At 52.3% G+C, this 133,050-nt stretch overlaps 11 protein-coding genes and 1 long non-coding RNA gene across 26 annotated transcripts in view; 6 read left to right on the top strand and 6 right to left on the bottom strand.

Annotated features, from left to right (window-relative positions):
- Window positions 1–9,730: 9,730 nt before the first annotated feature.
- Zbtb32 (zinc finger and BTB domain containing 32) lies at window positions 9,731–15,819 on the top strand. The gene is made up of 5 exons (XM_052761956.1): window positions 9,731–14,676; window positions 14,873–14,946; window positions 15,037–15,105; window positions 15,226–15,390; window positions 15,539–15,819. The coding sequence occupies exons 1-5, from the start codon at window positions 13,811–13,813 to the stop codon at window positions 15,814–15,816; spliced, it is 1,452 nt and encodes a 483-aa protein (XP_052617916.1). The 5' UTR covers window positions 9,731–13,810; the 3' UTR covers window positions 15,817–15,819.
- Window positions 14,136–15,134, bottom strand: LOC128125023 (uncharacterized). The gene is made up of 3 exons (XR_008223081.1): window positions 14,885–15,134; window positions 14,578–14,775; window positions 14,136–14,243 (listed from the first exon to the last, which is right to left on the bottom strand). It is a non-coding gene; the product is annotated as an uncharacterized LOC128125023 (long non-coding RNA).
- Window positions 15,820–17,067: 1,248 nt separating the features above from the next.
- On the top strand, window positions 17,068–37,268 carry Kmt2b (lysine methyltransferase 2B). Of its 2 annotated transcripts, none has more exons than XM_052761743.1 (37): window positions 17,068–17,445; window positions 18,480–18,552; window positions 18,795–20,857; window positions 21,058–21,171; window positions 21,265–21,415; window positions 21,655–21,937; window positions 22,116–22,171; window positions 22,406–22,684; window positions 22,970–23,064; window positions 23,346–23,447; window positions 23,583–23,696; window positions 23,830–23,976; window positions 24,074–24,169; window positions 24,526–24,643; window positions 25,161–25,274; window positions 25,441–25,625; window positions 25,700–25,789; window positions 25,899–26,003; window positions 26,128–26,201; window positions 26,948–27,063; window positions 27,150–27,241; window positions 27,421–27,558; window positions 28,595–28,753; window positions 28,921–29,041; window positions 29,127–29,205; window positions 29,300–29,460; window positions 30,051–30,275; window positions 30,514–31,813; window positions 31,896–31,985; window positions 32,070–32,176; window positions 35,290–35,430; window positions 35,506–35,580; window positions 35,662–35,839; window positions 36,063–36,170; window positions 36,271–36,354; window positions 36,475–36,604; window positions 36,689–37,268. In XM_052761743.1, exons 1-37 carry the CDS (start codon window positions 17,083–17,085, stop codon window positions 36,962–36,964), a joined length of 8,202 nt encoding a protein of 2,733 aa, XP_052617703.1. In that variant the 5' UTR covers window positions 17,068–17,082; the 3' UTR covers window positions 36,965–37,268. The 2 variants fall into 2 exon arrangements, with proteins under 2 accessions (XP_052617703.1, XP_052617704.1); XM_052761744.1 differs by having other exon boundaries at window positions 35,293–35,430.
- Window positions 37,269–37,799: 531 nt separating this feature from the next.
- Igflr1 (IGF like family receptor 1) lies at window positions 37,800–40,267 on the bottom strand. The gene is made up of 4 exons (XM_052761901.1): window positions 39,315–40,267; window positions 38,788–38,972; window positions 38,253–38,559; window positions 37,800–38,168 (listed from the first exon to the last, which is right to left on the bottom strand). The coding sequence occupies exons 1-4, from the start codon at window positions 39,478–39,480 to the stop codon at window positions 37,843–37,845; spliced, it is 984 nt and encodes a 327-aa protein (XP_052617861.1). The 5' UTR covers window positions 39,481–40,267; the 3' UTR covers window positions 37,800–37,842.
- A 110-nt stretch (window positions 40,268–40,377) lies between these two features.
- U2af1l4 (U2 small nuclear RNA auxiliary factor 1 like 4) lies at window positions 40,378–42,427 on the bottom strand. 2 transcript variants are annotated; one of them, XM_052761923.1, is made up of 8 exons: window positions 42,317–42,427; window positions 42,092–42,179; window positions 41,714–41,780; window positions 41,578–41,627; window positions 41,408–41,506; window positions 41,101–41,234; window positions 40,907–41,002; window positions 40,378–40,628 (listed from the first exon to the last, which is right to left on the bottom strand). In XM_052761923.1, exons 1-8 carry the CDS (start codon window positions 42,358–42,360, stop codon window positions 40,544–40,546), a joined length of 663 nt encoding a protein of 220 aa, XP_052617883.1. In that variant the 5' UTR covers window positions 42,361–42,427; the 3' UTR covers window positions 40,378–40,543. The 2 variants fall into 2 exon arrangements, with proteins under 2 accessions (XP_052617883.1, XP_052617884.1); XM_052761924.1 differs by having other exon boundaries at window positions 42,092–42,154; window positions 42,308–42,325.
- Window positions 42,428–42,525: 98 nt separating this feature from the next.
- Window positions 42,526–43,707, top strand: Psenen (presenilin enhancer, gamma-secretase subunit). The gene is made up of 4 exons (XM_052761948.1): window positions 42,526–42,654; window positions 42,738–42,879; window positions 43,238–43,342; window positions 43,435–43,707. Exons 2-4 carry the CDS (start codon window positions 42,819–42,821, stop codon window positions 43,572–43,574), a joined length of 306 nt encoding a protein of 101 aa, XP_052617908.1. The 5' UTR covers window positions 42,526–42,654; window positions 42,738–42,818; the 3' UTR covers window positions 43,575–43,707.
- A 1,746-nt stretch (window positions 43,708–45,453) lies between these two features.
- Window positions 45,454–50,157, top strand: Lin37 (lin-37 DREAM MuvB core complex component). The gene is made up of 9 exons (XM_052761914.1): window positions 45,454–45,888; window positions 47,849–47,924; window positions 48,110–48,160; window positions 48,486–48,515; window positions 48,595–48,680; window positions 48,766–48,932; window positions 49,653–49,793; window positions 49,881–49,954; window positions 50,032–50,157. Exons 1-9 carry the CDS (start codon window positions 45,855–45,857, stop codon window positions 50,111–50,113), a joined length of 741 nt encoding a protein of 246 aa, XP_052617874.1. The 5' UTR covers window positions 45,454–45,854; the 3' UTR covers window positions 50,114–50,157.
- A 38-nt stretch (window positions 50,158–50,195) lies between these two features.
- Window positions 50,196–52,760, bottom strand: Hspb6 (heat shock protein family B (small) member 6). Its single transcript, XM_052761941.1, has 3 exons — window positions 52,182–52,760; window positions 51,294–51,416; window positions 50,196–51,218 (listed from the first exon to the last, which is right to left on the bottom strand). The coding sequence occupies exons 1-3, from the start codon at window positions 52,377–52,379 to the stop codon at window positions 51,051–51,053; spliced, it is 489 nt and encodes a 162-aa protein (XP_052617901.1). The 5' UTR covers window positions 52,380–52,760; the 3' UTR covers window positions 50,196–51,050.
- Window positions 52,761–53,368: 608 nt separating this feature from the next.
- Proser3 (proline and serine rich 3) lies at window positions 53,369–63,256 on the top strand. Of its 6 annotated transcripts, none has more exons than XM_052761773.1 (11): window positions 53,369–53,493; window positions 55,781–55,875; window positions 56,196–56,360; window positions 58,050–58,177; window positions 58,252–58,355; window positions 59,625–59,707; window positions 59,785–59,936; window positions 61,308–61,489; window positions 61,593–62,583; window positions 62,672–62,753; window positions 62,880–63,256. In XM_052761773.1, exons 2-11 carry the CDS (start codon window positions 55,817–55,819, stop codon window positions 63,019–63,021), a joined length of 2,088 nt encoding a protein of 695 aa, XP_052617733.1. In that variant the 5' UTR covers window positions 53,369–53,493; window positions 55,781–55,816; the 3' UTR covers window positions 63,022–63,256. The 6 variants fall into 6 exon arrangements, with proteins under 6 accessions (XP_052617733.1, XP_052617736.1, XP_052617737.1 ...); XM_052761776.1 differs by having other exon boundaries at window positions 61,311–61,489; XM_052761777.1 differs by having other exon boundaries at window positions 58,255–58,355.
- A 3,600-nt stretch (window positions 63,257–66,856) lies between these two features.
- Arhgap33 (Rho GTPase activating protein 33) lies at window positions 66,857–79,963 on the top strand. Of its 8 annotated transcripts, none has more exons than XM_052761751.1 (22): window positions 66,857–66,988; window positions 67,737–67,819; window positions 68,887–68,984; window positions 69,068–69,152; window positions 69,487–69,567; window positions 69,674–69,811; window positions 70,244–70,363; window positions 71,159–71,281; window positions 71,365–71,442; window positions 71,525–71,591; window positions 71,662–71,721; window positions 71,811–71,963; window positions 72,036–72,138; window positions 73,431–73,575; window positions 73,655–73,737; window positions 73,822–73,929; window positions 75,093–75,238; window positions 75,870–76,023; window positions 76,107–76,252; window positions 76,329–76,403; window positions 77,572–78,237; window positions 78,329–79,963. In XM_052761751.1, exons 2-22 carry the CDS (start codon window positions 67,742–67,744, stop codon window positions 79,582–79,584), a joined length of 3,963 nt encoding a protein of 1,320 aa, XP_052617711.1. In that variant the 5' UTR covers window positions 66,857–66,988; window positions 67,737–67,741; the 3' UTR covers window positions 79,585–79,963. The 8 variants fall into 8 exon arrangements, with proteins under 8 accessions (XP_052617711.1, XP_052617715.1, XP_052617707.1 ...); XM_052761755.1 differs by having other exon boundaries at window positions 70,271–70,363; XM_052761754.1 differs by having other exon boundaries at window positions 66,860–66,988; window positions 67,710–67,819.
- A 12,965-nt stretch (window positions 79,964–92,928) lies between these two features.
- Prodh2 (proline dehydrogenase 2) lies at window positions 92,929–104,805 on the bottom strand. The gene is made up of 10 exons (XM_052761927.1): window positions 104,626–104,805; window positions 104,355–104,551; window positions 104,122–104,260; window positions 103,953–104,039; window positions 99,897–99,977; window positions 99,671–99,826; window positions 99,426–99,592; window positions 95,691–95,801; window positions 94,142–94,227; window positions 92,929–93,129 (listed from the first exon to the last, which is right to left on the bottom strand). Exons 1-10 carry the CDS (start codon window positions 104,797–104,799, stop codon window positions 92,957–92,959), a joined length of 1,371 nt encoding a protein of 456 aa, XP_052617887.1. The 5' UTR covers window positions 104,800–104,805; the 3' UTR covers window positions 92,929–92,956.
- Window positions 104,806–112,073: 7,268 nt separating this feature from the next.
- The window catches only part of Nphs1 (NPHS1 adhesion molecule, nephrin), a 25,750-nt gene continuing 4,773 nt past the window's right edge, over window positions 112,074–133,050 (bottom strand). Inside the window, exons 11-30 of the mRNA XM_052761955.1 lie at window positions 132,976–133,050; window positions 131,361–131,550; window positions 131,134–131,263; window positions 130,818–130,990; window positions 129,826–129,966; window positions 129,605–129,745; window positions 128,947–129,068; window positions 127,076–127,247; window positions 126,833–126,989; window positions 126,594–126,745; window positions 125,224–125,335; window positions 124,960–125,141; window positions 121,956–122,012; window positions 118,682–118,801; window positions 118,281–118,305; window positions 118,091–118,166; window positions 117,833–117,926; window positions 117,277–117,392; window positions 113,342–113,503; window positions 112,074–113,250 (exon numbers count right to left, since the gene is read on the bottom strand). The exon at window positions 132,976–133,050 is cut by the window's right edge and continues 50 nt beyond it. Coding sequence (XP_052617915.1) covers window positions 113,375–113,503; window positions 117,277–117,392; window positions 117,833–117,926; window positions 118,091–118,166; window positions 118,281–118,305; window positions 118,682–118,801; window positions 121,956–122,012; window positions 124,960–125,141; window positions 125,224–125,335; window positions 126,594–126,745; window positions 126,833–126,989; window positions 127,076–127,247; window positions 128,947–129,068; window positions 129,605–129,745; window positions 129,826–129,966; window positions 130,818–130,990; window positions 131,134–131,263; window positions 131,361–131,550; window positions 132,976–133,050 — 2,364 coding nt within the window. The 3' untranslated portion in view covers window positions 112,074–113,250; window positions 113,342–113,374. The remainder of the gene's footprint in view (window positions 113,251–113,341; window positions 113,504–117,276; window positions 117,393–117,832; window positions 117,927–118,090; window positions 118,167–118,280; window positions 118,306–118,681; window positions 118,802–121,955; window positions 122,013–124,959; window positions 125,142–125,223; window positions 125,336–126,593; window positions 126,746–126,832; window positions 126,990–127,075; window positions 127,248–128,946; window positions 129,069–129,604; window positions 129,746–129,825; window positions 129,967–130,817; window positions 130,991–131,133; window positions 131,264–131,360; window positions 131,551–132,975) is intronic.

A 133,050-nucleotide genomic window follows, 5' to 3' on the forward strand; every position in this document is an offset into this window, starting at 1 on the left:
GACATGGTCTCTCACTGAACCTTGAGCCCAACATTTTTTTCAGGCTAGATTTTTCTGGCTGGCGAGCCCCAACCATCCTCCCATCTCTGACCCATCCAGCGCTGGAGTTACTATGAGATCTGAACTCAGCTCCTCTTTACCTACTGAGTCATGGTACCACTAGCATCATACTCTGATGCCCTTGCCTCCACCTCTTGAGTACTGGAATTACAGATATGCATCGCTGTGGCTAGCTTCAAATCAGAATTTTCAAAACACCATAAAGATGTGATACATTCCAGATTTTGATACAGAAGAAGAGGCCCAGCTAGCTGACTGGCTGAACTGGCTTTTCTGTAGTCCCAGGCATGAAACTTGTCTCCATCTCTAGGCACACGTTTGACTAACCTGTAACCACATCAAGGAAATGGGGCATTCCGTGCTACTCTGCTTTTCAAGCAGGTGTCCTCCTGAGCAAGTTCACTGTGACTTAGCATGTGACTGGGATTCTCTGGGAGAGGCAGCCCTGTATTCTCACCAGTCCCACCCAACTGTCTGAGCCTCACTGTGTCATCCACAAATTGGGGATAATAATAGTTACCGTCTTGTAGCACAGGATACCATTGGTTTTGTGGTTGTTTTGTCTTTCTATTTTTTTAAATTTATTTATTATTTAGGTTTTGGTTTTTTGAGACAGGGTTTCTCGGTGTAGCCTTGCCTGTCCTGGAATTCACTCTGTAGACCAGGCTGGCCTCGAACTCACAGAGATCCCCCTGTCTCTGCCTCCCGAGTGCTGGGATTAAAGGCGTGCGCCACCAGTGCCTGGCTACTGCCTGCTTGTGGATGATGGGTGTCCTCTTCTATTGGTCTCCACCTTACCTTTGAGACAGGTCTTCTCTCACGGAAGCTCAAGCTCACCTGTTTGCTGGGCTCTATGCTCCTGTCTTCTTCACCCACCACAGTGGCACACCCGACCTGTTTGCTGGGCTCTATGCTCCTGTCCTCACCCACCACAGCGGCACACCCGACTTGTTTGCTGGGCTCTATGCTCCTGTCCTCACCCACCACAGCGGCACACCCAACCTGTTTGCTGGGCTCTATGCTCCTGTCTTCTTCACCCACCACAGCGCCACACCTGCAGCTACACCCAGCTTTTGCATGAGTGCCGAGGATCTGCACGCAGGTCCTCAAGATTGAGCAACAGGCCCTTTACCCACTGAGCCATCTTTCCAGTCCCAAACATTTAAGTTTTAAAAAGCTAAAAAATATGCCACTGCTGGTATATTGTGCAAAGTGTACATGGAAGGAGGCATTATTCTGCTAAGCATTGCTCTAAGCAGTTCAGACAGGCTGGACCTTGCTAGGTATGGGAGCTTTGAAGTGAATCTGGCCTCTGGGGTTCGGGTCAGGCCCACAGACCCCCATTTCTGTCCTAGGTGTGCCACCACCCTTTCTGGCTGCTTCTGTGCACGTACCTGCTGAGTGGCTCAGCTGGACAGACAGCAGTGTGGCGTGATGGAGACAGCCCAGGCTGGAAGGACAGGTTTCTCCTTCCTGGCTTCTTGCCCAGAGACCAGTGCCTTTGGGTAAGAGGGGAGCAGAAAGGTGTGGGCCAGGTCAGAACAGGGATCTTAGGAGAAGGGGGATAGCCACCTGGTGTCTGTTCCTCCGGCGACCTTCCAGGCTTTTTGGGACTGTACTGCTCTTCCACCTCTAACCAGCTATGGCCCCTCAGCACACGGTTTTGTTCCTCACCTGATACGGAGGGGTCCGTGTGGCTTGGTCCCTCGCCACTTCCTCATGCTTATCTCTCTGTCCTACCCCGCTGAGCATCTCATGTGAACTCATAGAACAGAAAGAATAACGTAATGGTGCATAGCAACCAAGCAGGGCAAACCCCAAATCTATTTCACCCACGAAAGTACGTTTGTTGTTGCTATTGTTGTTGTTTTTCATGTAAATGTACAACTTGCATCCCTTTACTCAACCAGTTCCGATTCTATGAACCTGTCCTCAATATTCACTTAGAAGTGCACGCAAATACATATTATCACAAGGAGATTCAAAAAGTAACAACTGGCCAGGTATGGTGGCACACACCTTTAATGCAGGATCCAGGAGACAGAGGTAGGAGAATCAGGAGGCCAAGGCCAGCCTGGGCTACATAGGGAGTTGGAGGCCACCTTAGGCTACATAGACCAGGAGATTCTATTCTAAAAACCAACAAATAGTTGGGGGGAGGTGTACATACCTTCAGAGGCAGGTGGATATCTCTGTGAATTTAAGACCACTTTGATCTACATAGTGAATTCCAGGACAGCCAGGGCTACATAGAGAGATTCTATCTCAAAACAAACAAACAAACACTGCTCCAGGATTTGAGGACCCAAAAGAGTATGAATCAGACCCGTCTCTCCCTTCATAATATTTACTTTCAAAGCCAGGTGTGTGGTGCACTTGGGAGGCTAAAACAGGTGATGTCAAGTCTGAAACCATTTGGGTTACATAATGACACCCTGTCCCTCATTTAAGAAGGGGGGGCAGGTCCAAGAGTTGTAGTTCCTCATATAACACTTGCCTAGCATGCCTAAAGCCCTGGGCTGGACAGAAGAGAGACACGCGGGCCAGTAAGATGGCTGGCTCAGTGGGCAGCAGAGCTTGCTGCGTGTGTTGATTGCTTCTCTGTTGCTGTGATAACCCACTGTGACCAAGGCAACCGACAGAAGAAACACTTTATTGGGACTTATGGTTCAAGGGATAAGAATCAGTCACGGAGAGGAGGCAGAGTAATCACGTTGGCTGGAGCAGGATGCCGAGACATTGCATTTCCAACTTAAAAGACACTGGAAACGAAGGAGAGATCTTACATTCTCCCTCCCTGTAACCTCTCCCAACAGCCCCACCAACTGAGGACAAGGATTCAAATATCTGGGCCTATGGAGGACATTTCTTTTCTTTTCTTTTTTTCTTTTCTCTTTCTCTTTTTGGTTTTTCTAGACAGGATTTCTCTGTGTAACAATCCTGGCTCTCCTGGAACTCACTCTGTAGATCAGGCTGGCCTTGAACTCACAGAGATGCACCTGCCTCTGCCTCCCGAGTGCTACCACACTCGGTAATATTTCTTATTCAAACCATGAGAGTCTAACAACCTAAGTTTGATCAGGGGAAAGGAGAAACCCAAAATACACACCCCAGTGACCCACTTTCTGTAACTGGGCCCCAATGCCTAATAGCCCATTCATCCATGAATTCATCAACTGATTAATCCATTATTGAAGTTAGTGCTTTCATGATCCCATTACTCCTCAATAGTGCCACCAGTTGGGACCAAAGATGACACTCTTCCTGTCCTCATCCTTAAGCAGCTTGGGAGAACTTAATCTTTCTCCCTCTTTCTGAGGCAGGATCTGATCATGCCAACTCTTCACGACTAGATCCAAGCCTAAAATCCAAACAGCCTAAAACCTAATCCCTGGACCTAGGGAGATCTGCTCGGTGGCACAAACAGGATCAGAGTTCAAATCCCTAGAGCCCTTGGTTTAAAAAAACAAAAAACAGCAGTGGTAGGCTGTGCCCACAATCCAACTGCTATGCGGTGGACATAGGAGGGTGAGACAGGAGGATTGCTGGGACATCCTCCTAGGATGGAAGGGTGGGAGTGGGTGAGGAGTCAGGGGCATGATTAAAATATACATGTATAAAATTCCCAAAGAATTAATAAAAGTATATTTTAAAAGCAAGAGACAGGTCAATAAATATTAGAGCAGGAAAAAAACATAAACCCCCATTTGTAGATAAGGGAAATCAGACCACATGACTACACGGACCACATCGGATCCTATTACACATCTACAAGGTCAACTCTGTTTAATCATAATGTAGTGTTTTGTTAATTTGTCTCTGGGACAGGATCTCAATATGCTGCTCAGACTGCCCCCCCCTCCCGCCTCAGATTCCCAAATGCTGGGATTACAGGCGAGCTCCACCGTTCTTCACCCAACCCGACTTAGCTGGAAGGCAGGCCTCTCACAGAACAGTGACTGAACTTGTGTAACTTGAGACAATGATCACCTCTCTGACCTTCAGAGGTTAACTCTATAGAGCACCCACCCTCGGCCCAGGCCGATGTGCACAACGCGATCTGTGGAGAGGGCTGGATCAACCGCTGCTAACGGCACAGTGCTTCCTTCCGACCTTGCAGCTCACAGTTGTGGGTACTGAGCCAGGCTCTTCCACGCGCGGTTCTTTTAGGGATACTCATCCCGCCCATCCCCACATCTCCTCCTTTCAGCTCTTCCTCGGTAGGCCCCATGAAAGGAGGTGCGCCCAGCCGGGAAAAGCTGCAGGCTCCGCGCCTCCGGCCCCCTGATCAATCAACAGCGAGAGCAGCCTCGGAGCCAATCAGGAGCGGCAGCGGCAGATCAAGGCCTGCCTCTTTGAGAGCGCCCTCGTGTTTCATTGGTTGTGTACCGGGACCAGCCAACGAGCGGTGCCACCGCAGGCTGGGCCCAGAACTGGTTTGTGCAAGGTGCTTCCCTGGCCAAGATCCAGGGACTAGTTGATCCTGGGCGCTGCAATGTACTCAGTGGCTGCTGGCTCAGCAGGCCGTCGAGCCAGAGAGAATTACAAGTGCTTGATTCAATAGAGGAGTATGGAAGTGTTTACTGAACAGGCCAATCATGGTGGGTCAAGGCGCTGCTACCCACACCCACAGCCGGCATCTTCCCTGCCAGGACACGGCTCGTCATCCAGTCCATGGTGGTTTAGGAAAAGAGGCAAGAAAGGGGGCTCTCTAACGCCCTACTTCCCCTCACTTTGTTAGTGACAAGGCAAAGCAGAGCCCTTCAAGGGCCTAATGCTGGTGAGTGCTATCGCACCTTCAGAACAGCCTTGTATTGCTGGAGCGATAGCTCGGTGGTTGGCAGAGCATACTGCACTTCCAGAGGACCCAGTTCGGTTCCAGCACCCACATTCCGCAGTTCATAACTGCCTTTAACTCCAGTGGATCCGACACCTTCTGTTTTCTGAGGGCACCTGCACACATGTGGGTGTGGGTCGCGCGCGTGCGCGCGCGCGCGCACACACACACACACACACACACACACACACACACACACAGATTGTGAGTGGGGACGGGGACAGAGTCTTACTATGTAGCTCTGGATGGCCTGCCATGTGCTATGTAGACCAAGCCGGCATCAAGCTTATAGAGATCTGTCTCCAGAGTGAAAATAAGTTTTTTTAAAAATCCTTTCTTTTTATTTTCAGGTAAAATTTTATGATACAAACTAGGTATATGTAGGAACGTACCCTTCCCACAGTGTCTCCCCAAAATGGGTATGTGTAGCCTCTCTAATAAATTCCTCATCCCTTCTTTGATGAAGAACACCCCCTTAGAAATTATTCCTGTGTTCTCCTCATTTGCTGCAGAAGATAAATCTTTCTCCTCTCTTTCATGCCTGGCTATATTTATTTGGACTTTGCACTTACCAAGATGCATTCTCATTGCGTTAGGTAACATCTTCCCTGTACATTGTAAATTTCCACATTGTAGGGGGTTGAGAGAAAGCTTGGGTTTTCAGATTGGAGGTGCTCAAATAGCGGGGCATAAACAAGAAGGATGGTGTTTTCCTTGAGTTTGTGTGGAAGGAGCCTCCAAGGCCATCAACAGTGACAGAGAAAGGTCAATAGAGAGGGCAGAAAAGGGCAAAACCTAGCCAGTCAACACTGTCGGCTGCTTGATGACACATGTCATCTCAGCTTCACGCCTCGCCGCTTACACCCGCACCCAGCCAATCAGACTCAAGGCCCGAGCTCCGCAGCCAATCAGCTGCAGTGAAAAACCAGGCGCTTCACTGGCTGGTCGGCACCCAACAGGCACCAATAAGGAAAGAGCAGGGCCAGAGCTCCAGCCAATCAGCGTCTGCCTCAGGACCAAGCCGCGGAGGCTGTGCGCGCGCGCGCTGCTGGCCTCGAGCTCCTGGCGTCGAGCCCCTCTTCCCAACGGCCGCTCCGGCCCGTGCTGCCCTCCGAGTGGGTGAGGTTGATGTGGGAAGAGACCGCACTGGTGAGTGCTATGGCTTTTCTTCCTGGCTTTCTTTGATACCGGGCCCAGCCCAGAGATTGCTGGGGCTGGGGTGGGGGTGTCCTTGAGGGACGTCGTCGTCGTCGAGGATGAGAAGTGGCTTTAGGTCGTGTGTCTCTCGGTCTCTTTGGGGCCCAGGTTGTCCATGGTCCCTGAGGCCAGCCTGTGCCGAGGTGGGGAAACAGGGAGCCACCGCCTCTGCCTGGCTCTGGCAACTGGCGGCAGAGGCTTGCGGCTCACTGGTGTGCGCGTGGAGGGAAGTGTTCTGGGGCCGTTGGACCCAGCTCGGACTGGAGTCGGTGTTCATGAGGTTGAAAGCCCACGGGGAAACTGTCGGGGGCCATTTTCCCAGGCTGCGTTTCCCGACATTAGGTTGACGTGCTCAAGGGTTTTCAGCGTTGGGTCCAAGTTGGACAATATGACCAGGACGTTTGGCTGGTGGTTCTCTGGAGGTTCTGGGGAAGAAGCCTTTAAATCCAAGCCAAACCTGTTGCCCAATAGAAATTAATAGTTCCCTGATGGGATCTGTGGCTTGAGCTATAAGCATGGAGCAGGAGCAGTTGTGCTTGCGTGTGACGGGGAGCTTTGTGAGATCCTCTATGCTGTAGGGAATCATCTTTACTGGTGATCTTTTATTTTATTTTTTTTTGAGACAGGGTCTTGCTATGTACTTAGTCTGACTCCAATCTTATGATCTTTTCCTACCTCAGCTTCTGCAGTGATGGAATTATAAGCATGCGTTCCCACTCCTGGCTCACTGAGGTTTTGTTTTACCCTTGTGAGGCAGTGTGTTGACGCCTAATTTCACGTCGCTGTTCAGTGGTGCTAGAGTTCTCAGAGTACTTCAGGGTACACCCAGGATGTAGACATGGAAGACAGTCCCATGACTGGACTTCATGGTCCGTTTGCTCTGGAAAATCATAAGGAAATGTATGCACTTGTGTGTATTCGGTGAGGTTAAAATATTAACCTGCATAGGCATGGGCTTCAGAGCAACCTGTGGGATTTATTTTGTTATCCATTCATGTGTAGAATGGTATTAGTGTCCAAATGTTCAATGTAAAGGGCTGCTCCTATGTCTGGATGGTGAGATCCTGAGAGGCTAAGAACCACTGGAGTAAAGCACACTGCCGTACTGTGTATAGATTCTGGGCAAGACCACACCCATTTTTCCCCATGCTTGCTGTTGATTTCATTTTTTAATTTAATTTTAAACTTTTTTTTGGGGGGGGGGTTTTCGAGACAGGGTTTCTCTGTGTAGCTTTGCGCCTTTCCTGGGACTCACTTGGTAGTCCAGGCTGGCCTCGAACTCACAGAGATCCGCCTGCTTCTGCCTCCCGAGTGCTGGGATTAAAGGCGTGCGCCACCACCGCCCGGCCTAATTTTAAACTTATTATTATTATTATTATTATTTGGTTTTTTGAGACAGGTTTTCTCTGTGTAGCCCTGGCTGTCCTGGAGCTCACTTTGTAGACCAGGGTGGCTTCAAACTAAAATTCCTCCTACCTCTGGCTCCCAAGTGCTGGCTAAGTTGTATGCCGCCACTGACCAGTGCGTTAGTCTTGTATACTAACCTGCACATCCATCTCCAGTCAACATGGGCCCTCACATATGTATCTGTTCACAGATAGTTCACTCTCAGGAGTGGACAGTTGAGGTCCGTGTGGGCTTAGCATCATTTGATCCAGTAAACTCTGGGCTCTGTATTCCAGATTATAGTCTAGGGATGTGTGGGTGGGTTTATGTGTGGGGTTCTCTCAGTACCCAAGTGGGCACTTCCTTGATGCCCTGGGACTCTTCAGCCCACAGGGGACAAAGCCCAAGAAGGCCAGAGTGAGGCCCTCTGCTTGGGTTTAAGTGAGTATTGATATTTGGTACTCGTCTTGAAGCAGCCCCCATAAGGAGGTTGAGGATTTGGGGAGGGGTTAGCTCCACAGGTCTTCAGCTTCAAGACTGAAGAATGGATTGTGAAGATGTGGAGGTGCCTGGGGTCTCTGATGGCTAGCCCGGTTCATTTTCACCTAATTCACACAAAGTGTGCTATCACAGGGTCTCATGACCCAGGTTCAGCCCCCCTGAGTGTTGACTATATTCTGTTCTTGGATTATGCTGAGTGCAAGTACTTTTTTCCTTTTATTTATTCCCATGTGCTGGTTTAAGGGAAGCAGGGAACAAATTCCCAGGTGTCTCTCTGCTCTGGTATGAGCGGGGTGTACTTGAATAGTGAACAGCTCAGATCTTCTCAGATTTGGATAATTGGTCTTAATACATGTAAATACTGTGGAGAGTTTGGGAACCTTGATTTGGGGAAAAAATGTGCTCCTGGGAAGACTTTTGCTTTAACAGGATTTTTCTAAATTGACTCTGTTCAGCTTGGCTTGGGGAGTGGACTCAGTATTTAAAACCCACGAGACAAAGGGAGGTGTGATACCTGTAATCACAGCACTTGGGAGGCTGAGGTGGGAGGACTGACAGGAGACCAGCCTGGGCTACACAGTGAGATCCTGCCTCCAAACAAAAAAGGGTGGGGAGGATAAAAAGGGAGCATTTTCTATAAAACAACCACCCCTGGCATATTGTGATAGTCTAAGTTTAACTGTAATATTTAGATAGAATCAGTACTTGTATTGCTCTGATGACATTGTTACATTAAGCTGCGTTTTGCATTACAATACAGTGAAGTATTGAATCTTTGGTTTTTGGATCCAGGCTGTGTGCACTGAGCACCTCACACATGTTCCTTGTATTGTCATTGGCCAATCCTATCAGTAGGAATAAAAATGTCAGACCTCAAGTTTGATTCAGTAATATGAGTGCTAAAGAGAACAAAGGAAGCTGGGTTTGGTGGCTCCTTCCTAGAAACCCAAGCACTTGGGAGGCAAAGGCAGGAAGATTTCCATGAGGTCAGCTTCGGGTATAGAGTGAGTTCCAGGCCAGCCTGGGCAATAGACCTTATCTCAAACAAAACAAAACAAAAAAAACTAACAACAAAACAGTGAGGCAATCATGCGTCTCTTTCCCAAATAATTCTCTTTCAATCATATGTCCTATCTATTCTCTTTAGCCTCTGCCTAGACACAGGCTGCGTTCTCCTGTGTAGACGTATTTCTAAATGGTCTTATTAAATAAAAAACACAGAGCCAAATATAGGGGTGAAAGCCTTAGAGATCAGGGAAATAGGAATAGCCACCAGCCAACCTTACCTCACCAACTCAGCAGCTCCCAAATGCGAGCTACTTCCTGTCTTACCCACACCTTTATTGCCTTGCTGTTCTGCCCTCTCATTGGTTATCTTAGCCCAGCTACCTCACTTCCTTGTCACTGCCTGTCTGTACAGACCTCCAGGTCTCTATGGTTGGTACTGGGATTAAAGGCATGTGTCACCACGCTTGGCTCTGTTCCCTAGTATGGCCTTGAACACACAGAGGCCCTGCCTGCTAAGTTATCATGATTAAGGGCATGTGCTGCCTGACTTTGTTTACTTAAAATGGCTTGCTATTTCCTCTGATCTCCAGGCAAACTTTATTAAAGCACAAATAAAATATCACATTTCAGCACAAATAAAATACCACACTCTTGACCTGTCCTTCCTTCCTTCCTTCCTTCCTCCCTTCCTTCCTTCCTTCCATTTTTTGGTTTTTTTTTTTTTTTGTTTTTTTTTTTTGAGACAGGGTTTCTCTGTGTAGTTTTTGGTGCCTGTCTTGGATTTCGCTTTGTAGACCAGACTGGCCTCGAACTCACAGAGATCTTCTTGCCTCTGTCTCCCGAGTGCTAGGATTAAAGGTATGCGCCACCGCCCGGTGACCTGTCCTTTCTTGACTCTGTCCCAGGGTGATGGTGGCAGATGATGCTCTTTGCATGAGCCTGAGAAGCAGAAAATGGGGACAGTTTTTGTTGTTTCATTCATAGTGTCTCATGTTGCTCAGGGTGACTTCAAACTCATGATCCTCCTACCTCAGCCTCCTGAGTGCTAGGATTACCACCAGCAAGTGTCACTTTTATCAGAGGAAAAATTGTTCCAAGAAAACTGAATCAGGTTATAAATCAGAAGCCAGATGCAGCAGGTTGGTTAGTTTGGGAAAAGATCAAACTTTGAAATTACCTCTCAGAGCTGGGCAGTGGTGGTACATGCCTTTAATCCTAGCACTTGGGAGGCAGAGGCAGGTGGATCTCTGTGAGTTCGAGCTCTGGTCTACAGAGTGAGAGCCAGGACAGGCACCAAAACTACACAGAGAAACCCTGTCTCAAACAAACAAACAAAACAAAAATATCCTAGAGAGGTACTTCATTAGGAGAGAGAGTCTCAGCATAATAGGGGTCTTGAAGAAAAGCCATCTGATCCCAGAGGATTTTTCTGACTTGTATAGGTTTCTATGAAGTAGCAGGAAGTTTCATACCATGTGATTTAGTCTAGCGAGATCTACATGGAGCCAGGTACTAGATAACCTTGTATTGTAATGGCGAGAGGGGGAGTCTGCAAGGCCACAGAACAGCACCGCTTCTCAACTGTATCCTAGAGAGCTGGAGAGTAGCCGGGGAGGTAGCTAACTGTCTGGGACAGCGAGAAAGGCACCTAGTGGGCCTGGGATCTAACAGCAGTGTCCCTGCTCTTGCAAGTCCAAGTGCTCGCTGCAGGGTTTCTGTTGTCATTGCTTAATGCCCAACGTCTTGGATTGCCCTTCCATGGCTGTAGGAAGAAGCTAGGGAGGGCCTCAAGTGTCACCAGCATAAGGGCTCAGGTTCAAGGACCCTGTCAATACCTCTAAGGGGGATAGCCTTACCATGGGTGACACCAAGTGGGAGGCAAGATGGGGTTTCCTATGCTTAGGGGGCTTTTGTTTACTCAGCGGGAGTCCCCTTGCTCATTTCTCCCTTTGAGTACCCCGAAAGCTCACTGTCACCCCCATCAACTATCTTTGCTTACAGAGATACTTTGAGCAGCCCCCACTTCTTGGTCATCAGTGGGTAAAGCACACCAGTGGGGCAGCTGAGTCACTGGCAGGGGAGGGGAGGGGAGGGGCTGCCTCCTCTGGGTGACGAGGCTGTTGCCAGACCCCAGCACCTTGCCCTCTACAGCTGTGGCTTTGCCTCACTTCTTAGAGACCATGTGTTTTTGTGTTGGACAAAGGTTTGTGCTTGCACACCTATCAGGAGTGGCACTTTGTGTCTTTCACATAGGAGTATCTAGTGTGTTCCCAAGTGTGTGATGTTAGGAATTAGAAAGCTCAGAAATGGAAAATATTTAACATTCAGAGGAACAGATGAACAAAGTTGTCATTTGCATTTTCCTTTTCGCTCTGACTCATCTTCCCCTATCTCCACCCTGCTGCCCCTTCACCAGCCTCACCCACCGACACACCCTGTCTGATCTAGGAAGGGTTGACACCTGCCTGCATCCAAGCTGGAACGGAGGGAAGGCATCCTGGGTCTGGAGGGAGAGAGTAGCAGAAGGCAGGTCTGAATACCTCGGAATCCTGGAGCCAAAGGGAGAAAAGCTAATCTTACCTTATTGGGTCTAGGAGGGGGCTGGAATCTAGGGAGAAACCTATGGGGACTCAGACTGATTCTTGTCACACAGCAGTCTATCAGCATCTGGCTAGTTTCTCTCCTAGTTATTTATTGCACCTATATGACACACCAGACATAATCCATGAATGTCCCAAAGTGTCTGTTAAGTGAATGAAATGATCTGCAAAGGATCAGATTGACAGAATGGAAAAAACAACAGAAAAAGAAACTTGAGTCTCGAAGGCTTTATCCCTTCCTCAAATGAAAGAGTACCAGGGCTGGGTATGGTGGCACTGGCTGAGGCAGGACAGAGATTTTAAGGACACCTTGAGCTACACAGGAAGAGGAGGAGAGAGAGAGAGAGACAGAGAGAGAGAGTCTAAAAGTGTGAAAAGAGACGGAAATCTCCAAGGGACCTTGACCCCTTGAGCAGAAAGTGAAAGAAGCCCCCTGGTTTTGATTTCAGAGAAATGTCATTTGTCATCAGCCCAGGAAAAGGAGATTTTTCTCTTCGAAGACCACCACAGGCTTCCTGGGGTTGCCCCCCCTCAGAGTCTGCTGGGAGGATCTGAGTCACACACACCCAGTCCTTGCTGTGGTCCAGGGAACAAGGGTCAGCCTCACAGAGTAAGAGGGGCTAAATGTACTAAGCCAGGGAGGGAGGGACGAGGTTCCGCCTTTGGTTCCCCTGTGCTTCAAATTCTGTTTCTGTCCTTATACTATGAGGTATCAGAAACGGTCCCCAGCTCCTCCATGCGACTATCGCCTCTGAGACAGACCTAATAGCAGCTGAGTGTTGTGCTGAACTCACAGACCACTTCCTCATGCATGCCACTTCATCTCCCCCTGCGCACACACCTCGAAAGAGCACTGATATTTGATGCATGAGGTGACTGAGGCTCAGAGAGATGACTTGCCCAAGGTGATTCAACTAGTAAATGGCAGAGATGAGGCTCAGACTCTGACTATTCCAAAGTTCCTGGCCCCACAGATTCACGTCTAATAAGGTAGAGTTAGAGTGAGGAACTGTCCGGGTTGTCAAAAGTAGATGATAGTCTCTTGTAGGTCTCAGGCAGAGACAGAAGGTATAAAGCCACACCCCTTTGGGGGACTGTGGCAGATTGATACTTGGGATGACTGAGGACAGGGGTGGAGCTAGCTGGAGGGGAGCCCCAAGAGCAGCAGAGAGCATGCGGTGCTAGGAGGCAGCTACAGAGGTGAGTGACTGTCTCCCCGCAGCCAAGCCTTTCCTCCATTCCAACCTTCTGTTCCGCCCCTGCCACCTTGCACCACTCACCCCACGGTGTCCAAGTAGTAACCCTCCCTCCTACGAGGCCCCCCCCCCTCATGGAGGGTCTGCAGGCGCGGGAGGGCTAGGCCTGCTAGGTGCTACGGCACTTGGGCTCTTTCTCCATCTCCGTCTCCAGTATTCTGGGAGGCCCGTGTGATGGCTTTGTGGGTGATTAAACTCTTGACTTGTTGGGCACTTTCTGGGCTTCATTTTTGGCTTATAAAAACAGAAATCAAACCATGCTTTAGGCTCATTCTGAGAGGAGATAGCTTCCCCTTCTCAAGGTTCCCTTTCCTTTCAGTTCCACAGGCATCACAGCCTCCTCTAAACCTCTGCTGTAGCTCTCAATCACTGGACAGGAATCTGGTCTTCCTAATTCCTTCCCTGAGATGTCTTCTAGACATGTCAGCCTCGGAGAGTGACGCCCTAGAGCCTGCTCTCCTGCGGTGTAGCTTGTCTTGCTGCCTTCTCTGGCTTTCTGAGCTCACAGTGGGGTGGGGGTGGGGGGACCCACAAGCTTTATGAGCTCTTTCATCTTACTCCATTAATGCCAGGTTTTGTGCGAAGTGAGGGAAAGCCCAGGCTGCTCAGAGGGTTTTCCCTGCAGAAGAGCCTGGGGAAGCAAAAATCTTGAAGCCTGAGTTGGCTAACTATACCAGTCCTAAACCCACTACTTGATACCTCTGCTAACTGCCTGGCTCTTGCTCCTTAGGCCCCAAACCTGACCCAGTGTGGATTCTTCTACTGCCATATCCCCACACCTTGCCTTTGACTTAGTTTGACTCATTCAGGACACACAGCTCCAATCTGAAACCAGAGACTCACTCTTTCTCCCTTCCCCTCCACAGGCCTGAGAATTTGCGGTATCTCCCTCCCCTTTCTGCCATGGACCCCCCATTGTGACTTTTCTTTCGGAGCTTCTGAACCGGGTAGATTAGCCAGGAGCCATGCCCCAGACCCCCACAAGACTGATCAGCCCCTATGGCTCTGATAGGTTGGTGCAGTTAGCTGCTCGGCTTCGGCCAGCACTCTGTGATACCTTGATCACTGTAGGGGGCCTGGAGTTCCCTGCTCACAGCTTGGTGCTAGCAGGGGCAAGTCCAAGGCTGGGTTGCAGGGGCCGGTGGGCTCTGGTTGAAGGCATCAGCCCTTCTACCTTTGCTCAGCTTCTAACCTTTGTGTATGGAGAGAGTGTAGAGCTACAGCCTGAGGAGCTGGGGAACCTTGAAGAGGCAGCCAGAGCCTTGGGGGTGCAGGCCCTGGAAGAGGCATGCAAGAGAGCTCAAAAGGACAAGAATGAAGATGAGCTGGATCCAGGACTGAAGAGGCACCAGGAGGCAGAGGAACTCATGAGGAATTCTGAGAGAGGACTTGGGGGTCCTGGAGAGAAACAGAAACCAGAGAAGGATTTTAGAAGTAATAGGAGAGAACAGGAGATGCTAAATAAGCGCAAAGCACCCGGAGAGAGCCCTGAGAGGGCAGAGATAACTAGGAAGATGAGATCAGAGGAGGCCCTCAGCCCAGCCCCCGTGGGCCACGGGGGAGCAGAAAGGAAGCAAGGAGAGGCCATAGGAGGTATAGAGAGCCCCAAGGGCTCTGAGGAGTGTCTCCGTGGGTGCCCTGGTCCCCTTTCCCCACCAGGTTCCCTCCTAACCAGCCTCATTCCCAGGCCCTGGTGGGCTGAGGCCCCTTGGTGTAGAGAGGGCCAACCTACCCTGTGGAGCATTTTCCTGTGGCCGCCCAGATATGGCACTCCCTTCTCCCTTAGCACCCCCATCACTGCAGCCTGGCAGGTCTGGCCTCAAGACCAGAGGTGAGTGAAGGGCTTAGTGGAAGACATCTAGGCTGGGAGGGAGCAGCTCAGGAGAGGCAGCAGTAAAGGGTGGAAGGGTACCACATCTCTGTACATTTCCTGAGTTAAGGAGACAACAAAATATTCCGATCATGAGAGAGGCCAGAGTTGGTTAGGTTCTCAGGCTTCGCCAAGGCTGTAATTCTTCTCCATCCAGGATCCCACTGACCTTGTGCCACTCCAAAGGTCTCTGGAGTCAGAATCAGCTGGCCTCCTCCAGCCCCGCTCCAGGTAAGCCCCTTATTCCACCCAGGGCTTCTGCACAGCGGCTGGGCTCCAGGATCCAGCCTTAGCAGGGCCCCCAATTCACTCTACTTGCAGGATCCTTTCCCCAGGGCCCTGAACAACTCAGCCCTTGGGAGATAGAAGAGTCTGGGCAAGGGCACACAGGTAAGCAGGGTAAGAGAACTGCTGCCTCTGCCCCACCAAAGCTCTCCGTTTCTTGCCAGGATGTATTGATTCAGCCTCAGGGATTCTGGTCATACCATTTTGACTTCTCTGTCCACACAGGCACACTGGCAACCTGTGTGGGTCAAGATCACACATTGAGCTGCCCATCTCACCAACACCCACCTTTACCCCCTCCTGCTCGCTCTCGGCCCTATTCTTGCTCTGTCTGTGGAAAGAGGTTTTCACTCAAGCATCAGATGGAGACGCATTACCGAGTCCACACAGGTATGGGCATCCTGCCCAGTGTGAATTTGTCTTTTTTTGTTCCCATCGCTGGTCTGCCAGCTCCTCCTTGCCCCATTGCTCGACACACCCCTAGCTTGGCCAACTTTTGCCCATTTCTTCCTTCTCTGGCTTTCTCCTTCACCTGTAGGAGAGAAGCCCTTCTCCTGTAGCCTCTGTCCTCAGCGCTCCCGGGATTTCTCTGCCATGACCAAGCACCTGAGGACACATGGGGCTGCTCCCTATCGCTGCCCTCTGTGCAGGGCTGGCTGCCCCAGCCTGGCTTCCATGCAGGCGCACATGCGAGGTCACTCGCCCAGCCAGCTGCCGCCTGGATGGACCATACGCTCCACCTTCCTCTACTCTTCCTCGAGACCGACTCGAGCCTCGATCTCTCCCGGGAATCCTACCTCCTCCTCTGCCACCTGACCGAGTGTTGGTAGCTTCCCTGGCTTGACAAGCGTCCAATCGAAGAAATGAACGGCGGGCGGGCTCAGCCTGTCTCTAGGGCTGCCAGGCTAATTTGACAGAAGCGCTGCGGGACAGAAACCACGAACCCTCTCCAGATGAGTGAGGGTTGCAGAAGTCTCGGCCGGCTGGCGGCGAGTCCGAGTCAAAGACATTTAAAGTTGGCCGGAGTGAAGATTAACTGGGGACTATCAATTTCATCACTATAATAAAGAGTTTCCTGTGTTCTGTAGTCAGGATGAGTCCAGACTTTTCGTCTGTGCGGGTTGGGGGAGGGTGGGCAGTGTGTCGGGGGGGGGGGCGGGGGGGGGGGCTGTCCAACCCTTGCCCCTTGTCCTGTAGCGGCCCCTGCTGGGCATTCATCCACTGAACAGAGGGTCAGACATTTTATTTCTGGGGATTCAGTATAATTCCCGAGGTAGCACGCCGCAAAGGCACTACAGACCCTGGGGGACGGGGAGGGTGGCTGTGAGGTCTCCAAGACTGGTGCGTTCCACAACAATTCACCGCTCGCGTACGACAGGGCTGGAGAAGAGCGCAGGCTCAGGTCGTGGTTTCGGTCACCCGTCTGCTCTCCCTGAGAGCAAGGGACGGGGGAGCAGCCTTTCCAGCATCTCCCCTCCGCGTCGTGCAATGCGGCTACCGAATTGCGTCTGGAAATGAGCCTAACCCAACATCTCCGCCCTTTCCTCAGCCCACGCCTAGCGCAGTAGCTAACTTCGTTTGCCGGTGTCGGTCGGGTTCCCAGGGTCCGAAGCCCGCGGTACCCTGGGAATGGTAGTCCATGCAGGCCGCTAGTTCCGACTAGAACAATGGGAGGAGTCTGAACCGGGGACCACACCTCCTCGAGACCAGGAACTGGCTCTCCTGATCTCTGCTGCTGACCCCGTAGTCCCAGTTCTCGCGCCCTAGCTGTGGGCGGGAGGAGCAAGGCCGTCTGGACTACATTTCCCAGAGGTCCTTGCGCCTCCCGCTCTCAGGCCGCGACGCGGGGTCTGCTTTCCAGGTGTGGTCTGAAGGTGACGGGCGTCCAGCCCGGACTCCTGCTCCCGTGGTGCCCCGCGCGTGGCCAGCCCAGCCCCCGGCTCCTGCCCGCCCCGCAGCGGCGCTGGTTGTTGTCGTGAGCCGCAGCCGCCCCGCTTCGCCCCTCCCCTCCTCCCCTCCCCCCCGGCCCTGCGCACGGGCCACCCCTCCCCCCGCCTCCCCGGCCCCTCTCACGGTGCCAAGATGGCGGCGGCGGCGGGCGGCGGCAGTTGCCCCGGGCCTGGCTCCGCACGGGGCCGCTTTCCGGGCCGGCCGCGGGGTTCCGGCGGGGGCGGGGGCCGCGGCGGCCGAGGCAGCGGAGCCGAAAGAGTGCGGGTAACCCTGCGGCGCGGCGGCGGCGCGGCGGGGCCGGGAGGAGCCGAGCCCGGGGAGGACACGGCCCTGCTCCGTTTGCTGGGGCTCCGCCGGGGCCTGCGCCGGCTCCGCCGTCTGTGGGCTGGTCCGCGCGTTCAGCGAGGCCGGGGCCGCGGCCGGGGCCGGGGCTGGGGCCCGAACCGAGGCTGCATGCCGGAGGAGGAGAGCAGTGACGGGGAATCCGAGGAGGAGGTGAGGCGGTCGGAGGCGTCTCTTGCGCGGGGTGGGGCGGAGGCCAGGGGCTTGCAGGGCTCCGGATAGCTCCGAAGGGTGTTGTGGACAAGTGGGATTCTCGGGGCTCTTGGAAATAAGCACGGAAGGAAGCAGGCTGCGTGGAGCTTTGGGGTGGCTAGGGCCTTTGAAAGTGGTCTGAGAAAACCTGACTGCAGCCAGACGCCTGGGCTCCAGGCAAGCCCTGCTGGTGTCCTGAGCTGATCTTTCGCGGTAGCAATGGCAGAGCAGGAGAGGAGTGGGTGAAGAGGCCACAGGGATTGCATGCCCGACCAGTGGTGGTTGACAGCAGCAGCGTGGCCTTAATGGACCAAGGCTAGAGCCTCATGGGCTCTTACTTGCAGGCTGCCTTTTGGGGCCTTATAATCCGCGACACCTCCCTGGTTTTACCAGTGTCCCCGTTGCTCTTTGGTTCTAAGGTAGAGTGGAGACTTCTGGCACAGGTTGAAGAGGGATAGACTGAATGCTGAGTCTTGAGTCTGGAGTGAGTGCAGCTCATGATTTATCCCTCTCAGCCTTTTGGAAAAGGAGGAGTGTGTGGATTATATTGCTTAGGAGAGCTAGTAGTCCTCTGAGGGCTCAGAGTGGATTCTAATATGATAAACCATCTGCTCCACCTTTCATTCCCCACCCCCACATTCCCCATTCCCATTTAGGAGTGCCCTAAAAGGGTGTAAATGAAGGACCTACTTGGTATTAAGTCGGAATTAGCCCTCATTATAATGCCTACTGCTTAACTTGAGGAGAGCCTTGAGTGTTGTCTTCTGGGCCAGAGAACCACTGATGGCGGCTGTGCTGGTGTGGTCTGGTTCAAGAATGCATAGTGCCTTCATTCACTCTGACCTGGCCTCAGTCTTTTAAGTTCTTTGGTAAATAAGCAGGAGTACGTTAAGGTGGAAGCTAAGTATTATATCCTCAACACCTGAGCCCAGGTGAAACCGGGGTTTTGGCACTGACTGCTGTTTCTCCCCTTCACCCCTGGTCCCCTAAATCAGGAGTTTCAGGGTTTTCATTCAGATGAAGATGTGGCCCCCAGTTCCCTGCGCTCTGCGCTCCGATCCCAGCGAGGTGAGTGATGGGGAAACTCTACCTCTCTAGTTTTACGGGAACGCTCTTGCCCTTTGTGTCAGCTCCTTGGTGGTCACCTGGTTTCCACCAGTGACTGAGTGTGTCCTGTGTTCAGAGTCCAAGCTAGCCTGGGCCCTGGGGGAAACAGACAAGTAAGACTTAGTGCCCTGTCCTTCTGGGGTGCTTTTATTAAGTCCTCAGGGCCAGCTTGACCCAACTCCCCACAACTGTTCTCCTTTTAGGTCGAGCCCCCCGGGGTCGGGGCCGAAAGCATAAGACGACCCCCCTTCCTCCTCCTCGCCTAGCAGATGTGGCTCCTGGCCCCCCAAAGACCCCTTCTCGGAAACGGGGCGAGGAGGGCACAGAGCGGATGGTGCAGGCACTGACAGAACTTCTCCGGCGGGCCCAGGCACCCCACGCCCCCCGGAGCCGAGCATGTGAGCCCTCCACTCCCCGTCGGTCTCGGGGACGGCCCCCTGGACGGCCAGCAGGCCCCTGCCGGAAGAAGCAGCAAGCAGTAGTGGTAGCAGAAGCGGCTGTGACAATCCCTAAACCTGAGCCTCCACCTCCTGTGGTTCCAGTAAAGAACAGAACTGGCAGCTGGAAGTGCAAGGAGGGACCTGGTCCAGGACCTGGAACCCCGAAACGTGGAGGACAGCCTGGGAGAGGAGGCCGTGGAGGCAGGGGCAGAGGCCGAGGCGGACTTCCCCTTATGATCAAGTTTGTTTCAAAGGCCAAAAAAGTGAAGATGGGACAATTGTCCCAGGGACCAGAATCAGGTCAGAGTCATGGTCAACGTGGAGAAAGCTGGCAGGATGCCACTCAAAGAAGAGATGAAGATGAACAGGAAGGGGACTCTTGTTGGAAGAAGCCAGAGCAGAAACTGGAGGAGGAAGAGGAGGAGGAGGAGGGGGGGAAAGAAGAGAAGGAAGAAAAAGAAGAGGACACTGAGGAGAAAGAAGAGAAAGAAGAGGAAACTAAGACAGCCGTGGCTGAGGAAGAAGGGATGCTAGTGAAGGAGAAGGAAGAGGCGAAGCTGCCATCACCACCCTTGACTCCTCCAGTCCCTTCACCACCACCTCCTCTCCCACCGCCTTCAGTATCTCCACCTCCAGCATCCCCTCTGCCACCCCCCGTTTCTCCTCCCCCACCATCCCCTCCCCCACACCCAGCCTCAGAGAAGCAAGAAGAATCTCCTCCTCTTGTCCCAGCTACATGCTCTAGGAAGAGGGGCCGGCCTCCCCTCACTCCTAGTCAACGGGCAGAGCGGGAAGCTGCTCGGTCAGGACCAGAGGGCACCCTTTCTCCCTCTCCAAACCCCAGCACCACCACAGGAAGCCCTCTGGAAGACAGTCCTACTGTGGCCCCCAAAAGTACCACCTTCTTGAAGAATATACGGCAGTTTATTATGCCTGTGGTGAGTGCCCGTTCCTCCCGTGTTATCAAGACACCCCGGCGATTTATGGACGAAGACCCTCCCAAGCCTCCAAAGGTGGAGGCTTCTATTGCTCGACCTCCTGTTGCAACCTCCCCTCTTGCTCCCCAGGAGCCAGTACCAGTCCCCTCTCCACCTCGTGTCCCAACTCCCCCATCTACCCCAGTCCCACTCCCTGAAAAGAGACGGTCTATCCTAAGGGAACCCACGTTTCGCTGGACTTCACTAACCCGGGAGCTGCCGCCGCCTCCACCTGCTCCTCCGCCAACCCCATCGCCGCTAGCTCCATCCCCACCACCTACCCCCGCCACTCCCTCCCGGAGGCCCCTGCTCCTTCGGGCCCCTCAGTTTACCCCAAGTGAAGCCCACCTGAAGATCTATGAATCGGTGCTTACTCCTCCCCCTCTTGGGGCTCTTGAAGCCCCTGAGCCAGATCTGCCTCCTGCTGATGACTCTCCAGCTGAGCCTGAGCCTAGGGCAGTGGGGCGGACCAACCACCTCAGCTTGCCTCGATTCGTCCCTGTGGTTACCACTCCTGTTAAGGTGGAGGTGCCCCCCAGTGGGGCTCCAGCTCTGAGCAGTGGGCAGCAGCTTCAGGCTCAGCTCCAGCAGCCCTCACAGGCCTTGCAGACACAGCTCCTGCCCCAGGCACTACCATCCCAGCAACCACAAGTACAGCCACAGGTACAGCTGCAGCCACCTCCATCACCGCAACACACACCACCACTGGAAAAGGCCCGTGTTGCAAGTGTGGTTCCGCTGCCACTGTCTGGGGTGGAGGAAAAAATGTTTAGCCTTCTAAAGAGAGCTAAGGTGCAGCTATTCAAGATCGATCAGCAGCAACAGCAGAAAGTAGCAGCTTCAATGTCGGTGAGTGGGGTGCTTTGAGCAGGCCCCTGCACTCAGTCTGTGCAGCTCTCTCCCTAGACAGTGTTCAGCGCTAACACTGGACCAGTTTCCCCTGTATTTCCACCTGTTTGTTCCCTAGTTCCCATCCCTTCCCTCTCCTGTTCCCCCGTCCCCACCGGTCCTCACTTTGCAGCCTCTAACCCTGTTATTTCCCCTACCAGCCAAGCCCGACAGTGCAAATCGAGGAGGCTGTGGGGACTGTCAAACAGACCCCAGACAGAGGCTGTGTCAAGTCTGAAGAAGAACCCGTAGACGCCAAGAGAGATCGAGCCTCGGTATGCAGTGACAGGAGGGTCTTCTGAAGAAGGCTGGCTACAGGACTGTAGGGAGCAATTTCCCACACCTGTTCCTGGTTTTTCCTCTCCCAGGGCCCCGAGTCACCTGTGCAAGGCCCCCGAATCAAACATGTCTGCCGTCATGCTGCTGTGGCCTTGGGTCAGGCTCGGGCCATGGTGCCTGAAGATGTACCCCGACTCAGTGCCCTCCCTCTCCGGGATCGGCAGGACCTTGCCACCGAGGGTAGGGGACTTGTGTAGTGGGAGGCTTGAGGACAAGGTTTGTGCATGAGCAAGAGCACCAGGGAGCCAAGTAGAGGGATTTGGTGGAGCTTAGCGGGTGAGTGGGTTGGTCTTGGACAAACCCAGTTAGTGCCTGGGAACCTGTAGCCTGTCAGCATGGGAAAGCGGAGGGAGAACCGGGAAATGAGGTAGGATACCTAGTGTTTTGTGGCTCTATCTCCCCTCCACCTGCTACAATAGATACATCGTCAGCATCAGAAACTGAGAGTGTCCCATCCCGATCCCAGCGGGAAAAGGTGGAATCCACAGGGCCTGGGGGAGACTTGGAGCCTACAGGGTCTGCAGGGGCCCTGGCCCACACGCCACGGCGGTCACTGCCATCTCACCACCATGGCAAGAAGATGAGAATGGCTCGTTGTGGGCACTGTCGGGGTTGCTTGCGTGTGCAAGACTGTGGCTCTTGTGTCAACTGCTTGGATAAACCTAAGTTTGGGGGCCCCAACACTAAGAAGCAATGCTGTGTGTAAGTAGCTGGAGTGTGGCCTCTGGTCCCATCTGGGGTTGTCAGTCACCCAGGCCTCCTGCCCCAGCCCCTCTTCTGCCCAGCCAGAGCAGTGGGATTGGCATCCTTGTGGAGAGCTTCCTCTCTTCCCCCAGACCACCAGTCCCCTACCCTGGTGACGTGCTGCTCCCCTCCCCAGATACCGGAAGTGTGACAAGATAGAGGCTCGGAAGATGGAGCGGCTAGCAAAAAAAGGTAATGATGTTTGAAGAGCATTTCTTCATAAAACCTCACAGAGATAGCCATGTGACAGAGGCCACATTTCCTCTGCTCCCTGCCTTGCCTTTGCATTTGTTACGTGTCCTTCTCTACCAAAGCTTGCATCTCTCCTGCATTCCTCCTTTTGTGCAGCACTTTGTGGATTTGCTTTGTCCTGGTGCCCATGTCCCTTGCTGAGTTCAAATCCTACCAAGTCCCCTGTTCCCACAGGCCGGACGATAGTGAAGACGCTGTTGCCCTGGGATTCCGATGAATCTCCTGAGGCCTCCCCTGGTCCTCCAGGCCCACGCCGGGGGGCGGGAGCTGGGGGGCCCCGGGAGGAGGTGGGGGCCACTCCCGGGCCCGAGGAGCAGGACTCCCTCCTACTGCAGCGCAAGTCAGCCCGACGCTGCGTCAAACAGCGGCCCTCCTATGATGTCTTCGAGGACTCAGATGACTCAGAGCCCGGGGGTCCCCCTGCTCCAAGACGTCGAACCCCCAGAGAACATGGTGCGTTCTCAGTCAGCTTGTCTTATGTCTCTTTTCCTTTTGGACATTCTGGGGGTGGAATCCAGGGCTCTCTGCCTTTTCGAAGGGACAGGGATCCTCAATCTGTCCAAGAGGGTAGCTAGGGACAAAGGAGGAAGTAGCCCTAGGGACGTACATACACAGTTGGTCTGAGGCGCTCACTGAAGGTTTTCCTTGGGAGCTCTGGTTGGAGGAAGCCCTGGACGTAGGTGCAGAGGGGTGGAGGGCCTGGCATGGGAAGGGTCAGCTGTCCTGTGTCCTGCCTAGAGCTGCCAGTGCTAGAACCTGAGGAGCAGAGCCGGCCCCGCAAACCCACCCTGCAGCCTGTGTTGCAGCTCAAGGCCCGAAGGCGCCTGGACAAGGTCAGCACGGCCCGCTCCGAGAACCCCAAGCCCTGTGTGAGGCATGGCTCCTGCTCTCCAGGAGCTACCTGGCAAGTCAGGGTGATGGGCACACCTGAGTGTCGTGGTGTGTCCTCACCAGAGGACAGGTCCTGAGGGATGAGGCAGGCCTTGCCTTTCTGGAAAGCCAAGTGGGATCTGGGCAAAAGGCAGGGTCTGGCAGGTTGGGGGAGGCCAGTGAGGAGAGGAGTCTGCAGAGGGGTGGGGTTGGCATCCTCTGACAACCCCATGTCCCTCCTTAGGATGCTTTAGCCCCTGGCCCCTTTGCCAGCTCTTTCCCCAACGGCTGGACTGGAAAGCAGAAGTCCCCTGATGGTGTGCACCGGGTCCGAGTGGATTTTAAGGTACAGGGTCGAGGGATGGTTGTAGAGCCTGTGGTGGAAGAAACTTGTTGATTGTATCCAGAGTAAGCAGCTTTCAGCATGGATCTGACCTGTGTTCCTGGCTGCTTTCCAATCCTGTCTTCCTCTCTCACCCAGGAGGATTGCGACCTAGAGAATGTGTGGCTCATGGGTGGTCTCAGTGTGCTTACTTCTGTGCCGGGGGGTCCACCAATGGTGTGCCTGCTGTGTGCTAGCAAAGGCCTCCACGAGGTGGGTGCTTTGCCTTTTTTTTTTTTTTTTTTTGTAAAGAAAGACAATCCTGGCCTCCCAAGTCTCCATTTGCCAGGGGTCATCCCCTGGCTGTCCAACCTCAGACTGTCCATCATTTCCTCACTCCTCCTAGTTGGTCTTTTGCCAAGTCTGCTGTGACCCTTTCCACCCCTTCTGTCTGGAAGAGGCTGAACGGCCCTTGCCCCAGCATCGAGACACCTGGTGCTGCCGGCGCTGCAAGTTCTGCCATGTCTGTGGGCGCAAAGGCCGTGGGTCCAAGGTGGGCACTGGCAGCCTAGGGCAGGTAGAGGCCTGCGGCGGGTGAGGTGTCCTTATGCTGTGTGTTTAACACTGCTTTCTCTTCCACTGTCCTCCAGCACCTCCTGGAATGTGAACGTTGCCGCCATGCTTACCACCCAGCATGCCTAGGACCTAGCTACCCAACCCGGGCCACACGTAAACGGCGCCACTGGGTGAGAGATGAGCCCATGTTCCTTGCTCTGGCATCCTGCTTGTTCTGCCCTCAGATTTAACCTAGGCCGAAGCTCTTGTAAAGATGGAAGGGCTGAACGTCACCCTGAGAACGTGATAGGCAGAGTAGACACCTAGACAACCTGCAGATGAAGAATTGGATTTTAGGAGCTCATGGGTTCAGGATTCCCAGGCTGACAGGACCTGCCCTGCCCTGCCCTGCGGTCCACTTCTGCCCTTCTTTCTTCCTCCTCCTCTTACTGCCATTCCTTGTACTAGTCCTGCGTTGTTTTCTTCCACCTGTCAGTCTGCTTCAGCCAGTGTCCAGCTTTCTTCTAACATCACCCTGCTCCCCCAGATCTGTTCAGCCTGTGTGCGCTGTAAGAGCTGTGGGGCAACTCCAGGCAAGAACTGGGACGTCGAGTGGTCTGGAGACTACAGCCTCTGCCCCAGGTGCACGGAGCTCTATGAGAAAGGTGGGACCTGGTAGGAGAACAGGGCTTGGGGGGCGATGGTAGAATGGGCCAGGCTCTGGACTAGGACCCCACTCAACCTCCAGCACCGAAAGGAAGAGAGTCTAGTAGGTTTCCAGCTGTTAGCTACAGAACTTTTGCTTTGATTCAGTACCCTTCAAGCAGAGTCCTCCAGTATGCAGATAATGAGCACAAGCAGAGCCACTCTGAGAAGTCCAAGGCTCGGGAACCCACCTGCTCACTAAGGTCCCTCCTGGAAGAAGCCCAGGCTTCCATCGGGCAGCTTGGAGACCAGTGCTTTTGTCCTTTGTTCGCCCAGCACATCTAGCAAAGTCTTGTTTCTTTTGGAAAGGTGTTGGCTACAGAGAAAACAGGCTTTGTCTACAGACAGCTTTTGAGACTGAAGGCCACAGTGGAAGTAGCTTGTGTGCTTGTCAGAAATGTGTGTGGCATCTGCACATGACTCAGCAGAGGTCAGTCCTGGCTGCTCTGGACTTGTACCTCTGACTTCTTTCCCCAGGGAACTACTGCCCAATTTGCACACGCTGCTATGAAGACAATGACTATGAGAGCAAGATGATGCAGTGCGCACAGTGTGACCACTGGGTGCATGCCAAGTGTGAGGGGCTCTCAGGTGAGAAGAAGAATGCTTAAGGGCACAGGTTCAGCCTTGGGGGACCCTATCCCCACCACAGGCCTGTAGGATGGCAGGTACACTAACTGTCCTTGGGCCTAGGTGGGATCCTGGGAGCCCTTAAATCTTTCCAATCTGTTGTCTCCTTTGTCATCGGCTGTTCTAGATGAAGACTACGAGATCCTTTCTGGGCTGCCAGACTCGGTGCTGTACACATGTGGGCCATGTGCTGGGGCAACACAGCCCCGTTGGAGAGAGGCTCTGAGTGGGGCCCTGCAGGGAGGCCTGCGCCAGGTGCTCCAGGGCCTGCTGAGCTCGAAGGTGGCAGGCCCATTGCTGCTGTGTACCCAGGTCTGGAGGGCCCCGGAGGCAGGGTGGGTGGGGCTGGGCTCGGCATCAGCCCTTCTGACTTCCTGAATTTGTAGTGTGGGCAGGATGGGAAGCAGCTCCACCCAGGACCCTGCGATTTGCAAGCTGTGGGACAGCGCTTTGAGGAGGGCCACTATAAGTCTGTGGTGAGTGGGACATTGGGAGGAGCAGGTGGCTGCCATGAGAAAGAGGGCAGAGCTGGGCAGGGGCTGGGGTTTGGGGTAAGGGCTCAGACACTAAGAAACTCCCTTACAGCACAGCTTCATGGAAGACGTGGTGGCCATCTTGATGAGGCACTCAGAGGAAGGAGAGACCCCAGAGCGCCGGGCTGGGAGCCAGATGAAAGGACTCCTACTGAAGGTGAATGCTGGGGTGGAGCTAGAGAATGATTTGAGTGGCAGTAGGGACAACAATGTGTCTTCAGAGCCTGCCCCCACCTCTTCTTGAGGGAAGGCAGTTCTCATCCTGTTAACCCATTTCCCAGCTGCTAGAGTCTGCGTTCTGCTGGTTTGACGCCCATGACCCTAAGTACTGGCGACGGAGTACCCGGCTGCCGAAGTGAGCAAGGCTGAGTAGCTGGAGGGGGACCAAGGAGTGAGGTCAAAAGCAAGGGCACTTGGGATTCCAGGGATCGGGCTGGGATAAGGAGCAGGGTTTGGGAAAAGGCTGGAGAGGAGGGTGGTGGAGCCAGGGTAAGCTTTCCTCATTACTTCTAGACTAGCAAAGATGTATGTGTGTAGTTGGCTCTATCTTTACTTTTTTTTTTTAATGATTTTATTTATATATATGGCATGTATGTCCATATGAGGGTGTCTGATCCACTGGAACTGGAGTTACAGACAGTTGTGGGCTGCCATGTGGGTGCTGGGAATTGAACCCAGGTCTTCTGGAAGAGCAGCCAGTGCTCCTAACCGGTGAACCATCTCTCCAGCCTCTGCTTTGCTTTTTGAAGGCATTTGGGAAGTTCATGTTTCAGAGAGTAGGCACACACTGATGCCCAGGTGGTGAGAGTGGTGAAGCCGAAGCCCAAGAGGTTGTGGGAGCCTAGACAGATAAGCTGCTAGAGTCTAGGGATCAGAGAAAGTGTCCTGGAAGGGTGAAACTAAGCTGAGCGCAGAGTATTCCAGGAGCATGAGGAACAGCACATCTAACTAGCACAGAGGAGCTTAGCTTATTTGGGAGAAAAAAAAAATCCATGTGAGAATGGAAGAAAGGAGTCATGGTGTGCTGAGGCTTATATTGTGGGTGGGCTGCAGTTGAATTGCCTTTGTTGAGCACATCAGATGCTAACCCTGCCTCCACAGCGGAGTCCTCCCCAATGCCGTGTTGCCCCCATCCTTGGACCATGTCTATGCTCAATGGAGACAGCAAGAATCAGAGACCCCAGAATCTGGGCAACCTCCAGGGGATCCTTCAGCAGGTACTAGGAAGCAGAGGCTGGAACCTGATTGGTTGGCCATGTTCTAGCTCCTGACTCATAGGTTTACTTTCCCACATCCTTTGCAGCTTCCCAGAGCAAGGACCCAGCTGCTTTCTCACACCTGGACGACCCCCGTCAGTGTGCACTCTGTCTCAAGTATGGGGATGCTGACTCCAAGGTAAAGGTTACTATGCAAGCTCTAGGTTGTGGGGCCTGGTCTCTGGAAACCCTCACCTCCCTTAATGCCACTCCTCCTCCTCCTCCTCCTCCTCCTCCTCCTTCTTCTTCTTCTTCCTCTTTCTCTTCCTCCTCCTCCTTCTCTTCCTCCTCTTCTTCCGCTTCTTCCTCTTCCCACAGGAGGCAGGGCGGCTCCTGTACATTGGGCAGAACGAGTGGACACATGTCAATTGTGCCATTTGGTCAGCTGAAGTGTTTGAGGAGAATGACGGCTCCCTTAAGAATGTTCATGCTGCTGTTGCACGAGGAAGGCAGATGGTAAGGGCATGGGCCCAGAAAGGTGCTTGAAAGAAAAGCTCTTGGGGTCACAGGTTGGTACTTCCTTCGGTGTAGAACTATTACATGGACGTGTCCTTCCATTCCACTACTGGTCCCTGGTACCTTTCTTGTGCTGGGAATTGAAATTAGGGCCTCACATGTGCTAAGTAAGTGTTTTACCACTGAGCTATATTCTCAGTGCCCTCCCCACCCTCCTTTTTTTTTTGCGGGGTGGGGGGGGGCTGGGGGGGGCGGGGTGGGGGGGACGACACTTAAGTCCTGAGCCCTGTCTATCCAGGTACTCATGTGTAGCCCGGTTTGGTTTCAAATGTAATCTTCCTGCTTCTGCTTCCCAAGTGCTGGGATTCTAGGCATGTGCCCCTTGTCTGGCTCCCTCAGTGCCCATTTGCTTGTCTCAAGACTCTGGCACTGATGATTGGCAGCACTTTTGATCTAGGCCTGTATCCCAAGAGATGGAAATTAAACACCTTGTTGATGGTACCTTCGTAGGACACCTTCCAAACACTGCCATCTCCCTCTTACTAGGCAGTCTCCTCCGACCCACTCAAGTCAGCTTCAGAATCCTTTTTCGTCTGGGCGTTGTGGCGCACGCCTTTAATCCCAGCACTCAGGAGGCAGAGGCAGGCGGATCTCTGAGTTCGAGGCTAGCCTGATCTACAGAGTGAGTTCCAGGACAGATAGGGCTGTTACACAGAGAAACCCTGTCTCAAAAAAAACAAAGGGAGAAAAGAAAGAATCCTTCCTCACTGTGTGCCCCCCGGGTGGAGTCTCAGAGAAGACTCTGCCCTTGGCAGGAGTTGTTGTGATGGCTAGTGTGAAGAAGGTGGCAAGTGCCAATCCTTCAGAGCCGATAGCTTTCTCCAGATGTCACTTGACGTTTCTGAGGTGGTTTGGGTGTGCGCCTGGCCCTGGGTACAGCTAGGGAAGCTGTGTAATCGGCCAGCCAGGGCCTGTGCAGGTTATCAGTGATCCTGGGCCACACAGTTCTCACCTCAGCAGTCCCTGCCTCCCACAGCGCTGTGAGCTCTGCCTGAAGCCTGGCGCTACAGTGGGCTGCTGCCTGTCCTCCTGCCTCAGCAACTTCCATTTCATGTGTGCTCGGGCCAGCTACTGCATCTTCCAGGACGACAAGAAGGTTTTCTGCCAGAAACACACAGACCTCCTAGATGGCAAGGTAGGCCAGGATGCTGGGATCAGCCGCCCATTCCCCTATTGTCTCAGGGTTCCCTGTGATCCTATAGGCAAGCCCTTGAGTGCTGAGTCCCTGCCTACAGAGCTTTGCCTTCACACTCCTCTACCTTCTGCTAACCCAGCAACCCCCATTTGCTTCCTCCCTCCCAGGAGATCGTGACCCCTGACGGTTTTGATGTTCTCCGGCGAGTCTATGTGGACTTTGAGGGCATCAACTTCAAGCGAAAGTTCTTGACTGGGCTTGAACCAGATGTCATCAATATACTCATTGGTCAGCCACTTGCTCTCTTTATATACTTACTATACTGCTGACCTTACCTGGCCCTGCCCTACCTGACCTCTTGTTTGTACCGTAGGCTCCATCAGAATCAACTCGCTGGGCACCCTGTCTGATCTCTCAGACTGTGAGGGTCGGCTCTTCCCCATTGGCTATCAGTGAGCACTGCAGGGCTGATGGAGGGAGGAGGACTCCAGGGCTGCATGTGGTTTCTAGGTTTCCTAACTCTCTTGTCCCACATATGTGCACCAGGTGCTCCCGCCTGTACTGGAGCACAGTGGATGCTCGGAGGCGCTGCTGGTATCGGTGCCGAATTCTAGAGTATCGCCCTTGGGGGCCAAGGGAGGAGCCGGTTCACCTGGAGGCAGCAGAGGAGAACCAGACCATTGTGCATAGCCCCACCCCTTCCTCAGGTAGCACTTGGGTACTGCCTCACCCTATTCCTTAAATGGGGCCTCTCAAAGCTGTTAACCCCACCCCCATACTCTCCTTATCTTGAGAAACTTCAGGATGCACTTATTCTTCCCTTTCTTGGAATGACAGAAGCAGTAGTAGTTGGCTCTGACGCATACCTCAGGGGCTGTGCTCAGCATTTCACAGGAAGTGAGGGAAGAGCACTGGGCTTCCAATTCTAGGGAACAGGAGTGTCATAGCTGGCTTCCTAAGGGCTGTGTGCTCTTGTAACGTTTGATTGATCTTGCTAAGGACACAGACTCCACTGCATTATGTACAAGGGGAATGGTTTATCTCTACAGTAACGGTGGTTATTTCCTTGACTACGTGTCCATGAGCCTATAGAGGCCAGAAGGGTCAGATCCCCGAGAGCTGGAGTGCTTGTGAGCCACTTGACATGGTTGCTGGGAAATGAACTCGGGTCCTGTGGAAGAGGAGCAAGTGCTCTTAACTGCTGAGTCATCTCTCCACAGACTTGAAGGGGCATGTATTGGGAGGTTTGGGGTATGGAGCCCCCACCTCCCCTAATATCATTTTCTTGCCTTTTCAGAGCCCCCCAATCATGAAGACCTGCCAGATGCAGATTCCCTGATTCCTGGAGATCCTGTACACCACTCACCCATTCAGAATCTGGATCCCCCACTTGGGACAGATTCAAGCAGTGGCCCTCCTCCCACCCCCCGCTCCTTCTCAGGGGCTCGGATCAAAGTGCCCAACTACTCGCCGTCTCGGAGGCCCTTAGGGGGCGTCTCATTCGGTCCTCTGCCCTCCCCAGGTAAGCACATGGTACCAGGAGTGGGTAGAGCAGCCGGGCAGTCGGGGTGCACACCTTTATTCTTTGCAGTCAGGAAGCAGAGGCAGGCAGATCTCTGAGTTCGAGGCCAGCCTGGTCTACATCTGGAGTTCCAGGACAGCCAGGAATGTTACCCAGAGAAACATTGTCTCAAAAAAGAAGAATGAGTGGAGCTAGAAAGTGTGGAGCCGCTGGCTGATACTGACCCTTTCCTTCACAGGAAGTCCATCTTCCCTGACCCACCACATCCCTACAGTGGGAGACTCGGACTTTCCAGCTCCCCCAAGGCGATCTCGCCGTCCTAGCCCTCTGGCCACCAGGCCACCACCATCCCGGCGGACCTCCTCTCCTCTCAGAACTTCCCCTCAGCTCAGGGTTCCCCTGTCTACCTCAGTCACAGCCCTCACACCTACCTCAGGGGAGCTGGCTCCCCCTGACCTGGCCCCATCTCCTCTGCCACCCCCTGAAGACCTGGGCCCAGAATTTGAAGACATGGAGGTGGTGTCAGCACTAAGTGCTGCTGACCTGGACTTTGCAGCCAGCCTGCTGGGGACTGAGCCCTTCCAGGAAGAGATTGTAGCTGCTGGGGCAGTGGGGAGCAGCCAGGCAGGCCCGGGGGACAGCTCAGAGGAGGAGACCAGCCCCACCACTCACTATGTCCACTTCCCTGTGACGGTGGTGTCTGGCCCTGCCCTGGCTCCCAGTTCCCTCCCTGGAGTACCCCGAATTGAGCAGCTGGATGGAGTGGATGATGGCACAGACAGTGAGGCAGAGACTGTCCAGCAACCTCGGGGACAGGGGACTCCTCCTTCAGGACCCGGAGTGGGCCGGGGTGGAGTCCTCGGAGCAGCAGGGGACAGAGCCCGACCTCCTGAAGACTTGCCTTCAGAAATTGTGGATTTTGTGTTGAAGAACCTAGGGGGTCCTGGAGAGGGGGCTGCTGGTCCCAGAGAGGAATCTCTCCCTTCAGCACCTCCCTTGGCTAACGGCAGCCAGCCCCCACAAGTCCTGCCTGCTAGCCCAGCTGACCCTACCCGGACATTTGCCTGGCTCCCTGGGGCTCCGGGTGTTCGGGTGTTGAGTCTGGGTCCTGCTCCAGAGCCCCCTAAACCTGCTACATCCAAGATCATCCTTGTCAACAAGCTAGGACAAGTATTTGTGAAGATGGCTGGGGAGGGTGATCCTGTCACACCCCCAGTAAAGCAGCCGCCTCTGCCCCCTATCATTCCCCCAACGGCCCCCACCTCCTGGACTCTGCCCCCAGGACCCCTGCTCAGTGTGTTACCAGTAGTAGGGGTAGGAGTGGTCCGGCCTGCCCCACCCCCACCCCCACCCCCACTAACACTGGTGTTCAGCAGTGGGCCCCCCAGCCCACCACGCCAGGCCATCCGGGTCAAGAGGGTATCCACCTTCTCTGGCCGATCCCCTCCAGTACCTCCCCCAAACAAAGCTCCCCGGCTGGATGAAGATGGAGAATCCTTGGAGGATGCCCACCAAGTGCCAGGGATCAGTGGCAGTGGGTAAGTGTGGGTCTCAGGCTGATGTGGCAGGTAGGGGAGGTGGGCAGGAGAAGGCAGTTGGGCCTTCTGTGGTTCCTTCCAGGTTCAGCCGCGTGCGGATGAAGACGCCCACAGTACGTGGGGTTCTGGACTTAAACAATCCTGGGGAGCCCCCTGAGGAGGAAAGCCCTGGGTGAGTGACCAGGTCCCTTCCCTGGAGGTTCTGGTCCCCCTCCTCCCCAATAATTTTTGCCTCCTGACAGGTCTCTCTTCACAGGCCCCTTCAGGACCGGTGCCCTTTGCTGCCACTTCCAGAAGGTTCTGCCCGGACCCTTGATGGTCCTTCAGACCTACTCTTTGAGTCCCAGTGGCATCACTATTCAGGTAGAGAGCACCGTTTCCCTCATTGCCTCCTTGTGTTTGGCCCAGTGGTGACTGATGGAACCTGAATTGCTTACTCAAAAACTCAGTGCACACCAGGGGCTGAGGCCTTGGGCTCATTCTCTTAACACCAGAAACAGACAAAAGCAGCACACGCTCTGGGTACAAGCCCAAGCTAGGTGCTAGGGTTGCAGTTACTCATGGGGAGCTCCTGGCCTTGTGACAGAAACAGAAGTAGTGTTAGAAATCGGGTTTAGTGGCCGGGCAGTGGTGGTGGCGCCCACCTTTAATCCTCAGCACAGGAGGCAGAGGCAGGCGGATCTCGGAGTTCAACTAGCCTGGTCTACAGAGCAAGGTCCAAGACAGCCAGGGCTACACAGAGAAACCCTGTCTCAAAAAACAGCAACAACCAAAAAAGAAAAAGAAACGAGGTTTAGTGATGTGTGCTTGTAATGCAGGCAGTGCAGGCTGAGCCGGATTTGATCAGACCCAGCAGTAGACCCTCTGTCACAACAAAAAGAAAACGCCAAGGAAAAACAGTTCCGTGTACAAGCTCAAATGGCAGGGCTTTGGGCAGCTGTGGGGGTGGTATAGGGGTGCCTCGAATGGTTGGGATCGAAGTTAGTGACTAGTAAAGCCAAAAAGGGGATCACCCAGGGAGGGTAGAGCCCTCGAACCCAAGTGAGGGGCAGGAACAATAGGACGGACGGTCAGAAGAGTCTGGTGTTCCAGGGGCCGGGGATGGGGTTGTCAGCAGGTCACCTGCCACAGGGAGCCACCAAACCAGGCCTGTGGGCCCCGGATTGGCAGAGTGCATGAGCAGCTGGCATGGGGCGGGTAGGATGTTGAAGATAGTGGTTGGTGAGAAGCCAGAGCAGCACCCAGGCAGCTGGCCAAGAAGTTGAGCTAAGCATCAGGAGGAGGGAGGGCAGCGGGTCAAAGAGCTTGAGGCTATGAGGGCTGCAACTTCAAAGCTGAGGGAAGGAAGGACATGGGAGAATAGTGATCGCCTTTGAGCAGATGGCTCCGGGGTAGGAGAAAACCCGGGCAGGTTGGATCCCAGGTGGGTGCTCAAGTGGTTTTTGTCTGCTCAACTGGGTGAGACTGGAAGTAAGGCTCTCTGGTGGTCTCTGGGGTCACTCAGTGGAACAGTCAAGTAAGCTGGGGCGCAAGCTGGGTTTGCAGTGACCCAGCCCTGTCCAAGTGTTTGGGTTCTCAGTAGAGAGCTAGCCTGGGAGCACCAAATTAGAGCCAAGTGGACTAAGGCTGCCTGACCGACAGGTACCCTGCCTGTTCCCGGCTAAGCGGTGTGAGAAGGAACAGTGGGGAAGGGGGCTGTGGCTGTGGCTGTGGCTGTGGCTGTGGCTGTGGCTGTGCATGTATTCAGGGAGCAGGTGTGAATGGAAGGCCGGAGGCCTGGAGATGATCTGACTTCTGTAGCAGGGCCAGGGCTGTCTGACTTAGGGCTGGGGAGGGTGTTGGACAGACTGGCAGAGAAAGGCCCTGGTGATTGACTGGGCATGTGGGTCTTGCTCCCGGGTCATGTTTCCCTCCTGCTCTTGTGCCCACCCCTGCCCTAGAGACAGTGGTGGGCCTCGGTGTGCGGTGCCCATGCTGGCAGCAGCACACCTGCTCTCTAACACCCTCCTTAAAGCACTTCCTGCCCTAGCTTCCAGGACCCCACCTTGTCCTCTCGCCTGGTCATGCCTCCCTTGTTTGACCCTTCCGTTTCTGTGTCTCAGGGCCTGGGCCTTGTGTTTGTGTGGCTCCCTCAACCTGCTTTCTGGGACTTCGGGGCTCTTAATCCTGTCTATGTTCTGATGGCTACCGCATCACTCTACCGCCCAGCCCTAGTCCCTGGGCTGAGTGCCTGCTCTCTGCTTTCTGCTGTTCTGCCGTCTCCACTGTCAAGTTGCCGGGGAATATTTTTCTGAAAGAGCTCTAAGTTAGCGTGTCCCAAATAGTCCTTGACTTTCACCCCAAAGCGTTCCTTATCCTCACCATGACAGTTGATGGTAATCTTACCTTTACTGTGTTCAAACCCCAGACCTCAGGGTTGCCTGCCCTTAACCATTCCTTTGTCACATTGCTGCTGTGTCTGGAGCCCTGTTGGCTTTATCTTTACAGTGTGACTGAAGGTGGTGTACATCTATGATCCCAGCTACTCTGAGTTTGAGGCAGGAAGGTCTCTTGAGTCCAGGAGTTCAAGGCCAACCTGGACAATGTAGTGAGACCCTGTCTTAACAAAACTAAATACAGACAGTCCCCCAAAAGGCCCTTAAATAGTTTATAACAGTGGATCTCAAGCTTCCTAATGCTGTGACCCTTTAATACAGTTCCCCAACCATAAAATTATTGAATTGCTAGTTTGTAACTATTTTGCTACCATTGTGAATCATAATGTAAATACCTGATGTGACCCCAAAGGTCACAACCCACAGGTTGAGAACCATTAGTTTATAATGTAGAGTGTACTTGAGTGTCTGTGTCCAATCTTACATATTTTAACATCTATAAACAGGTACTGTATATTGACCTGGGTATGTAGATTGGTGATATAATGTTTACCTCACACATACAAGACTCTAGGTTCTATTCCTAGTGCTCCCCCCATTATTTATTTTCTTCATATAAGTAATTCTCCAGGATCTATAAAGTCTGTTTTAGAAACAGAATAATCATAGGTGTATGGGTGTGTATGTTGGAATGGCTTTCAGTGAGCCTGCAGAACCCGGCCCTTCATACTTCTGTGCAGCTGCTCTATGGTGGAAAAGGTTTTCCAGGCCCCTTAGAACATCCAAAGCAATGCCACTAAGGAATTGACCCAAGAGGAGGCCATCTGTCCCCTGTATCTGTTTGTGCCCAGGGGTGAGAGAGGTTAGTATCAGCTGAGAATCAGGGGCACTGGGTCTTTTTTTTTTTTTTTTTTTTTTTTAATTGAGACAAGGCCTCTTTCTGTGTAGCCCTGGCTGTCCTGGAGCTCACTCTGTAGACCAGGCTGCCTCCTCTGCCCCGCCCCCTCAGTGCTATGATCAAATATGTACACTGCTATCCTGGCAGCAGTGGCTTTCGAGTCCAGGAAGGTGATCCTCTCCAATCTTACCTTCCCACGGAAGCAGGGGAGGCCTCAAGCTCTGAGGAAGAGCCTCCATCCCCAGAGGACAAGGAAAACCAGGTTCCGAAACGAGCTGGTCCTCACCTGCGCTTTGAGATCAGCAGTGATGACGGCTTCAGTGTGGAGGCAGAGAGCTTGGAGGGTGAGTTGGGGGTAACAGTAGCACAGGGGGAAAGTGTTGAGACCTCATTCTGATTGCTCTGGCCCCTCGTTCCAGGGGCGTGGAGAACTCTGATTGAGAAAGTGCAAGAGGCTCGAGGGCATGCACGTCTCAGGCATCTCTCCTTCAGTGGTAAGAGGTATCCCGAGGAAGGCTGGGAGCAAGGGCAAGGTGGGCCCTCCATGTGATTGCTGTGTCCTCCCCCGTTCTCAGGAATGAGTGGAGCACGGCTCCTGGGCATCCACCACGATGCTGTCATCTTCCTGGCAGAGCAGCTGCCTGGGGCCCAGCGCTGCCAGCACTATAAGTTCCGCTACCACCAGCAGGGAGAGGGTCAGGAGGAGCCGCCCCTGAATCCCCATGGGGCTGCCCGAGCGGAGGTCTATCTCCGGTGAGTGGTTGGGAATTAAGTCTAGAAAGATTGCAGCTGAGACACTAGGCCACTGGAAGAGTAATCTGTAGACTTGATGTCAGAAGAGTAGACTCCCACCTACCTCCTCTTTTGCTGTCTTTAGCCTATAGTTCTTGGCAGTACTGGCCCAGATCAAAACATGGCTAGGTAGCATCTCTTTGAAGGGATGGCTGTGACCCTCCTACCTTCCTCCCACTTGCAGGAAGTGTACCTTTGACATGTTCAACTTCCTGGCTTCCCAGCATCGGGTCCTCCCTGAGGGGGCCACCTGTGATGAAGAAGAGGATGAGGTGCAGCTTCGGTCCACCAGGTATGCAGAGCAATTGGAGTCCTGGACCTGGTCTGAAAGGGTCCTAAAGAGGGTGCTGTTCCTGGATACCAACTCAGGTGGTATTGCTCTCCCCTACCAGACGTGCCACCAGCCTGGAGCTTCCCATGGCCATGCGCTTTCGCCATCTCAAAAAGACGTCCAAAGAGGCAGTTGGTGTCTACAGGTTAGTGGGGTTGTGGGCGGGGGGAGTCCCTTGGGTGGACGGATATATGCCATGATAGGGAGCTGCCTGGTGTCTTGTCCCCCTGCCCCTGAATTCCCCATGGCGCATTCTGCCCTGTAGATCAGCTATCCACGGACGAGGCCTGTTCTGTAAACGCAACATCGATGCTGGTGAGATGGTCATTGAGTACTCTGGTATTGTCATTCGGTCTGTCCTGACTGACAAGCGAGAGAAGTTCTATGATGGAAAGGTAAGTGCCATAAGGTTATGAGGTGAGTGTTCATGGGCTGACCTGCAGGGACAAAAAGCCATTTCCTTCCTCCCACCCCTGTAGGGTATTGGGTGCTACATGTTCCGCATGGATGACTTCGATGTGGTAGATGCCACCATGCACGGCAATGCTGCCCGCTTCATCAACCACTCGTGTGAGCCCAACTGCTTCTCTCGTGTCATCCATGTGGAAGGCCAGAAACACATTGTCATCTTTGCCCTGCGCCGCATCCTTCGAGGTGAGGAGCTCACCTATGACTACAAGTTTCCCATCGAGGATGCCAGCAACAAGCTGCCCTGCAACTGTGGCGCCAAGCGCTGCCGTCGCTTCCTTAACTGAGGCCGTCCGGGGCTGCCCCAGATGCCTCATGTGCCCGCCCGCCGCCATCTCACCCTGGCCTCTGGCTCCCTAGTCTCTCAGTGTCTCACTCCTACCCTCCTGTTCATGGTGGATGTGGACATATAGGGGCAAGAGCCCTGCCTCCAGCCCACCCAGCCATCGCCTCCTTCCTGCCCTGGGGACCCAGGATGTAGATATTGTACAAAGGTTTCTAAATCCCTTCTTTTCTATGCACTTTTTTATTTAAGAGGGTGGGGTCCCAGGTGGGAATCCCCCCCCACAATAAAGTCTGTCAATGTTTGGAGAGGTGGTATTTCCATGATTTTATTATTGTGGTGGTTGTGTGTGTGTGTGTGTGTGTGTGTGTGTGTGTGTGTGTGTGTGTGCGTGCGTGTGCGTGTGCGTGCGTGCGCATGCGCGCGCGCAGACTAGTGTGCATGTGCTGTCTCATGCCCATAGAGGTCAGAGGACTGTACCAGAGATGTAATTCAGGACTGAAGGCTTACATGGTAAGCCATTTTATCACTGAGCCATCTTGCCAGCCTGGTCTACGGAGCGAGTTCCAGGACAGCCAGGACTTACACAGAGAAACCCTGTCTCAAAAAACCAGGGGGGGAAAAAAGGGTGTGTGGAGACATCAGAGCGAGTGTGCTAGTTTCTACCTTTTTGCACAATTGAGTACAATCAGTGACTCCAAGAGTGGCCAGGTAATATGGTCCTGTTCATGTTGGAATGGACCCTTTACAGGAAAGAAGGATGTCCGCTGGCTTGGGGCCCCATGTGATTATACTTCAGGAAGACCCCTTTAATGAGGATAGCAGACATTGGCTTCAAGGGAAACTTTATTGAATGAGTAGTAATCCCCAGCAAACCCTGACTCAGCCAAGCTTGGATAGCACCTGCAGTGCATCTGCCCGCCCTAGCTGGGCCAAGTGTATGCAAAGCTGTCCCAGAGTAGCAGATGGCTCCCTTGCCACCACCATCTCAATCAGGGCTCTCAGGGGTGAGCGATGGGGCCGCAGTGAGTAGGCAAAGGTAGACCAGGTGGCAGGCAACCCGTATCTTGCAGCCAGGTGTCGTGTGGTACCATAAGCCATGATTCCGCTAGGCCCAGGCTCAGGGTCCAGCAGCATAATCAGTTCCTCCAGAACTTCCAGCTCGTCCAGGAGGCGAGCTAGGGGCTGTGAGGCCAGGCTCTGAAGCTCTGGAAAACCAGGGAGGAGTGAAGGGGAGGAAGGACAAGCTTCGAGGCCACCTTCCCTCCTGGACAGGGCTGCCCCCTACAAACCCCAGCTTGAGAGCTGCAGCAGAGGTGTCTTCCCAGTGCTCCTACTTCCCAATACCTCCAGGGAGCCCGGAGAGGGCCGGTGTGCGGAGGTGCTGTGGTCTCCCAAAGCCAGGCTGGGACAGGGGTGGGAGCGGGCTTTCCTCTTGAACAGAAGGAGCAAGACCACTGCCAGTATCGGGAGCACCAGCAACAGTGCCGTCAGGGGCAGGGCAGAGGCCTCCTTGGTTGTCTGCCCCTGCCCTGGGGAGCTAAAGACGCCTGTTTCTTCAGTTGTCAGAGGACAGACCTCCTTGGGAGGGATGGGTTTCTGAGGACAGGTTTGAAACAAGGGCCCCTTAGCCCACGCCTCCTTAGGTCCTTACGTGGAACACCCTCTCCTGCCCCCCACCTCATCCACCCCCTTAAGGCACTCCGCTTGGGACTCTGCTGTGCTCCCCATCTCCTTCAGTGAGGCTCCCCAACTGATCCAAGCTTTGCCCATGGAACCCACAGCTACCTCAGGCAAGCCCTGGCCCAGAGCCCAGGCGTCAAGCACCTTTCTACACTGCTTCTGGGTTCTACTGTGGCTCTCCATGCGTGTGGGGGTTGTGGCTCCGCTGCTACAGAGGCTACACAGCTCTGTGCCATTGGGGTTGCAATACCCAGGAGAACACTTTTTGAAAGTTTGTGCTATGGTGTTGCCGAAGTCATCGAGTCCGCAGTTTTCCGTAAACTCGTAGTCTAGGAGACATGGGCTCCAGAGGTACATCTGAGCACAGGCCCTCCCTCCAATGCCAGCAGGCCATCCCTCTTCAAATCCACAGGAGGCCCCACCCCTTTCCCCACCCACTCCACCAGGCACTGCCCACACTAATATCTACCTAAGCCCTTTGTCCCCACTCACAGGGAAAATTCGCGTTGTGTCCCCATCCTAACCTATCCTTTCTGCACAGGCTCGGTCCACCCTCCCAGTTTTACTTGCCTAAGACTCATTGCCTCTACTCCCCAAACAAGCCCCACGCCGGCCCAGCAAGGACCTGCCACTTCCTAGCGCCCCTTATCTCTGCACCATCTAGTGCTCACCAGGGCAGGCAGGAGGCCCGAATCGCTGCAGGCAGCTGCTGCAGCACTTGTTGTCAGAGTTCCAGTATGCAAGGCGGCCGCAGAACCGAGAGACTTCCCTTGAAGCAGCCCAAATCAGAAGCAGTGCTGCCACTGTGGCTGTCCAGAAAAGGTATCTGGGCCCCATCTCAGCAGAGTCTGCAACCTGAGGGACCACAGGACTTCCACCCACACCACTTCGGCAGCACTTTCCAGGAAATCCAGGGCAGAAGGAAGTGGTGAATGTGGGGGAACAGAATTCCAGGGCCTTCTTGGGAGCTGGTGTGCCCCCCACCCAACTCCAGGCCCACAAGGCCTAAAAAGAACTGGATATGGATCGTCAGATTATTTCTCCTCACGTACCTGCCTCTTCTCATTTTCATCTCTAAGATGGGGTAACAGAACTTGCCTCTCTAGGTGAAGGCAGTGTGTGCGTGTGTGTGTGTGTGTGTGTGTGTGTGTGTGTGTGTGTGTGTGTGTGTGTGTTGATGAATCTACTAAAAACATCACAGTAGTCAGGTGTACTGTGTACACCCTTAATTCCAGCACTTGGAAGGTAAAGGCGGGAGGATCTCTGAGTTTAAGACCAGCATGGTCTACATGGAGAGTTTCAGGCCAGCCAGAGTTACACAGTGAGATCCTGCTTCAAAAGCCAATTAAAACAAACCACAAAAGGAACACCACAGTACCTAGAAGATGGCAAACCCAAGTCAAAAGGCTAGGTACTGGAGCTTCATCTCAGGGTGGTGTGGGAGGCTCCAATGTCCAGGCCGAACCTCCTGCAGACTCTTACCAGTCCCGAACCACCTCTCTTCCCTCCTTTTCTAATCCCCACCTCTATTAGGAATCCTCCAACCTGCCACCTCTCCCTAAAAGGTACCTGGAATGGACAAGCCAAGGTTTTGGGTACAAAAGCAGTCCTGACTTACCGGTGCAGACCAGACCCCAAGCCTCCTTTCACAGCTGGTTCCAAGTTGCTCTACTGAGGCTGTGGCTGGCGTGCACTTTTTCTTAGATGTGGGGGTAGAAGGAAACCACAGACCTCTGTTAGACAAACTTCCTAAGCTTTATTAGAGAAGGGATGGGAGGAGGAAGTTACTCTGTTGAACAGACTGTATCATGAAGCTCTGAAGCCTGGGGATGATGGAGCTGGAAAGTGAAGAAGGCTTTGAGAAGGGATCCTGCACAGGAAGAGGTGAAGAGCACCAGTCTCAGAAGCGACCATGCCGGTGGTCTGGGGAACGACGTCGGTTTCTTTCTCGGGGACGGTGGCCTGTATGGGATCTTGGAGGTGACCTGGGAAGTGGACAGGGATGGGCAGGAATAGTTAAGAGTCTCTCAGGGATAGGACGGTTGTTACTGTCATTTCAGGATTGGTACTCAGGGGTGGGTATTCAGGCTAGTCTTGGGTTTGGGGTTCACACAGTTTTGAGCACTGAGACTAAGGTACTACTCTTCAGGCAGGGCTCAAAACTATATTTAGAGCACAAGCGCCTTGGAATGGTCTGCCTACAAAATCAGAATCCGGTTCATCTCAGGGTAGAGGAGAACTTGGCAAGCTGGACCTGAGGTACCTATGCCTGGGTCCTCGCCCATAGAGCTGCCGGCGCAGGTTCCGGGATATGGGTCGTAGGTGCATAAAGTTGCAGAAGCCACCTCGGGTACATTCCCTACGGACAGACAGGAGAGGCCATCAACACTGACAACCTCCTACCAAACGCTCAAGCAGCTGGAACTCCGGAGCCCAGCCCATTCTTCACTACCGTACCCCATCTCATACTGGCGGCAGCAAGACTCTCGGAAGTCGGTGACTGGCGACAGCTCAGCATGCACAGCCTGCCCGTTGAACCAGCGGTTATTGAGTTCAGCCACGGCCCGCTCTGCATCCTCCTCCCTGCGGAACTGAGGGGAAAGCGGGTGACCATGGGCTGTGGAATCCAAGAGCTTCAGGGGACTAGTCAGCCCTGAGGCTGCTCTCGGCTTAGCGACAGCCCTCAGGTTGTGAGGGTTCAGTGGTGGCCACTAGGCACTGGAATACTTCCACTTCTGGGCTCTAAGCGGGGGGCAACAGGCACCTTAACATAGACATTGCCCACGAGGTGGTCTCCAAGGTTGTCACACACATTCATTTCTTCAATCTCTCCGTACTTCTCCTGCAGTTCTGTGAATACCTCCTGCAGAAGATGGAAAGAGGCTCAGCTAAGATCTGGCACACAGGAAACCCAGCTATCCTGGCAACTCTCACCTCAAAGAAGTTATCATAGTGTTCTTGCACCTCCACGTCGCTCACATGACCTGGAGGCAGGACAGAGGGTGAAATGAGGGCGGAGACTGCTAGGGGCGGTCTGCCCAGCCCCTGAACTGTCTGGTTTCTTACTCACAGTGTGATCCATCTGCGGTTTGGGCTGTGTTCTGTGGATTCCGGTACAAGTTGAGTAGCACTATGGTCTGAACAAAATTTAAAAGAGGCCTGAGCTTAGTAGGCAGGGCTGCATGCAGAGTGGGTGTGAGATTGGGGAGTGAGACGTGAACTACTGGAGTTTTGTCAGAGATGCTTGCTCCTAAGAAACTACCTGGACAGCCGAGGGGCGTGGTCTGTGCACAGGGAGGCGTGGCCCAGTCCCGGGAAGAAGGGTCTACTCAGAGGGCCAGGTCAGAAAGCAAGAGGGATAGGATTGGCTTTAGGAATCCGGAAGAGGCGGGACCCCGGGATGATGGGCAGCAGATGGAGCGCGGGGACGTATGAATCTGGGTCTCACCTGGCTGAAAGTCGGTTTGTTGTGAAGTCGGGAGCACCGGTCCCCGTGCCGGCAGGCCCCAATCTTAAAGTAAAAAGAGCAGTTAACCCTGGAAGAGGTGCAAAGACAGAGGTAAACCGGGGGCCGGGAGGGCCGGGCATCCCACGAACACTGCCCTGTCCGCCCAGCCCATAGGGACCCGAGTGCCCCGGCTCCCTGAGAGGCCACTCCCTTCACCATTCTCACTTGTCCTTCTCAGTCCCGAATATCGAAGCTAAATATTCAGCCATTTTTACCCGAACACTCCAACGCTCCTGCTCCTTGCGTCACTTCCGTTGCTCAGGAGCGTTGGGAAGTGTAGTTTGTCCCTGCCTGTGGCGTGACTGCGCACGCGTGTTGGAGGCCAGCCTGCCTTCCCCGACGGTCGTGCGCAAGTTTCCTAGCAGCGCATGCGTACAACGTAGCCTCCAGGGGAAATTTTAAAAAAAAGACTACAAACTCCACAGAAACCTTCGGCGTCTCCCGCAAACGACTGCAGTTAGAAACAGCAAAGGAATCCCGGGCAGAAGGGATAAACTCCACTGGTGAGTTGCGAGTTGCCTCGCACACCCTAACTAGATAAGGAACTTCTCTGGCAAACCCTCCTTTATCTAATTTGTCGTAATAGGGGCGTGGTTGTTGGTGAGCTTGCGCCTGTCCTTTGGTCTGGGTCTGCAGACCCTTAGGACCACCGGGCTCCAGCGCAGCTATGAACTTGGAGCGGGTGTCCAATGAGGAGAAGTTGAACCTGTGCCGGAAGTACTATCTCGGTAAGGCCGATCCCCCTAGAGTTTCGGGTAATAGTAGGGACTGGACTAGAGCACCCCGAGGCTAGAGGACATAGGGACCTGGATTCGTGGCTCTAAGGGGGAACGTAGACTGTGGTCCGCGAGAAGAGAGACCTCAGGAAGAAGCAAGCTGAGGCCTCAGTTTCTGAGTCCCAAGAGAATGAACGCCTGGGTCCAGAGAAGGAATTCCTGGATCCGTAGACGAGAGGCATAACCCCGGAACCCCTAACAGCGGAAGGTCTCCAGTTGACGATCTTCCAAATGGGCCTTCTAAGGCGGGGATTTTAGGAAGGGTCTTTATTGCCGTGTGACCAAGTGTGGGTATTTTTTTTTTCCCTAGGTGGATTTGCATTCCTGCCTTTTCTTTGGTTGGTCAATATTTTCTGGTTCTTCAGAGAGGCCTTCCTTGCCCCAGCCTACACAGAGCAGAGCCAAATCAAAGGCTGTGAGTTCTAGGACACCAGGGAGGTCTGTGGCAGTGATAAAAGGGCCGGCCTGGGGGAGGCCAATCCTTCACACTCTTGTTCTTCATTATAGATGTTTGGCGCTCAGCTGTGGGCTTCCTCTTCTGGGTAGTTATCCTCACCACCTGGATCACCATCTTCCAGCTCTACCGGCCCCGCTGGGGTGCTCTTGGGGACTACCTCTCCTTCACCATTCCCCTGGGCACTCCCTAACACTCCACAAGCTGGTTGGTGATCTTGTCTTTCTCCCAGGATGGGCTTCTCTGCTCTAAGTTTTTTTCTGAAACCCTGAAGACTGTCTGTCCCCCATTTCCCATCTGCCCCAATAAATGACCCTAACTTTAAACACTGACTTCCTGGGATCTTTTGGAGGTAGAAGCATAAGCGATTGCCAGCATTGAAATGCACTTACCGAATGTGTTACGTGTTAGGCTCAGTGCTTCACACATTGTATGAATTTTTAGTTCATTGACTACCACCAGACCCTTCTGAAATAAGAACTTTCCTGTTTAGGAACCCTGTCTTACAGATGAAGGAGAAAAGAATGATGCTTCCACTTCTAGGGGCTGCTATCCTGTACTGGTAGTTGTGAATTTAAAAATAACGGCTTTCTTAGCCGGGTGGTTGTGACACATGCCTTTAATCCCAGCACTCAGGAGGCAGAGGCAGGTGGATCTCTGTGAGTTTGAGGCCAGCCTGGTCTACAAAGTGAGTTCTAGCCAGGACTGATACACAGAGAAACGCTGAGGGGGTGTGTGTGTGACAGAAACAACACCCCTCCCCGACTTTAACTGGGGGTGTAGTTTAGTGGTGTAGTGTACTGGTAGTGCACTTATTTAGCATGAGAAAGATGCTAGGTTCAATTCCCAGCATGACAAACCAAACAAGATACTTAGTATTGTGTGTCTTAGTATTGTCTGCCAAGGAAGAATTCATCTGAGCCAAGACTCTGGAGTTGTCTACAGCAAGAGAAATATCTAAGAGCTTTCTTAGAAAAGCTTCCTTGACTCTCCTGTTTTTATTCTTTATTTTTTAAGTGTGTGTGTGTGTGTGTGTGTGTGTGTGTGTGTGTGTAGGCCAGAAGAAGGCATCTTATCCTTTGGAAGTGCTGTTGCAGATGGTTGTGAGTCACCATGTGGGAATCAAACCTGGGTCCCCTTGACCACTGAGCTTAACCAGTGAGCCATCTCTCTGGCCCCTTGATCTTCCTATTTAAAATTTCATGATTTTGGTGACTCATATCTATAATCCCAGTTCTTGGAAGCAGAGGCATGTGGACTTCTGTGAATTCCCAGGCCAGCCAGGACTGTACACTGATATCCTGTCCCAAAACAATAAAATACAATTTCAGCAGAGGGTCTGGTGAGATGACTCTGGGTAGGGACACTTGCTGCCAATCCTGGCCTGAGTTTGATCCCCAAATCTCATAAATGGTCCTCTGACCTCTACAGGTGTGCCATGGCACATGTGTGCCCCTTCCCACCCCCACCCCTCCCAAGTAAATAAGTAAACAAGCAAACAAAAAACCACCCAGCAGAGTGTGGTATTGTTCAAAGCCAGCTTGGATTACCTATATAGTTTCAGGCTAGACTGAGCCAGAGTGAGGCAATCAATAAATAAATAATGATATAATAAAATCTCAGTCCCTACCTTGATATTCCCTATGACTATTTTAGGGCATATTTTCGTTCTTACTACATTTCACTTAGAATTTTCGGTTTATTTATTGACCATCTTCTATCCTCTACAAGATAAGCCACATCAGGGCAAGGCTAAATCATTGCCTGTTTTATTCATTGCAGTGTCCGCACTGCCTGGATGAATACCCAGCACTCTTAATATTCAAATGAAAGAGATTTTGCTCAAAAAAGAGAGCAGCAGGTAATTGATTCCTAGCGAGTTCTCCGTAAGAAAGGAGCCAGTCCAACTCCAGATAGGTCTTCCTGTTAGGGATCTCGGTGACAACCGACTACAGTAATTAGTTCAAAGCTATAAATGGGTATATTGACGGTACTAAAATATAACACTACAAATCCCGAGAAGCCTTGCCATACCCGACCCTTTTTGTTTCCCACAGTGCTCCGCGCGGTACAGGCGGCGTTACCGCCTTGTTGCGCCTTGGAAATTTGAATTATACGACCCCCGCCCTCCCCAGTTGCCTGGGTTGTCGTTGGTTTGTTTCCGGAAACAGGGCCTCGGGAAGGTGGAACTTAAGGCTGGGGAGCCAATGGTACAGGTTGTCAATTGGCCAGCGAATGGAATTGACGTTTTCACTAACTAATGGGAAATAGCGGCTGCCGAAGGGGCCCGCCTACAGAAGGGAAAGAAGGGAAGTGGCGGCCAAGGCAATCGCGACTGGAAGGTGCTCGGGCCCCAGGACCAGTGGTACCCAGACTTACCTTTGACCTTTTCCTGCCCACTTCCCGCCTTGGCTTGTGAATCTTGCCTCCTCTAAGTTTTTCTGATCCAGCGAATTAGACCTGGACCCAAACCATGTTCCCGGTAAAGGTAAAAGTGGAGAAATCAGGTGAGGACTGGGGATCCGGGACACCCGAGAGACATGGGTTATCGCGAAAAAGTGAACTATGTGACATCTCTCTGCAGCCATCTGACAGACGCACGGAGCATGGCCACCTTCAAGCCATCCCGGGCTGTTCTAAGTAGCTTTGAGATTGAATGGTGGTGCTTCCGGCCCCGTGATGATAGTAAAACCTCGGGGTCCAGAGCCCCTAACTCTAAGAAGGGTCCTTTCTTGTTCAGTTTTCCTGTTTCTGGCAGTGGTCATGAATCAGCAAATGTGGTGTGACCCTGAAATACAGGGAATCAATTCTCAATTGCTGTATTCAGTAACCTTAGGGTGTAGGTAGTGTGATGGATGAGAAGGCGGAGCCTAACAGGAACCCTAGAATGGCATGGTAAAGGGCAGCGAGGAGGGAGTGCAGAAAGAAAAGGTAGTCCGTAGTAGATAATGATGTGAGCTGTTAAACGGGGTAAGTGTTGCCTAAAACAAGATAGGGGATATAGGTGCACTTCTGTGGCAGATTGTTTACCCAGCATGCACTAGGCTCCAGGTTCCATCCACAGACCTGAAAAATAAGTAAAACCAGACCCTGGTGGGGAAGCCCTGTAGTAACAGCTAACCAAACTAGACAATAACTGGATCCCAGGATTTCATGGTCTGCCTGGGCATCATGAGACCCACACGATGGGAAAATACACAGGTGGGAGGAAGCGGCTGTGTGAGGGAGTAGCCAGTGGGCCAAGGGAGCAGCAGGGAGGTGAGGGTGGCTGGGGCGGAGAAGAGAGAGAGGTGAAGAGGTGATGCGGAGGAGGACAGATCTGTGGGCCCAGGAAGGGACTGTTGACTTTTCCTCTGAGGGAAATGGGTGGTCTAGGGAGGTTTTTGAACCAAGGAGTGAGTTGGTAAAGGTGTACCACAAAATGAAAAAAAAAAAAACCAAAAAACCCAAACCAAAATAGCCCAATAACAACAAAACTTGAGTGGAATAGTGGAGGGGGGCGGGCAGTTTGTGTTGGCAAACGCCTTTAATCCCAGTACATGGAAGGAAGAAGCAGACAGATCTCTGAATTCAGGGTCATTTTGGGTCTAGTTAGTAAATTTCAAGCCATCCCAGGGCTACCTAGTGAGAGACGCTATATCTAAAAAAAGTGGAGGGGGCCTCACCACAACTCTGCAGGTACTACAAGGGTAAGCTTGGAAAGACCAGGCTGAGGACAGACCCTGTTTCCTGGGGCCCGGATTGTGGAATCCTGAAGAGTTCTATGCTGGGGTTGGTTGTCTGTTTTTATTATTTTTCTTTGTTTTGCTTATTGTTTGAGTCAGGGTCTCATGCAGCTGAGGCAGGCCTTGAACTCTTTATCTCCCTGCCTCAGCATCCAGAGTGCTGGGATAGCAGACATATGCCACTATGCCTAGCCAGGCTTGGCTTTCTTTTAGGAAGGTTCTTTTGTCTACATCGTGGAAAGTGGATCGGAAGAGGAGAGGAGCTGAGGCTGGGAGCTGAGTGGGAGGAGAGGGCAAGGTGGGGAGGGAAGACATGGGCAGACACTCAGGAAGCCAGGAGGGCTGAGACCAGGACAGGAAAGGAGTATCCATGGTGAGTCCAGGAGCCTGTGGATTGGTGGGTCTCTCTTCACGGTGTGAATTCAGGAAGCAGGGGTAGATTTAGAGAGAGAGAGACCTAGTAGAAGACCCAGTGGAAGGACCCTAAGCGCTGTCCATGGAAGATATCCAGATCATAGATTCTTAGTTTGGTGTTGTGTTGGGAGAGCAGCTAACAGTATGGAGCAGTGGGAACAGCCTCGCTCTTGACCCCTGCCTAAGGCTCAGTTGCCCAGTTCTGTGTCTTTCCGCTGAGTGGCACCAAAGCTGCTTTCAGGGGACCTGGACCAGACCATCGGATTGCCACAGAAGATGTGAGATGTGCACAGAGGGCTGACTCCTGCTCTGTACCTTCTGCCCTCAGAGATGGAGATGGCCAAAGCCCGGAACCAGCTGGATGCCGTTCTTCAGTGTCTACTGGAGAAGAGTCACATGGACAGGTAGGGTCTGCTCCAGCCTGGGAGACCACAAGGGTGAGAACTGTGTTTGAACTCTCTGATTGTGATGGGGATCTGGATGGGAGCCTAGAGGCTGACCCAGGGAGGTGTTTCCTGGGGAGACTACTCAATATCATCACACTCTGGGCCCTTGGTACCCCAAGCCAGTAGTGCTGTTTTGCTCCCAGGGGACGTCTGGATGAAGACGCTGGGAAAACGCCCTCGGATACACACAACAAGTAAGGGGTTTGATGGGACTTAGACCTGAGAGTCGGGTTAGGTAACTTTTCCCTCCTCTGAGTCCTGATCATCTTATGTGGACAGAGATACCTGTGACATGAGTGGCTAACACCTTCTTTGTGGGATACAAGGCCCGAGAGGCACCAGTAAACCCCAGGATGTCCATTTTTTGTTTGTTTTCAGTGCTAGGGTTGAAGCCCGGGGCTTTTTCCTAGCTGTGCAAATGCTCTATTACTGAACCACGTAGCCGCTGCCTTGGGGTGGGGGTGTTGAGCAGGTGCTCATTAGAGGCTCAGCCTGCTGATGCCCCCTCTCTCCCTGCAGGGATTGCTCCATCGCTGCCACTGGCAAAAGGTAAGGTGGCTGTGGCCCCAGCCCACTCTAAGGTCCCCAGTCCCCTGCTCCAGGCCTGACACTCACCTTCACCACACAGGCCATCTGCCCGCTTCCCCCACCAGCGGAGGAAGAAGAGGAGGGAGATGGACGATGGGCTGGCTGAGGGGGGTCCTCAGAGATCCAGTGAGTAGGCAGGGGCCCGAGAGGGTGGGCGTGGAGCCAGGGACTAAATAAGGGTGCTCATTTATGTCCCACCTCACCACCCCAGACACATATGTGATCAAGCTGTTTGACCGGAGTGTGGATTTGGCCCAGTTCAGTGAGAGCACACCATTGTACCCCATCTGCCGTGCCTGGATGCGCAACAGTCCCTCAGTGCGAGAGCGTGAGCGGTCACCCAGCTCACCACTGCCCCCTCTGCCTGAGGATGAGGAGGTGGGATGAGTGTTGGGTCCTGACCCAGAGGCCAGAGAGAGCAGTGGGTGGATAGGCTCAAGAACTCCCCCCTCCATCAGTGGTAGATAGGTATAATCTCGGCCCCTAAATGTGTAGAGAGTCAGGTAGGACACAGCTCTGTGCCATTAGGTGAGGAACATGGACAGAGGTCCTTAGGCCAGGTAGATATGGCTTCCTAGGGAACAGGGATTCCAAGAAATAAAAGGCTAAATAGGGATCTTTAGTGCAAACAGATGTGGCTACCAGATGGGGCCTTGGTGAGCAAATGTGGACCCTATGATCTGGGTGGAGGGTAATGGGGGTTTGGAAGTCATCTGGCCTAAGACGGTAGACAGGGATCTCTGGGACAGACATATGACTTGACTCTGTCAAGGTAAGAGTAGATATGGCACCCCCTGGACAGTTCCTTAAGGCAGGCATCTTGACCCCCACCTTGGCCTGACAGGTAGAGATGGAATTCCGTGGGCTTGGTAAGGGTAGACCAGGGTTCTCAGGCTGACAAGAAGACCCGGTCCCTAGAGCAGGAAGACCATCCTCTAGCTGTGGAAAGTATGTGTCCCTCTGCTGCGACTCTTCCAAGTACAGGTTTCTGGGCAGACCCCTCATGTCTGTGTCACTGGGAAAGGTAGGAGGGATGACATGTACTTTCAACCTTCTGCTCTGACTCTTGGGCCTCATAATGGGGCTTCGTCTCCCTAGGGTTCAGAGGTCATCAACAGCAAAAGTCGTGATGTGTACAAGCTGCCTCCACCCACAGCCCCTGGACCACTTGGAGATGCCTGCAGATCCCGCATTCCATCCCCACTGCAGCCTGAGACCCAGGGTACCCCTGACGATGAAGTAGGTATCCAAGGCTGGCCTGGAGCTTCAGGGCCTATGTTGGGGGTTACGGCCTGGCCACCTAGCTGGGTCTCTCTGTCCATGCAGCCCTGCGAGCCTGAACCTTCTCCTTCCACACTCATCTATCGCAACATGCAACGCTGGAAACGCATCCGCCAGAGGTGAGCATGCCCTTGTCCCTTGCTCCCTGCCCCCGTGTCCTTTGCAGCAATTGCTAAATCCTCCTTTACCTCCCTAGATGGAAGGAGGCATCTCATCGGAACCAGCTTCGTTACTCAGAAAGTATGAAGATTCTGCGGGAGATGTATGATCGACAGTGATGTTCCCAGTTCCCCCACCCCAATAAACCTGCCCCCAACCCACACTGGCCAGCCCATCCTTCCTGGCCCAGACATGAGGCAGTTGACAGTCTCTAGCACATTTATTGGGGACTGAATATAGGAAGGGAATGAGGTGACAGGGAATGAAGGTGTGACTGGTCTTACAGGATAAGTGGAGGTGGTGGCCTAGGATATCTGACTGCAGATGGGGAGTCGGGACAAAGGAACTCAGGGGTTCTGGTTCATTGGCCTATCACATCTGGGGAAGTTGAAGTGTCTGTACAATTTGAGTTTGGGGGTCCTGATTGGTTGGGAATAGACGTCCAAGGATTGGGAGGTCAGAACAGGATTCAGGAACTTAGGCTCCTGGAGTTTCAAGTTTAAAATGGCCTGGGGCAGAGGACTGTTAGGTTGCAGGGACAGGATCTAGAGTCTGGTGGACCAGACTTGAATGTTCTGATGAGGAAGGCCCAGGCAGGCAGTCAGACTGGCTCGCCCACGGGTCACTGTGGGGAATTAGGTGACAGGCCTGGAATGGGGGAAGCGCTGTCCTCATTGTACTCTGGTGTCGCAGTGCGGTGCTTTACAACTTAGAAGTGCAGTAGGAGGCCTGAGTGGTGACATAAGCCCCAAACAGGGTCAGTTAGGTGGGAGTCTAGGCAGAGGGTGAGATAGTGTTTGTGTTGTCTCTAGAGAGGTACTGTGGGTGGGGCCTGAAAGCTGGTGGGCGGGAGGTTAGGGAGGGCGTCTAGGTTACTAAGGCCCAAGTAGGGTTTGGGGTGGAAAGGCCCTAGGGGAGAGGGGAGGACACTAGATTTGGTTGGGAGGAACTGTCTTGACAACGATTGGGACATCTGGCTGGGCGGTGGAGTCAGATCGGCTTTTAAAAGGGAGCCTAAAGAGGCTTCCCAGGTTCGGTCCTGTCATGCCTGGACCCCTACTTGGCAGCAGGTGGCGATGGAAGTGGGGCCTGGGCCGCTGCTGGTGTGGCCTGGATGGACAGGACACCCTCAGGGGACAGTGCCGAGGTCACAGCAGCAGGGTCCACGCCGGGAGGCAGGCGGTAGCGGCGGTGGAACTCTCGAGCAATGAATCCATGTTCATCCTGGGGAAGAAAAATGGGCTTGAGCGTCCCACCCTCCTGCCCAGCCCTGCTGCCCCATCCGGCCTGCTGGCCTACCGGGCGCTCCTCATGCCGTGCGTGGACCTCCACGTGGTCGCCGACCACCTTGACAGAGATTTCCTCTGGTGAGAAGTGCTTCACATCCAGCAGCACGGAAAAATATCCAGGGTCCGTGGGCACCTGCACATATCAGGCGTGGGTGTGGGACTTTCATCAGGTGGGGGCTGGGCTTCTGGGACTGCTGAGGACCCGGATAGACAGTTCCCTTCTCGAGTCACCAGAACCTCAACCTCACATAAATAACTGGCCTCCTCCCTCCCCTTGTAGACGCTGAGTCCACCTCTTCTGGGCTTCCACATTCATAGGGTGACCAAGTTAGGTACCTGTATCCCCACCCCATGTCATTGCCTCCACAGCCGCCAGGTCTCCGCTACGAGACCTCACACTAGCAAACAAGATGCCACTTGCCCATCTCCAGAGTTCTCAGGTCATGGGACCTCCTGTACCCTCTGCATAGATCCCCTTCCCCTGCTTTAAAGTGCTCAAGACCCCCTTCAAATCACCGGACCTTTCTGGGAAATGCAGCATCACCATACACAACCTTCAGGGCATTCCAACCCTACCGGACTCACTGTCCTTTCCCCCAGATTCCCGGGGCACCTGCCTCCTTCAGTCATCAAGACTCCTGAGGTAGTGATCTAGTCCTTCCGCCCTCACCCCTCACCCCTCAGGGCAACAATAACCCGGCCTCAGAACACCACATTCAGAGGACTCCCAATGGCCCACTAAAGGGTGGCATTCTCCCCCAAACTCAAAATCAACAGACCCCAGGGGCATTCTCCCCCAAACTCAAAATCAACAGACATTCCCGCACCCCCACCCCAGGGCGAACCAGACCGCTAGTCTTGTTAGTAGTTGAGTTGTCCCTCTCCCCAGGCCTAGCACCTGTGCTGTGGGCAGTGCCACACTGGGGGCGCGCAGATAGTAAGGGGCGATCGCGGCAGGGCACAGTGAAGCCAGCTCGGCCTCAAGCAGGCCCTCGCCGAAACGCTGGTCAAAGAGGCGTCCCGGAGCCGAAAAACCCGGTAAAGGAGCCGAAGCGCGGCGCAGCCACGAAGGCTGCACAGGCACGGGGATCTCCATTCTGCTCTCCGCTGCAAGCCCGGGCTCCGCAGTGCCCAAGCGCACGCACTCTCGGATTTATACTGTGCCCAGTGCGGCCCCCGCGGCGGGCCTCCCAGGGACACTGGGATTGAGGCCAGACTCGGCCATTAGTATGCCTTATTTAGAAACTTCAATAATGACTTGGCTAGTTATTAAACGCCTGCTGGATGCCTGGAAAAGGACACCAGGGAACTGTCACTAAGACTTCTCCATTTCTAGAAGGGGAAGCTAAGACTTAGGAGGCAGACCCTTAGGGGTGTGGCGAACCACTATGGCAGTTGGGAACCCGGGCCCCGAGAAGTCCACCTAAGAGTCCTCAGTCCTCTTAACACCTCTGCCCGGCTGGCAGGTCTGAGGATGACGCACCAGCCTTCTTAACAGATTCCTGGAGAATGCCGCAGCCACGCCAGGCTGTCAGCAGGACACAGAACAGACCCTAACAGAGCAGGTCGGGCCTAATTCTGTGCCTCTGACTCAGCCTCGGGTGCTCAGTGACCAGGGGCGTGAGCAGGAACACTCCAGGTTGGCCCCCAGGGGTTGCGCGCCGGGGCCAGAAATAGCTCGTTTTGATCCCACTGCTCGGGCCAGAAGCCCAGGCCTGGCAAGGAGTGAGACCAGCTGCTCAGCAGCAAGAGGAAAGTGGTTAAGGTGACCATCAGGATAGGTTCGCCGGCCCAACAGATAGAAGGAGGGCAAAGTGAAGAGAGGCGCCCCCGGCCAGCCCTGCAACAGTAGTTAGGCTGGAGCCAGGCCTCCCTGCTACAGTTCTGGCGGTTAGAAAAAGGGGACTGTGGAAGCCAACTCCCTTAGCTCTCTTTCAAGCGTCAGCCCAGCCTCTGATCCTTTCTATTGGTCCACAGTCTTGTCAATTACTGCTGCACGCTCCTCCGTCTCCAATCAAACACGCGCTCTCAGCAGCTTTGCCGCCAGTCACGAGAGAACGCCCCTTTTCCCGTTACTTTTATTTTCTAGTTTATCATTGGTCACCTTGGAGGTCCCCGCCCAAAAGAGGGCGGAGCTGACAGCGTTACTAAGCGAGGAGGATAGGCGTCGGGCTGTCCCGCGAAGGAGTTCAGCTGGCACTAACGCTGAGGTAAATGCGGGACGGAGTGCAGGTGAAGTTGGTCCCTCTCTCAGAGATCACAGAAAGCCCGAGGAAAGCAACATGGGTTTGCTAGAGCCTGGGGTCTCCGGCCCAATCGTAGTGGAACTACAACTCCCAAGATGCTACGCAGGTTTGGGCGCTCCAGCCGTAAACTTTCCCATCCCTGGGATCGCATGTCTTTTGTTCTCTTTGGGTGGCCCTACGGGAGTCCAAAAGAAACTTCAGAATTGAGTCTGTTGGTTTCCAAATTTACCCAGACATCCATGTGTGTTGTCTTTGAACTCTCTCTCTTAGGAGGGGCCCGGTGAATCATGGGGATTGTAGTCCATATACCCCTTCCCTCATTGGGTGTTGTGCCTCCACATACCCCTCCCCTTAACAGGTTTAACCGGAAACGTATTGTGTACGGTTTAGTCTGGTTCTTTGTTGTTGTTTTATTTTTGTCTATTTCTCTTTTGTTGTTTTCGTTCTTCTTTTTCCATTTGTGTCTTTTTAAATTACTTTTTTTATTCGTTTGTTTTTCGAGACAAGGTTTCTCTGTGTAGCTCTGTCTGCCTTGGAACTCACTCTGTAGTCCAGTCTAGCCTTGAACCCAGAGTCTGGGCTTAAAGGCATGCTCCACCACGCCTGGCTAATGAATTACTTGTTTTTTAGTCGTGGTCTTAATTGGAACTCATGAAATGAGCTTCATGGAAAATGTTTAAAGAGATGGAATTAATTACCTTGATTTGATCGTAACACATTGTATATATGCATTGAAATATCATACTGTACCTCATAAACGTGTACAATTAACATGTGTCAGTTAAAAAAATACAAAACAATACAACAGACTGTATTTTACCTGGATGGGGCTGGAGAAAGGGCTCAGAGTTTGGGAGCAGAGGCTGATCTTCCAGAGGCCCCAGGTTCGATTCCCAGCACCTACATGGCTGCTCTCATTCATCTGTAATGTGCTAATTCCAGGGGATTCGACACTCTCTTCTGGCCTTCGGGGGCACTGCACACACGTAGTGCACAGATACGTGTAGGCATAACAGCCATACGCACAAAAATAAATAAATCTTTATTTTAATTGCCTGGATGGTGTGCAGAAGATGCAGTGTCTAGCCTGTTTGCTGACACTCTGATTCTGTTAGCCTGGAGTGGAAACCATAAAGCTATAACATGTTATTCTTTTTTTGTTTGTTTGGTTTTTGTTTGTTTTTGAGGTTTTTTTGTGTTTTTTTGTTTTGTTTTTTGTTTTTTTGAGACAGGGTTTCTCTGTGTAGCTTTGCGCCTTTCCTGGAACTCACGCTGTACCCAGGCAGGCCTTGAACTCACAGAGATCCTTCTGCCTCTGCCTCCCGAGTGCTGGGATTAAAGGCGTGCGCGCCAGGCCGGCCCGGCCCGGCATTACATGTTATTCTTGTTTTGAGACAAGATCTCTCTATGTAGCCTTTGTGTGTCAGTGCATCTGTTTCTGTGTGTAAGTGTGGGTGCACCATGTGGAAATCAGACAACCTCGGGTGTCTGTCCTCATCTTTCACCTTGCCTGTCATCCTTCTATTCCCCTCGCCACCCCCAAACCCCTCCCCTCCCCTCCCCAGCTGAGGACCGAGCCCTGGCATTGTGATTGCTAGGCAGGTGCCAGCTCCATCTTTCACCCTGTTGAGACAGGGTCTCTTTGATGTTTCCCCTTTGAGTACTCCAGGCCCGCAGGCTTTGGGGGGGCTCTCCGGTGTCCACCTCCCACCTCAGTGTAGGAGTACTCAGACTGCAGACTTGTGCTAGTACATCTGACTTTACATGGGCTTCTGTGGATTTGAACTCAGGTCCACATGTTCTTTACTCATTGAGCCAGCTCTGGACTGGAACTTTGGATCCTCCTGCCCCAGCCACTTGAGTGCTGGGATTGCAGGCGAACATCATGTATCTGGCATGAGTCCATGATTTTGAAAGTCCTCTCCTAAAGCATCTGTAATTCTAGCACTCAAGAGGTTGAGGCAGGAGGATCATTTCAAGTGCAAAGCTAACCATGGCTACAGAGTGAGACCCTGTCTTAAAAATAAATAAATAATAAAAGCTCCTCCTAGGCCTGTTCCAGAGTGGAGAACTACCAATTACCAGTTTCTGGGCTCTCCTCAGTCTCTTTCAAGAGGTCATGGGAATCATGCCTCTACTCACATTGCCTTGACTACAGAGTGATGATTTGTGGCAATGTAGTCCATCTCCTCCAGCAATCCGTGGGGATTGTCAGCTTCTGTCCTCTTAACATGCTGTGCTTCTTTCGTAGCCTGTCAGTTTTCACTATCCAAGACACCCTTTGGAAATGTTCCCCAGGGTGGACAACCCTGTTGGCCATCAAGAAGCCAAAACTGGAGCCCCAAGGTGAGGACACGCTTTAGGTAAAGTTCTGTGCCTTAGACTTATAGCAGGAAGTGACCACTAGAAGGCAGGAAGTCATGTGATGAGAATGGGGATGAGAGGGTAAGAGAAACCCCCTACCCCACTGCTGGTGGCCATCCCATTTCCAGCTCTCTACCAGCTGCGTCCCCGACCACAGAACCCCTTACCTTCTACTGGTAACAGTGTGGGATGGCTTCTCTTTTGGACTGCCTGTATGTATGTTCATTGCCCACAGGGGTCACCCTCTGGTCTGACTTTTTCTTCTTGTGTTTTCTCCCAATTTAAATCCCGGGTCCATTCAGGTCTCAAAGGCCACAAGCTCCCAAGGCCACAGCAACCGATTCCCCTGAGCTGTCGGAGGCATCCTGGCCATCCAGTTCCGGGACCCCTTCCCCACTCAGCACTGAGGGATCAAGTACCTCTCCACCACTCACCGTAATTGACAGCGGGGACTCGGTGGTAGCCAAGTAAGTACCAGAATCCCTGGGGGGAAAGGGAGACAAGGGGTTAAAGGGAGGAAGAAGGCATCCCATAATAACTATTAGAGACAGAGCCGTTTCTGCAGTACTCTTTAGGACCAGGCACTTCATGTGTAGTACTGAGGGGTCTGGAGCTACACTGCCTGGGTTCAGATCTTGCCTCTGTTAACTTCTTGTCTGTATTGCTTTGGTCTCAACTTCCTTGAGTTGGGAATATTAATCATGCACTGAGCCTGTCTTGAATCCGCAGTCCCTCTGTATAATGATCTATAAGAACACCCATCATAGAGTGAGTACTTGGATCTGAAAGATGGAGGTTCAGAGTCCATCACAAAGGTCCTAGATTAATTATGGCTTAACCATGGTAACATTTATTTCTCCCTTAGTTAGTGGTCCAGACAGAAGCAACCAGGGCTGACATTGCAACCCCTATTAAGGTGTTAGGAACACAGGTTCTGCCTGTCTTATTGGTGTCCTTTCCTTCATAGGCCAGAAATGGTTCTCACTAGCATTACTTTTCCAGAATCATGCTCCCTTATTCTTTGTTGGTCACGAACCAATCTGGCTGGCGATGTTAGAGTGCCTGTCTAGCGTGCACAGTGCCCTTGGTTTGATCCCTAAATCCACATTAAATCAGGCAGAGTGATGTGTGCCTATAGTCTCAGCATTTCGAAGGCAGAGGCAGAAGGATCAGAAGTTCAAGGTCACTCTCAGCTACATAGTGAGTTCAAAACCAGCCTAAGCTAAATGATACCTTGTGTAAAAGCAAAGAAAGAAACACACAGAAAACAAGGGGCCAACAGGATGGTTCAGTGGGTAAAAGCACTTGCTACAAGAGCCTGCAACTGGCTACACAGAGTTGTCTTCTGTGATGTGTGTGCTACCCCTATACACATCAAGTGTGAAAAAGCACACATACAGCCAGACAGTGGTGGCGCACGCCTTTAATCCCAGCACTTGGGAGGTAGAGGCAGGTGGATTTCTGCATTTGTGGCCAGCCTGGTCTACAGAGCAAGTTCTAGGACAGCCAGGGCTGTTATACAGAGAAACCCTGTCTCAGAAAAAAAAAAAAAAATTAAAACAGAAAATTAAAATTGGGCTGGCTATATGACTCAGTGGATAAAGGGGCTTGCCACCAAGCCTGACAGCCTGAGGTCGATCCCTGGGACCCACTTCCACATGTGTACTGTAGCATGCCTGCTCAAGTGTGCACCCATGCCTGTCTGCATGTGTGTGTGTGTGTGTACACAGAAATAAAATGTAAAAAAATTAAAATTACATTACTATATAAGAAAGAGAAATGGATATTTAAGGCCAAGTACTTGCTTTTGGTAGATTTGAAGAAAGTAGTTATTTATTTATTTATTTATTTATTTATTTATTTTTGGTTTTTCAAGACAAGGTTTCTCTGTGTAGTCCTGGCTCTCCTGAACTCACTCTGTCGACCAGGCTGGCCTCGAACTCAGAGATCTGACTGCCTCTCCCTATCCCACCCTCATCCCCTAGTGCTGGGATTAAAGGCCGGTGCCACCACAGCTGGCAAAGGAGTTATTTTTATCTGGGCCACTGAGCACAACTTTCCATGGTGCCTGATGTGGCTTCTGCTGTTGTGGTAATTACTGTTACTACTATGTGGCTTCCTTACTCCCTCTGCTTCTCATCCCCTGATGCTCACAGGTACATAAACAGGTTCCGCCAAGCTCAGCCCACAAGCCGAGAGGAACGCCAGCCTGCAGGCCCCACCCCAGATGACTTTTGGTGGCTAAAGCCCAAGTCATCAGACTTGAGCAGTTACCTTGCAGCAGGTACCTAAAACCTCTCCTGCTCAGTACCCAGCGCCACTCTTCCTGGTCCCTGTGATTCAGCTGAGCTTTCCCAGCAGGAGCCAGTGAACCTGAAGGAAGATCCGCTATGACAGGTCCATCTCCCGCGGGGATGCGCAGTGCGTCTCTGGCCTCAGCTCCTCTTCAGAAAGTAAAGCAGGTGACACTGCTACCGTCTCCCTCTCTGGTGTGCCTGAGTTGACAGCACCAGCCCTGGGACAGGGTTAGAGACAATGACCAACTTAAGGAATCATAAAGAAAAAAGGGTGTGTGGGCGTGGAGGTGAAGTGTGGGCGTGGAGGTGTGGCTCATTTGGGAAAGTGCTTGCCTAGCAGCCAGAAAGTCCAGCACCACATAGAAGCAGGCCTGGTGGCACACAGCGGGGATCCCAGCACCTAGGAGATGAAGGCAGGAGGGTCAGAAGTTCAAGGTCACCCTCAGCTGTAAGAGGAGTTTGAGGCTGCCCTGGGCTAGATGATATCCTATCTCAAAAAAATAATAAAGTTTAACAAAAGGATTTGCTAGTTAAATGCAGTTTTGAACTCTATAGGTAGATGTGCATGCATATTCACTATGTTCATGTTGCTGTGACCAAAACACTTGACAGAGGCCGGGGAGGATAGGTGTTGGCTCAGTTTCAGCAGTTCAGTCCAGCGTGGCAGAAGTGTGTGGTGGAGGTGTGTGGTGGAGGTGTGTGGTGGAGGTGTGTGGTGGAGGTGTGTGTGTGTGGGAGTTGATCCTCTGGAAGAGCAGTCAGTTATCTCTGTCTTTTATTCAGTTTATTTATTTATTTATTTATTTATTTATTTATTTATTTATTTATTTTGTTTTTTTGAGACAGGGTTTCTCTGTGTAGTTTTGGAGACTGTCCTGGATCTCGCTCTGTAGACCAGGCTGGCCTTGAACTCACAGAGATCCGCCTGGCTCTGCCTCCTGAGTGCTGGGATTAAAGACATGCGCCACTGCTGCCCAGCCTGTCCCCTTTTTAAATTTAAAATTTTAAATGTAGTGTGTGTCTGTATGTCTGTGTATGAGTCTCTCTCTCTCTCTCTCTCTCTCTCTCTCTCTGTGTAGGACAACTCTCAGGAGTTGATTCTCTTCTTTCATTTCTGTGTAGGTTCTAGGGATCAAACTCAGGTCTACGGCCTGTACAGAAAGCACTTTCCCCTCTAAGCCATCAATACTGGCATGGCTGAGGTAGTAGGATCAAGAGTTCAAGGCCAGCCTGGGTTACAAAGTAAGATCATGTCTCAGAAACCCCAAAAGCAAAAGAAGGAAGTGATCCTCTCTTCCTGAGGTAGAGAAGCAAATTGTAAGCGTCCCTGCCACGAGAAAGCAGCAGGTGGAACATAGGTCCCGGGCCTTCTGGAGAGTCCCTCTCCCGGCAGCCTTTGGCATAGGGACTAGCTTGGCCCCTCTCACTGTGCAGAACCTGAAGACATGGAATTCATCTTTGCTGGACTTGGAGACACTGAGCCTACAAAGCAGAGCGGCCAGGCTGCTGAAACGCAGGTGATGCTTCTCCCCACAGTCTCCCTCACCAATTGTGCCTGGGCCATGCTCTCCTCACTGGTGCCTTCTCCCTGCAGCAAGGCCTCCCTCTCCTCCTCCTCCTCCCTCAGTCCCGGTGATGCCAGCAGTTCCTCCTTCCCTGTCAGCTCCGATGGCCTCTCTCCCTGTCCTGTGACCTTCAATCCGGATTCCAACAAGAGTTCTAGTCCCAAAGAATCTGTGTCGGGAGGTAAGGATTGATGGTAGCCAGGTTCAACTCCCATCGTGTCCACTTACTAGCTGTGTGACTTTGGCCTCCCTGGGCCTTGTTTAACCGGGATCCAGGAATAATATAGTTGGACCCCCCACTCACAGGTATCATGGGGATGAAATGAGTTCGTGAATACATGGAGTCACTTCATACAGGCCTGTCGGCAGTAGCTGTCAGGGTGTGGCAGGCCTGCCATACTCCCTGCTGTTATGACAGTAAGCTCCAAAATCAGAGGCGTAGCACAGATCAGAGGAAATAGTCATTCTTGATTGGTTTTAGCTTTGTTTCTGTGAACCAGGGTCTTGCTATGCTACCTCAGCTGGCTTGGAGCTCGTGTAGTTCATGCTGGCCTTGAATTCTTGGCGCTCCTGCCTCAGTCTCCCTCGTAGTGGGGTTACAGGAGTGCACTGCTGTGCCCATCATGCTTTTTTGTATTGTTAATGAACCAGCCAGGCGGTGGTGGCACAGGCCTTTAATCCCAGCACTCAGGAGGCAGGGACAGGTGGATCTCCGTGAGTTCCAGGCCAGCCTGGTCTACAGAGTGAGTTCCAGACAGCCAGGGCTGTTATACAGAGAAACCATAGTGAACCATATGGGACTTTTTTATAAGCAAAAAAAATAGTTGAATATTTGGCAATTCCACATGGCTTAGCTAAATCTTAATGTGTTCAGGTCTGGTGTGTTGTTCCAAACCCACATCTAAACTGCATACATCAATGCAGCTTAGCCAGCATTGGCTATGTGAGACTGTCTCGCAGGCTATAGGGAAACAGATTTTTCAGCGGGCACGCCTTCAGTCTCAGCACTTGGGAGGCAGAGACTGGGATGCAGTGAGACAAGACCAAGAGCCAGAGATAGAGCCGGGTGGGAGACGTTGGCGAGGGTCGGTCCCTTGGGCCATGAGGCCTGGTGAGGCATCTGTCTGTCAGGAGACCTCTGAGCATGGAGATTACATTGACTTCTGGGATGATAATGGGTCCTACAGTTACTCCGAGCCCTTGGAGCAGCGGGGAGGGAAGTGACCAAGTTCAAAGGACTCACAGAAGAAATAAAAACAAGTAAGGAAAAATACAAATAGAATCACAAACTGAGTTTGGTGACACTTGCCTATAAGCCCAGGCTGAGGCAGGAGGATTGCCAATTTGAACTCAGCCCAGGCCACAAAGCAAAACTGTAAGAGAAAAAGAATCCCAACCATCTTACTCTGCCCTGCCCTGCTTCTCACTTCACCAAGGAGTTGGGTGGTGTCTGGGCAGCCTGTCTGAACAAGTCTGTGGCACAGTGGAAGAGTGGCCTTCAGATGTCACCCTCTGCTCCCTCAGCCCTTTCCTCTCCACCCCCCTCCCCCAGCAGCCCCAGTGCCATCCCAGGCCTGCATCCCTGCTCCCCGACCAGCCTCCTCCCAGGCAACCCTTCAGCCCGAGGAAGACATTTTATACCAATGGCGGCAGCGGCGGAAGCTTGAGCAGGCTCGAGGAGCTGAGGGTGATGGAGCCTGGGTGTTGCCTCGGACCCCAGCCCTCACCACTCAGGTGAGTTGGAGGAGAGAGCCTGACAGTGATAAGGGATATCTGAAGGTGACAGAGGATCTTCCACCCCTTCCTTCCTGTCTCAGATACCTCTTTCTATCTACAGACTCCTCCTGTCCCTGCAGTGAACCTTGGTTCCCTGGGGACCCAGCCTAACTGTGTTCCACCATGGGGCAGTGTGGCCCAGCCCCCTCCTCCACAGGCCTTCTATGTGGAGAGGCCTCCTCTTCCAGCGCCCTCTCCACACATCTGGGCCCCCAGCCCTCAGGGGTTCCTCTGGGCCCCCCAAGCCAATCCCTGGGTATCCCTCGGTATGGTTCCTACCACACTGCTTGCCTCTACTGTTGCTCCCGTGGCCTCCTTCCCAGCACCCCCTACCACCACTCCAGCTGCCCCAGCTCCCACCCCTACTCCCCAGGTCTCCATCCCAGTGCCCCCAGCCTCTACTCTACCTCCCTGGGCTTCCACCCCTACTTCCCCAGCTTCTACCCTCCCACTAGCTGACACCCCTCAGGAGCCAACTACCCTCGAGATGAGTAGTTCTGCCCAGCCCAAGAAGCTGAGTCCCAAACCTCGGAGGGCCAGCGCTTCATCGCGCCGGGAGACAACTGGTCCAGACACCGCAGCTTTTGAGAGTCCCAGTTCGCAGCTCAGGGGCGCCCTGGGCCAGGTAGTGACAGCTCGGCTGTTCCCTGACAACTTGGAAGACACGGCCCCTCATCTTGAGAGCCCGCCTCCACGTGAGGCAGAATCCCGGAAAGTTAAGGGCACACCCACTCAAGCCGAGGGTCCACCCCCTCCATCCAAGTCTCAGCGTGGGTCCCAGACAGAGTCCCGCAAAGCCACGGCCGCGTCCTCTCCGGGCGGGTCGGTGCTTCGGAAAAGTCAAGTCACCCTCTCAGCTGAAGCTAGGGATCCACGGCCGGCTATAACCCCAAAGGCATCCACACTGTCAGAGGTCCAATCGCCTGAATTCAAGACGTCTGCTCCCAAGGCGGGAGCTGGTGATGCTTGGACCACCGCCCCGCCGGCCTCAGGCCACGCCCCCTCCGAGGACTTGCTCTCCCAGGCCGCCCGACTTCTGCAGGCTGCGGAAGGTGAGGAGGATGCCCGGGCCCTTGGGTATCTTGACGGTGGTCCCAAACCCTGTGTCCGCCCCCTGGAGCTCAGCCTTTTACTCTTCAGATTCCGATGGCAGCGAGTTTCAGGAAGACCCTGTGCTGCAGGTGCTTAGAGCTCAGAGGGAAGAGCTCCGGCAGCAGAAAAGGTGACCCCTCTCCTCCAGGACGACCTCTGTCATCCTGTGACAACCCTATTGGGTGCCTGCCTCTCCCAAGCCCCTTTCCAGAACCCCACCCACAACCCGAGATTCTCATCTCGTCTCTTTTTCCAGGAAAGTGGATGCTCAATTATCCCTCCTCTTGAACCACACTGAAGAACCAGGATCTTCCTCTCCTCCAGCCAGCTCACCTCCCAGGTCCCCAAGAATGCGGTTGAGGAGGGAAGGAGCCTTCTTTGATGCCAGGAGACTTTGAATTGTGAAAATTCTGTTTTTCCTGGGCTGGGGAGATAAAGCACTTGCAAGTGTGAAGGTCCACGTAAAGGTAGCTGAGCGGCCAGCTGGCCCACGGAGACGGGGTCTCAAACAAGGTGGAAGGCGAGAACCCGTATTCAAAGTCCTTTGACCTCCATACACGAGCTGTGGGGCGCGCGCACACACACACACACACACACACACACACAAATAAAGTTGTCTCCAATTAACATTTTTCCAGTTTACTGTTAATCTCTAAGAAATGGATTGTTGTAGAAAGGCTGATTGTGCTAATAGGAAATGTAACCCCTTCCCTGCCTCCCCTGACCAACAAAACAACATTTCCTTTCTTGTTTGTGTGTGTGTGTGTGTGTGTGTGTGTGTGTGTGTGTGTGTGTGTAAGTGAGCCCATGGTTCTAGGTAATATGGGGGGGAAGCTGACTCATGTAACTCAGAAGTGGATTTTTATATGTCAGGTGGAGAAAAAGGCACTGTCATCTGTGTTAAGAAACATCAATGTTGGGACTCGAGAGATGACTTAGAAGTTGACAGCACTGGTTGTTCTTCCTGAGGACCTGAGTTCAATTCCCAGCACCCACATGGTGGCTCACAACCATCTGTAATGAGATCTGGCGCCCTCTTCTGGCCTGCAGGCATACATGCGGGCAGAACACAGTACATAATAAATAAATCTTTTTTTAAAAGATAATAATAATAATAAGAAGAAGCAGTATTAGACAGCAGTACATGCCCCATTCCTGCTACCATCCCTCCCTCTCCGGTCGCCATCTCCACCCACAGGTCCTCAAATTCCTGATCTATTCCCAAAGTTTGTTCCCCTTCCCTTTCTTCAGCTGTGTTCTCCCTGCTCAGCACCAAAGCCCGACTCCTCCCTTCCCACACACAGTCACCCAGCAGGTCCCGACTTTGTGTTCTCTTTGGAATCTATCAGAATCCAACTCCTTTCCACTGCCCTCCCCTTGGTCTGGGCTACCTCCTGCCTGGACCACTGAGAGCCTGTCATCACTATAAACACATCTGCCCGTTCTCGGATACGCGTGCCATCCAGGGGACAGCCCTTCTCTTCTCCTTGAAACTGAGCCCTTCAACATATTGAACACAACCAGAGGGGTGCAGCTTCAGTTAGAAAAGTGGGTACTGCCCACCTGTTTTCCTGTTTCTTCTATTATCTCTGACTTAGAGATGCCTTAGAGAATATGCAATAAAAATCTGATTGCTGGATGTGGTGGTACACACCTGTAATCCTAGGAGTCTGAGGCAGGAGGATCTTGTCTTTGAGGACACCCTCATAGTGAGACCTTGTGTTGAAAAAAAATCAGTTGTTATACTGGGCATGAAACACACAAGGGTGCCCCCACTGAGCTCAGCTTGAGATTGGTGAATTTCATTGTATGTGGCTGTTTACTTTTCTTCTTTCTTTCTCTTTTCTGTATTGGTCTCTCTTCTTTTTTAAATAATTTATTTTTATTTTATTTTGCATTTATGTTTTGCCTGCATGTATGCCTGTGTGAAGCTGCCATGTGAACCCAGGTCCTCTGGAAAAGCAGGCAGTGCTCTCAAACTGCTGAGCCATCTCTCCAGCCCCTATTTTACTTTTCTATTGCTGTGATAAGACACCAAGACCAAGGCAACTTATAAAAGAAAGTGTTGATTTGGGGCTCACAGTTCCAGAGGGTGAGTCCATGGCCATCATGGCAGGGAGCATGGCAGCGGGCAGGCAGGCACTGGAGCAGCAGTGAGAGTTCACATCTTGAGACACAAACATGAGGCAGAGACAGAGAGACACTGTGAATGGGAGTCCTTTGAAACTTCAAAACCTACCCTCCAGTGACACACCCCCTCCAGCAAGGCCACACCTAATCCTTCCCAAACAGTACTACTAACTAGGGACCACGTATTCAAACATATGAGCCTATGGAGGCCATTTTCATTCAAACTACCACAGGGGTTTTTCTCAAAAGAAAATTATACTGAGTTCTAGTTAAGGAGATGTATGCTAGCTGGGCATAGTTGCACTCACCTTTAATCCCAGCAGAGGCAGGTGATCTCTGTGAGTTTAAAAATAACCTGTCGTACATAAGGAAATCCAGGCCGGCCAAGAATACATAGTGAAACTCTGTCTCAAAACAAAACAAAAGCTGCGTAGTGGTGGCGCACGCCTGTAATCCCAGCACTCAGGAGGCAGAGGCAGGCGGATCTCTGTGAGTTTGAGGCCAGCCTGGTCTACAGAGCTAGTCCAGGACAGGCTCCAACACTACACAGAGAAAGCCTGTCTCGAAAAACCAAAACCAAAACCAAAACAAACAAACAAAAAAATCCTATTGAAATACTTAGATACCAATACTGTTTTTTAAAAAATGAAATCAGGTACATCCCAGGACGGTATGGATGTAATGGTTTGTTTGTCTTTTGAAACAGGGTCATATATAGCCCAGGCTCCAACTCACTATGTAGCCCAACCTGGCTTTGAACTTCTGAGCCTCCCGCCTTCACATCCCAAGTGCTGGGATTACAGGCATGTGCCACCACACCCAGCCTAATTTATCTTGAGTGCACCCAAAGATGAGTTGGATGGGTGAATAAATAAGCAGATGGGAGATAAAAGGAATATAGTAAACATGTTAATGATAAGATCTACCTGGTGGATATGTGGGTGTCAACTTGCCATATCTTAGGAACTTTTCACAAATAAAACGAAGGCGACTATATGATCAGGGTTGTTTCGACATATGTATTTATGAAGAGAAATGAGGTGAATTTCTAACAGTCAGTTCTCTAAGTCAGAAACAAGGTAAATATGTGTTTTCAGCCTTTTTGAACAAACCACACATTTGATTGAATCAAGAAGTAGCTGTTTAGACATAAGGAACAATGAAAGATGTTTATAATAACATCCTGATCAAGTTGAAAGGGAGGACTAGAAGGCTGCCGGAAGAGGTTTGAGCTTCCATGTGGGTAAGGCTGTATTTTTTCTTGTTTTGATTAGTGGTGTATCCCCTAATTAAATGATCATTGTCTTTGAATGTATGGACCAGGGACGGGCGTGCTCCCGAGAGGAGGGCCCTGTTCAGGTCCTCATCAGTGAAAGCATCCTTCCGGAAAGGGCGTGGCTGCACTGTGTTCTGAGCACTGCTCTATCGTTTGTATTAAAAAAAAAAAAAAAAAAAGACTGCGCCTGGCTCTCTGAGAGGCATGAATGTTCTAGCCTTCCATACGGAAGCTTTTCCCAGAAAAAAAGGAGTCTAAGACGAGAGGCTGACCCGTCATAAGCGAATATGGGGGAAACAAGGGAAAATGTCCGGTGGATGGGGTGAGGCCCAGTCGCGCAGAGCCTAGGGAGGGAACACAAGCTGGGTGTGCTAGATCAAAAAGCTTGTGGGTGGGGTCGGGATCAGGACCGACAGGGTGGGGACTGGAGGACCCACACTTCGAAAAGGCTGCTGGAGGGATGACCGTAAGAGAACCCAACGGAGCACGTCCGAGGAGCGACCGCGGACCGCGGACTAGGGAAAGGGCGGACTGCTTAGGGAGAGAAGTGGCAGCGGCAGAGCATAAAGAATACGGGGTTGTATCTCAGGAGGGCGCTGACGGCCAATGCCAAGCAGCCGTGGGCGTGGCGCTGTCAAACTTCGGGGGGCGGGACTGGAGGGCAGGACCGGGCGGGGTGGAGCCTCACTCCAAGCCAATAAGCAGCCGCCTTGTGGGCGGGGCGTAACGCTCAGGCCAAAATCGGAGCCAATGAGAAGGGCCTCCGCGTGCCCGCTGGCCCGCTCCTCATGGGGCGCGCGCCAGAGCCCCCGGCAGCCGTTAGGGGCGGGGCCTGCGGCCGCCCGCGCGCGCCTCACGCCCTCCCCTTTGTGTCACCATGGCGGCGGCGGCGGCGGCGAGGATTACGAACGAGGGCTCGAAAGCCGCCAGGGTCTGAGGAGGCTACCGCGACCATGGTGGTGAGGGGCCCTCGGGGCCATCAGTCTGTCTGTCCGCGTGCCCGTCTGTCCGCGCGGCCCCGCCCTGAGCGCCCCGCCCCCGGCCCCGCCCGAGCCCGCGGCCCGCGCGCCGCCCCTCACCCTCCGTCGCGGTCCCCATGGTCCCCCCCTCGGTCCGGTCCTGGGTCGCAGCCCGGGCCTCGACCCCGCCCCCTCGGCGCCCCTCTCCCTCCCCCCTTTCCCGGCCCTGTAAAGGGGGTGACAGTGGCGGAGGACCGGGACTTCAGAAAAGAGGGGGCTGGTTCAGGGAAGGACCCGCGCCCCATGAGCGTCCCCCCCGCAGGCGTCTGCTGAGGCTTCCTGGAAACCAGCCCCCATCCCAGCGCCCTCCTCAGCATCCTCATCCTCAGCCACCCTCCCGACCACCACCTCCGGCTCTCAACAGCCCCTTTCTCATTCCTGAGCCCCACCCCCATCCCACTCCATCCCCTGCCTGACCCTTTTCTTCTCCTGCTTCATTTTCACCCCATGCCACCCGCTCGCAATCCTCCCACCGACATCGATCTGAACCTTTATCTCATCCTCTCCCGCCTTACCCTACCCTAGAGGCCAACATCGTGCCTCCGTTCCACTTGAGCCTTGGGGCTTCTCCATCTCCTTGTCTTCATCTCCCCTCCTCCATGTCTCCCTTTCCCACCATACTGCTCCCATTCAGCCATCCATTCATTCCCTCACTCCACAGACATTCACTGAGACCTCCTCTGTGCAGGCCCCATGCTCCAGGCACAGAAACAGTCAGATCACATCCTGCCTTGGGGAGCTTCATGGGCTGGCAGGGGACAGACTCTGAGGGTGAGACCCAGGGATGAACTCGGGGTTGCAGGGACATGGAGGAGGGAAAAGCCCAGTCTAGCAAATCCCTGAATCCCCATCTGGCAGCTGGTTAATTTATCAGATGTTGCCCGGTCTATGCTGTGCAACTGGATTGACACTGCATATCAGGGACCCAGAGAGGAATCTTACATACAGTTCCAACTCTGCCCAACTCTGTCTGGGGCCCTGCTTCAGGGGAGGTCGGAGTCCAGTGGGCGAGTTGAGTTCTTTGCCAGAGGCTTCTAAGAGAGAGATGGATAAACTCAGGTACAGCTGCATACCCTGGGATGGAGGAAGCCCAGGGGATGGAGAAAAATGTGTGCAGCAGCCTAAATGGACAGAGAGGGCTTTCTGGAGGAACACACGTATGAGGTGAGACCTGAGAAATGAGGAGAGAACCTGGTGACAGGGTGGCTGAACTAGGTTCCAGTCTGAGGAATAGCCTTTGCAAAGGCAGAGAAGGAAAATGAGAAGGTGGCACTCGTGTTCTGAAAAGTTCAGAGCTCTGAGAATGGGGGTAGCAGGGTAGAGGCAGGGCTGGGGAGGCAAACAGAACCCAGCTCAAGGAAGCGTGACTGTCAGACCCAAGAATTCCGACTTCATCCAGAATGCATGAGAGTCACTGAAGCGGAATGTAGGAAAAAACAGTCACATTTGTACTTTGTGAAAACCATCCTGGCAGGAGGGGAGAGGTTGGGAGCACAAGACTAATGTGGATCATGAAGGTCCAGACAGTGGCAAGTGACTGTACCCTGTAGTTGCGATAGAAGGATCTTAAACATGCACAGACAGGACCAGCATGCTCTCGTTCCTGTTGCCTGCTCACCCTTGGTCCCTGCACCTCAGTCCTTCATCCCAGACCACACACGAAGAAGGAGGCTGCTCTACAGCCCAGCACTCATCTCCTGTTGACCTACCCTTTTACCCCATGCTGCCAGACAGTGTGTAGAGCCTCCAGGCTCAAGGCCCAAGCTGGCAGATAACAATGCTCCCGTTGTCCCTGCTCCCATCTCTGGGGGCCTCTGATTCTTCTCTCTGCTCTACAGGCCCGCAGCACTGACAGCCTGGATGGCCCGGGGGAAGGCTCAGTGCAGCCTGTACCCCCTACAGGGGGACCTGGAGCAAAGGGGAAGGCTGGGAAGAGGTGAGAGGATGCCAGGGGGCTTATCTTAGGAGAGAAGGGAGCTCCAGGAGAAAGCTGTGGCTGATACTTTGCTTGTCTCCCAGGCTCTCAGCTCCTCGAGGTCCTTTCCCCCGGCTGGCTGACTGTGCCCATTTCCACTATGAGAATGTCGACTTTGGCCACATTCAGGTATGGAAACTTCTGCCCAGGTGAACTGCTAGCAGCCACTTTGCTCTGAAGCTCATCCCTGAGCCCTGGCCACCTGCATGTTTGAGCAGACACCAGCAGGACACAGAGGCTTGAGCTGACTAGGAGCACTGCTCTTTCATTCATCATTTACTCTTCTATGTATTCTTCCACAGCAATTTCCTGCTGGGCATCTGCTCCATGCCAGGGCTCTGTTCCCAGACAGTGATATCGCCAGGCCTTGTCCTTGTGGAGGTCCAAGAGGGGGACCAGTTAAGAAAGGTTAGGTCTGGGACAAAACTGAAGCCCTCTCTTTGGTTTGTGCTTCCCTCTGCAGCTCCTGCTGTCTCCAGAGCGTGAAGGCCCTAACCTCTCTGGAGAAAATGAGCTGGTGTTTGGGGTACAGGTGACCTGTCAGGTGAGGCTGCCCCTGCCTCTCTCTCATCTAGCCTGAGGGACTAGCCACTGTAGTCCTCAGCTCTGTGTAATGGAGTCTGTACCCTCTGTCCTGACTGCCCCTACAGGGCCGCTCCTGGCCAGTTCTCCGGAGCTATGATGATTTCCGTTCCCTGGATGCCCATCTCCACAGGTGCATATTTGACCGGAGATTTTCCTGCCTCCCAGAGCTCCCTCCACCCCCAGAGGGCGCCAGGGCTGCCCAGGTAACCTACTTGTCTCAGTCCCTGCCTGAGCCATCAAAGGTATCCTCATCAGTTATGTGTGCAGCCAGCAAGGCAAGGGAAATAGTACAGATCTCTTGAGTTGGGCATGCTGGTGTAAGCCTGTAATCTCAGCACTTGGAAGGCTGCAGTCGTATGATCTGAGTTCCAACCAATCAGAATGGAGAAGCCTTAGAAATAGAACAAGATATTAGAGGGTCCCTTTGGTTTGAGGATTATGGAAAGGTCCAAGGGTTTATAAGCCAGCCCAGCCACATCAGTTTCACTCCAGAGCTTAGCTCAGTGTGGCGTGACAGTATTTCAGAACTTAGCAGCTGAGCCATGCCCAGGCATCCAGGGTGGATTTCAGCCTTGCTGAGAGATGAGCTTGGGCCCTGTGGGAGGGCAGTGGGCTCTATCCTCATCCATTCACAGGAGCCCTCCTTGGCAATTTGCTCCCAGATGCTGGTACCATTGCTGCTGCAGTACCTGGAGACCCTGTCAGGACTGGTGGACAGTAACCTCAACTGTGGGCCTGTGCTCACTTGGATGGAGGTGGGCTTGACATGGAGAACCTGGAGCTAGGATCTAGTGAGAGGTGTCTGAGGCACAAGGAACAGTCTGGGAGTGTGTGGGCACAGAAAAGAAGAAAGCCAGAGGGGAGGAGGCATTGGTATTATTTTAGTGTCTGTGTGGGTGCATGCCTGCGAGAGAAAGGTAGGGGTGTGTGTGTGTGTGTGTGTGTGTGTAGTTGTGTGGCTGTGGGGATTTAAAGGTATGCCAGTTAGAAATGTGTTGCTTGTGATTCACGTACCTCTGGCTGACAGTAACTTAAGAGACTTGATGAATTTTGGATAAAGTGTGTAGCGTCTGCTATGAGGGATGAAAGGGCAGGTATCTGTGGAGGCTTTGCGGACAGGAGAGTCTGGGATAAGTCGGGTGGGAAAGAAGAAGTGGCTTTTTTCCTTGCTGTTGCTGTTACTTTGTCAGCTTCAAAATGGTTTTATTTTATGGGGTAAGTGTTTTGACTGCAGAGGTTGGATGAAGGCATTAGATTCCCTGGAACTGGAGTTTCAGACAGTTGTGAGCTGCCATGTGGGTGCTGGCAACTGAACCTGGGTCCTCTAGAAGAGCAGTCAGTGCTCTTAACTGCTGAGCCATCTCTGCAGCCTTTTTTTTTTTTTTTTAAAAAAAAAGAGGAAGTAAGAATCTAGGTGTTTGGGCAATGGTTTTGACTGACAGACCGTCTTAGGGACAGGTGGTGGCCTCACTGGACATGAAGGAAAGTTGTGTGACTTTACTAACTACCCTCTTCTGACGTCTCCTTGCCACATTTTGTCTCTATCTCAGCTGGACAACCATGGCCGGCGCCTGCTCCTCAGTGAAGAGGCCTCCCTCAATATCCCTGCCGTGGCTGCCGCTCATGTGGTCAAGCGGTACACTGCCCAGGCACCAGATGAGCTGTCCTTTGAGGTGAGGTTTGGCAGTAGCGGACTCTACCTGTGCTCCCTGTTTCTCCTGCCATTCCTGAACCCCCTCCCTCTACCCATTCCCAGGTGGGAGACATTGTCTCAGTGATCGACATGCCACCTACAGAGGATCGTAGCTGGTGGCGGGGCAAACGGGGCTTCCAGGTGAGCTGGGTAAGGTGGACATGTGCGGTAGAGCACTTTGCCCACCAGGGTGGCCCAGCTGCTGACTGTGGTCCTTCCTCAGGTTGGTTTCTTCCCCAGTGAGTGTGTGGAGCTCTTCACAGAGAGGCCAGGCCCCGGCCTAAAGGCAGGTAAGTACCACGGAGAGTGGGCGCCCCCCCCCCCTACCACCTATCCTTTCTATTATTATCTACCCCACAGATGCTGACAGTCCCCTGTGTGGCATCCCAGCTCCTCAGGGTATCTCTTCTTTGACATCAGGTAATGAAAACAAGGGATCAGGTCTCTGCCCCGGCCTTACCAAATCAATTGCACTCCTGACTCTGAGTGGTCTGCTTTTGCCCCTACAGCTGTACCCCGGCCACGTGGGAAGCTAGCAGGGCTCCTCCGCACCTTCATGCGCTCTCGGCCCTCCCGCCAGCGGCTGCGCCAGCGGGGAATCCTGCGGCAGAGGGTATTTGGTTGTGATCTTGGAGAGCATCTCAGCAACTCTGGCCAGGATGGTGAGGCCTGGCATCTCTCACCCATCCTGCCTCAGATGCAGCTCTGGCCCTGACCCTGCTCCTCTCTCCCAGTGCCCCAAGTGTTGCGATGCTGCTCCGAGTTTATTGAGGCGCATGGTGTGGTGGATGGAATCTACCGGCTCTCAGGCGTGTCCTCCAACATCCAGAGGCTTCGGTGAGCACCCACAGCCTGCACTTATTAGCATCTTCTGTCCCAGCCCTGGGACACATGCCAGGGTCATATTTGTTGGGAGTTAGGAAGGCACGGTGCAATGGGGACCTAAGGCTCCCTTGAGGAGGTGACAGCCAGGTTAGCGCTGGAAGACGAGCATAGAAGTAGCATCTCCAGAGGGTCAGCTCCCTGCACCCCACTACAGGCCAAGACTGACTGTAGGACTGGGGATCCCACAGTGAATGACACAGGTGTAATGGAGAAAAGTCGATTGGGGCTAATGGGGGTCAAAATAAACTAGGAGAAAGAGCAAACAATAGTGCTGTACCAGTAATCACAGCACTTGGGAGGGAGAGGCAGGAGGTTGGGGATTCGGGTCATACTTGGCTACATAGGGAGTTCTAGGCCAGCCTGAGCTATGTGAGAGACTTTCTCAAAACACCAAAACAAAATGAAAAACCACCCCCACCACAAAAGACAACCAGGATGGAGAACTTGTAGTCTTGAGTAGTGGGAGAAGGAGGCAACCTCATGGGAAGAGGTGAGAGAGCAGGGCCTAGCCCATCAGAAGTGCCCGTGGTGGAGGTAGCACCCGTGCCAGGGGAGAGAGCCAAGACAGTACTGAGACTCGGCCAGGCAGCACATGCAGGGCCTCTGCATGTCAGTGCTGGGGTGACTGTGTGCACGCTAAGCAAGCACTCCATTCACCCAACCCTTCGGGTGCTTCTAGGCAGGTGCTCTGTCAGTGAGCCGCACCCCAGCTCCTTGTACAGGGCCTAGGAAAGTTTGGACTTAAGGAACCACCAGAAGGGTCTGAGCCAAGGAGGCATAAAGGGGGGAAGGAACAGGGCAAGGACAGGGGCCACCAGAGATTACAGGTGAGAGTTGAGTGGAGTCACAGAGGGGAAGGGCTTTACTTGTGAGCAGCAGACACTCAGCAGAGAAGTGAGCAGGGGCACTGGGGTCATCCTTTCCCAGGGGCTGGTTAAAGCTCTGAGAATGGCACAGCATGCGGCCTTTGGTAGGAGCATAGTTGGACTCTGGAGTCAGCATTAGGTAGCTAGCTACAGGCAGAGGCATCATGCACCTGAGCCTCAATGCCCCCCTTTCTAACATTGGGGCTCCCTTGTCTTTGCCACTCAGGGTCAGTGGGAGATTAAGGTTCTTCTGGACCCCTGCACAGGGCCTAGGGAAGAGTATTGTATCCATCTGTGGGACTTGTGGGTAGGGGTAGGGACATGGCCTGATGAGTCAGATTAAACACACCTTCCTCTTCTTGACGTGGGGATTCTCAGGCACGAGTTTGATAGCGAGAGGATCCCTGAGCTGTCTGGCCCCGCCTTCCTACAAGATATCCACAGTGTGTCATCTCTCTGCAAGCTCTACTTCCGGGAACTGCCCAACCCCTTGCTCACTTACCAGCTCTATGGGAAGTTCAGTGTGAGTAAAGGGACTGGCCAGGGAAGAGGGGGCCCAGCTGCATGTGGCCCAGCACCATCATGCCTGTCCATCATCTCAGGAGGCTATGTCAGTGCCTGGGGAGGAAGAACGCTTGGTGCGAGTGCATGACGTCATCCAGCAGCTGCCTCCACCGCACTACAGGTAAATGGGCGGGGTCAAGAAGGACTGCAGTAGGGATGCAGGGGACTGAAGTGAGCAGTTGTCCGCTACGGCTTCTGCCCCCAGGACCCTCGAGTACCTACTGAGGCACCTGGCCCGCATGGCAAGACACAGCGCTAACACCAGCATGCATGCCCGCAACCTGGCCATTGTCTGGGCACCCAACCTGTTACGGTAAGCTTCCCTCAAGGGGGTAGACTCCATTCATAAAATAACACTTGAGTAAAGACCTATGTGGGACTCATGTGAGCATCTGGGGAGAATCAGACCAGGCCGAAGGGCAGGGCACAAACCTGAGGCAGATGGGACTGGTGATGTGGAGGGATCTCGGGGAGACTGCTGGGCTGCAGTTGAGTGAATGAGCAGAGCCAGATGATAGGAGACCAGATGGGACTGGTGATCTGGAGGGATCTCAGGGAGACCTGCTGGGCTGCAGTTGAGTGAATGAGCAGAGCCAGATGATAGGAGACCAGATGGGACTGGTGATCTGGAGGGATCTCAGGGAGACCTGCTGGGCTGCAGTTGAGTGAATGAGCAGAGCCAGATGATAGGAGACCAGACTTGTAAGTTATAGTGAAGACTTCCTTGTGGGTTGAAGGATAGCCAAGGCAGGCCTCTAAGCTGTGAGAGCCTGGCTCGGGTGCACAGGCTCTCTGAACAAAGACTGTTGGAGCAGGAAGGGGCTACTGTGACATCCACATGGGGAGAACGGAGACTGGGCTAATGTGTCAGTCAGCTTTGTGTAACTGTAACAAAATGCCCATAGCAGTGCTCACAAAGAGGAAGGATTTGCTTTGGAACAAGTTTCAGAGGTTTCAGTCCACAATCAACTGACTCCATTGCTTTGGGCTTGTGCCAGGGCAACATGGTGGGAGTTCATGGCAGAATAAAACTGCCAGTTCATGGCCAGAACACAGGAAGGGTTAGGGGAGAGCCAGGACCCCATGATTGTCTTTGAGAGCATGCCTCCAGTGACATAAAAGTCCCATCTCCTAAATCCCCACCTTGGGGACCAAGTCTTTACTGCGTGGACGTTTGGGGAATACTTTCCCAAACTACACTAAGCAGGATGAGGGCAGAAGGGGTGTGTCAGAACCTGAGCAGATTTTTGGAGGTCCAGGTGCAATACGTGGTTTGCTGACAGACTGAATGTGGGTACTCAGGACTAACCGAGGTAGAGGAGGTGAGGGAGGAAGCACGTTTGGGGGGAGCTGAAAGCCCAATTCTAGCTGTTATCACATGAACACTATTGGCTGGAGGGACAGTGATCTATGCCATTGGCACTCGACCACTGTCAATCAGGCTCAAGGTAGGTGGCCTAACTTGCCCGCCTCCAGGTCTATGGAGCTGGAGTCAGTGGGGCTGGGCGGGGCAGCAGCCTTCCGTGAGGTCCGGGTGCAGTCAGTGGTGGTGGAGTTCCTGCTCACCCACGTGGAGGTCCTGTTCAGTGATACCTTCACTTCTGCTGGCCTGGACCCTGCAGGTATGTCCAGCCCATCCTCTGACGTCCTGGCTACTGCCCCTCAGTGTCAGGGCTGCAGTGGGAGGGCAGGTGGGCTCCTGGCCCTACCCCTACCCCACTGACTAGACCTCCCCCCCAGCTCCTTGAGGACCCCACCCCGGCCCATCCCTCCCCGCGCCCCCCTCCTTCTCATTTCAGCTCCTACGCCCAGGATCCCCACTTCTTGGCCAGGACGCCGTTCTTCCTTCACCCCTTATAGCTCCTGGGGGCGCTTGGGGCCTTGGGTCCACCTGGGAGGAGGTGGGAGGTCCCCAGACTTGACCCCACCCTGGCCCTGCCCAGACTCCCTGCCCTGCCCGGGACCCCAGCCCAGTCAGGATTCTGCTCGTCGGAGGGCCCTCTGGCCCGAGGTAACTGACCAGAGCCGCTGCCCTTGCTGGCTGCTGGGAGCTGCCTTCTCATCAGCTCGTTCTGCCTCACCCTCCTCCTTACCTGCCTGCTGCCCCCCATTCCCGCCTGATCTACACCGGCCCCTGCCTTGCCAGCCCGGGTGGGCACGCTGCGGGGCCGGGGCTTGGGCTGTGGCGCTTGGCTTTGCCTGTCGTCTCAAGTGGCCCAAAGCTTATAATTGTCCCCTTTCCGACCTCTCCAGGTCGCTGCCTCCTTCCCAGACCCAAGTCCCTTGCTGGAAGCAGTCCCTCCACTCGCCTGCTGACACTGGAGGAAGCCCAGGCACGGACCCAGGGCCGTCTTGGAACGCCTACTGAGCCCACAACTCCCAAGACCCCAGCCTCCCCAGTGGAAAGGTATGAGTGGGGTGCCGGAGAGGGGAGGGTTAGCGGGGAGGCTCGGGTTTCTCAGACTGCCTACTCTCTCACCCGCACTCCAGAAGGAAGAGAGAGCGAGGGGAGAAACAACGGAAGCCAGGGGGTAGCAGTTGGAAGACATTCTTTGCTCTGGGGCGGGGCCCCAGCATACCCCGGAAGAAGCCCCTGCCCTGGCTGGGTGGCAGCCGGGCCCCACCCCAGCCTTCAGGTCAGAGGCTGAGGCCTGTGGGTGGTGGGAGTGGCTATAGTGCTGGAGAGAGAGGTGACTTCCCTTCTCCCTACAGGCAGCAGACCGGACACTGTCACACTGAGATCTGCCAAAAGTGAGGAGTCTCTGTCATCACAGGCCAGCGGGGCTGGTGAGCACAGGGTGGGCCCTACACGTGCCCAGGTTGAGAGAGGAGGAACTGAGGCCCTGGTTTCACCCTTAAATGTTGTACTTCAGATTGGGGAGAGGGCCTTGAGTTTTGTTTGTTTTGTTTTGGGGGGTTTTGTTACTGTTTTGAGGTGGGGTCTTGCTGTGTTGCTCTGGCTGGCCTGAACTTGCTATATAGCCCAGGCTGGCCCCACAACTCTTAACTGCCTTGGGCCTGAGAACTGAGGTTACACGTGAGTCACCAGATCCAGCAAGGATTTGAACTTTTAAAACAGAAGCCTCAGGTGGAAGCTAGGTGAATTTTAGGTACACGCTAGTATAAATTGCTATTGATAGGACACGCTGTATTCACTAGTTCATACAGGGCCTTTTGTTCAGTCATTCGTTTTGAAAATATTTAAATAATATTATAAACACCCCAAAACTCCCTGGATGCAATTAAAAGAGCCCCTGTATCTCCCTGCTGCTGCCCTGACCAGAGGCATCCTCTTGACAGCCATCATCCCTCACTTTGGAGGTTCACCCCCATACAGGTGCATATATATGTAAATACCTCGTTGCTCAATCCCAGCTGCTTTGAAGCATTTGTGGGCAACGTGGGAAGTGGGAAGCATGCTGCATGTGCAGCTTGATTTTCAGAACACACAGACACAGTTGGCCAGTGCAACTTCGCTCCTCCCATTGCTTTCTTTTTCTGTCGTGTGTGTGTGTGCGCGTGCGCGCGCGTGCGTGCGCTCGTGCACATGCGAGCACACGCTCACCATTCCTCTACCTGGTGGCTTTGGCGGTTCTTGTCAGCAATCCCCATCACACTCACAGTGTGGGAGATGGCTCTGGCAGATGGCCAAGAGTGAAGCTGCTGTTGGGTAGGGTCAGCACACAGCTTGACGGGAACAGAAGAGCCAGTGCTTTTCCAAGGCACCCTGTAGAGTGTGGGCTAGCCTGCCCTTCTCATGCTTCATAGGTTATGCAGTCTCCAGACCCACTCTTGCTCAGGGTCTGACCAGTTCAGAACCTTGTCCTACCACTCATGGTCTGAACAGCTCTTTCTGAGTCAGGCTGGGTGTCCTCCTGCCAAGTTGTATCCTGTCCTCACAGATGTATCTGTCTGTAAGATTCTCACCTCTAACTGTGACACCCCCTCCCAACAGGCCTCCAGAGGCTGCACCGGCTGCGACGACCCCACTCCAGCAGTGATGCTTTTCCTGTAGGCCCAGCACCTGCTGGCTCCTGTGAGAGCCTGTCCTCCTCTTCCTCCTCCTCTTCCTCTTCCTCTTCCTCCTCCTCAGAGTCCTCAGCAGCTGGTCTGGGGCCACTGTCTGGGTCCCCCTCACACCGCACGTCAGCCTGGCTAGATGATGGTGATGAGCTGGATTTCAGTCCACCCCGCTGTCTGGAAGGACTTCGGGGACTCGACTTTGATCCCCTTACCTTTCGCTGCAGCAGCCCTACCCCAGGGGACCCTGCACCTCCCGCCAGCCCAGCACCTCCAGCCTCTGCCTCTGCCTTCCCACCTCGGGCAACCCCACAGGCCCTGTCACCCCACGGGCCCACCAACTCTGCTTTGCCCACTGCCCTGGACATCTCAGAGCCGCTGGCTGTATCAGTGCCACCTGCTGTCCTGGAACTGCTGGGGGCTGGAGGAACACCTGCCCCAGTCACCCCAACACCCGCTCTGAGCCCTAGCCCAGGCCTGCGCCCCCATCTCATCCCCCTGCTACTGCGTGGAGCTGAGGCCCAGCTAAGTGACACCTGCCAGCAGGAAATCAGCAGCAAGCTAGCACCAGCTGGTCCCCGGGGAGCTCCAGGCCAGTGCAGTGAGTCTTGTTCAGTAGACCTCACTCACACTAGTCCCCAAGCTGTCCCAGGACCCAGCTGACCTCCTTCCTATTCCTTTCTGTATTGTAGGTCCTGGCATGGATTCACCATTATTGCCCCCACCCTTGTCTCTGCTGCGCCCTGGTGGGGCTCCACCCCCACCCCCCAAGAACCCAGCACGCCTCATGGCTCTGGCTTTGGCTGAGAGGGCTCAGCAGGTGGCAGAGCAACAGAGCCAGCAAGAGCAGGGGGGCACCCCACCTGCTCCCCATTCCCCTTTCCGCCGCTCACTATCCCTAGAGGTGGGCGGGGAGCCTGTCGGGACTTCAGGGAGTGGGCCACACCCTCCCTCCTTAGCCCATCCAGGTGCCTGGGCTCCAGGTCCCCCACCTTACCTCCCAAGGCAACAAAGTGATGGGAGCCTGGTAAGAAGCCAGTGGCCCTTGGGAACCTCAAGGAGGGGTCCCAGAGGCCCTTCCCAGGTCAGTGCCCAGCTCAGGGCAAGTGGGGCTTACAGGGATGCTCCAGAGATGGCAGCCCAGTCCCCATGCTCTGTCCCTTTGCAGGGTTCTAACCCCAGTTTCTTCTCAACCCCCCGGGAGTGTCTGCCACCTTTCCTTGGGGTCCCCAAACAAGGCTTGTACTCCCTGGGTCCCCCATCCTTCCCACCTAGCTCCCCGGCCCCAGTCTGGAGGAACTCTCTGGGTACCCCCTCAGCACTTGACAGGGGAGAGAATCTATACTATGAGATTGGGGCAGGGGAGGGGACCTCCTACTCTGGCCCCAGCCGGCCCTGGAGTCCATTTCGCTCCATGCCCCCCGACAGGCTCAATGCCTCTTATGGCATGCTTGGCCAGTCACCACCACTCCACAGGTCCCCCGACTTCCTGCTTAGCTACCCACCGCCCGCCTCCTGCTTTCCACCTGACCACCTCAGCCACTCAGTTTCTCAGCACATTGCCCGGCGCCCTACCCGGCCTGAGCCCCTCTATGTCAACCTAGCCCTAGGACCCAGGGGCCCCTCACCCGCCTCTTCCTCCTCCTCCTCTCCTCCTGCCCACCCCCGAAGCCGTTCAGATCCTGGGCCCCCTGTCCCCCGCCTCCCCCAGAAGCAGCGGGCCCCATGGGGTCCTCGTACCCCCCATCGGGTGCCAGGACCTTGGGGCTCCCCTGAGCCTCTCCTGCTGTACAAGGCAGCTCCACCAGCCTATGGGAGGGGAGGCGAGCTCCGAGGATCCTTGTACAGAAATGGAGGACATAGAGGGGAGGGGGCTGGTCCCCCTCCTCCGTATCCCACACCCAGCTGGACCCTACATTCAGAAGGACAGACCCGAAGTTACTGCTGAGCTAGGGTCAGGAAAAGACACCCCCCCCCCCCACTGGATCTTGGCCCTGGTCAATCCTTTGTTTTGTATTTTCTTGAGCTCGCCACCCTACTCCAGGTTTCTAACTTTGTAACTTGCTCTGATGTGGCTCCCTAACCCAAAATCATTGTATCCCTACCCTGAGTTGCAGGGTGTGGCCATCCCCCACCCCCTCCTGGGGGCCCTTGCACAAATTGGGGAGGAACAAGGCTGCTACCCTGTCTGTCCTCCTCCTCTCTCCAGGAGCCTTCAGCCCGTCCTGCTGTCTGCACAGGGCTGGGGAAAAGTCCCTGTCCACCTCTCCCCATGCATCCCACTAAACCACCTGACAACATTAATGAATAAAAATGGCAGAAATTTGGCTGCTGGAGCCAGTGAATGAAGAAGAACGAGCTGGGGGACTTTACCACTTTCTTTGCTTTGAGGCAGACACTGAGGGATGGCGTCAGTCCTGGGAAGGGGTAGGGTAATGACTGCAGGGAGAGCTGTGGCACCCTACGAGTCTGGGCTAAGAGTAGGGCTCAGCCTGGGTTTGTCTTCAAGGTGGCACTTATTCTGCAGCTCTGCCATGATCTCCTCCAACAGATCCATCCTGGGCAGCAGGAAGGCAGACAGACCTGGGCTTAGCTCAGGCTGAGGGAGGGGCCTGGGCCGCCCACCCCAGCCTGTATATCTCACTCCTGTAGGCTGTCGAAGAGAGTGCTTTCTGTCAGCTCACTAGTCTCACTGTCAGGTCTCTGCAGGAGGAAAGGGTGAGCTGCCACCAGCTGCCACGGAGCCCCAGAGCCTGGGGGCTTTAGGTGGTCTTCCCTGGCAGCAGCTCTCTGGGCACTGAAGCCTCTTTGTTGGTCAGGGTAGGGTCCAGAACAAGCAGCCCGTGCGTGCCCCAGCTGCCCCTGCAGCTCTTCCCTCACACTGCTCCTCAGAGCTCTGGGTCGCCAGCAAGAGGCTGGCTGAGGGCTGGTGCGCAGGGCAGGGCCTTGGGGGAAGCAGGGCCGCTCAGGGAGTCAGGTCAGGAGAGGAAGCTGGCAGTCTTGTGGAGGTGGGGGCTGCAGGCTAGCAGCAGACTGGGGTAGCCGTACTGTTGAGGTGGGCTCCGGGCAACAGTGCATGCTGGGGCTGGGGCTGGGCTCCACACCAGAGCTGGGGCCTAGAGGAAGATTGGGGCTGGGACTGAGGCTGCTGCCTAGAGTCAAGCTACTGCCCGAGTCCCAGGCTGCATTCTGCTGGACCCTCCTGTCATCTGTGACCTCGGGAGTCTCCAGGGCCTGCAGAAAACAAGGGCAAGGAACTGGCATGGTTGTCTGGGCCCCCACACCTCCTTTGGTTACCAGACCACTCCCCTGCTTCCTACCTGGGAAGGGTCTGGGAAAGGAAGCACAAGCCCTGATCTGGCCTTGGCCCTGGGAGTCACTTCACGGTACAGATGCTCTGGGGATACAGGCCAGATGGCTGGAATTTCATGCACACCTCCACAGTGTGCAGAACACCCCATCATCATCTGTACCCTCTCACCTGGCAGGGAACCCAGGGTTACAGGAGACGGTGTTGTCCACTCTATTGGGGGGCTGACCTTGGGTGCTGATTCCTGTGGAAAGGGGGTGAGATGTGACATGAGCCCTGCCTGGGGTTCCGTAAGTTCCCACGCCACTCTGATCTTCCTGTACCTTGGCCATGGCCTTTCGCAATAGGTACCGAGTGCTCTGCAAGCTGCCCCAGCGGTCAGCAGGCCCTAGGCCCAGCCCAGCTTGAACCAAGGCCTGGTAGGGGGCTGGCAGCAAAGGGTCCAGTGCCGGGCTCTCGCCTGCCTCCAGCTTTGCCTTCACCTCAGGCCCCTCTCCCCCAGCCCACGGCAGCTCTCCTGTGAAGAGGCACCATGAGGAGACCCACCCTAGTGGGATGTCTCTGGGTGGGGTGCAAGCGTAGGGTGGGTCACTGACCAGTGAAGACCTCCTGGGTCAGGATGCAGAAGCTGTAGAGATCTGAGGTAGTGGCTGGCATGTCACCACGGATCAGTTCAAGTGGCAGCCATGGGTACAGTTCAGGGGGTGGGGGAAGCCCTGGACCTGGGTCTCCCTGAGGGTAATCCTGCTGCAGCCTGGGGAGGCCAAAAGGTCTAGTGAACTAGTGGCTGCTGGGAGGAACACAGGGCAGACATGGGGGCAGGCTCTCACCTGGACTGCAGCCTAGGCTGGTTCAGTGGACGCCCATGTTCCAGGTGGCTAACCTTAGCCAGGCCTGGCCGCACTAGCTGCACAGCATGGGAACTGAGGCCACCATGGGTCCAGCAGCGGGACTGCAGGAACAACAGGGCCTCCACCACCTGCAGCAGCAGAGAGCCTGGCCGCAGGCCTGGCAGGCCTTGGGAACCCTCCACAACCGGTCTTGCTGAGTGCAGTAGGAAATAAAGGGAGCCCAGCCACACCGGCTCAAAGAGCAGGCTCAGTCTGGACAGGTCCTCTGAGGGGCTCAGTGCCATCAGCAGCAGCAGGCCAGGGTGGTGTAGGATGCTGTGAGGGAGCAGAGGGTCCTTCACAATCTGCCCCAGCTGCTCAAGGTGAGGGCTGCTCCTGGCCACAGACCACCTACCATGGGCCAGGGGAAAACTGTCTCATCAGCCACCATGCAGGAAACACTGAGACCCTCCATCACAGCCTAGCAGTGGCAGAGACAGCCCCAGCCCACCATACCAGCCTAAGGCCTCTCCCATCCCTTCCTCCTTTATGGGTAGTACTCTGGTGCCAGGGGACGGGGGCGTCACTACAGCTGGAGAGCTCTGTGCTGGATGCTAGCACAGAACCAAAGCTTAACTACATCTATGGCTAGTGCCACATCCTCTCGGCTATGGACTGCTGGAAATCAATGGTCAGCTGGGGCTGGTAACCTGCAGTGCTGAAGGTCAGCCAATAGCACATCAGGGTGAGTTTCAGGGGTCTTCAGCTGCCGTACAGTAACGGGGTGGCCCTTCCACAGGAGGCTGGAGAAGGGGCAGCAGGTGAGTGACATGGGCAGGACTTCCTTGTGAGGGAAGCAGGAGGCAGGGGCTCTCTGAGGGCATGGAAGGGGCTCTCACTTGGCCATGAGGGTTTGAGAACTGCTCTCGTAGGTGCGGTCAGGCTCACCCTGGGTTGGCGCTAGCTCCTTGGGGTCTACCAGTGGGATGCCCATTATCAGTGCCGGTGGCTGCAGGCTGTTTAGCTGAGGGAAGAGAGCAGGGCTTTGAGCACCAAGAGAAGGCAGGGGTCCCTGATCTCCCTTCCTCTCCCTCTTACCTGGCCGAACCCCAAGCCTGGGGTTAGAGGGGATCTCCTCATCCGCCCTTGCCTCAGTGCCCTGGGATAAAGGGCAGGCTGGGGGTAAGTATGGGGTCACTGGGTGTGCTGGCCCTGAAGGCTCAAGGGCGTGGGCTCTTACCTGTCTGCCTGTGCCAGCCTTAGTGAGGGAAGGGAGCCACACAGGCTGTGTCCAGAGCTAGCTTGCAACTGACTCAGGGACACAGTGGGCGCCAACTCCCCGCTCTGCACCAGTGCTGACATGTGGGTACGACACCATTGTAATAGCTCCAGCACCTGGGTGGGGCACAGGGTTAGACCGGGAGCACCCACTGACCTTGATGACCCCACTGTACCCTGGCCACTACTCACCTCCCAGCTCTGCTTGGCATCACCCTGCTCAGCCCAGTCTCGTGGTGTACGACCCTGCTGGTCATGCAGCCGCAGGTCACCTCCTGCCTGCAGCAGGTGCCACAACACTAACCCTCGGCCCGAGAAGGCCCCTGCGTGCATAGGTGTGCTGCCATCGAGGCAGCGGCTAGGACAGAACCAGAGGATGAAGAAAGGCAGGGGTGGGGGCATGGGGAACAGTGGAAAGGGAGCTGGATGGAGGCTGAGAGCATGGGAGGAGTCCTGGGAAGTGGGTTACATGAGAACTCAAGGGAGTCAGTGGGGGAGGGGTGAGAGGATCTTTGTGAGCTCTGGAAGGTACCAGAATGAGAACAGTCACTGGGGAGTGAGAAGAGACCCAGAGGCCAGGGAAGGCACCAGGTGCTGGAAGGGGCTTTGAGCCCTGAATGTTGGGGTACTGGGGTCTGTCTACTCACTGGTTGGGGTTGGCACCAGAGGCCAGTAGGAGACGCACAATAGAAGTATGGCCCAGTAGTGCAGACAGGAAGAGCCCTGTCTGCCCAGCAGAGTTCTCACCATCTACCTGGACAACTGAGGGACATCAAGGCCTAAGGCTGTGCTCACTCCATACTCCCAGAAGTCTCGCAGGCCACCAGACAACACACATCTCATGTATTCCAGGTTAGACTGGCACTCAGTATGTACCCAGAGATGACCATGAACCCCTGCTCCTCCTGTCTCTTGAGTGCTGGGATTTACTAGCCACCATGACTGGTTAACATAGGGCGGAGGACCCAACCAGGGGCACTGAGTACCATGAACAAGCACTCTATCAACTGAGTTACATCCCTAGCACCTGGGCGAGGGCTCCGGGCAATTCCAGACTCCACCGTTTCTCTTTGGCTTGGTGCCTGTTCTGCCCCTTCTCCATCCATCTCACCCTGGCCCCTAGTTTTGTTCTAGCCATGGCCTTGATCCCTGTGTCCATTTCTGTGTCCTGGAACTAGCGCCTCAACACAGGGCACTAGAAGTAACTCCACAGAGCTAGAACATCTGCCATGAAAACAGTCATCCTTCCCACACCAGAGGTGTCAAATCAGGGGCCAAAGGTGGCCCTTCCCCAACCTCTGAACACCACATTCTCTGCCTCACGCTTTACTCACAGCCTATCCATCATCTTCTGCAACAACATCTTAATTGGTTTTTTATTCTCAACCTGTGTCCCAAAGGCATCTTCCAAAAACACAAATTGTTGCCAAGACTACATCATCCCACACGAGTTATTCCAAATCAAAAATATACTAAGAGGGTAAGGCCAGCCCTGACTTTAATTCCAAAACTGGATGACAGTTTCCAGAACCAGAAAATAAAACTAAAAACAGATTTTTTTTAATGTGCACTGGTGTTTGATCTGCATGTCTGTGTGAGGGAATCAAATCCACTGGAACTTGAGTTACAGACAGTTATGAGCTGCCATGTGGGTGCTGGGAATTGAACCCAGGTCCCCTGGAAGAGCAGCCAATGTTCATAACCACTGAGCCATCTCTCCAGCCCCTAAAAACGGATTCTGTTTATGATCACACAGGCAGAAACCTGAGTAACTCCGACTTATCCCCAGAAAGCAGATGTGCTTCCACATAAGAAACCATCAATGTAACAGACCTTCATGGGTTAAAGGACACGATTTATATGTCCTGGACTGAGGGTGTAGCTCAGTGGTAGTGCCCTGCCCAGAATCCTCCAGTGAGGGGCTGGGGTGTGGCTCAGTGGTAGAGCCACTGCCTAGAATCCCCCAGTGAGGGGCTGGGGGTGTGGCTCAGTGGTAGTGCCCTGCCTAGAATCCCCCAGTGAGGGGCTGGGGTGTGGCTCAGTGGTAGAGCCCCTGCCTAGAATCCCCCAGTGAGGGGCTGGGGTGTGGCTCAGTGGTAGAGCACCTGCCTAGAATCCCCTAGTGAGGGGCTGGGGGCATGACTCGGTGGCAAAGTGCTTGCCTAGCATGAATAAATCACTGGGTTCTAGTCCTAGCACCAGTGGGGAGAAAAAAAAATCACATTTTAACTTTGTAGATATAGAAAAAGTGAAGTTAGCTGGGTAGTGGTGGTGCACACCTTCAATCCCAGCACTTGGAGGCATAAGCAGGCAGAACTCTGTGAGTTCAGGCTAGCCCCATCTACAGAGTAAGTTCTAGGACAGCCAGGACTACATAGAGAAACCCTGTCTTGAAAAAAAAAATGCAAAAAAAAAAAAAAAAAAGAAGAAGAAAAAAAAGTGAAGTTCATGAAATTTAGTACATGTGTATAATTAGGGAGAAAAAACCTTCAGAAAACTTAGGTGGGAATTACTAATTATTCTTATAATTATAAACCCCAACAGCAAGTATGATATTCAGTACAAAAACAGATTTAGAGCTGGGCGGTGGTGGCGCACGCCTTTAATCCCAGCACTCAGGAGGCAGAGCCAGGCGGATCTCTGTGAGTTCGAGGCCAGCCTGGGCTACCAAGTGAGTTCCAGGAGAGGCGCAAAGCTACCCAGAGAAACCCTGTCTCGAAAAACCAAAAAAAAAAAAAAAAAAAAAAAAAAAAACCAACAACAACAACAGATTTAGTTCTTTAAATATAAAAAAAATTTTTTTTTGAGACAGGGTCTCATTAGCACAGGCTCCTCCTGGAGTCTTTATCGTCCACCCTCAGTCTGAGGACTAGAATGACGTGTGCTCTGTGATGGATGCTTTCTCTCTCTTCAACTAAGAGAGAGAAATATCTTACGACTCAGCAAACAATCAGAGCTATTAAGCAAGCCTAGAAAGTGGTCAGATACACAATCAACTTACACAAATTAGTGAAAATTGTGAACCTGCTGAATGCTCATCGAAAGGTGAATTTCCTACTTCTGGTACCATCAAACATACACAAAATCCATCAACACCTCCACATCTTTGTGGTGATATGTAAGGGAAGCCTTTGTGCCTGGCTTTGAGAGAACTGTTTCAGCAAAGCCTTTTCCCTGCTTGGGTTAATCAGCAGAGGCTGAGAACTTGTTCTGAGGCTGTGCAAACCTGGAAGAGTTGTCTCTCTGCAGAGTCTGCACTTGGTGCTTGCTCTATGTGAGAGCTTGCAGCTGCACTGACCTTGGTCCTAAGACACTCCGGGCAGACTTGGAGTTCTTAAGCCATAATCAAAAGGGACTGAGATGTGTGTGGGTTGTCTGCTCTCATGGGCAGCAAGAGCAAGTTGACTTTGGCAGGTGGAACATTTTCCAGCCCCAATTAACCTTGTAATTGTTGGAATAAAGTAACTGGAGTTGGGTCTTTTCCAAGAATGCTGTACCCCTCTGCTCCTTCGGAAAATGAAGGCTTAGCATCGTGGTTAGTTTCTCTTGCTACTGTGGCACCTACGACCCAACATCAAACAATACATCTTCTCAGGCTCTTTATTATCTGGACCCAATACCTCTTCACACTCTTCTCCCTGAGTCTGGCTGTTCATACCCATGCCCAGCTCACTTCAGGGCCTTTGCCCAGGCCATCCCAGCTCCCAAGGGTCTCTTCCCTCAGCTTTCTGCAGAATGCTTACACCGTGAGACTCCCTGTCACACCCAGTGAAACCTCTCCCCACCAGCTATACTTTGTGCCCAACCATCCAGAGGCCAGATACACCCTACAGCCTATCTCTGACCATAGATCTTGGCACATAACAGGTAGCAGCGACAACATAGGACCCTGGCACTCAGTTATGAGCCAGTCAATTGAAGTTGTTGCTCCATGGTGCTGGTTGGTTCTTTCCCTACACTGCACCAACAGCTGGAACCTCACCTCTGCGCAGGAGCCTGGCCAGGCCCCAGCATGGGCCTCCGGCCAGAGCTAGGCGATGCAGACGGCCCACCTGGGCCTCTGGATCCCTCACGGAGCCCAGCTCCACAGGGAAGCGTGAAGCCTGTGAATGCATCTGCAGCTTGCGGCCTGCTGCAGTCAGTTCCCGGAATGGGGTCAGCTAGAAAGGCTCCTGAGGGCAGACTGGAGGTGAAGGACAATAGGGCTAGTTGAAAGTGGGGAGCAGTGTAGTTGAGAAGGGGATTCGGGAGGGTCTGATGGGAAAGGAGGTGTCTGGTAGGCCTGGTTAGGGAGCCGCACACCAGAAGCCCAGAAACCCAAAGGATCGGTAGTGATAGAGTTTTAGGGCAGGGTGGGCATTCCAGGGAAACTCAAGGCCTGCGGGCAGAATCTGAGCCTGGGGACAGCTCTGGAGGGTGGTGGTGGGGCCTGCGGGCTGGGGAGGTCTTAGGTTTCCAGAAAGGTGGGCTGGGGGTGGAGTGTGGAGAGGAAGTGGATATGGTGAAAGCTGAAGGCCCAGTTAGCTCTAGACCTGGTCTCTGGCCCAGATAGCTTGGTACCTACCGTTGGGCGCGCTTGTCACTGTCACGTGACAAGTGGTACGGCGATGGCAGTCTGCGCGGGAATCCTAGGCGCATGTACGCATGTGCACTGGCTGCTGCCTGCCATTTTGCACTTGCGCAGTAGCCTCCCCTAAGAAGCCCCCCCACCTTCCTGTTACGGAAGGGGGAGATGGCCGGCTGAAGAGGTTTCAGCTGGTTCTCCTTCCCCCGGCCTGCTCCAGGACTTCAAGTCAGCCCGTGTCTCTTATTTTTTTAATTTTAATTTTATGTGTATGATATTTTGCTTGCATGTATGTGAGTGCTCCACGCGAGAGCCTAGTACCCACGGTGGCCGGAAGAGGGAATAGAACCCCCCAGAGCTGGGGTTAAAGGGGCTAGTGAACTGCTGTGTGGGTGTTATGAATCGATCTGGGACCTCCAGAAAAGCAGCCAGTGCTCTTAACCGCTCAGCCATCTCTCCAGCTCCCAGCCACACCCTCTTGGACCCTCTTAACCGTAGCTCCTCATCCCTGAGTACTGTCTTCCCAGGCTCACCCACCCCATGACTATTTCCAGCCTCTTCCCCGAGCCCCATACCCGAGGGCCCTCCGGGATGGCTTCCTTTAGACATCCCCTGGACCGTTCAGCCCACCTGGCCTTAGCCTCAGAATCATCCCCACACTGTGCCTTTTCCTGGGCTCCTGCCCCCTTCCCCACATCCCTGACCCGGGACCCATTCTCTAAGCCCCCCTCCTTCCATCTCAGTCCTCACTTTTTCCTGGCTTCTCCGTCTCTGAGACAGGTAGATAGGGACTACAGAAAGGAGACCGAAGACAAATTCTGGGTCCTTAACCAGTCACCATTTAAACACGATGTGTTCCCTTCTGCTTCCTTCTTTCTCTCCACACACAGATATTTACAATGAGTCCCCATGACCAGCACAGCTTCCCACTAACTCCACTGAGGCTAATGCTCTTGACATGGGGTTATGGTAACCATCGCCCTTGGTTGCTCCGCAGACACTTAAGCCAGGTTTACTGGCTCATTTCTTCTGTATTCCCAGCACTCAGGAATCTGAGGCAGTAGGATTGCCAGGAGTTCAAGACCAGCTTAGGCTACACAGTATAGCCCCATCTCAACAAACAACTAAGTACCCAAAATGTTGAAGGCTGCTCTTGCTCAAACACACACGCACACACACACACACACACACACACACACACACACACACACACACGCGCGCGCGCGCGCGCACGCTTGAGATAGTGTCTCACTAGGTACTGCCTGCTGACCTTGAACTTGCAGCCTCCAGATTCAGTTCCTAGTGCTGGGATTTTAGGCTTACATTATCACACCCAGCAAACATGGACTCTTTCCTGGACTTTGTAGATAATTGATAGATGAGTGGGATGTGTGTGTGTGTGTGTGTGTGTGTGTGTGTGTGTGTGTGTGTGTGTATGTGTGTAAGGCTTGGCATCTCTGCCCTCACGTCATGTCTGACCCCTTCCTGCCTCAAATTTTGAATGAGACTACCGACCCAACTCTACATGTAGATATGTTGTTCCTTTGACAACCGGGTATTCAAGACTATAACACAGGATGAACATGGCCAGTGGCTCATTGGAGTGGGTGTCTGTTTTGTTTTCCTGAAAGCTCTGAAAATCCTCTAGCCCTGTCATGAACCCAGGGCTTCTATGCAAGTTGACCCCGGCAGCTCCCGAACAGAGCTGACCATGTATTAACCCACCAAGTACAAGCCAGGTTGCTCATGGACAAAATGAGAAGGGACAGGGGAGAGCGCATAAAGCCGTAACCAGCCTCAAAATCACTCTGAGTCTGAGGCTACCCGGATCTACAAAGTGAGTTCCAGGACTCAGAGCTGTTACACAGAGAAACTTGTCTTGAAAAACCACTAAATAAATAAGTAAATGGAATCAATCAATCAATCAATAAATTTACTATGACCTTAACTCCCAGTCCTCCTTCCTGCCTCTGCCTTCCAACTTCTGGAATCCTGACTCAAAAAAACACCTTTCAAATCAAAACCCTTGTCTGATAGGCAGTTAACAAACCCTAACCCATCCCTGCCCCTTGCCAAAAAGTCAGTAGAACTCTGACCTTTGTGTTGAGTGAGCAATTTGGTTTCCTCTAGTCTGGGCTGGCTCCATTCAGTTTTAGATGGCTGTCTCACGTGGTCTGCATCAAGGAGCTTTGCCTCACTTGTTCATAGGATGCAGCTTGGTCCCATTCCTACCTCTCAAAATAAGAGATCACTGCCTGGCATCATTGCATTCCATTGGCCCACCCTCCACATGGTCACGGAACCTGACGCATGTCTCCTCTGCCTGTAACCCCCAGGGTTCCTCGTTGCTTTTGGCTGGAGCACAGACTAAGTCGGAGGCTACACCATCAAGCCCTATGTATCCCTCCACCCTTATGTCCTCACTCTTAATCTGTACCATTTCTCTGTGGGTTTTCCTTTTTGTTGCTGTTGTTCGTTCGTTTGTTTGCTTGTTTGTTTGTTTGTTTGAGATAAGATTTCTTTGTGTAACCCTGGTTGTCCTGGAACTTGCTCTGTATCTTAAACTCAGAGATCCACCTGCCTCTGCCTCTCAAGTACAGGGATTAAAGGCATGCGCCACTATCCCCACCTCCTTTCCATCTTGGTAACTTTTATTATTATTTACAGTGCTGGAGATGGAATTCAAGTCTTGTATATGTTAAGCACATGCTCTTCCATTGAGCCATGATGTCCCAGGCCCTCACTGGGGGATTGTTGGCAAGTGCTCTACTAATGTTCTATGTCCTTAGTTCTTGTTTGTGTTTTTGAGATAGAGTCTCACTGCTGCAGGCCACAAAAATATATGAAGTAGGAATTCAGCTGATTATGACAAAGCTATACCTGGAAGAATTAAGAACTCTTCCAGAGGTTGAGGCCAAGGCTCAAGGAGTCTTGGTGATATTGGCTTCTGATTATTAGCCATTTCCTGCTATGAATTTCTTGTGTGCTATTGCAGCTTTTCCATCATTCACTGGGCACCATTTCCCCTCTACTGAAGGAATATTTAGATAACCTTCTGTGCAGTAACACAGCCAGGATCCCTAATTGCAGGCCTGTCTGTCATTATTGTCATTAGCAGCATCTGGTCAGGACCATCCCCGGATGGACAAAAGTATCTTATCAGAGATAGCTCACAGATTTTCTAAGAACAGACTTAAGCATCCAGACTATCTGTCTGAGAAGGCCTGGTAGATGTGCTAATTAAGCTTAACTTTCTTCTTTCCAAAGTCTTATCTCTAGTTTTAGATCCACCCTTAACAATTAACTCAGAACTAAAGGGTTCCAACTTACACGTACATCTAGCTGTGAAGTTGCCTAGCCAAGTTGCCTAGCGACCGAGCACACTCTCCCCCAGAAACGACAGGAGTAGAGATACCTTGGAGAGATGAGGGTCAAAGGGATAAAGGCAGTTTTATTTTCAGAGCAGGCATGGAGAAGAAAAAAGAGAATGGAAGAATTAGATGATAAGAACTGGAGAGGAATGAACTGAGATGGGGAAGAACTAGATTGAAGGACTAGAAGAGAGTACTAGAGGAACGAGATGGAAGATGAGGAAGAGTCAGATGGGGAAGAACAAGATGAGAGAGAAGGAGATGGGAGAGGAGCTAAGATGAGAAAGAATTAGATGGGGCAGAACTAAGATGAGAAAATTAAGATAGAACTTAGAGGGGACAGCAGATAAAGGTAGAGAGAAATCAGGCAAGAAAGGAGCTAGGCATGAGAGCAGAACAGAAGCTGTGTAGAGAAAAAACTGACTCAGAAGAATAAAGCATATGGACTAAAGAATTTTGTGTATGTAGATTTATTAGAAAATTCCTCAGATTAATCCGCCAATGGTAGCATCTCTTCTGGGACTCTGGGAGAATGCTATTGAGGTGCAGGACCCCAACAGCTTTCAATATCTCACTCTGTAGTCCAGGCCAGCCTGTGTGTCTGTGGTAGTTTGGATGTAATTGGCCCCCCAAAATCTCATAGGAAGTGGCACTATTAGGAGGCGTGGCTTTCTTGGTGTGGACTTGTTGGAGGAAGTGTGTCACTGTGGGGGTGGGCTTTGAGGTTTCCTATGCTCAGGATACCACCCAATCTGTCAGTCGGCTTCCTGTTGCCTGCAAGATGTAGCACTCTCGGCTCCAGCACATCTCCCTGCATGCCACCATGCTCCCCATTATGATAATAGACTGAACCTCTAAAACTGTAAGTGAGCCACCCCAATTAAATGTTTTACTTATGAGAATTGATGTGGTCATGGTGTCTCTTCACAGCAATAGAAAACCCAAACTAAGACAGCTTCCTGGTGCCACCCTTTTTTTTGAGACAGCATCCCTCACTGGGACCTGTGGTTCACTTATTGGGCCAGGCCAGCTGACCAGTATCTGCCTGTCCCAACCTGTACCACTATGCTTGGAATTTTATATGTGTGCTGGAGATTAAACTCAGGTCCTCATATTTTTGTGCATCTGTAGTGGGTACCTGTTCCACCTATGACCTTGAGGTAACAGCCCCTAGCGCATGGCCTCTGAGCTAGCTTAAGACCTGAGGGGCGCATACCCAGGCCCCTTCTCTTCTCTCCCTTGTGGGCTTGGACAGTTGGGACTGACTCAGGCAGCAGAAGCAGTGTGGGACCGGCCATCAGCCTTCCAGGACTCTGTGATGGATTCACATTATCCTGTTTAGTGAGTTGCTCTCTTCAGTATAATTTTTTAAATAAGTAGTTCCTTTATCAGTATCCGTGGATAATCTGCTATATGCATCAGACATTTTACTGACAGAGACATCTCCCCAGCCTGCTCATCAATGCTTATTAGCTGAAGGAATGGTCCCCCCTCCTGGACACATGGCCTTGGCCCAGGATTTACATAGTCGTCAGTGTCTGCTGTCCAGCTGTGTTGTTTAGTACACATCCTGTGAGATGAAAAGAGTTCCTGAACAGATCCCTGACCGAGTTCACTGAAGGGTAGATGACCACAAGTCATCACCACCCTGGGCCATCTAAAGTCTCTCTCTCTCTCTCTCCTCCTCTCCCTCCCCCTCCTGCTTCTCCTCACTATGTAGCCCAGGCTGGCTTGGAACTAATGATCCTCCTGCCCCAGCCTCCCAAGTGCTGGGATGACAGGAGCATTCTACCACAGAGGACTAAAGATCTCTGGAGTTTCAGACATGCCCCCACTTAGCCAAGCTCTGCTGGCCAAGGTCGAGATCAGCCCTTCTCCAAGGAGGCAGCTTCAGGGACGTACAGGCAGAGGCAGAGTCTTGGGACCTTTATTGAGCACATGCCCCAACAGTGCTGATGGAGTGACCCTCAGGCCTTCCGTCCCAGCAGCCTCCGCCACAGTTCTTGACTGAGCAGTGCTTGCTCCCTGCGGACACCCTGCAGCACACTCCGGTTCTCCTGGGCTCTCCGGATCAGGTAGGGGATCACCTCCTCCAGGCAGCCATAGGGAATAGACTTATATACCACATATCCAGCCTGTCCTGTTGGGAAGAGTATTGGCAGAGTGCGGGCTCAGAGAGAGACAGAGAGACAGAGACAGAGAGGTTCCTGGGCATCAGCAGCTTGTCACGGGCTAGCTTGTTCACACACTGGCCACCTAAACTTGTATCAAGATACCTATTGAAAGAAGCCTCAGGCCGATGTGGTGGGGCACACCTTTAGCCCCAGCCCCCTGAAGGAAGAGGCAGAGGGTTTCTGGGAGTTTGAGGCCAACCTGGTCTACTTGGGAGATCAGGCCAGCGAAGACTGCATAACAAGACCCTGTCTCAAAAACAAAGTAAGTAAACAAATAAACAACAAAAAACACTGTTGTGTGGATCGAGAGCAAGTGGTCTTTGAAAACAATACCGTCTCTGTGTTGTGGTGTGTGTGTGTGTGTGTGTGTGTGTGTGTGTGTGTGGTCAGAGGACAACCTGTGGGGGCTGTTCCTCTCCTTTTTACCTTGTGTGAGAAGGGCCTCTTTGCACTGCATAAAACTAGACTAGTTGGCCGCAAGCTTCTGGGCAGCCTCCTGCCTCTGCCTCCCATTCCTATAGACATTCTCGGATGGCAGACATTTACACTGCTGTCTGGCTTTGGCATGGGTTCTGAGAATTCGAACTCAGGTCTTCAGGCTTTCATGTTAGGTGTTCTACCCACTGAGCTGTCTTCCCAGTAATAAAGTGCTTTTGTCACCCTTAGTACCCCACAGGAAGAAAGGAATCTGGTCAAAGTCCTCAGGGAACAGCAGGCAGGACCCTGAACAACAGGAAAGATAGCATCATACACAAGAACCAGCGCAAATCAGGAGAGAAGACATGGCACAGCCCTGCAGGGGCTTTGGATATTGGAATGCTGATCTGTCCGGAAGGAGCTGGAGGAGGAGCCAGCTGCAGGTTCTCTGTGAGAGTGGGGCCAGATAAGGTTGGAAACGGCAGGAGGGATCTGGGTGAGAGGGAATGGGAGGGAGAGGGTGGGGGTCAGTGGGCATGGAGGGATGGGCCATTCACATACCTAGTGCCAGGGAGACGTGGTCACACATGCCCAGAAGTTGTCCAAAACAGACAGGCCCATCCAGAGGAATGCCCAGCTCCCACATGCTGCAGAAGGGGTCACATTATCAATCCAGGCAGTGGCTAGGTCTAGAGAGCAAGTCAGTCACCCAAGAATCCAAATATGGAGGAAGAGCAGGTGGCCAGCCGCATCCACAGGTCCACACCCATAGATTCAGCCAGGGATCAAATATGAGGGTGGATCAGTCTGTGCTCAAGAGCTGCCCAGGTGTTTCCCTTAGATTGTCCTCAACAGTGTAACTATTTATGTAGCGCCTGCATTCATTATTCTAGGTATTAGAAATAAGCCTGGTGACTTCAAGCACACAGGAGGATGTTCATATGCAACTATTCAAATAGTACATCATCCGATATGAGGGACTTGAGCATCTGAAGATTTTGGTCCCCATGGAGACTGGTCCTTGAACAAATTCCACAGGTTCTGAGAAATGACTCTACCCTCAAACTCAATGGCAAATAACCACTGCAGGGCTGGAGGGGCGGCTTGGTGATTGAAAAACTGACTGCTCTTCCAGAGGACCTGAGTTACACTCACAGAAGCCATATGGCAGCTCACAACTGTCTATAACTCCAGTTCCAGGAGGTCTGAAGCCCTCTTCTGGCCTCTGCAGGCACCAGGCATGCACGTGGTGCACACATTATACATGCAGGCAAAATACCCAAATACATAACATTTTAAAAATAAAAATAGGTCGGGCAGTGGTGTGCATGCCTTTAATCCCAGCACTCGGGAGGCAGAGGCAGGTGGATCTCTGTGAGTTCCAAGCCAGCCTAGTTTACAAAGTGAGTTCCAGGATAGGCTCTAAAGCTAAACAGAGAAACCCTGTCTTGGAAAAACAAACAAACAAACAAACAAACATAAATAAATAAATAAATAAATAAATAAATAAATAAATAAACAAAGTGAAATGAAATGAAATGAAGTAAAGAGCTCTTGCTTTTGCAGAGAACCCCAGTTCAGTTCCCAGTTCCATGGGGTCTTGCGCCCTCTTCTGGCCTCCCCTGGTACTTGCATTCATGGGTGTACACACATATACACACACACACACATAAAAATCAAATCAAATCGTTCAATCAATAACAATTCTTATGAGCTCTCTTGAGACTTCCACCCACTGAGCCTCAGCTGCTCTTTGGAGTCCTTAGCAATCCCTATGTCTCAGTAAATAAGGGACAATGCCCTGTCACATCTGAGCCTATAGGACATACACAGGCATAGAAGGGGTTAATTTTTTTTTTTTTTTAAGATTCTTACTTTGTAACCCAGATTGGCATCAACTTCTTGATCCCCCTGCCTCAGCCTTCTGAGGACAACAGCTGTGCATCATCATGCCAGGTTGAAATTAAATATTTTTACTATTCCCTCCATGCACCTCCTCGCTGGACCTCTTCCTGCCCGCCCCACCACACCCTTCCCATCACTGTCCCGTTGTCACAGAAAGGGACGGGGCTTCTGAGGAGCGCTGATTTCTCATCCCTCAACCGCATACCGCTTAGTTGCCTGGCGAACAGATTCTTCGTTGTGGGAAGCCACCATGAGGTGGCACAGAGGACCATGTTGGGACACGCGGCGCAGCATCAGCTCCAGACAGCGGCTATAACTAAAGAGAGACTCTGCTCAGCTTCTCCAGGGAATGAGGACCAAGTCCATCGGATGGGACTCCTGCCCTCCTTTGTTCTACGGGCACAGGCTCCTCAGAACCATTTCCCTCTCTTGGAACCTGGTGAGTTCCCTTAACAGGAGTCAGGATGGAGGATGGGGTGAGAAGCAGGGTTTCAGTTTGTTCCGACACACAGTCTCACAATGTAGCCCAATCCTAGAATTCATGGTCCTCCTGCCTCAGCTTCTCATGGACAAGGATGACAAGCATGTGCTTCTAAAGGCCACCAGTGAACGGCTTCTGACCTGATGACTGTCCCACAGCAAAGCCATGTCTGTGCCCAAGATGGCATTTACCCAGAATTAATCACTGCAGCATGGGTGGATTTTTTTCTTAAATTATATTTTATTCAATGTGTGTGTGTGTGTGTGTGTGTGTGTGTGTGTGTGTGTGTGTGTGTGTTCTAGAGCATACTGTGGAGGTCGACTTGCAGGAGTTGGTTCTCTCCTACCACAGAGGTTGCAGGGATGAACCATTTGGCTTGATGGCAGGCTCCTTCACCTGCTGAGCCATCTCGCCAGCCTGTGGTTGGTTGTCCTAATTTTCAATATGGCATGATGTGGAATTATGTATAAGAAGGCATTCTTGGTATGTCTGAGATGACATTGCCACAGAAGTTTAACTGAGGAAGAAAGGACCTCCCACCCCTGCAACACACCCTGAATGTGGGTGGCACCATTTTATGTATTGTGGTCCCAGGTTGAAAAATATGCCAGGAGTGGTGGGCACACCTTTAATCCCAGCACTCGGGAAACGGAGGCAGGAGGATCTCTGTGAGTTCCAGCCTGGTCTACAGAGTGAGATCCAGGACAGCCAAGACTATACAGAGAAACCCTGTCTAAAAAAAAGAAAGAAAAAGAAAAGAAAAAAAAAACCCAAAAAACTCGAAAACAAACACCCACATCCAGTTCTCTGCCTCCTGACTGTAGATGCGATGTGACCAGCTACCCCCCCACTGTCATAGCGCCCTGACGCTGTGAACTCTGTCCCCACAAACATGAGTCGGAACAAGCCCTTCCTTCCTAACTCGCCTCTGTCGGGGATTCGTCAAGCGTGGAGAAGAGGAATGACTGCTTCTACAGACATTAGTAACAACCCCAGTGCCCACAGACGGGGAAGCAGCCATGGAATGATGATGCGCAGGAGAGCGGGAAGCTGGGGTGGTGGGGGCTGGGGGGTGAAGGAGGAAGGAGGACACTGTGGCTCAGATGGGAAACAAGGTTCCCGTATCCTGGAGAGGAAGTAACATGGACACACACACAAGATGTTTGGAACAGAGCCCCGTGGCAGGTGATGAGCAAGTGAAAGATTACATTGTGCAGGCCTCATGGTGCAGGACTGTCATTCCAGCTACTTTGGACAATGAGGCAGGAGGATTGCAAATTCAAAGCCTGTCTGTGCTACAGAGTGAGTTCAAGGTCACCCTGGGAACTTAGCAAGAGTCTGTTTTAAAAACAAAAGTAAAAGGAGAGCTGAGAATATTCTTCAGTGGTAGAGCCCCTGCCTAGAATCCCCCAGTGAGGGGCTGGGGTGTGGCTCAGTGGTAAAGCCCCTGCCTAGAATCCCCCAGTGAGGGGCTGGGGTGTGGCTCAGTGGTAGAGCACCTGCCTCGAATCCCCCAGTTAGGGGCTGGGGTGTGGCTCAGTGGTAGAGCCCCTGCCTAGAATCCCCAGTGAGGGGCTGGGGTGTGGTTCAGTGGTAGAGCCCCTGCCTAGAATCCCCCAGTGAGGGGCTGGGGTGTGGCTCAGTGGTAGAGCCCCTGCCTCGAATCCCCCGGTGAGGGTCTGGGGTGTGGCTCAGTGGTAGAGCCCCTGCCTCGAATCCCCCAGTGAGGGGCTGTGGTGTGGCTCAGTGGTAGAGCCCCTGCCTAGAATCCCCCAGTGAGGGGCTGGGGTGTGACTCAGTGGTAGAGCCCCTGCCTAGAATCCCCCAGTGAGGTCTGGGGTGTGGCTCAGTGGTGGAGCCCCTGCCTAGAATCCCCCAGTGAGGGGCTGGGGCGTGGCTCAGTGGTAGAGCCCCTGCCTAGAATCCCCCAGTGAGGGGCTGGGGGTGTGGCTCAGTGGTAGAGCCCCTGACTAGAATCCTCCAGTGAGGGGCTGGGGATGTGGCTCAGTGGTAGAGCCCCTGCCTAGAATCCCCCAGTGAGGGGCTGGGGTGTGGCTCAGTGGTAGAGCCCCTGCCTAGAATCCCCCAGTGAGGGGCTGGGGTGTGGCTCAGTGGTAGAGCCCCTGCCTAGAATCCCCCAGTGAGGGGCTGGGGTGTGGCTCAGTGGTAGAGTGACTGTCAGGCTTAAGCAATCTACTTTCCCTCAAAAGAAGCATTACATGCTATTTTTTAAAATTTGTGTGTGTATGTGTGTGTGTGTGTGTGTGTGTGTGTGTGTTTATATACATGTCTATGTATTTATGTGCACATGCGTACATGTGTGGGTTGTGGCCCAAGGTTGCCACTGGGTGTCTTTCTTGATGGATCTCAGCTTTGTTTACTAATACAAGGGCTCCCAACTGAACCCACGATCATCAGTTCTGGCTAGTTTAGCAGTTTGTCCCCATGGATCCCTGTCTCCACCTCTCAGTCCAGGATGACAGGTAGCCATCACACTTGCTCAGCTTTTGTGTGGGTTTTGGGGATCTGACCTGCAGTCACTGTGCTTGTGAGGTAAATGCTTTATCCATTGTGCTGTCTCACCCCCCCACCTTGTGTTTTGAGACAGGGTCTCTCACTGGGACCTGGGGCTTGCTGATTAGGTTGGGTTTTGTTGGCCAGTGAGCTCCAGGGATTCTCCTGCCTGTCTTTTCATCACTGGGAAGGCAGTAACAAGCCACCACATGCAGCTGTGTGTGTGTGTGTGTGTGTGTGTGTGTGTGTGTGTGTGTGTGTGTGTGTATGTGTGTGTGTGTGTGTGTGTGTGTACTCCCTATGCACGCACATGTAGAAGGCAGAGATCAACATTGGATATAATCCTCCAGCTCTATGCACCTTACTGCTGGAGTCAGGGTCTCTATCTGAACCTAGAGATCAATGTTCCAGCTGCATTGACCCCTAGTGAGCCTGTGGCACCTGCTTGTCTCCACACCAGAGCATTGGAGTCATAGATGTGTTCCATGGCATGCGGTCCTCATGATCATGTGGCAAGCACTTTACCCACTGCACTGGTTTGAAAGAAAATGGCCCCCAAAGGGAGTGGCACTGATGGGAGGTGTGGCCTTGTTGGAGGAAGTGTGTCCCTGTGGAGGTGGGCTTTGAGTTCTCATATATGCTCAAGCCGTGCCCAGTGAGTCAGTCTACTTCCTGTTGCCTATATATCACCATGTAGCAGCTACCTCTCCAGCACCATGTCTGCCTGCACGCACCATTCTTCCCGCCATGACAGTAATGGACTGAACTTCTGAACTGTGAGCCAGCCCCAGGGAAATATTTCCTGTGTAAGAGTCGCCGTGGTCATGGTGTCTCTTCACAGCGGTAGAAGCCCCACCTAAGACACCCACTGGGTTGCCTCCCCAGCCTTGTGACTCATTAGTAGTGTTTATCATTTCTCCTACGGCCTCTCAGCTCTGTCCCTACCTTCGGCTAGTGGCCTCATAGTCAGGCTGAACGCAGTCTTCCTTGCCGCGGAGCTGTGTCAGGGCTTTCTCCTTGTCCAGATAGGCACCTCGGACCAGCTTTACCCCAAATGCCAGGCCAGCCCTGTGTGCGGCCTCAGCATCCCTCTCCAGCCGTGTGTGGGTTCCCTGCCGGGCACACAGGCAGGCTCAGGAGGGTCAGGGTGCTGGCTCCCCACCCACAGCCTTTTAGAGCATGTCACCAACCTTCAGATAGGCCTGGTAAGTGTTCCACACCCAGGGCCCGCCTTCCTCAGGTCTGTTCCAGCGCAGGGCCAGGGCAGCCACGAACCGGGAGAGTGCAGGGTTGATGAAAGTGTACTCAGCATCCACCAGGAGCCTCACATGCTGGGCCCGGGCATGCTGAGGGGGAGAGAAAGATGTCAGGGCCAGCGGTGTCCAGGGCGTGGGGAGCCAGGCCACCACATGTTACCTGTGCCACGCGGTGCAAGCGTCTGAGAGAGGCCTGCAGGTGCTGATTCTGTTTGGTGCTGAGGTAGGAGAGCTGGAGGTTCTAAGGGGCATCAGAGAATGGGAGACTGCTTAGAACTACCGCCAGGACCCGAGTCCTCTCTCCACCAGTAAGGGGTGTGTGTGTGTGCGTGTGTGTGTGTGTGTGTGTGTGTGTGTGTGTGTGTGTGTGTGTGTGACTTTGTGGGAAACCAGAAAAATGACTCGCAGGGTGTGGTAACACATGCCAATAATCTTGCAATTTGGGAGGCTGAGGCAACCTGGGCTAATCTATCCTGCGAGAACGAAAGAGGCTCAGTGAGATGGTTCAGTGGCTGGAAATAGCTGCTAAGTCTGGGGACCCGAGTTCAAGTCTTAGGACCCATGTGGTGGAAGGAGACAATGGCTGTGTGCTGTCCTGGAAGTTGTCCTCTGTCTCCACTCCATGCTTTGTCGTGCATGTATACAGGGGTGCGCAGACACACACACACACACACACACACACACACACTAAAAATAAAACAGTTGATTTAAAAAGAAACACCATGCATTTGCACTCAGCACAGACAGTCATGTGCGGTCCTTATTCCCTGAGATGGTTAGCACGTCAGATTGGTAGAATCCAGAGTCACCTGGGGGAGCAGGCTCTGGGCATACCTGGGGAGGATTATCTTGTGTTGAGGCGAGGAGATGCGCCCACAGAGGTGGCACATGGTCCTTGGTGGGGACCCTGGATTGCACAATGGAGAAAGGGAGCTGAGCTGCAGGCAGCTAGTGGTGTGGCACCCTGCTTTCTGATCCTAGATGCTGCATGACCAGCTGCTTCCACCTCCCGCTGCTCTCATTTCTCGGATGATGGACTGCACCACACATTAGGAAGCCCAAACACCCAGAGTATTTTATCACAGCACCAGGAAAAGACACTTCGACACATCCTTACCAACGCTGCAGAGCGGCTGAATATGAAGCATTTATGCTGCACTCGATGTGACGAGTCACCCGGAGAGGATTAAAGTGCAGGAGAGGCTGCGCACAGCGTTCAGGCCAATATGGTGCTATTTTGCATGTTGGGACTTGAGGACCCTCAGATTTTGGTATCTGAAGGCGGTTTACTGGGATGACGGTGTGGCTAAACATTAAAGGTGGCAAGTGTGTGGGTGGTCACTGCACAATGAACTTTTCACTTTTTAAATGTTTTCCCTGCAGTGCTGAGGATAAACCCTGGACCTTGTGAAGACCAGGCAAGCTCTCTATTACTCATCCACATCCCCAGCCCCTCACTGGGGGATCTTAGGCAGGAGCTCTACCACTGAGCCACACCCCAGCCCCTCACTGGGGGATTCTAGGCAGGGGCTCTACCACTGAGCCACAACCCCAGCCCCTCACTGGGAGATCTTAGGCAGGAGCTCTACCACTGAGCCACACCCCCAGCCCCTCACTGGGGAATTCTAGGCAGGTGTTCTACCACTGAGTCACACCCCAGCCCCTCACTGGGGGATTCTAGGCAGGGACTCTACCACTGAGCCACACCCCAGCCCTCACTGGGAGATTCTAGGCAGGGGCTCTACCACTGAGCCACACCCCAGCCCCTCACTGGGGGATTCTAGGCAGGGGCTTTACCACTGAGTCACACCCCAGCCCCTCACTGGGGGATTCTAGGCAGGGGCTCTACCACTGAGCCACACCCCAGCCCCTCACTAATATACTCTAGGGAAATTCCATAGCTTTTTTTTTGGACAGGACCTCGCCATGTAGCCCAGGATGGCCGTACACTGGAGATCTTCTCACATCAGCCTCTCAAGTGCTGGGCTTATAGATGTGCACAGCTATGCTTTGCTTCTTAACATTTTGTTATGAAAAATTTCAAACACATAGAATAAGAAAAAGAGGCCAGATACAGTGGCAAATACCTTTAATCCCAGCACTGGAAAAGCTGAGGTGGGAGGATTGTCTGTTCCAGAACGGGCTGGGCTACATAGTGAGACCCTGTCTCAAGGAGTGAGTTAGGAAAATATACTCCTCAAAACAGTATACATTTGTCATGCCAAAAATCTCAACAGGACTCCTAGCAGTGAGACTCTTCTGTCTGCTCTTAGGACGCTTTCCTTCTACTGGGTCGCCTTGTCCAGCCTTGATAGGAGGGTTTGTGCCTAGTCTTATTGTAACTTGTTATGCCCTGTTTGGTTGATATCCCCGGGAGCCCTGCTCTGTTTTGAAGGGAAATGTAGGGGAGAGTGAAGGTGTGTGTGTGGGGGAACTGGAAGGAGTGGAGGTAGGGGAAACTGTGATCAGGAGGTGTGAGAGAAAAATAAATAAAAAATATTCAGAGCCAATAGCTTCTTTAAAAAGCTAAAAGAAAAAAAATGTCCACAGGAGCTAGGTGATAGTTTGGTGGGTAAAGGTCTTGCTGGACAGGTGTGAGGATTGGAGTTCTGGTTCCCAGCACTCATGTGAAAACCTAGGTGAAACAGCATGTCTGTAATCCTAGTAGAATTTCAGGGTTGGAGACACAGGAATCCTGGGGCTCTCTGCCAGCCAATGTGGCCATTACAGTGAGCTCCAGGTTCAGTGAGAGCCGCCTGTTAAAAATATAAAATGGGCCGGGCGGTGGTGGCGCATGCCTTTAATCCCAGCACTCGGGAGGCAGAGGCAGGCGGATCTCTGTGAGTTCGAGGCCAGCCTGGTCTACAGCGGGAGATCCAGGAAAGGCGCAAAACTACACAGAGAAACCCTGTCTCAAAAAACCAATATATATATATATATATATATATATATATATATATATATATATATATATATATATATATATATATATAAAATGGGACAGCCAGGTGTGGCTTTAATCCCAGCACTTGGAGGCAGATCTCTGTGAGTTTGAGGCCAGCCTGGGCTACAGAGAGAATTCTAGGACAGCCAGGGCTGTGCAGAGAGATCTTGTCTCGAACAAAACAGAAAGATGGAGAGTGATAGAGGAATATACCTGTTTGCCACCTCTGACCTCCACATTTGAGCATGCGTGCTCTCTCTCTCTCTCTCTCTCTCTCTCTCTGCTACTCTCTGTCCCTCTCTCTCTCTCACACACACACACTTGCATGGGCACATACGTAAATAAGATATTGGAATAATACAAAGGAATAAATGAATGGAAGAATGAATGAATGAAGCAAGAACCTCATCAGGATCAGGCATGACAGCAAACAGTAATCCCAGGACTGGGGAGGCTGAGGAGGAGGATTGCAAGTTCCAGGCCAGTCTGGGATACGTGGTAAGATCCTGCTTCAAAAAACAAAACAAGACAAAAGGATTTAAACCTCACTGGTCTTATCAGAGTTTATATGCAGCAAGCACACACCAGTGTAGCCGCTGACTGACTAAAAAAATGTTTTCTTTAAACCAGACACAATGGTACACGCATGTATCTCTAGCAAGTTGGGAGGTGGTGGCAGGAAGATCAGGAGTTCAAAGTATTCTCGGCTATACAGAGAGTTCAAGACCAGCCTGGGGTACACAAGACCCTCTCTTAAAACAAAACCACCGCCACCATCCAAAACGTGTATAGTTTTTTTTAAGTTATGTGTATGGATGTTTTGTCTGCATGCCTGCATGTACATTACAGGTATGCCCGGTGTCCATTGCAGTTGGGATAGAGGGCTGCATTCTCTGGAGCTGGAGTTGTATGGTTGTGAGCCACCTTGTGGGTGCTGGAAACCTGGGTCCTCTGCAAGAGCAACAAGTGTTCTTAACCACTGAGCCATCTCTTGACCCTGTGTTTTCCAGACAAGTCTCTCTATATAGCCCAGGCTGACCTCAGCAACTTGATCCTCCTGCCTCAGCTTCCCAAGTGCTGGGATTACAGGCATGCACTGCCGTGCTCAGCAACTGGCCAAATACTCATGTTTTATCCTCTGTGGAGAAGGTGCTGCTGTCCTGATCCTTCCTCCGGAAAGCTTCTCACCCAAACCCCTCCCCTAGGACCCCATGTGACCCATCTTTATCCATGTCAACCACATCCTCAGTGACAGCCACTTATATTCCCTACCTGGCCCGAGTCCATGGCTTCTGCCAGCCTCTCAGGGCTCAGCTCTGAGGAGCCAGTTGGCCTTTGGATCCAAGCCGACAGCTCCTTCTGAAACGGGATGGCGGCCGGCATGGTGAGGGTAGCCTGGTTGGCGGCCACACCTGTGTCCCCCATCTCTCTTGTCACTTACACAAAGCTGAATGCTGGTTAGCGCCGTCACCTTCAGCTGCATGAGGCTGTTTCTGGCTGCTCCAGAGGTGTCCACAAGAGCTCGTGACCAGTCCACACAACGTAGCATGGTGTTGAGGTTCCCCTCATACCAGGCTTCACTGTCCGGCCAGTGGGGGTCAGCTTCCAGAGCCTTGCGAGCCCCTTTCCTGTCCTCATCCCTTCCTCCCTTGGACCCCGCCTCTCTCTACTCACCTGGTCTTGGCAGTGGAGTCCGGTTCCTCCTCTGTGGGCACTGCCAGCAGAGGCAGGAGTCTCAGGGCCTTCAGCTGCTGGACACAACCCCTCACCTCCTCTGCTGTCTCCCCGGCCACAAACTGTCCATAGAAGGATGCTCGGAGAAGTGTGCCGGAGAGCCGGGAGCCCAGGAGTCGCTGAGACCAGGCCTGAACCTGGGTGACAGGGAGTGAGGGCTCAGAGCCAGGTGTGGGTAACTTCCAGGCCAGTCCCTGTGCCAACTGCTCACCGCTAGTCCATGGGTGACCAAGTGGGGGCAGGCACATAGGCGAAGCACCAGCCAAGCCCGGGCCAGCTCTGCCGTTCCCTTGAGATGGAAGGCCCCACCATCAAAAAGCAGGGGCTTCCAGCCCCCTGTAGAGGGCTTGGAGAGGCCGTAGAGGGGCAGACGTGTCCAGAGCATTGCTAAGTCCCTGGTCACACCACACCAGGGGCAGAAAGCAGGTCTATCAAATGCCCCTTGCCCAGCTGGGGGGCAGTGACTCATTAACTGGGCAAGTCTTTAGGATAGCAGGCTCTTTGGGAGGGGGAGGTTAATAATTAATGGTTAGGGACAGAGGTCAGAATAACAGTAACAGGACAGGTAACCCCCCAGTGACAGCCCCCAATAACCTTCAGCCTGACAGGACAGCAGATCTCAGGCGCCCAACTTGCACTGCTGAGTAAGCAGCTTGACTCAAGAGCAGGGGACTCAGGGTCAAGGTGGTTGGCTTTGCGCCCTGGCTAAGCAACCTCACCTCTTCTGTTGCAGCGATTCCGTCTTACAGGGAGCAGCAGTAGAGTTATTGCATATACTTCAACTGCTCATAGCCCACAGCCCTGCTACCCATGCTAAACATGCAGCCTACAGAACTTGAACATGGGCATCAGGAAAAAATGTCCATAAGGACACTAACCCCAAGTGAAAGCAACCCAAATATCCACCAAATGGGACTGGATGATGACATCGAGGTATACGAAGAGGGCTCAGGCAATGAAAAGAATGAGATATTCATACACTGCCAAGTCTTTCTTTTATTTTTTTAAATTTTATTTGTTTTTTTTATATGAGTGGGTTTTTTGTTTTGTTTTGTTTTTGTTTTTGTTTGTGTTTTGCCTGCACGGACCTCTGAGTACCACATGCATGCAGTTCCCTCAATGGCCAGAAGAGCCGGGCGGTGGTGGCGCACGCCTTTAATCCCAGCACTCGGGAGGCAGAGCCAGGCGGATCTCTGTGAGTTCGAGGCCAGCCTGGGCTACCAAGCGAGTCCCAGGAAAGGCGCAAAGCTACACAGAGAAACCCTGTCTCGAAAAACAAAAACAAAAACAAACAAACAAACAAAAAAAAACAATGGCCAGAAGAGGGCATCAGATCCACTGGCGCTGGAGCTAACAGAAGGTTGTGACCTACCATGTGGGTGTGGGAAACCTAACTTCAGTGCTCTCTCTGCAGGAAACACTTTGAGCTATCAAGTTTTTAACTATCAAGGCATCTCTCCAGCCCTTAATTGTTTTTATTTGCCAAGTTGCTAGGTTTGCACTGCAAAGCCCTTTCATCCAATGACATGCCTGCCCTTAGAATGGTTTTTTAAAAAGAGCTATTTTTAAACATTTTAATTACATGTGTGTCTGTCTGTGTACACGCGTGTAGGTACCCATCGAGAGGCCTTAGATCCACCCGAAGCTGGAGTGACAGGCATCTGTGAGTCAACTGACATGGGTGCTGGGAACTGAACTTGAGTCCTCTGGAAGAGCAACTGGGGATCATAAATCCCAGAGTCATCTCTCCAACCCCATTAGAGTATTAAAACAAACAAACAAAAGAGCCTCACTGTGTAGCCCAGGCCGGCTCTGAACTTACAGCAATTCTTCTGTCTCACCTCAGCCTCCCAAGTGCTGGGATTACAGGCATGCAACACCATGCCCAAGATGTGTGTGTGTGTGTTTTAATATGTGAACCCTGGAGATGACACAGACTCTTCAAATTTCCCTGGGTGCAACTCCTGTGGGGATCACAGACACATCAAAACAAGGAGGTGGGAACAAACACGGCTCTGGAGGAAGAAAGCACACTCTGGCAGCACTGAGCTAGGGCCGGGAGTGTGAAACTGGGAAATGAACCAGGTGTAGTGGTGCACACCTGTGATCCCAGCACTGTAGAGGATGAGGCGGGAGGGCTACCTTAAGACCTTGCCTCAAAAAGCCAAGTAAAAACAAAAGCAAAAAATAAAAAAAATAAGTTAGTGTCTCAGTGGTTAAGCTGCTCTTCCAGAGGATCCAAGTTTGGTTCCCAGCAGCCACATGGCAGCTCAGAAACCTCCATTCCAGGAGATCTGATACCTCTGGGTGCACATACAAGCAAAACACTCACATCCAGAGAGAGTAAATAAATACAATAGAGCCTGTAAGATGGTTTAATGGGTGAAGGAGCTTGTCGACAAGCGTGGAGTTCAATCCTCGGGACCCACAAGGTGGACAGCGAGAATTGACTCCCACAAGTTATCCTCTGACTGACACATGTACTCTGTGGCATGTGTATGCTGGCCCACATTCTCATGAAATAAATAAATAAATTTAATAATTAAAAAACCAGTTAAGATGAGAACAAGTGTGAGGAAGATGGACAGAGGCTATTCCGGGAGCGCCCAGTGCTGCCTGCATGCACATAACGCGGTAGGCTGGCTGTTCAGTGGTTGGAATGGGAGGTTCTTGGATTGTTTTGTTTTGAGGCCTAATCTGGCCTGTAACTTACTATATAGTCCAGGTTAGTCTGGAACTCACGATCCTTCTGCCTCAGTCTCCCAAAGGCTGGGATTAGGGGAGTGTACCACCATGTTAGTCTCCTGGGAAATTCCTGAACAAAGTTTTGTGGGGAAACGAGGGAAGGTTTTTACTAATAGTGGGAAAGCTGTAAAGTGGGAGGAGCCAGAGGCCTCTCACTGGTGCTGACTGGGTTACATGACAGCCTTTATGCCAGTCACTGGGGATAAAGGAGATATTGTCACCTTGGGTTGTTCACCTGCTCCTGTACAGAGCTGACATCTGCAATTTTCCAAAGCAAGACCACGTTATCACCTGCAAAAGCCGGGGAGGCTTTGAGTGATGGAAGAACTGGACAGCTGAGAGACTGGTGTCTGCAGAGACACTGTAAGAGCCTGGAGACTGGGGACAGAGCTCTGTGGAGAGCTCTTGCCAAGCATGCGCAAGGCCCAGCGCTCTGCCCCCAGCTCCATCCACAAACCAATCAACCCCAAGCTCAGAATGCAGCCTGTTATGCTGAAATAACTCAAAGGCCATCTGTTATTGTTTCAAAATGGGTTTTCATAATTGGCTGTCACATAAACCCTGGAGCATGACCGACCTTCTTGCTGTTTCTTCTGCCAGCTAGCCAGCCTCAGCTACTGCCACCTCTAGCCTTGAACTTGAGTTTCAAGAAGGTCCCTTCCACTAACATACTCCTGGAATCCTGCCTCAATGCCGGCATGGCCATTGAACCTTGATATTGGGGCCAGGGACTGTTTACCTATAGGAGACACCCCCTGAAAAGGTTTAGTCTCAGCCCAGCTCTAACTCAAACCTCCAGAGCTGAATACATATGAGTAACAAGCCCCAGCTAGAGCAGGTCTTTTCAAACGCGCTAGTACCGTCCCCTGGTGGAGATTAGGGAAACTGCACAAACGTTTGCTCTTGCTTCATTTTAGGCTGGTCCCTTCTTCACCAGACAATCTCAGCCATGCAAAACCCATGTGTTCTATTAGCTCATTGGCTATCCCACCCCCAAAGTGTTATTTTAATGTGCAGACATGGAGGCGCATGCCTATAATTCAGTACTGCGACTGGGAGGCTGCGACAGGAAGAATGGGAGTTCCAGCTCAGCCTGGGCTACATAGTGATGTCCTGTCTCAAAACAACAGGGCAGGAGATGAAGCTCAGAGGTAAAACTTTTACCCAGCACCCAGCAACACAAAGTAAATTTATTGTGGTAAAAATACACGTAAAATAAAAAACTTCTAACTTAGCCACTTCAAAAAAAATCTTTATGGACTGGGTGTAGTGGTGCATGCCTTTAATCCTAGAACTTGGGAGGCAGAGGCAGGCAGATCTCTGAGTTCAAGGCCAGCCTGGTCTACAGAGTGAGTTCCAAGACAGTTAGGGCTACACAGAGAAACCTTGTATTGAAAACAAAACAAACAAAAGAAAATGTGAAGAGCAGTGAAGAAAAAATCCCTGAAGTTGACCTCTGGCCTCTACAGGTGCATCATGTGCACCTGCACTCTCCCCCCCACCACACACAGGTGCATCATGTGCACATGCACTCCCCCCCACACACAAGTGCATCATGTGCACGTGCACTCCCCCCACCACACACAGGTGCATCATGTGCGCATGCACTCCCCCACACACACAGGTGCATCATGTGCACATGCACTCCCCCCCAACAGGTGCATCATGTGCACCTGCACTCTCCCCCCCACCACACACAGGTGCATCATGTGCACATGCACTTCCCCCCCCCCCACACAGGTACATCATGTGCACATGCACTTCCCCCACACACACAGGTGCATCATGTGCACATGCACTCCCCCCCAACAGGTGCATCATGTGCACATGCACCCCCCTACACACAGGTGCATCATGTGCACATGCACTCCCCCCCCCACCACACACAGGTGCATCATGTGCACATGCACTCCCCCCACCACACTCAGGTGCATCATGTGCACATGCACTCCCCACCCCACACAGGTGCATCATGTGCACCTGAACCCCCCCCCCCCCCATGCACACACAGGTCCTGTTCCATTGCCTCTACAGGTGCATCATGTTTCCGTACACTCTCCGCCCCCCCCCCAGGTCACATTCCATTATTCACCCCCTTTTGCTGACTGGTGTGCTGGCACACTTGGGTTGTGCTCACACTTTGAGAAACACTGTTTGAGCACAGAGGAGCACATCTCTCTACAAGTCTCTAGTTTTGATTCTTCACCCCTCCCCGCCCCGTCCCCCCCCCCCCCCCCGGAGCTGAGGACCAAACCCAGGACCTTGTGCCGCTTGCTAGGCAAGTGCTCTACCACTGAGCTAAATCCCCAACCCCTAGTTTTAATTCTTTTGGGACTAACGCCTGAAGAAGCAGTGCTAGATCATCGTGTAATACTGGATTCACTTCTGAGAGACTGCCAGACGGTTTCACGGCCCCCAACCATTTTCCATCCCTTTATCTATTTGCGTTTTCTCCACCTACTTGACAGATGTTGGTGTTGGCTTTAATTTTCTTTGCTTTTTTGTTTTTATTTTATGAAATTATTTCTTTTATCTTTTGATACTGTGATATAATTAATCATTTGTATTTTTAGAATGTATGTGCATGTGTTTGCATGCAATGTGTGGGAGGCCAGCAGAGGGCGCCTCACTCCTTGGAGCTGTAGTTACAGGTGGTTGTGAGACATCCAACATTGATCCTGGGATTTGAACTTCTGATTCTCTTACCTCTACCTCCCAAGCATGGGATTATAGGTGTGTGACACCAGGCCTAACTCAGCTTTCCATTTTTATGAAGCCCAATTTGTCCACTTTTCTTTCTTTCTTTTCTTCTTTTTCCTTCTTTTTTGTTTGTTTGTTTTGTTTTTGTTTTTCAAGACAGGGTTTCTCTGTGTAGCCCTGGCTGTCCTGGAATTTACTCTGTAGACCAGGCTGGCCTTGAACTCAGAGATCCACCTGCCTCTGCCTCTCGAGTGCTGGGATTAAAGTGTGCACCACCACACCTGGCTTCTTTTTAATTTTAAATGTTCAAGTATTTATTTTGTGTGGAGTGAACTCATGTGCCATAGCGCGTGAGTGCAGGTAAAAGGAAAAGCTCTGGGAATGGGCTATCTCCTTCCACCATGTGGGTCCTGAGGCTCAAACGCAGCTTGTCAGGCTTGATGTCCGGCACCTTCCCTAACGAATCATCCTGCTGGGCCTGTTTCTACTATTGCCTATATCCAAGAAGCCATAGCTAAGTTAAGACATTGTACCCTCTGTTTTCTTCTGTAGCCTTGGCTTTAAGTTTTGGCCTTTGATGCATTGTAATTTTGATTTCAAGTTACTTTTATATCTCATGTAAAGTCAGTTGGATTCTTCCATATGTGATATCCAGTTTCCCTGAGGTCTACGGTCGGTTGAAGAATTGCTCACCCACATCAAATAGTCTTTGCTCCTTTATCAAAAAGCATCTGGCCAGGGCTGGAGAGATGCTTAGCAATTTGAACTTGTTGCTCTTACAGTCTTGATTTGGTTCTCAGTCACACATGGCAGCTCACAACTATCTGTAACTCCAGTTCCCAGGGATCCAGCACCCTCTTTGGCCTCTTCAGGCACCAAGCATGCACATGGCACACATACATATGTGTAGGCTAAGCATTCATACATGTAAAATAAAAGTAAAATTTTTTAATGTATGGCCATATATAAGAGTGCTTTTGTCTTGGATTTCTATTCTAGTCCATAGAATATTCTGGAATAAAATAAAGAAATGAAATATTGTATATGTTTGTCCTTGTGCCAGCACCAGAATGTTTTGATTGCTGTTGTTTTGTAGTAGGTTTGGAAGAGAAAAAGCATGAGTCCTGGGCAAGCAAGATGGGCCAGGGGGTAGAAGCACTTTGCCAAGACTGAGGGCCCAAGGGAAAGAGGAAACTCTCAGAAGTTGTCATCTGAGGGCTGGAGAGGTTGTTCAGTGGTTAGAAGCGCTGGCTGCTCTTGTAGAGGACCCAGGTTCAGTTCCCAGCGTCCACATGGCAGTTCACCACTGTCTGTAACTCCAGTTCCAGGGTATCTCTTCCCCCTCTTGGGGACATGGTGTACAGACACACAGAAATACAGATACTACACATATTGCTTCTCAACCTTTTGGCTAAGATCAACTGTAGATACTACACGTAATTTAAAAATAAAAATAAATCCTGGCTGGGCGGTGGTGGCACATGCCTTTAATCCCAGCACTTGGGAGGCAGAGCCAGGCGTATCTCTGTGAGTTCGAGGCCAGTCTGATCTACAGAGTGAGCTCCAGGACAGGCACCAAAACTACACGGAGAAACCCTGTATCGAAAAAACCAAAAAAAAAAAATTATGTCTTTCACATATGTGCATGGTGGCATATGCTCTCAAGCCCATGAGCATGCACATGCACACATACACACAAAGTAAATAAATAAATAAATGTGTGGTATTTTTTCCCAAAATAGGACACCTAGAATTCCACAGCCCCTGAGGCCCACTGCACACCATGCTCTTGGCTTCTGTGATGTCATCGTTCATCATTACATCAAATCTTTTTTTTTTTTTTTTTGGGTTTTTTTTTTGGTTTTTTCGAGACAGGGTTTCTCTGTGTAGCTTTTGCGCCTTTCCTGGAACTCACTTGGTAGCCCAGGCTGGCCTCGAACTCACGGAGATCCGCCTGGCTCTGCCTCCCGAGTGCTGGGATTAAAGGCGTGCGCCACCACCGCCCGGCCTACATCAAATCTTTAATTTTGATTTTGATTCTGCATTGCCCACATTCCTCCAGTGTCAGCATTTAAGTTTGACCTTATCTTTTCCTGTCTTGATAAATGTGCATCTTTTTATTTTGAAAATAAATTGAAGGTACCATACCATCTAATCCTTAGTATATATTAGTGCATGCTTCCTAAGCTATGCCCATAAATGAAACCATAAGTGTGCATTCTTTCACATCTATATTCTTTTGCTGAATTTTGTTCCTGTTTCACGTTTCACAAACTGTGGAAAATAAAACAGTACAGCTAAAATCTGGCAATGGTCTATAATTATTGCTAGCTGATTCAGATGTAACTGAACTCAAAATAAACTGGGGTTTTGTTTTAATTTTGCTATACTGGAGATTGAATTCAGGGTCTTGTGCATGTCAGGCAAGAGCTCTAACCTTGAGCCTTGCTACTGGGGGATTCTAGGCAGGGGCTCTACCACTGGGCCACACCTCACCCCCTCGCTGGGGGATTCTAGGCAGGGGCTCTACCACTGAGCCACATCCCAGCCCCTCACTGGGGGATTCTAGGCAGGGGCTCTACCATGAAGCTACCTCCACAGCACACTTCTTAATTTTGAAGCTTTTAAAAGTATTGTTTGTTTTGAGTTAAGGTTTCACTACGTAGCTTGGAACTCACTAAGTAGTGAGTGTCAAACTTATAGAGATCCTTCTGCCTCTGCTTCTCAATTGCTAGAATTAAAGATGTGGATCGCCACACAGGTTGGATTTATTTTATTTCTAATTGTGTGTATATGTATGTGTCTATATGTGGGTATGTACACATGAGTGCAGGTGCCCATGGGGATCAGAAGAAAACATCAGATTCTCTAGAGCTGGAGGGACGCGATTGTGAGTCACCTGGTGTGGGTGCTGGGAACCAAACTCAGGTCCTCAGAGCGTTAGCTGCCATTAGAGCTCTGAATCCCCGGGCCATCTCTCCAGCCCCTATACTTTCAGTGGCCCAGGCTGACTTTGAACTTGTGCTTCTCTTACCTCAGCATCCTGCAGAGCCAGAATGACAGGGGTGGACCACCATGCCCAGCCTTGTGTGTGTGTAACGCCAAGGCTGGCTGTAACCTGCAACCCAGAACCTCACACGTGCTAAAGCACACACCCTTCCACTGAGCGCATCCCTAGGCTCTGAATGGGATTTTAATAGGTCTTTCCTACTTCTAAAATTTTTACTTTTGAAAAGTATAATGATTCTTAAAATAGATTCTCATTGTTCAGATGTCATTTCCAGTGGCTCTGTTCCTTCGGAGCAGTTTCATTTCTATAAAAGGAGCCTTGCTTATCCCAGACGTCAACTTGATCTTCTTGTCACTCACACGCATTCCTTCATGTCTTCCCCTGAAAGGAAACCATGTGTTAGCACCACACAGGGCTCACTGAATGAGCTCAGCAGGACAGGAATGCACAGGGCCATTGGAGCAAGACATACCGTGGCTGTCGGAAGCGGGTGTCACGAAGAGTCTCAGACCAGGTGTCCCCTCAGCTCAAAGGGTAGAGAGTTAGGTTCCGCGCCTAAGTCTTCTGCCACCTGCTCATAGAGTCCTCTCGGATCTTCATACTTGACCTCAGGCCAGCGAAGGTCATAGGGGTCCTAACAGGCAAGAAAGTGGAGTCAGAGCCACAGAGAGACGCCCTGTGGGACGTCACTGCAGTTCTGGGGGACACACATCCCTGTGAGCTTCCTTTTAAGCCTGATGGTTTAGCACACTTGCTTGCCATGCACAAGGCCTTCTGGGCAATGCGCGCCCCCCCCATGTTGCTGAAACTAAAATGAAGCCAGAAACCATTATAAATAAGCCATTGCGGATCATACTTGTGATTCTAGTGTCCTAGAGGCTATTGCTTTTAGTTTGAGGAGAGCCTGGGCTACATAGTGACTTCTAGGCTAGCCAGGGCTACATAACAAGGACTCACCCTACCTCAAAAAAAGTTCTCTATCTGTCTATCTGTCTGAAAGTGGAGTTTGAGAACAGTCAAGATGGGGTGAGGGTGGATTCTGTTGAAGCGAGAAGTTAAGCAGACAGGGGTTCATGAAAATGGTTCCTTATAGTCACTTCTCTGTGTGGGTGGGGTCTTCTCTACAACTGAGGTTTAAAGCTGGGTATGGTAGCATCTGCCTATAAATCTTAGCACCCAGGAGTCTGAGGCAGGAGGATTTTGAGTTAAGAGCTACATTGGCCTCTGCATAGTGAGATAGATAATAGATAGATGGATAGATAGATAGATAGATAGATAGATAGATAGATAGATAGATAGACAACACAGGGCAAAACAGCAATACCCAGTAATAATGATAGTAATAATAATAATAATAATAATAATAATAATAATAATAATGGTAGTGGTAGTGGTAGTGGTAGTGGTAGTGGTAGTGGTAGTGGTAGTGGTAGTAGCTGAGAGCCAGATGTGGTGGCTCAAGCCTGTAATCCCAGTATTTTGAAAGCCACGGCAGGAGAATTGCCATTAGTTCAAGGTCAACCTGGGCTACAGAATGAGAAAGACCTTGCTCAATCAATCAATCAATCAATAGAAACAGATAGATAGATAAATAATAATAAAGTGACTAATAAGAACAACCCTCATGATGTCAGCTATGGCATCTTAGGATGGGTCTCACCTCTGTCTCACAGCCCCCAACACATTTCCCCATCAAAATGGAAGACAGTCCAGGGCAGTGACACACAACTGTGATCCCAGTACTCTCTGAAGCTGAGGCAGGGGGATTGCCAGTCTAAGGCCAGTCTTTGATATACAGTGAGATGCTGGATTTTTTTAAAAAGTATGAAACTGAGATGGCTCAGAAAGCAAAGACACTTGCCACCAAGCTGACAACCCACGTTCAACCCTCAGGACTCATGGTGGGGAGAGAACCAATCTTTTACCAGCTGCCCTCTGACCGGCACACACACAGGCACATGCATGCACACATATAGTCAGTTAAGTGGGGGAAGGTCAGAGAGGGTGGCCCTTTTTGGGGGTGTGCTCTGTTCTAGGACTCGGGGAAAAGGCATGTGTAGTTCAGCAAACTCGGAGCAGTGCCGGCCACGAGGCCAACACAGCCACCCTCATCTGCATCAAGAGCTGAAGATGGTTGATAATTATAAATTGTCAGGAAAAATCAGAGAATGATAGTAGTTGTGCTGTATAGAAATTAATTAGAAAAAAATTAACTAGAAATTACTGAGAGGTGATGACACATGCCTTTAATCCCAGCACTCTGGAGACAGAGGCAGGAGGATCTCTGTGAGTTCAAGGCCAGCCTTGTCTACAGAGTGAGTTCCAGAAAAGCCAGGGCTGTTACAAAGAAAACCCTGTCTCAAAAAACAAACAAACAATAACAACAACAAAAACCCAAAACCAAAACAAAATAAACAAGCACAAACTAAAATTCAACTTCGAACACCCAAATATAAATTCACCTTGAAGGCAGCCTGGCATGTTCATCTACGCATGTGCTGTGACTACTTCTACCCTGTGACAGTGGTGAATAGCTTAGAGGAAGGCCATATGTCCCCCAAAGCCCGAGGATTCCACCAGCGTTTCCCAGGAAACATACAGTCCAGCACCACGGACAGCGCTTCAGCAGCCCTGTTATCTGAGCTGGGACAGTAGAATCTCATGTCCACACCTTGGATTGACACCAAGGGAAATCCTCGGCCCAGAGATGCTGGGGTATTGGTCAGGCTCAGGGGAGAGAGTCCAGCTTTTTGTTTTGTTTTGGTGAATTTTTTTTTTGAGACAGAGTCTTGATATGTAGCCCAGGCTGCCTTTGAACTCCTCTTGAGTGTGGGAGGACGAGCAGGTACCACCATACTCAGTTTGAATGTTAGGCATGTTTCTCACCTCCCTTGGCATGATGCAGTGGGTGGGTGGGAGTGGAAGTGCCTGCCTGTCGTTGGTACCTGGCCAGCCACCATCCTCACTCACTCTGGGCTCTCTACCCTCTCCCATTCTCAGCCCAGCGTATTGAACAGTGCTGGCCTGTAACCTCTGGCCCCGTAGATGAACGCCGACCCAGGCTTATCCAAATGGAATAATGTGCTAGATGGGGCGGCTCACACAGGTAATGTGAGCACTTGGGAGATGAAGACAGGGCAAGCAGGAGTTCAAAGTCATCTTCAACTGCATAACAAGCTCGAATCCAGTCTGGGCTGGATTCTCAAGACAAAATCTCCAAAACCAAATGACCCATTCTATCATGTCTCAGCAGTTGGCTCAACAACATGCATCTGGCCAAAGGTGGATCAGTGTGTGCCTGCACTGTGCATTGGGAACTACTTGGAAAAGAGACATTCTCTTTCTTTGAAGATTTAAAATCTAACAGGATGGAAAGCGAGCTCTCTACCAGGGAACAGTTAGGGAGAGATTCTAAGTCCTGTTGTGCGCGAAGATGATTCTAGCATGTAGCTTTTCAGCTGAGTGGATCAAAAAATTCTTCCTCAGAGTAGCAAGATGGCTCAGCAGGCGAAGGCACACGTCATGAAAGTCTGGTGGCGTGAGTTTGATTCCCCAGAACCTACACAAAGCTTTCCACAAAACTGTCCTCTGACATTCACATGTACGCCGTGCATGCACACATGACAATAAGTAAACTAGTCTTTAAAAACTCTTTCTCGCCAGGCGGTGGTGGCGCACGCCTTTAATCCCAGCACTCGGGAGGCAGAGCCAGGCGGATCTCTGTGAGTTCGAGGCCAGCCTGGGCTACCAAGTGAGTTCCAGGAGAGGCGCAAAGCTACACAGAGAAACCCTGTCTCGAAAAACCAAAAAAAAAAAACTCTTTCTCTCGCTCAGCTTAGCCAGTGTGGTGGAGATGCCTAAGGCAACATATCCCTTCCTTCTCCAACAGTGGCAGAACTTTAGACAACAACTCCCAGACTCTGTGGCTAGACGGAGCCTTGGGATCATGTTCCCGTCGATCAGAGGAGAGCAGAGGGGCAGGTGACCATTTCTGGGTCTCTCTGGCACCTTCTTTCTCTGCCCTCCTCTAGTTGATTGATCCTCCCATCCCCTTGGTAAATTGACCTATGCCCGCAGACCCCAGCAATGTGTGTGTTAGAAAATGACGGAAATACAGGGAGAGAACTCTGGGTTCTAAATCACTTGGGCAGCTATGTGAGAGGAAAGATCTCATTTTTCACTTAGAGGAGACAGAATCTCACTATGTAGACAAGGCTGGCTTTGAACTCACCCCCCTTCCTCCTCCTCTCTGGCATGCACCACCATTCCTGGGTCAAGGTGTATCATGTAGCTCTTCCTGCCACTGCATCGAGGCTGGGCCTCTTTGTCACAGTGGTGTACCCTAACTGACACACAGTAGGAGGTGGGCTTCCAGCCTAGACAATCTGGTGATGAGAATCTCCTCACCATTTGGACTTCATCATAGAGGGGTCCCCAGACCCCAGGCGGGCCATAGGCTCTCTCCACCTCATCATACAGGTGTCCAGGGAAGGCCATGTCTTCATCTTCAATACCTGTGAAGGCTGGAATTGGTAGACATTAGGGTTAGGATGGGAAAATATCTCCCTCAAAGGCTCACATGTTAGGGGCTCAAACCACTGCTAGAGGTCTGGGAGGTTCTAGAAACTTCAGTGGAGGGTGTGGCTAGTTGAACAAAGTATGTCACTGGGATGTGTCCTTGGGGTGGGGAGTCTCTTGCCTCTGGTCCCCTTCCTGTCTGGCTCACTCTGCTTCCTGCCCACCATGAAATGAGCAGCTGTCCTCACCACCCAAGCTTGTAGCCAAGCAGCCATGGATAGAACCCTCTGAAGTGAGGCGATAGAAATCTGCCTCCTCAGGCCGTTCTCTGGGGTCACAGTAATACAGAAGTAACTGACATGGCTTGGAAGGAAGGCTATCAGAGGGCCCAGTTCAGATGTCAGGGTACCTGGAAACGGGGAGTCCTGGTGTGGTCATGACTCACCTTGGGGATAAGTCACCTCTTCCAGTGTGGGGGGAAGCTGGGGGCTGAAGTCCCTCATGGAGTAGTAATGTGGTTCCACTTCCGCTGTGCTAGCCTGTCACATGCACACACATGAACATACACGCACGCACACAACAAAACCAGTAGACAAGGTCATTTCCCTTGACTCGCTGGTTCCAGGAGATGACAATGATCAGCCTGGAGCTGAGGCTGGAGGCTGCAGGGTGGGGTGGGGTGGGGGTGGGGAGCCTCACTCACCAAGGAGCTTCTCGTGTCCCGGTCCCCAGTCCACTGACTCTCCTCATACTCGTTCCTGATTCGGTCTTCCTCCGACCTTCCAGGAAGAAAGAAAGAGTAGGTGAAAGCTGGTACTAAGCCTGCGCCCTCCCTACCCCTCCACCCCCACTCCCCCACCCCCTGCCGGCACTCCCAAGCTTCTCCCGCTTACCCTGCCTCTGTCTTTTCTGAGACCTCTGAGAGAAACAGGAAAAGGGGTTTCAGAGACTCTGCCCTCCTGGACCTGGGCAGAGCTGTGCTGTGCAGAAGCCCCAGGGTCCCGGACCTGGGCAGAGCTGTGCTGTGCAGAAGCCCCAGGGTCCCGGACCTGGGCAGAGCTGTGCTGTGCAGAAGCCCCAGGGTCCCGGACCTGGGCAGAGCTGTGCTGTGCAGAAGCCCCAGGGTCCCGGACCTGGGCAGAGCTGTGCTGTGCAGAAGCCCCAGGGTCCCGGACCTGGGCAGAGCTGTGCTGTGCAGAAGCCCCAGGGTCCCGGACCTGGGCAGAGCTGTGCTGTGCAGAAGCCCCAGGGTGCCACCCCTCCGGTCTCCAGCAGTGAGGGAGTCTCTCCTCACCCTCAGCCAGGCGCCTCAGTCTTCTCCGCCAGAGGAGTCCCCCAACACAGGAGGCGTTGGAGAGCAAGAGAAGACCACCGACCGCAAACAGCAGGGGCATCAGGGGCAGCCTCGGGGGTCCTGGGAGCGGGAGACGCCCCTTGGTGAACTCCGACGCCTGGATGCAGGCTGGGAGCTGGGTTCTGAGAAAGCCAGGCCCTGACTGTGCCTAAGTCACCTTGAAGATCGGTGCCCCAGCGCACCTCAGGTGTGATGACGCCGTGCAAAGGGTTAACTGAGAGCGGAGGGTCAGGCCTCAGGGTGGGTGGCACCCCTCCACCCTGGCTGGGAACACCATGGTGTGACCTGAGCTGCGCCCCACCATGGCGCACTGACACCTCCAAAACCGTGAGTGGAAGCAAAGCCTGCCTCCTCATAAGCCCTCCTGTCAGCTGACTGGCCAGGTGCTGGCAAGAGCGGCCCAAGGTCAAAGAGGCAAACAGGCCATGACCCCAGCTCCACCCGTTCTTAAAAAAGTGATCTGTTGTAATGTGTGGGAGCATATGCATGAGTGCGCATGTGCGGCTGCCCACATGTAGAAGTTGGAGGTCGGTGCTGGGTGTCTTCCTCCATTGCTCTCTGCCTTATTTTTTAAAATATACATACATATATATACACAATACACACATATGTATATATAACATATACATATACATACACACATGTACATATACATACACACATATGTATACATATATACACATACACACCTATAGACATACAGACACATACACACATATACACATACATATATATACATATATCAGTTTATTTATTTCATGTGTTTAAATGTTTTTTACATTTAAATGTTTTTAACATTACATTTTTTACATCTGCACGCATGTATGCAGATCATGTGTGTCTTGTACCTGTGGAGGTCAGAAGAAGGCATCATATCCCCTAGAACTGGAGTTACAGGTGGCTGTGAGCCTCCATGTGGTTGCTGGGAGTCAAACTCAGGTCCTCTGGAAGAGCACCCAGTGATCTTAACCACAGAGCCATCTCTTCAGCTCCCAGTTTAATTTTTATGAAAATTTATTTTTGTTTTATGTGGATAAATATTTTGCCTGTATGTAAGTATGTACACAATGTGTGTACAGTGCCCCCAGGAGACCAGAAGAGGGGGCGGAGCCCCTGGAACTGGAGATATGGAGGGCTGTGAGCCACCATGTGGGTGGTGGGAACTGACCCTGGGTCTCCTGGAAAAAACAGCAAGGGCTCTTACCGACTGAGCAATCTCTCCAGCCCTAAAGAAAGATTTACTTGAATTTCAAAATGTGTAGTGTGTTCTCTCAAGTGCATGCATGTGCCTACAGAGGCCAGAAGAGGGCGCTGGATCTTCTGAAGTTGAAGACACAGGCAGTTGTGAGCCATCTGATGGCCAGGAACTGAATCCTGTCTTGTTTTTTTGGGGCAGCATCTCACTGAACCTGGAACTGCTGCTAGCCAGGCTGGCTAGCCATCAAGCCTTTGGGGTCCACCTGCCTCTTTCCCAGCCCCAGGTCACAGCTGGACTCAGGTCCTCATGCCTGTATGTGTTTACCCACTGAGCCATCTGCCCAGTCCCTGGACCCTTCTTTCCACCCAAAGGCAGATGGCTTCTTCCTCAAGTCAAACTGTTAGCAGCAGGCCCTCCCTCCACCTCCACAGAGCCCTGTCTGTGACAGGAATCCCCCTCTACACTGGCTCCATGTTAAGTCATGCCATTTGCCAGTGGGGGGCTGTAGCTATTATGACAGAATTCGAAGCTTGAGCTATCAGAGCTTACCTTTCTTGCTGTTCTTGGAGCCCCTGGCCATCTCCATGTGAGCACTCTAAGTTACCTCCATTGTCCTAACTATGAGCCAGATGACTGAACATGTATGAGGAGGAAGCCATCTGAGATCAGTCACAGTCTAGTGGTCAGCTGACCATAGAGATGATTTACATGAGCCCAGGCCAAAATTGTCCCAGCAGACTCAGAGTATCATGGGAAATGTATGCTGCTAAGCACCTCCATGTTTGGGGTAGTTTGTTACACAGCTGAAGCTAACTGATACAGCCACCTCACAGTGAGAGCATGGATGTAGCCAGTTCTTTTTGGTTGTTGCTGTTTCTTTTGGGGGTGGAAGTGTCTGGCTATGCAGCCCAGACTGACTTCAAACTTGTGATCCTCATGTCAGCCTCTGGAGTGCAGGGAGTGTAGGCAAGCACTAGCTAGCTGATTGTTTCAGAATTAAGACAGGGCTGCAAAGACGGTGCAGGAGTAAGGGCACATGCTGTCCAAGCCCAGTGTGGATCTCCAGCATCCACACAAATGCTGGCTATGGTGTGTGTGTGTGTGTGTGTGTGTGTGTGTGTGTGTGTGTGTGTGCGCGCGCGTTCGTGTGTGCGTGTGTGTGTGTGTGTGTATGAGAGAGCGAGCGAGCATATGAGTGTGTGTATGAGAGAGTGCATGTGTGTAAGTGTGTGTGTGTGTGTGTGTGTGTGCGTGTGTTGCAGAATGGAGACAGGCTCTCTGGGGTTTGCTAGCAGAGCAGCCTAGCTAAAAAATGTCAGACGAGGGGGCTGGAGAGACGGCTCAGTGGACCTGAGTTTGATTCCAAGCACCCACATTGCGTGGCTCACAACTGCCTGTTACTCCAGCTCCAGGGGATCCAATGTCCTCTTTTGGCCTTTGTGGGCACCCCCACACACCTGCCATTTACACACACCTTAAAAAAGTAAATAGTAATGATTATTACATCCTAAGAAAATAAAACAGAGATCTCTAGATTCACAGACAGACCCTGTCTCAGGGGACCAAGGCAGAGAGAGAGTGATTGAGGACACCCAATGTGGTCCTCAGGCCTCTGCATTCACAAAAGAGGACACACACACACACACACACACACACACACAGCATTAAATTATGCCGGGCACAATAGCTCATACTTGTAAATCCAGAACTTGGAAGGCCTGGGTCAGAAGATTACTACAAATTATAGCAAGACCCTGTCTCAAAAACAAAAAGAAAAGAGTGGATCTGAGGATGCACCTCATCGGCAGAGTGCTGATCCGGCATGCACAGACGCGGCCCCGGGTGTGATCACAGAATTGCTCGGGAAAGGAGAAAAGCTATCACTTCCAGCAAGAAGAGCAGAACGGGACACATGGGGGTCTGCAGGGATTCAGCTAAGTCTTTGGCAGTGGTGACCACAAGGGAGGAGACTGAGTGAAGAGAAGCAGGGAGGAGGGGCCGGGAAGGAGCGCTTGCCTGGAGGCTGCTCTGTGGGCAGCTGGTGGTCTGTGTCTTCAGGAGCCTGGTCCAGGCCTGCGGGTGGAGAGAGATTAAATTAATACCAGGAATCGGATAAGCCTGAAGGAGCCTCCACGTCTTAAGCTCTTCAGCTGACTTAAAAGATCACAGAATTGGCGGGAGGCTTCTTAGGGACATTTCATTTTATTGCCTTTTTTTTTTTTATTTTAAAGATTTGTTTTTTATGTGTATCAGTGTTGTGCCTATGTGTATGTGTGTGCACCATGTGCATGCCTGGTGCCCAGGTGGTGGTGCTGGAACCAACCCCAGACCCTCTGCAAGAGTAACAAGTACTCTTCGGGACTGAGTCAATTCCGCAGCTCTCTCTGTGACATTTTAAAGACAACGATACATTACAGCAGTTCTGTGCCAATAATTACAATGAGTTATTAATTCGTGTTTTATAGTGTATATGTTCTTTTAATGTGAATCACCAACTTGTTGAATTAATAAAAAGGATGTTGGGGGGCGTGGCTCAGTGGGTAAAGGCCCTTTTCACTAAGCCCTGATGGCCTGAGTTCAATCCCTGGATCCACACCGTGGGGGAAGAGACCTGACTCCTGCACCTTGTCCTCTGACCTCCACAGCATGCTGTGACATGCTTGCTTGTGTACGTGAATGCACACACAATCGATCATACATACAAAAACACTTAAAATAGCTTAGATATATTTATGCATTTATATGCGGATATGTAAGTAGCAATAATAATGAAAGAAATAGAGGCCGTGAATTTGGTTGGAGGGAGGAGAGGGAAGGGAGAAATGATGTAATTATTATTTTTTTTTTTTTTTGGTTTTTCGAGACAGGGTTTCTCTGTGTAGCTTTGCGCCTTTCCTGGATCTCGTGCTGTAGACCAGGCTGGCCTCGAACTCACAGAGATCCGCCTGCCTCTGCCTCCCGAGTGCTGGGATTAAAGGCGTGCGCCACCACCGCCCAGCTATATTTTAATTTAAAAATGGGACAGTAGGAGAGACGGCTCAGCAGGCAAGCACACTGCCTGCTCTTCCAGAGGACCCACGTTCAGTTTCCAGCACCCACATGGTGGCTCACAATTTTCTCTAACTCCCATTCCAGGGGATCTATCCTTGGCTGGCAGTAGGCACACACAGAGTGCCCATACATACAAGCAGGCAAAACACCCACACAAATAAAATTTCTAGAAATAAAAATAAATAATACTTTAAAAATTAAAAATCAAGAATGTCTTTAAACAGAAAAAATGAATTTGGAAAAAAAATAAGGGTATTCGTCTCTGTTGGAGTATGAACTAGCAGAGGTATGAACTAGACATTGGAGCAAGGGAGGTGAACATAGTTTGTGTTTTAGAATTCAAGGGTAAGGACTGGAATGGAAGGAGCGCATGGTGGGGTGTGGGGGAGACCAGAAGGAACGCTGGTCGGTGAGAGGAAGACAGGACCCGGGGTGTTCCCGGCAAAGCAAGCCAAAGCAGAGCAGGACGTCTCCTTTACATTCAGGTCATAATTTTGCACTGTCTAAGAGCACATAAGATACGTCGCTTCCTCTAATCCTCACAAGAGCGAGAGGAACCTCCTTCCAGAAACCTGGGTGGAGAACTCTGGGAGGAAAGTCTGTTTCTAGCTGGGACGGTGGCTCATAGGGCAGACCCAGCGCTCACAAGTGAAAAGCCAGCCTGGTCGGTACGGTGCACTTCCAGGCCAGCTTGGGTTGCAGACTGAGATCCTGTCTCAATAATCAAAGAACAAAACACAAATAAAAACTACTTTTAGAAGCAGATATTTGCTTAAGGCTACAAAACCAGGAAGTGGTAAGCTTCAGGCTTTTGTAAACCAAGCCGTGCAGACTTAACGCATGCGCTGCAACATCTGTCAGATCTCAGATCTCAGTGCTCTCATTGGTCATTTTCTTGTGGTGCTGGGCCCTGACCGAGGCCTCGATTTTTTTTTTTAGACAGAGTTCCTCTGTGAAACAGTCCTGGCTGTCCTGGATCTCGCTCTGTAGACCAGGCTCGCCTTGAACTCACAGAGATCCACCTGGCTCTGCCTCCCAAGTGCTAAGATTAAAAGGCGTGCGCCACCGCGCATTGATTGGTTTTATAAATTCTCTCCATCTCTGCAAAGAACTGGGTTTCCCTGACTTTTTTTGGCTGTTTCTGCTCATTCCTTTGTCTTCTTCCCGATGTCGGATTTGGTTTAACTGGGTCTTCTTTGGCCAGTCACCTTTCTGGTTTGCAGTTGTCTGTCTGTCTTTTATATTTACTGACTTATTGATTTTGTGTGGGTGGGGGGCACATGTGAAGCAGAAGACAACTTGTGGGAATCAGTTCTCTCCTTCCACCATGTGAATCCTGGGAATCGAACTCAAGCCATCAGGCTTGGCTGCAAGCACCTTTACTCACTGAGCCATCTCACTGGCCTCCCTTTCTGGTTTTTTTTTTTAACTCTAATAGTATAAACTATTTATGCTATGATATGATAATATGCTATGCTATTTATGTTATACACTGACTCAGCTATATCCTCTTTTTTATGTTTTATTTTCACTCAAAACTATTTTCTGCTGAGTGTGGTGGCACGAACCTTTAGTCCCAGCACTCCAGAGGCAATGGCAGGTGGATCTCTGTGAGGTCTAGGCCAGCCTGGTCTGCATAGTAGTTCTGAGTTGCCAGAGATACACAGTTAGACTCTGTTTCAAAAACAAAGCAAAAATCCCCCTATTTCCTCGTTCCCCAGTCATTAGAGATCAGTGGCTAAAAGTTGGTCCCTAAATCACATCCGCCTGAGTTCAAGGCTTATCTCCAGCTCCTCTTAGCTGTGTGACCCTGGCCAATTTTCTTAACTGCTCTGGGCCCCAGCTCTTTCATCTGTGAGTAGGAGAAATAACAGTCTACTTTGCTCTACCATCCCCCAAAATTGTTAAAAAAAAAAAAAAAACAAACAACCCATAAAACTTTCCCCTGCTCAGGACTGCCTCTTCCCACCTGGAGTAGTGATGGAGACCTGGATCCCTTTGTCAGCCAATCCACTGTCCCCTAGGGCATTGCTGGCCAGCAGCCAGATTCTGTATCGTGTAGAAGGCTTCAGTCCAGTCAGTGTGAAGGTGGTGGCCTGGGGTGGCAGGACATCTACGTAGAGGAATCCTGGGGTCTCCAGGGCCTCGTACCTGCGTGGCGAGAACAGCCGGTCCAGCCGAGTGTCTCTCTGCACTGTCTGGCCCACTTCAGCTGCCTCGGCGGAGGCCCCACCTGATTTGGAACCGCTGAGGCAGACCCCCATCAAAGCCAGGTTTCCACTCCAGCCCTACCGAGTGAGGGGTCGTGCTTACAACCTTCAGTCCCAGAGGAGGGTCAGGGCGGCCTTGGGAGACAAGGGAAGGGATTGTTAGGGGGTACAAAAGGGGTCTAGGAGTTTCCTTCCAGGGTCTCCTAAGAACGATTTGGATCAGATGGCTGCTGTGCTCACTAAGTTCACCTCCAGGGGGCTGGGGAGATGCCTCAGTGGTTAACAGCACTGGTTACTCTTCCAGAGGATCAAGGTTTAGTTCCCACACCCACATCCAGCCTCTTCTGGCATGCAGGTGTGCACGTAGACAGAGCACTCATACATTAAAAAATACGTAAATAAATCTAAAAAAGTTTTAAATCAGTTGGGCCAGTGAGATGGCCCAGTAGGTAAAGCTGCTTATTATCAAGGTTGGTGACCCAAGTTCCACCCGTGGAACCCTCATGGTGACAGAAGAGGACTGATTCCCACAAGTTGTTCCCACACACATGCACACACAAAAATAAATACATAGAATATAATAAAAAATTGTTTGAAGCCGGGTATGGTAACACACCTTAAATCCCAGCACTGGGGAGACAGAGGCAGGCATATCTCTGTGAGTTCAAGGCCAGCCAGGACCACATAGCTTCCTATGTTTCAAACAACCGAGTAAGGAGGGAAGAAACCGCTGTGGCAAGGACTGCCCTCCCCGAGCACTTCGGGGGAAGCAACACTTGGGGTGTTCAGATTCAGTGTTCAAGGTGAACGTTCAAAAAGTTTTATTTATTTTAATTCTCTGTGTGTGGGTTGTGTATGCATGTATGTCTGTGAGCTGCTTGTGTGCCAGGTACCCGTGGAGTCACAGGGGGTTGTCACTCAGTGTGAAGTTGGAGAGAAGCCAGTGAGGCACACATCTAGTATCTGCACAGTCATTAGAGAGAAAGAGGGGCATTCCCAGGCTAAGGTGTAGCTCAGTGATAAGGAACTTACCCCACAGACTCAAGGCCTGGATCTGACATCCTGCGACACCCCCCGCCCCAACTACCACCAAACAAAACAAACCAGCCAGGCCTGCTGACTCTCAGCTGTAATCCCAGCCCTTTGGAGGTGAAGGCAGAAGGATTGCCATTTTGAGGAAGGGTTGACTACATAGCAAGCCTGAGGTTAGCCTGGGCTACGTAGCAAGCCTGAGGTTAATCTGAGTTATATAGCAAGACCTTGTTCCAACAAAACAAAACTCCATTCTCGTGCATAAACACCTCCCAGAGATCAGAAACACTTCCTGGTTCTGGTCAACCAGGAAATTGGCAAAGAGCAGTCCCCAACATCCTCCCAGCGGCTCCCACCGTACTGATGCTGACGAGCTGGATGTTGGTGTGGTCTGAACCGAGGGCATTGGTGGCTGTGCATGTGAAGAGGGCGTAGTCCTGGGCTGCGGACACATTAGCAATGGTCAAGAGGCTGCTGTGGACAACACCTTGGTGGTACTTGTGCTCTGTGTACCTGAAGAGAGGATGTGGCGGGGCTCAGAAGAAAAACCAGGGCTGGGTGGCCGGAGCTGGGGTAACACTTGGCCATACCCAGGTTCACCTGGGATCTTGGAGATCCAGAGGGACCCCATTTTTGGTCCAAGTGAAGTCAACGTTGGGGACACCTCGGGCCCGGCAGTGGAGGGTCGCTGAGCTGGTGCTGTCCCCAGCCGCAGCCACTTTGGTTAGGGGAGTTGGGTGATCCACCTGGGGGGCAACTAGGACAGGCTGAACGGTCAATATGGGGAGTGCGGAAGGCAGCATGAGAGAGCGTGGGTTATGGGCAGACCTTGAAGGTACCCACATCTCACAACAAGACGGACAAGCCCTCTTGCTGCTGGTGCCACCCCATTGTCCACAATACACTGGTAAGCACCAGCCTGTGACAGTTTGGCCTGGTGAATCCGCAGACGCCCAGTGGATCCCTTTGACATCTTCTCCATGTCATCGAGGCTCAGATCCTCCTCATCTTCCCCCTGGCATCCCAAGACACAGGAGCTTGTCCCCAGTGTGTCCTCAGGTCATCCCCCAAACTGTATTCCACCAGCAGCTTCGCTCTCCCAACTACAGCCCCCTGCACAAAGTCAGTGAGGTGGAGATGTTTCTCGTCACCCACACAACCATTGATCTAGTCCGTCCGTTCATCCACCAGTCCAGCCAATCATCCATCCATACATTTGTCTAAACACTCATCACGCTTGGGACCCTCTGCAGACAGGGTGCAGCTTAGTGCAAAAGCATTTGCTTGGCATGCTCAAAGCCCTGGATTCAGTCTCAAGCACTAAAAAATAAACTGACTGGGCTGCAGATGGTGGTTTACCTGCACTTGGGAGAGAGAGGCAAGAGAATCCCAAGTTCAGAGCCAACCCAGGCTACATCGTAAGTTCTAGGACAGCCTAGACTACATATCGAGACCCTCTCTCAAATATATATGTCCTAGAACGGTAGCTCAGGCCTGTCGTCCTGGCACTTAAAGGCTGGAGGCAGGAAGGTCAGGAGCAATTCAATTCTTTGAGGACAGCCTCAGCTACATAGCATGCTTGAGGCCAACATGGGTTACATGACCAGTGGTTCTCCATCTGTGGGTCACATATCATCCTGCATGTCAGATATTTACATTACGATTCATAACCGTAACAAAATGACAGTTATGAAGTAGCAAGGGAATGATTTTATGGTTGGGGGTCAGCACAGCATGAGGAACTGTACTAAAGGGCCGTAGCATTAGGAAGGTTGATCAAACCTCGTCTCAAAAACAATGGACCTTGAAGACAACTCAGTGGGTAAAGACACCCGGGCTGAGCATAATCATGTGAATTGCTTCCTGGGACCCAGTCGTTAGGAGACAACTGATTCTCACACTTATCTTCTGACCTTCCCACACATACTATAGCACGTATGCACTATACATACACACAATAAATAAATTTAGAACAGCAACAACAAAATGTACAAACAAAAACCAAAATCTGCCTACCCATTCATTTATCTTTCCATCCACTCAGTTCAACAGACCATTTGCTTTTTTTCTTTTACAATTTCAAACATTCTTTATTCTTAATTGTGGGTATGCATGTATGATGTGTGTGTGTGTGAGCACGGGCACGTGTGTGCAGCAGCGTGCACGTGAATTACTTCTGAGGATCAGTTCCCTCTGTCTGCCGTGGGGTCTGGGGTTGAACCCATCGTCATGCCCGCAGAGCTGGTGCCACCTCATCCGCCCTGTGGGCCTGTTTGCCGTCCTTCCACCTCGCAGTGCTCATCCATGACATTTTTCACTCGCCTGTGTCCACATTCATAAACACGTGCACCTGCCTACTCATGCCCCGCCCCACTGGCCTTTCTCTCGGGGAAGCCTTCGTTCTTCTAGACTTGTTCCCACTCACCTCCTTTCTAACTCTACTTATCCACTCTTTTGTCTCGATCAAGCACGGGACCACTCATCCTCCTATCCATCCATTCTCTCACTCACCCACCCACTTTTGTTCATACACACACACACACACACACACACACACACACACACTCAACAAAACCAGCTCTTGAAAGATATCCTAATCAGCATAGTCACACATGGCTTCCCACTCTTGGCATCCACTCCCAAGGCACTCATAGCCTTGGAAGAGGCTCCCTCTTCCTAGCCCCACCTCCGCCCACCAAAGGCAAGGTACTTACCAGTCTCTCCCAGCTGAACATCTCTGGGAGGATGGGATTGGCATCAACGGTGCAGACGATGTCCACGGAACCCCCAACATTTACCTCAGTGGGGTCCTGGAGGGCACGGATGGTGGGAGCATCTAGTGGGAGACAGGGGCTTGGAGAAGGCGCTTAGGCCCTGACAGGAGGGGGTCACCAGGAGGAGGGTGTCTTAGAGGAGCGGCATGGAGGTGGGTACAATTTACCCTTTATGGAGGGGGATTCTCCGAGCGGTGAGGCGATCCTCACCCTCGTTGTACTCTGTATTATTAGAGTCTGGTGTGTGTGTGTGTGTGTGTGTGTGTGTGTGTGTGTGTGTGTGTGTGTGTGTTGGAGTTGGGGGTGTACCAGAACAGTGTTAGAGTGGGGTTCAAGAGAACTTGGTTTTCTGGATGGAGGAGATCTCAAGTAAGAAGCCCCCTCTCTATGCAGATTCCACCTGGGGTCTCCCTAGCCATCAAAGCAAGAGGTTTCCGAAGGGAGGGCCCTGGGGTGGGTAGTTATCCCTGGTTGGGCGGTCCTTTCACGAGGAGGAGGAGACTCCAGGATGAGCAAGGCCCCTTGAGTGGGCGTGATTTCTACAGTAAAACTAGCTCCTCCCAAAACCCTCTCTTCCTAGGTTTATGAGGGAGCTCACAATGCACGTCCAGCTTCAACAGCGCCTCGGCGGTGCCCTCTGAATTCTGGCAGTGAAGCTGATAGATGCCACCATCAGCTCGGGTCACATTCCACAGCTGCAGAGCTCCGCCAGACAGGATGCGATGCCGGGGACCGCCAGCTGGGGAAGGCCAGCGTAAGGAGTTTGGAAAGCTCGCCCATCCCCCTGAATCTGCACCCTTCTCCAGGTCCACACCCTACCTGGGCTGAGGCGGTAGCCCCGGAAGGTCCAGTTGAAAGCCTCCGGGGCGGGGTTAGCAGACACGGACACAGGCAGCAGCGCCTGGCCTTGCTCCACCGCGGTCACTGCCAGCACTTGCTCCCCCAGGAACTCTGGAGGGTCTTCAGAGGGGGCGCCCCAGGAAGTCAAGAGTGTTGGTAAAGTTGGGTTCCAGAGAGAGTTAAGGCATGAGTTCAGGGTTAAAGGTAGGGTCGTGGCTAGGACTAAGGCAGTGGACAGGGTAAGTGTTATAGCTGAGATCTGAGACAAGGCTCTGGATAGAAGCTAAAACCTGGCGAGATGGCTCAGCGGGAAAGGGAGGTTACTGAAAGACCCGAGGGCCTGAGTTCAATACCCGGGAACTCCGTGGATGGAGGCGAGAACCAGCTTCCTTAAGTTCCTCCACCCCCTCGCCGTTGCACGGGCAATCGGGAACACACACACAGCAATCAAATAAAATTTAAAACAAAACAAAACCAAAAACAAACAAAACCCAAGCACGCCTTTAATCCCAGCACTTGGGGGCAGAGACAGACGAATCTCTGTGAGTCCCAGGCCAGCCAGAGCTACACAGTGAGGCCCTGTCTCAAAAACAAAAAACAAACAAACAAAAAAACCAAACCAAACCAACCAAACAAACAAACAACAACAGCAAAAATGTGCAGAGCCACATGGTAGTTCAAGCCTGCAATCCCAGTACTCCTGAGGCAGAGGCAGAGGCAGGAGGATTGTGGCAAGTTCATGGCCTTCCTGTTCCAGGTCAGCCAGGACTACATAGTAAGAAATTTAAAAATTGACAAGTGAAGAGCCAGTTTTGCAAAAAAGGATGGAGAGCGTGGGTTGGAGCTGGTACCAGCCTGAGGTCAGGATGAAGGCTAGGAAAGCTACAGACTCTGGCTAGCGGTAAGACTCCTTTAGGGGCAGTTTGCAAGGTATCCGGGCGGGAGGGGCGGTGCCGGGCCTGCGCACTTACACAGAACGTTGAGGCTGTAGAAGGAGCTCACAGTTTCGTGAAGTGCCGCGCTGTGAGCCCGACAGGTCACCCGGTGGCCGTGGTCTCTGGATGACACGCGAAGGAAAACACTCCTGGATGCAGCGGAGCCTTTGAACGGGGCGCTCTGGGGTGGTGCGGCCACGTCTTCCAGCCTGTGCAAGTTTTGCAAGTCGGGTGAGGACCCGGCTGGTTCAGAGGTGAGAACAAGGTCCTTGGACAGTAGCTTAAGGAACAGAGGGGGCAGGTTGGGAGGGTGAGAGGACGGAACCCAGACGGGGACGTCCTGTAAGCTCACCTCTCTCCCTCCTTGTCCCAAGACAAGTTGACTGGGGGGTTGCTGCTGATGCTGACGCAGGTCAGGTTCAAGGCATCGCCCGGGCGCAGAGCGGATGAGTTGGCCAGGATGGTCAGGTTGGTTGGGGGGACTTAGTGGATTAGAGATTCAGAGGTTGAGGAGCAGGGGCTACAAGTCTATACCGCTCCCTCCGCAACACTCCCCACCCGCCCGGCCTGTGCGCTCACACTGCACCACCAACTGCCTGGACGCGCTGAGCTGACCGGCCTTGCATGAGAACTTGGCTTGATTGTCTGAGGGTCCTATGACCAGCACCAGCTCGCGGGAGAACGTGCTGCCAGACTTCTCCAGACTGCCCAGCTGCACACGCCGCCGGGGCTCCTGGGGCTGCCGAGGCTCGCTCACCGTGCGTGAGTCCTGAGGACCCAAACAGGGTGGGTGGCCAGCCCAGACAGGGCCTTTGTGTGATAAAGGCCCCCTCAAGAGCCAGCACCCCACTACCTTGAAGGAGTGAGGACTGGAATTGAGTACCTCCAGTCCTAGTCTCTCCTGCCTGCCTTGATGGTTTGGGGACCCTGACGCCTGTTGTGCACCCCCCCATCCCCGACCTCACCAGCCCTCTGCCTGCTACAAGGCCCCACACCCCCAAACCCACAAATGTGATATTTACAGAACACTGCGAGCCAGGAAACTCCCTTGAAATTCCCAGACCCAGTACAGGACTCTCACTTTTCTTTGCCTCTGTTGTTGTTTTGCCTTGGTTTACTTGAGACAGCTCTCGTGTAGCCAAGGTTGACCTCCAAGGCAGCTGAGGAGGACCTTGCACTCCCTATCCTCCTCCGGCCTTCACCTCCCAAGTGCTAGGATAACAAGTGAGCCACCTCACCCTGACAGCTGTTTTCTTAAACAGCTCTTGGCCTGGGAGATGGCTCAGCAGTTAAGAACGCTGGCTGCTGTCCAGAGGACCTGGGTTCAATTCCCACCACCCATATGGCAGCTTACAGCCAGTTCCGGTGGATCTGAGCCCTCTTCTGACCAGGCATGAATGTGGTTCACAGACATACATGCAAGCAAAATACTCACTACAAGTAATAAATAAAACTTAAAACTTTCAGAAACTTCCCACTCCCTGACCTTTTCCCTAATTCCAATATTACCCCTTAGATCCCCCGCCCTCCCTCCCTCCCTCTCTCCCTCCTTCTCTCTCTTTCTCACTTCATTGCTCTCTCTTCCCTTCTTCCTTATTTTCTTTAATATTAATTTTAATATGAGTCAATTTTCTTTAATATGAATGGAATGATAATTGCTTTATCTCTAGAATTTTAATTCAAAATTCCTTCTTTCGTCTTGGAAATATTTTTCCAGATTTTCTGGAATGTCCTTGGGGTTTAATTAATTCTCATGGCATTTGTGTCTTTTCAGAATCTCTAACATTTTCCAAGAAATGTGGGTTTCTCCATGTTCCGAGGGAGTGGAGGGGACAAGAGTATCAAATGTGTAGGGCTGGACAGGATTGGTAGTGCACGCCTTTAATCCAGGCAGAGGCAAGCAGATCTTTGTGAGTTTGAGGCCAGCCTGGTCTACATAGTGAGTTCTAGGCTAGCCAGGGCTACATAATATCTTGTCTTAGGAAAGAAAATAGAGGCTAAGGAGATAGCTCAGTCAGTAAAGTGTGTGTGCTTGCTCTTGCACACACCTGTGGTTCATGCTACACCTGCGCACGCGCACGCGCGCGCACACACACACACACGAGCAAAAGAAAAAAAGAAAAACAGAAAAAAAGAAGACAAGAAGGAAGGGAAGAAGGGAGGAAGGAAGGGGGGACTCTTGCTTGGAACCTACCTTAAACCAGGTGAGGGAAGGGTCTGGATTGCCTCCGATGGCCAAACACACCAGCCTTACCCGAGTCCCAGTCCG

This window comes from Peromyscus californicus, unplaced genomic scaffold, assembly GCF_007827085.1.
Source record: "Peromyscus californicus insignis strain IS unplaced genomic scaffold, ASM782708v3 Scaffold_4__1_contigs__length_199733344, whole genome shotgun sequence".
In the NCBI taxonomy this organism is placed as follows: domain Eukaryota; kingdom Metazoa; phylum Chordata; class Mammalia; order Rodentia; family Cricetidae; genus Peromyscus; species Peromyscus californicus.

What these genes read in the sequence shown, in the direction of transcription:
- Arhgap33 (XM_052761751.1), top strand. Translation starts at nt 67,742, where the DNA reads ATGCTCCAGGCACAGAAACAGTCAGATCACATCCTGCCTTGGGGAGCT. An exon ending in AAGGGGAAGGCTGGGAAGAG is followed by an intron (nt 68,985 to 69,067) that starts GTGAGAGGATGC and finishes CTTGTCTCCCAG; the next exon opens with GCTCTCAGCTCCTCGAGGTC. An exon ending in AGCTCTATGGGAAGTTCAGT is followed by an intron (nt 73,576 to 73,654) that starts GTGAGTAAAGGG and finishes CCATCATCTCAG; the next exon opens with GAGGCTATGTCAGTGCCTGG.
- Zbtb32 (XM_052761956.1), top strand. Translation starts at nt 13,811, where the DNA reads ATGCCCCAGACCCCCACAAGACTGATCAGCCCCTATGGCTCTGATAGG. An exon ending in CTCCTCCAGCCCCGCTCCAG is followed by an intron (nt 14,947 to 15,036) that starts GTAAGCCCCTTA and finishes CTCTACTTGCAG; the next exon opens with GATCCTTTCCCCAGGGCCCT. An exon ending in GTCTGGGCAAGGGCACACAG is followed by an intron (nt 15,106 to 15,225) that starts GTAAGCAGGGTA and finishes CTGTCCACACAG; the next exon opens with GCACACTGGCAACCTGTGTG.
- U2af1l4 (XM_052761923.1), bottom strand. Translation starts at nt 42,360, where the DNA reads ATGGCTGAATATTTAGCTTCGATATTCGGGACTGAGAAGGACAA. An exon ending in TTCGGGACTGAGAAGGACAA is followed by an intron (nt 42,180 to 42,316) that starts GTGAGAATGGTG and finishes CACCTCTTCCAG; the next exon opens with GGTTAACTGCTCTTTTTACT. An exon ending in TGGGCAATGTCTATGTTAAG is followed by an intron (nt 41,235 to 41,407) that starts GTGCCTGTTGCC and finishes CTTTCCCCTCAG; the next exon opens with TTCCGCAGGGAGGAGGATGC.
- Kmt2b (XM_052761743.1), top strand. Translation starts at nt 17,083, where the DNA reads ATGGCGGCGGCGGCGGGCGGCGGCAGTTGCCCCGGGCCTGGCTCCGCA. An exon ending in GGGTCCGAGTGGATTTTAAG is followed by an intron (nt 23,448 to 23,582) that starts GTACAGGGTCGA and finishes TCTCTCACCCAG; the next exon opens with GAGGATTGCGACCTAGAGAA. An exon ending in CACGTAAACGGCGCCACTGG is followed by an intron (nt 24,170 to 24,525) that starts GTGAGAGATGAG and finishes CTGCTCCCCCAG; the next exon opens with ATCTGTTCAGCCTGTGTGCG.
- Psenen (XM_052761948.1), top strand. Translation starts at nt 42,819, where the DNA reads ATGAACTTGGAGCGGGTGTCCAATGAGGAGAAGTTGAACCTGTGCCGG. An exon ending in GTGCCGGAAGTACTATCTCG is followed by an intron (nt 42,880 to 43,237) that starts GTAAGGCCGATC and finishes TTTTTTCCCTAG; the next exon opens with GTGGATTTGCATTCCTGCCT. An exon ending in GCAGAGCCAAATCAAAGGCT is followed by an intron (nt 43,343 to 43,434) that starts GTGAGTTCTAGG and finishes TCTTCATTATAG; the next exon opens with ATGTTTGGCGCTCAGCTGTG.
- Lin37 (XM_052761914.1), top strand. Translation starts at nt 45,855, where the DNA reads ATGTTCCCGGTAAAGGTAAAAGTGGAGAAATCAG. An exon ending in GGTAAAAGTGGAGAAATCAG is followed by an intron (nt 45,889 to 47,848) that starts GTGAGGACTGGG and finishes TTCTGCCCTCAG; the next exon opens with AGATGGAGATGGCCAAAGCC. An exon ending in ATCGCTGCCACTGGCAAAAG is followed by an intron (nt 48,516 to 48,594) that starts GTAAGGTGGCTG and finishes TTCACCACACAG; the next exon opens with GCCATCTGCCCGCTTCCCCC.
- Igflr1 (XM_052761901.1), bottom strand. Translation starts at nt 39,480, where the DNA reads ATGGGGCCCAGATACCTTTTCTGGACAGCCACAGTGGCAGCACTGCTT. An exon ending in CGGGCCTCCTGCCTGCCCTG is followed by an intron (nt 38,973 to 39,314) that starts GTGAGCACTAGA and finishes CATGTCTCCTAG; the next exon opens with ACTACGAGTTTACGGAAAAC. An exon ending in CCCAGAAGCAGTGTAGAAAG is followed by an intron (nt 38,560 to 38,787) that starts GTGCTTGACGCC and finishes ACCTGTCCTCAG; the next exon opens with AAACCCATCCCTCCCAAGGA.
- Proser3 (XM_052761773.1), top strand. Translation starts at nt 55,817, where the DNA reads ATGTTCCCCAGGGTGGACAACCCTGTTGGCCATCAAGAAGCCAAAACT. An exon ending in GGGGACTCGGTGGTAGCCAA is followed by an intron (nt 56,361 to 58,049) that starts GTAAGTACCAGA and finishes TGATGCTCACAG; the next exon opens with GTACATAAACAGGTTCCGCC. An exon ending in GAGCAGTTACCTTGCAGCAG is followed by an intron (nt 58,178 to 58,251) that starts GTACCTAAAACC and finishes GAGCTTTCCCAG; the next exon opens with CAGGAGCCAGTGAACCTGAA.
- Hspb6 (XM_052761941.1), bottom strand. Translation starts at nt 52,379, where the DNA reads ATGGAGATCCCCGTGCCTGTGCAGCCTTCGTGGCTGCGCCGCGCTTCG. An exon ending in TGGCACTGCCCACAGCACAG is followed by an intron (nt 51,417 to 52,181) that starts GTGCTAGGCCTG and finishes TGATATGTGCAG; the next exon opens with GTGCCCACGGACCCTGGATA. An exon ending in CACGGCATGAGGAGCGCCCG is followed by an intron (nt 51,219 to 51,293) that starts GTAGGCCAGCAG and finishes TTTCTTCCCCAG; the next exon opens with GATGAACATGGATTCATTGC.
- Prodh2 (XM_052761927.1), bottom strand. Translation starts at nt 104,799, where the DNA reads ATGCTCTGGACACGTCTGCCCCTCTACGGCCTCTCCAAGCCCTCTACA. An exon ending in AAGCCATGGACTCGGGCCAG is followed by an intron (nt 99,978 to 103,952) that starts GTAGGGAATATA and finishes GATGCCCCTTAG; the next exon opens with AACCTCCAGCTCTCCTACCT. An exon ending in GCTTGCACCGCGTGGCACAG is followed by an intron (nt 99,827 to 99,896) that starts GTAACATGTGGT and finishes TCTCCCCCTCAG; the next exon opens with CATGCCCGGGCCCAGCATGT.